Source organism: Hesperophylax consimilis, chromosome 4, assembly GCF_061612785.1.
Source record: "Hesperophylax consimilis isolate HC1 chromosome 4, BYU_Hcon_1.0, whole genome shotgun sequence".
Taxonomy (NCBI): Eukaryota; Metazoa; Arthropoda; class Insecta; order Trichoptera; family Limnephilidae; genus Hesperophylax; species Hesperophylax consimilis.
In genome coordinates, this window is record NC_142839.1 from 6,681,924 (window position 1) to 6,825,322 (window position 143,399).

At 35.8% G+C, this 143,399-nt stretch overlaps 3 protein-coding genes and 1 long non-coding RNA gene across 6 annotated transcripts in view; 2 read left to right on the top strand and 2 right to left on the bottom strand.

Annotated features, from left to right (window-relative positions):
• Positions 1 to 597: 597 nt before the first annotated feature.
• Positions 598 to 80,236, bottom strand: LOC149424110 (NFX1-type zinc finger-containing protein 1-like). Of its 3 annotated transcripts, XR_016305774.1 has the most exons (26): positions 80,045 to 80,236; positions 61,608 to 61,667; positions 60,400 to 61,520; positions 59,296 to 59,579; positions 56,748 to 56,967; positions 51,896 to 52,066; positions 35,523 to 36,521; positions 35,019 to 35,180; positions 34,033 to 34,180; positions 33,344 to 33,427; positions 32,997 to 33,268; positions 27,905 to 28,048; positions 25,495 to 25,669; positions 23,733 to 23,875; positions 22,964 to 23,115; positions 21,373 to 21,556; positions 20,202 to 20,327; positions 19,568 to 19,669; positions 19,250 to 19,411; positions 18,914 to 19,142; positions 17,423 to 17,591; positions 16,855 to 16,966; positions 15,775 to 15,992; positions 14,949 to 15,235; positions 13,157 to 13,892; positions 2,464 to 2,600 (listed from the first exon to the last, which is right to left on the bottom strand). XR_016305774.1 is itself a non-coding variant. In XM_089651286.1 (25 exons), the coding sequence occupies exons 2-25, from the start codon at positions 61,657 to 61,659 to the stop codon at positions 1,864 to 1,866; spliced, it is 6,453 nt and encodes a 2,150-aa protein (XP_089507412.1). In that variant the 5' UTR covers positions 61,660 to 61,667; positions 80,045 to 80,236; the 3' UTR covers positions 598 to 1,863. The 3 variants fall into 3 exon arrangements, 2 of the variants coding, with proteins under 2 accessions (XP_089507412.1, XP_089507413.1); XM_089651286.1 differs by lacking the exon at positions 13,157 to 13,892 and having other exon boundaries at positions 598 to 2,600; XM_089651287.1 differs by lacking the exon at positions 2,464 to 2,600 and having other exon boundaries at positions 10,972 to 13,892.
• Positions 80,237 to 83,624: 3,388 nt separating this feature from the next.
• LOC149424111 (proline-, glutamic acid- and leucine-rich protein 1-like) lies at positions 83,625 to 103,634 on the top strand. Its single transcript, XM_089631166.1, has 15 exons — positions 83,625 to 83,838; positions 84,380 to 84,593; positions 86,697 to 86,844; positions 88,852 to 88,972; positions 89,855 to 90,028; positions 90,230 to 90,411; positions 92,253 to 92,408; positions 94,139 to 94,246; positions 95,117 to 95,276; positions 97,848 to 97,972; positions 99,027 to 99,132; positions 99,232 to 99,411; positions 100,591 to 100,772; positions 101,692 to 101,761; positions 102,508 to 103,634. The coding sequence occupies exons 1-15, from the start codon at positions 83,734 to 83,736 to the stop codon at positions 103,198 to 103,200; spliced, it is 2,724 nt and encodes a 907-aa protein (XP_089487292.1). The 5' UTR covers positions 83,625 to 83,733; the 3' UTR covers positions 103,201 to 103,634.
• A 7,034-nt stretch (positions 103,635 to 110,668) lies between these two features.
• On the bottom strand, positions 110,669 to 112,440 carry LOC149424112 (uncharacterized). Its single transcript, XM_089631035.1, has one exon. It carries the CDS (start codon positions 112,438 to 112,440, stop codon positions 110,854 to 110,856), a length of 1,587 nt encoding a protein of 528 aa, XP_089487161.1. The 3' UTR covers positions 110,669 to 110,853.
• A 30,787-nt stretch (positions 112,441 to 143,227) lies between these two features.
• The window catches only part of LOC149424113 (uncharacterized), a 4,186-nt gene continuing 4,014 nt past the window's right edge, over positions 143,228 to 143,399 (top strand). Inside the window, exon 1 of the long non-coding RNA XR_016302099.1 lies at positions 143,228 to 143,367. This is a non-coding gene — a long non-coding RNA (uncharacterized LOC149424113). The remainder of the gene's footprint in view (positions 143,368 to 143,399) is intronic.

The following is a 143,399-nucleotide window of genomic DNA, read 5'->3' on the forward strand; positions in this document are numbered from 1 at the left end:
TTACACATCGACTGGTTTCGCTTAGACCAAGCTTCATCAGGATATAATAATAACTAAATACTAAGACAGAGTTGTTGGTTATATATAGGTTGACAGACAGAGGGAGAAAGAATATAATTAGACAAAGATAACATTATTTGAAAGCGATACAAAGGATAATCAATAAGTGGAAGGGAGACAACAATATACATGTAATTAAAATTACCATTAATTGTTTGTAAATTTACTTTTAATTACATGTATATTGTTGTCTCCCTTCCACTTATTGATTATCCTTTGTATCGCTTTCAAATAATGTTATCTTTGTCTAATTATATTCTTTCTCCCTCTGTGTGTCAACCTATATATAACCAACAACTCTTGCTTAGTATTTAGTTATTATTATATCCTGATGAAGCTTGGTCTAAGCGAAACCGGTCGATGTGTAAAATAATAAATATTCGTGGTTAAATACAAAGTGTTTGTTTTATTTTATAAAACATATATTTTTTTTTTAAATTTAAAAAATCAAATTTAATAAATTCTATTATTATTAAGTTAAAAGTATAATATAATTATTAAGTTCTGCAAGTATTTAATATAACAAATATATTTAGAATTATATAAAATATAACAAATATATTTAGAATAACAATAATAAAATATGTATAACTGAAAAGAAAATTGTTATGGTAAAACAAAAACAAAAAAAATGCACATCATTGTAGTAACCACATTAGAAATAGAAATAAAGATAAAACTAAAGAAATTATAGAGTTAAAACTTTTTTTTTAAACATTGTCAGGAACTCATGTATTCCTTAAAAGAAGGAATTCCCTTTCAAATAGCCACTGTTGTACACGGATAGTAAAAAGGGATATAGAATTAATTGACTTTATATCGGTGTTTAAAGCATTGTATATTTTAGGAGCGATGAAGTCGAATTGTCGTTGAGCGAATGTGGTTCTAGTTTTGGGGAGCACGCATCCCAGGTTTGTTGAAAAGCGGGTGTGTACTTGTTGTGGAGGCACCAGCAAGTTATTTTTCCGTATGTAGCACAAGCTTGTCTTAGTAAATAACTGCCGAATATCTAAAACCCTAATTTTAGCAAATAGTTTGTTTGAGGGGTGAGTGTAGGTTGGTATTTAAATATAATTCTCAAAATCAGTTTTTGTACTGAAATAATTTGGATTGATAAATAGTTTTGTTTGTTTAAAAACTCAATTCTTTGAGAAAGGCATACATATACAATATTATACTGATGATTCAATCCAATATTGTATTTGTATGCCTTTCTTGAAAGAATTGAGTTTTTTACGGACAAAACTGTTTATTCGTGTTGCGTATGTACGGGTGCAAACAAATAATTTGTCGTAATATTGGAAAGCAAATACCTTACAAGAAGCATATTTTAATAAAATAAATTAATTAACGCTATCTATGAACACATAGAATATAAAGAACTTCGCGTTTAACCTTAACCTTATAATGTCACATTAAAAGTGTTGTTTTTTTTATTTTAATTAAATTTTCTTTTATGAATTTAAATAACAAGTATGAAACATGCTGTGTGCAAGCAATGCATCTTGTGTGAGTACTGTGTTCGAGTCAACTCTGGTTACCATACCTGTAACTAATTAAAAATTAAAAATAAATCTCGCAGGTTTAGTCCTTAGTTCAAAGTTTGAACATGATAATTCAATATGTAGATTGTAGGTGCATACTAATCTAAAAATGAATGTTTTATGTGCAGTATTTTCAGTCATAGAAGAGCAGGGATGTGTCACTCAGATTTAGAACAAAAACAAACATAATAAAAACACTCTTTTTCAGTTAAAAAGTGACCAGCCAGTGTCAAACATTAATAGTCGTTAGAGTAACGCATTAAAATTGATAATTGGCCATATTGGCAGCGTCAGACCATGCGCCATGTCTGGCTCCATCCATAAATGTGGCCACACGGTTGGTAGCAGCCAACGTGTGATTAGTTCCTCCGATGACTTCTCCGCATTCAGGACATTTGCTCTCCACCATTGCCCCACCACAATCAGCAATACAATATGGATGCCCTTTGGAGCACATGAACCAGTGGCCCTGTGAGAAGCCCATGGCCTTGACAATAATACTCCTCTCACTAGCTGTTAACGGTACCATAGCTACTCTCTGTCTAAGAGTGTTAATTTGTACAACAACTGACTCACTTGTTTTCTCATCAAATGGTTCAAAAGAATAAATGACCAACTTTTTCAAATTTATTAAATCTCTCTCGATTTTGCTGCGATACATTTTGAACTCGTTGCTATTTTCAAGGTTCAGCAAATCAATAATCCTTTCCAATCTCGATATCTCATTATTCATTTCGCCAGACTGTTGTTCTGTAATTTTGGTTCCTTTTTGCTCAATAGACTTCAATATAATTTTCATCTGGAGATTTACTATCTCCGAATCGCAGTTTTTCAGTTTACAGTAAACGTCCATGAGTTTCTTCAGTACATCAAATGTGAAAGCGAGTTTGTTTAAATCCAAGGCACTGAGTTTCATCACTTGTCTTCCCTTGGCCAGCGCCATGTTTGATATCACAGACTTCTTAAGATTCTGTAGCTGAAGAGTCCAGAGTGGCACTGAAATTAAAAATGAACTTATTTTTATATTAACATACCACAATAATAATTAAATCCAAACAAGTATCAGAAAATTACACAAAAGAAGATTACTGTTGCAACATCGATGCTGAGAGCAAGAAATTACAACTAAATGAACTAATTACGACTAAATAACACCTTCATTTGTTGTAAATAAAGGTGCCTTGTGGAAAACTTAAACCCGCATTAATATTCAATATACCTTTTGTCGTTCGTTTCCAGAAATACAAAACTATGTTATCTTGTGTAACTTTCAAATGCGTTTAATACATAAATAAAATATAATTTCGATGTTTGATTAAAATTACACTCCTAATAAATGATGAGAGAAATCTTATGAGAATGAGACAAATAAGATCGGTGAGATTGGTACCAAACACCGTGGTAAAATAAAAAAAAATTAATCCCAAAACAAAGGTAACGTCGTTACCTTAATTCTAATAGCATATAACAATTTTTTTTTGATAAATAAGGATTATGTAAAGTTGACAAATAAAGATAATGATCATACAGTTTATACCTTCTCTTATAAAGTTAACAAATAAAGGTTATGATCGTACAGTTTATTCCTTCTCTTGTAAATTTGACAAATTTTACTTCAATCCTACTAGAATTAAGGTAACGATATGCACATTCGGAATTTATAATTTTAAAAAAATATCAATAAAATAATTCACTGAATATAGGAAATGATTACGCTGTTATAAGTTTTATAAGTTATACTAGTTGGCTGAAGAGACGATGTATGAATGTAAATGAGGCAAGGAGTGTATGTCAAGACCGAGTTGTTTGGCAGTCCGTCCTCTCTGCCTATCCCTGTGTAAACGGCGTGATGGGCCGCCGCACAGTGGGCTGAAAATCGCCTTTCATAGACATAGAGACTTGAATTTTCAAGGGTATTTTTTTTGCTAGAAATGGATTCTGCTGATCATTACTATGCTATAAAATGTCGTACGAAGCAATTGCGTGTACAAATGAAGGAGTTATAATTTTTTTAAGAAAAATTTGTATGGCGCTGACATTAAAAATGAGGCTATCTCTGGAATCATAAGGTTGGCCGTTCTATCTTTACACACAGATAATACTACTATTTATTTGTATTTTTTTGACATACTTCATATTGTGGCGCAAGGTGCGATTATTTTTTTAAAAATCCTCAATGTTGAAAAAAACCCTTTTTAATGTTGATGATTCATTTTAATGCTTAAATGCTTTTAGGCTTGCAGTGTAAATAACATATTGTAAACTTGACAAAGCATACTCATATGTAAAGCATTTAAGCATTAAAATGAATCTTCAACATAAAAAAGTATTTTTTTCAACTTTGAGGATTTTTTAAAAAAAAATCACAAGTTTCGCCACAGTACAAAGTATGTCAAAAAAATACAAATAAATAGTAGTATATTTGTGTGTAAGGATATAATGGTCAACCTTATGATTCCAGAGATAGCCTCATTTTTAATGTCAGTTCCATACAAATTTTTCTTAAAAAAATGATGACTCCTTCATTTGTACACGCAATTCCTTCATACAAAATTTTATAGCATATTAATGATCAGCAGAATCCATTTCTAGCCAAAAAAAATACACTTGAAAATTGTCTCTATGTCTATGAAAGGCGATTTTCAGCCCACTGTGCACAGTGTTTTGGCTTGCAGTGTAAATAAAATATTGTAAACTAGACAAAGCATACTCATATGTAAAGCATTTAAGCATTAAAATGATTCATCAACAAAAAAAAGATTTTTTTTCTACTTTAGGATTTTTAAAAAAATAATCGCACCTTGCGCCACAATATGAAGTATGTCAAAAAAATACAAATAAATAGTAGTATTATCTGTGTGTAAAGATAGAACGGCCAACCTTATGATTCCAGAGATAGCCTCATTTTTAATGTCAGCGCCATACAAATTTTTCTTAAAAAAATTATAACTCCTTCATTTGTACACGCAATTGCTTCGTACGACATTTTATAGCGTAGTAATGATCAGCAGAATCCATTTCTAGCAAAAAAAATACCCTTGAAAATTCAAGTCTCTATGTCTATGAAAGGCGATTTTCAGCCCACTGTGCGCCGCACCGATAAGTCGCACAATGGACTCTGTAAACCCACACCTTACATTCAGATTTTACTTTTCTGCGCGGCAGCCTGAGGTTTGCGTTAAATATACATTTGATTAAACCATGGTTAAAAAATAAAACAACCCAGTCTTAGTGACCTTATGTCTATAACCATCTTATAAATATTGTAGGATATTATTTTAATGTATGACAAACCATCTGGCTATTATGCTAATTCCGAACGTTCATTGCTTAGTTCTTAGATCTTGAATACTTTTTTATTCCCACATCGCTTGGTCTCTTACTAATTGGGGCGAGGGACGCTGTACCGGACGGTGTGTACCGCTCCCGGCAGCCGCCATTGCATAATGGTCGAAGCACCGAGCGGGAGCGTAGTTTTAGAACTTACGTTGAGCTTCGATACCTCCAGTCCCGCTCGCCCCCGCGTCGCTTCCCCACACCGCGGGCGCCGGCTGGCCCAGGCGACCGCCCGGAACCAATCAACGCGCCCCTAAGCAACTCTGTACGGGACAATATTTTGAACTTACGATTTATGGAAATATTTAGATTAGGTTTTAGAGAGTTCGGCCGTAGATATTACGAAATAAAAGACATTGATAAAACGGCCGGACTCTCCTTAGCATAATTAGTTTTTTTTTTTTTTTTTTTTTTATAGTGAATACCTCACAAGAGTCCCAACTGCTCCCGTCTGGAGCCAGTGAGACTATGGCATCCCCAATTGGGGGATGTTGTGAGGCTGAAGGTAAGTGGGGAAGGGAAAGAGGAAGGTGGGGAAGTACCTGGCTATTCAGATCTAGTCACTAAACACGGCTAAAGCCATTTGGAGCAACGTTTCAATTCTGAATGGTGGTCTTACACCAGGGCGATACTGGTAGTATCTTCCACTCTGGAACGTGCCGCAAATATACTATATATTATTTTAATTAATTAATTGTGAAATAACACAAATTAATCAAATAAAATTTATTGGCGCACGCCGGGTTATAAAAATGTGTGTTAATTTAGAATTAAGAAAATGAAATAAGATTTTCCCTGAATATGTTGGGCCGGGGACCCCCACAGTGTATGAATATATGTACAATTTATTGATAAATAAAAATGCCAGAGAGGAGTGGTTAGGATCGATTAAAAGAGCATAAAGAGTAGAGTAATTCTAAAGGTTGTGACCTCCGCTAATTAAATCTTAGTGGACGTCACAGCCCGCGGACCACCAACATCCCGCAAATGAAGGCAGCGCGTTGACCCCGCCCTCCCCAAAGTCGGGAGGAGAGGGGGATTGCGCAATAAATGCGGCGCGCCAGCCTTCAGCACGTCTCTCTATGCCTTGGACCGCCACCAGCTACTCTACTCCTGCTCTTCCTGACTGCTTCTTTCTGGATCTCAACTAGGATCTTCTTTGACTTGACTTCCCCCTGGATGGCCTCTGCCTGCCTCCTCCCGCACCGAGGGTAAAGCAGATCCCGGCCCCAAACTGAGCAAGAATAAAGCAGATTCCTGTACCGACCAGAGCAATGATAAAAGCAGATTCCTGTACCGACCGGAGCAAGGATAAAAGTAGATTCCTGTACCGACCCGAGCAAGGGTAAAACAGATTTCTACCCCGGACCTAGCGGCTAACTACGGACTGACCGGCCCCCTATCATACAGTCTGTATAAAAGACCTAGCTGGTCGATTACAGACGCTACTGGTTCGTTATTTCACCCCGCCGCTCTTGCTTACAGTCAGGATCCCTGGAAGTATGTTACAGCTGTGACCGATAAAAGGTCATGCTTTGCTCTAGAAAGTTAAGTTACCTAACTTCGGCAACCTCTGGCTGATCTGATCCAAGAGATGCTTTGTTAATCGTCTGCTTGGAGAAATACTGTGGGGAGGTGGAAACCATCCCACAGACTGCAAGAATCCAAAAAATTCTTGCAAAAGACCCAGGGGCAGCAAAAGGCCCATTCAAAAAAGCTGATGGAGGATATACCAACAGTTGGGAGGAGGAGTTGGAGGTACTGCTGGGGAAACATTTTCCCGGCTACAAAAAGTTAGAAGCAGATGATACCGGTCCACCACCAGCCCGAGTTACACGGGAAGGTAAGGACTGGGACACTGCGGCTAAAATAGTTACTCCCTCCAGAGTTAAATGGGCAATCAGAGGGTTTGACCCTTTTAAAAGCGCAGGAGAGGATGGAATCTTTCCGGCACTTCTACAGAGGGGCCTAGATGCAATCCTACTTCCGGTGACGAAGATCCTGAGGGCATGCTGTGCCCTCGGATACATCCCCATACCATGGCGGAAGACAAGGGTAGTGTTCATACCCAAACCGGGGAGAGCTGACTACGACCAACCAGGTGCATTCCGCCCAATTAGCCTCACCTCATTTCTTTTGAAGACAATGGAGAGGCTAATGGACAGGCACATAAGGGACGGGGCACTGAAAGAGAAGCCCCTCCACGAGTTACAGTTTGCTTACCAAGCAGGTAAGTCAGTCGACGCGGCACTGCACAGGTTGGTGTACAAACTGGAGCAGGCACATGCGACTGGGGAACTGGCGGTAGGGCTATTCCTGGATATAGAGGGAGCATTTAACTGCACCACTATTAAATCCATTGATGAAGCGGCAGAAAGACATGGACTCGACAAAACCACCAGAAGGTGGCTGAGGAACATGCTCTCAGGCCGGATACTTACGGTGACAAGGGGTGAGGTAAGCATCAAAGTGCTGGTGACACGAGGGTGTCCACAGGGAGGGGTCTTATCACCCTTGCTGTGGAGCCTGGTGGTGGACAACCTCATCCAGAAACTCAACAACAGGGGCCTATATACGCAAGGGTATGCGGATGACATTGCAACCATAATAAGGTGTTGGGATGCAGACACAACCCGAGGCCTTATACAGTCAACACTGGCAACAGTGGAAGAATGGTGTGAAGAAACAGGACTGTCAGTCAACCCAGACAAGACAGAACTAGTAATCTTTACGCGTAAAAGGAAACTAGAAGGATGGAGCAATCCAACCTTCTATGGAAAGGAATTAGAACCCTCTGACACGGTTAAGTACCTCGGAGTCATCATAGATGCCAAACTGAGCTGGAAAAACCAGGTGGAAACTGTAGGCAGAAAGGCCTGTGCTCTGATGTGGGCAACTAGGCGAATCTGCGGCAGAACGTGGGGTCTCAAACCTAAAATGATGCAATGGCTTTACACAGCCGTTGTAAAACCAAGGATCATGCACGCAGCCCTGGTCTGGTGGAGGAGAACAACACTGAAAACAGTGATGGTCACACTCAATCACATACAGGGACTTGCATGCAGAAGCATCACAGGAGCCATGAGAACCACTCCAATACTAGCCATGGGAGTGCTGCTGAACCTACCCCCACTAAACATAGAAATAGAGGGGGCGGCGATGGCGGCAGCCTACAGGTTACATTGCAATGGCCAATGGAGAGGAGAGTTGCCCAGAAACAGTCACACGGAGATAGGAATAAGACTGAGGGCAATTAGTCCGACGGCTGGGATGAAGCAGGACGGCAAGCAAGCCGAATACTTCTTCGGACAGCTGTTTAAAGTGACGTACCCCACAAGGGAGGAATGGGACTCGGTCCCAGGTCCAAACTCCAAACAGGAACTAATCTGGTTCACAGACGGGTCCAAGATGGAGGAAGGAACAGGGGCCGGGGTCTGTCTACAGGGATCTAAGAGGGAACTCAGTATACCTCTAGGAATGCACTGCACTGTGTTTCAAGCTGAGATGAAAGCCATCTTAGCCTGCGCACAGGAGAATATGAGTATCGGGTACAGAAATAAGAACATAAACATATGTTCGGATAGCCAGGCGGCCTTAATGGCACTGGAAAGTAACCGATGCGACTCCAGACTGGTGATGGAATGCAGGACTATCCTAATAGAACTGGCGACCATCAATAAAGTAACCCTGCTCTGGGTACCAGGACATAAAGGTATTGAGGGCAACGAGCGGGCTGACGAACTAGCAAGGAAAGGGGCGAAAGCACCACTTGCGGGATCTGAGCCGGCCGTAGGAGTAGCAGCTTGCCACACCAAACTACATATCAAGAGGTGGGTCAAATCCCAACACTGGAAGGAATGGAAGAAGGCACCCGGAATGAGGCAATCTAAAGTACTCATAAACGGACCGGACCCTAACCGAACCAGGCAACTACTCGATATGGACAGAAACTCACTGAGGGAACTGGTAGGACTATTAACGGGACACTGCCATCTCAGGAGACACATGCAACTGTTGGGAGTGGAAAACACCAACATCTGTAGGAAATGTGAAGAGGAGGAAGAGACTCCAATTCACCTATGGTGCCAATGTCCCGCTCTGCTGGGAATAAGGCTCAGATACCTGGGAAGACACAGTGTGGAACCAGAAGACATCGCCACATATCCAATGACAGCCCTGGTGAACTTCATAAAAGGGACCGGGTTACTGGCAAGGGAATGAGGTAAAATGGGAGATAGTACAATGGGCCTATGGCCTAAGTGCTTGCGGGGAACGTAAGTAAACCGACTCCGACTATAAAAAAAAAAAAAAAAAAAATAATCGTCTGCTTCAGAGATCTGCTAACCCAGACGGAGAAAATATTCATTGAAACCATTTTATAAAACCAAGGGATATCCTATAAGTACCGACGTGTGGTCTGACAGACACCTCGACCGTTCGGGTTTCCGAGTTACATATGTTAGCATAGTTGTATTACTCCGTGCTTCTCTCTACCCCTCCAGCAGCTACCCGAAAGCGTTCATGGAGAGTGGTAGTATTGGCGCGTGCATAATCGGTATGTTATGACTTTTATAAGATCGCCAATGAACTGTCGGTACTTACATAATATTTTTTTCTCATTTATTTACAATGTCAAAATGCATCAGCCTGGATCTTCAGGCACGAAACGGGCAAGGCCAAATGATATTGATAGTGGTTCTGTCACTCAAAAACGATACTAACATGTATGCCTTCCACGAGAATTGCGCTCGTCGATAAAAAGAGTTCTTGGACCAGATGCACCAGAAAATCTAAGAGAAGTTATTGAAGTGGGGGTAAATAACCGAAAAAGCTGTGTCATATCTGTTCCTCGAAATAAAACGCATGACTGCATACACATGTGACATTTGTACCAAACATACTAACACGCCTGTTTGCAAAGACTATTTGTAACTGCTTGAATATACCTATTTAGATGGCTTGTGATTTTTTTTGAAAACGGCTGGTTATTCATGTTTTTCAATTATGATATTTAAAAAAATGTTATTTAGCTATAAGAAAAAAATGTTTTTATAGATGTTTTCCAGGGTTTAATTAGAATTTGTGTAGTCTAGGACGGGTTGTTTTCACAGAATTAGAACAATTCATCAAATTTCAAAGATGATTTTTAAGTTCTGTGAAGGTTCTATTATTATATCATTATTGACCAGTTGCTTCACAAAACTGAAATGGTAACAAAACTTGGATAGAACCTTCACGGAACATGAAAATCAACGCCGGTATGTACTAAGTAACTAAAATAGCACATCGGTACTTGAAGGTTCCTTTGGGAGGAAAGATACAGGTGTAACCCAGTTCTTCAATAAACCCATGAAGTGGTTGCTTAAATATATTACTACAGTAGAACCTCGTTAATTCGAAATCCACGGGACATCAAAAATCAAATTAACAAATTCCCTGTAATTCGAAATTTTATGAAGAAAAAAAAAAGATGCGAAAATCGATTTTCTCCGCCGCCTCTTCAAATCCGGGTGGTATTTTAGGAGTAAACTCGTATTAATACCAATTATTTCTTTATTTTCGTGGCCGATTACCGTAGCGGCCGGCCCTTTAAATTCAGATATTCGCAATAAATTTGTAAAAAAGCGATATATTTCCGCGTAAAACGAGATTTCGCGGTAGATTTCCATAGCGGGCGGCCCTTTATTTCGAATATCTGAATTTAAATTCGTAAAAATACGATATATTAAGGCGTAAATCGAGAATTCGCAGCCGGCTCTTTAAATTCAGATATTCAAAATAAATTCGTAAAAATACAATATATTTCTGTGTAAATCGAGAATGCGCGGCCGATTTCCGTCGCGGCCGATCTTTTAAATTCAGATATTTGATGTTAATTCGTAAAAATATGATGGTGGGGTTCGAATTGACGGGGTTCTACTGTATTGTCGAACTGCTATAAATACGTATCAAACTTGCAAATTGATTGTACCCAAAAATAATAACAATTGTGTTCATCTTTAAAATTGTGCATTTATTTAATGATCGTGTTCAAGTAATAGTCATGTTTATTTAATAATCATGTTATTAAAGGTCAACAAGGCCCAAGATTATGCTCAACTATGGTAACGGACATTTCTGGCGCAATAACTGTTTTCTGATCGACTTTCACCGCATAGTAAATCCTTCCATATAAAAGAAAAACATAATTTAAAAAAAAACTTTTTATTAAAACTTGTATTATACAGTACCTATTTATAGGCAATAAAATCATTAGTATTCAAACAGACTGCAAGAATGAGTTCACGAAAATATTTTCCTTTCATCGCACATTTTTGATACAAGAGTGTATTAAAGTAATTAAGAAAAGAAAAATAAGATTTTTTAACCTGTCCCACTTAACTAAATCTATTCAATAATGCAGTTTTTTTCAATCTTAGTATTTAGACTTTTTAGTCACAAACACGGTGTTAGGTCTACAGTCTACACATCTTTACTTTAAAATTCTATAGAATAAATGTTAACATATTTAAATTATTTTTATATTATTTAAAAATTAAAGTAATTGAAAATATAATAGAATAATGGCTCATTCCCACCTATGATATAGATCAGTGGGATCAGACTTTCTACGCCAAAGATCACCCAATAGAAATAGAAACTCAATGTCAAATGAGCTTTAAGCTTCTTTCTATTCTATATATAGAATCAACAACCAACCATAGAATAGAGCTTCTTTGATCGAAATAGAATAGAACAAGTGTGAATGTATAATTATTAAATTCAAAAATGTTGAAATAGATCAGTGTGTTTAAACATAAGGTAAAGCACGTAAAATAAACATTAAAATAATATAACACAAAAAACTAACTAACTAACCATCTCGCCGTTTCCCCACAGGGGTAGGCAGAGAGGACGGACCGCCAAACAACTCGGTCTTGGCACACACTCCTTGCCTCATTCACATTCATACATCGTCTCATACATACTCTTCTATTGTTCTGACTCTTGACATGGCCCGACTCAAGTATCTGATTCACTCGGTCGTGCCATGTCTTCCTTGGGCATCCACGACTTCTGCTACCATTCACATTTGCAACATATATTCTCCTTACACTCCTTTCTTCGCTCATTCGCTCTATATGCACAAACCATCTGCGTGTGTCCCAATCTTACTCATTACGCTTACATCAGCCTTGCACTCTTTGCGGATCTCCACATTTCTCACACGATCATACATGGTTTTACCACACATAGGCCTCAGGGATCTCATTTCTACAGCATTCAGTCTACTTTCATCATTTCTCTCCCAGTTCCATGCCTCACTTCTGTACATCAGGGTAAGTACCAGCACTCCATTTCGAAGCTTCTTTGGACAATTTTTTGTTAGCGCCAACTGCGTTCAGTCCTCTATTAACCCATTGGCCTCCGAATTGTTTTGTACCGAAGTTTTAAATCTGCAGTGGTGTACTAAATCTTACATAACTTTTAATACTAATACATAACTAAACATGCAAACGAAACAATTTTTTTAAATTTACTCGTTCATTGAATTAAGGTATGCAAAAAATATATGCAGTTTTTAAAAAAATAATAATAATATGATTAAACGAGGATATAAAAATATTTTTTTTATAAAAACCATTTTTTTTTTCTTTTTTTTTATAATTGGATTAAGAAAAGTTTTACATTAATCATACTTATGACCATAATATATTTTATTTCAATTTGGGCTGATGTTAGCCGCCCACCACGCATTTTACGAACAAGCTTGTCAATTCCCGAACCACACGCTATTTAAAAAAAAATTCAATGACGCTGAAATATAACAAAATTTCAATCGTAAATATCAGGAAAAAACTGTACCAACGGAGTCCTGCCAATTACTACGAAATGAATGCTTAACTATCTACAGAGCGATTGGCATTTAAAATTTTAAACACAGATGTCAATAATGTATCCCTTTTTCGTTTTTAAGCCGACGACACCAGAGCCGCCGGGACGGCGTCGTTTGAGGCCAATGGGTTAATGGAGTTACCTGCATTTACCCTTCTTTCAATATCTCTTATAATAATATAACACAAGCACTAGAAAAAACAGTAGTGCATATAATAGTTACTTCTTTCAAACACACAAAAAAGAAAACAAAAGAATAAGAAGTTATAAAACATATTGCATAAGAAACTTGAAGTTACAAACACCATTCAAATTGTGCACATGTAAAGTCTTTTACGTACTAAGATTAGTAGTTGACCAGCCCATGTTGAATACATCTGATCAGGCCGTTTCCCTCAATTCAGAAATTGGCTTGACGACTGGAGGAAACCAATGAGTGATGCGTTCCTCCGATTACTTCTCCACATTCAGGACATTTGCTTAACTGCATCGCTTGCCCACAATCAGCAATGCAATACGGATGCCCTTTGGAGCATGTGTACCAGTGGCCCTGTGAGAATCCCATGGCCTTGACAATAATGCTCCTCTCACTCGCTGTTAACGGTGCCATAGCTACTCTCCGTCTGAGAGTGTTAATTTGTACAACAACTGCTTCACTTGTTTTCTCATCATATGGTTCAAAAGAATAAATGACACGTTTCTTTAGATTTATTACATCTTTCTCAATTTGGCTGCGATACATCTTGAACTCGGTGCTATTTTCAAAGTTCATTAAATCAATGATCCTTTCCAACCTCGATATCTCGTTATTCATTTCGCCGGACTGTTGTTCCGTAATTTTGGTTCCTTTTTGCTCAATAGACTTCAATATTATTTTCATCTGGATATTTACTATCTCCGAATTACAGTTTTTCAGTTTACAGTAAACGTCCATGAGTTTCTTCAGTACATCAAATGTGAAGGTGAGTTTGTTTAAATCCAAGGCACTGAGTTTCATCACTTGTTTTCCCTTGGCTAGCGCCATGTTTGAGTTCACGGACTTCTTAAGATTCTGTAACTGAAGATTCCACAGTGGCACTGAAATTACAAACGCACACTCGTTGATAAGTAATAAAATAGGTATTCAAACTAGAGTTGGCTTTTAGAGGACACGGGTGACTCAAAATACCCATTGATGTAAGCAGGTAGTAGGTAAATAAAAGCCTGTTTTAGATATCAGGAATCTCTATTTGTCTGTCGAGAGAACATGATTCAAGATACCCGGTCTACAGAATTCATACACTCATGGTCAAAAGTAACCCGAACGGTCATTGGTGCTTCGTGAACAGATTACAATGATTGGGTAGTTTACAACCGACCCGGGACTAATTCAAACTAGTTTAATACCTCACTTACGATAGCTACCGTTATCTATAATTTGGCCTAAACTAGGTACAACCTGTTTCCAATTCTGCCTAACGGAACTTACAGCTAATCGGTCGGGTACACAAACGTACAACCTCGCTGTTTCTAGTTCTGCCTAGCGGAACTAACAGCTATATCGGTGAGGTACACAAATGTGCAACCTCGCTGTTTACAATTCCGCCTAGCGAAACTTACAGATGTATCGGTCGCGTACACTAAGTTATACGGGGATTTACCTCGGCTAACTGATTAAAGTTTCAAACAGAATAGATGTCCATGTAAATTTGGATTTGTATTTTATAGATTGATTCAAATATATGTGATTATAAAATGGGTACAATGTGCATATAAATGTGGGTTAAAGATATTGTATAGATTACGAAATAGGTGGAACAAAAAATATACCACAATATTGGTATGCATTTTTAGCCTCAATACATATTTTTTCTTACACAGCATCAAAAGAGTTGTACAGTTCCCACGAGATCTACGATCTGTTTTCAAGAACTATTTTAATAATATAATGAAAACGAATAAAGGTACAGCTTGACACACTTGACATCTTTACAGGCAGCCAAAGGAAGAACTAATGAAAAAACAATTTTATTTTAAATCCACAGATTTTGTATCCACAAAATTTATGCTAGCGATGCCATCGACTACAAAGTAAAGTGTGTTGATCTGCACTGACATAATATGTTATCAAGTTAGGTAAATAGACTTTAAAACCTTTTTGCATCTCTTCCTTGGTGTTTGTTAGCAGGTCGGTCACATTCGCTTCCAGCTTAAACAGCTCTACTTGGTTCTGTTTGAAGTCACCGAATATTTTTTTCTTCACAGCTTTAATTTTAACCTGCGATTGCTTCACAATGTTCGAGTAGCGCGGTGTGTTGACTATGGGGGTCTTGCACTGCGGACATGAAGGGACAAATATTTGTCCGTCAGGTTTTTCCTCCATCCATCTGTCCAAGCCCTCCACTTCAACGACATGAGGGCAGTCGATTAATTTAATGAACCTGAAAGTTAAAAAAAATATATTTATTCTACTCGGTGGCGATCTGTCGATTGTCAGTTTTTCGACGAACACAAAGGATTCGCAGTATCCACGGAGCAAAGCACTTAGATGATTGTTTACACTTTCGCAGTGGCAACTAGATTGAATCATGGAATAAACATGATCGGCGTCGGATCTTGATCGTGGTAAACTGGGGAAACGGGTGTGCACAAAAAGTTCGCTGTAGATGCGCATTTGGTGTGCACAATGCGTCCACATAAGCGAGCGTTGCAACCTTTGTTGCTTTGCATGTTGTATGCGCCTTGATGTACTTTTTTTTTTACAATAGCTCCACACAGTAACAATGTAAAGGTAAAACAAGTAAGCTCACTGAATGAGATAAAAAAAAAAAAATTTCGAGACATTCAGTAATCTGCTAAATGTCACAATGTCAAATGAAACCATGTCAAATGTTACAATGTCAAATATGACAACGCCAATTGCGATAACATCAAATGTCACAATGGTTAAAACATTGTGTGGTAACTAGTTCAGACTTACCGGGCATCCTCTTCATCTTCGTTTCCAAAAAATATTTCGGGAAAGTCATCCGGTTTGCAGATGTTACATACTGCCGGGCAAACCTCCCCACACAGGCCGCGGCAGGGATGACCACACTTCTGTACCTTGTCGCAGGCCTCCGAGCACATGGGGATATCGCACTCGGAGCCGCACGATTGTTGGCAGGCATCATGGACACATTGTCGCAAACATGGTTCCTTAAGCACAAAATAAAAATTATTAATACGAAATTCAATTCTCAAATTATCAATACCAATGCCCCAAATACAGAAAGATTTTTGTTCTCTTTACTGGATTGTTTTAACTCGTAAACCCGGGGGGCTTGACACCTTATTGAATTCACATAGTGAAATGGAAGTGTGCTGCAGTAGGTATGTTTTCGTCGGTTAGTAAATGGAAAACGGCTATCGATTTAAAATATTTATAACAATGAAAACTTCATCAACCTAAATCTTTATTTTTCTACAGAGTGTTTGAGAAATCTCTTCACATTTCCGCCACTGAATAGATAATGCAGGATAGAAGTGCCTTCAATGTTGTTTCGAAAGAAACCCACTGTAACCCACTGTTTTGGTTCTACTTCTTAAAATACACTATTTACACTCACTCTGTCTCTCTCTCACACTTCCTGGCATTGTATATTGCCATTCCATGTGATCGAAATGATGATGGAATAAATTTCTGAATAATGTCAGACTTTTGAATCACAAAACACGCCCAATTTCCATTTCTTGTGTCTCATAATATGATTTCCACCAAACCCTTAGATTTTTGTACTCGGGACTTGAAAATTTTCAAATTGGGATCGTAGTATGCTATGAGTGGCTACAAAAACTGAACTTAGCCAACTTCATGATAGAAGTTTCTGGAAATGTTTCAACAATACAATATCAACATTTTAGCTGACAAGCAATACGTCACGCGACGAGAGCAGCTTTAAGTGACAATTTGGGTTCGTCAAGCAGTGGCTTGAATTGCCTCCAATAAAGCAGAGCCACTTGTAACGCCTAGTATTGCGTCTAATAATATATATATCTAGGGAGGTATGTTGGTCATTACCTTGCAAGAGGCACACGGCACACCGCATTCATGAGGACATTTGGAATGTTTGCAGCGAACTTCACATTTCCTCTTGCACGGGGGACAGGCCTCTCGGCACGGTTGATCACAGCTAAAAGATTATTATTTGCAGGTACAAAATATGTGACATGACAATATTATTATTATTTATGGCACTTTGCAGTTTTAATTGAGATTGCGCTTAATTCGAACATATCGGGGCCCAAAAATTTTGTCCCAAATAAGCCAAGTTGAAGGTAGGTATTTTTTAATTTTATTTATTCTTTGAGCTTTTTATCTAATTTATTTATTCATGTCCCATTTGGGCTTTTATATTTTATTAGTTTTAATATTACAGTCGTGATAAAAATGAGGACATAATATAAAATATAGAATGCACAATCAAGTAATACAGATAAATACATATTTCTTAACCCCTTGTTCTCGCGAATAAGGGGATAATAAATAACTTTTAGATAAATTAACAAATACAACCAAATTTTGGCATATTACAAAAGGCTACCGGAATTCAACTGCCACAACAATTGTAAATATAACCAATGAATACCTGTGTCCGCAGACAAGAGTGAGTCCGCAGTGCTCCCCGCAATACACATGCAGCCTCCCTCCGGCGCATTGTCCGCACGTGCCCTTGCAAGTGTGTTCACAGCCTTCTAGTAAAGTCTCACAAGGATGAGGACAGAATAGCATGGTCATCACTGGACCCACATCTGCACCTAATATCAAATGCAAATAAAACTATCAATCAAACTGACACATACAAGGCTTTTTAATTATGCCAAGTTGGTAATATCAGGGTTAACCTCTCAGACAAAGACATTTATTTACTATGTGTTCCTTTGAGAACTGTCAAAACGTGATAATTTTTGTGTTATTTACGAGTTTTGCTAAAAGCTTCATAACTCACGTTTTGGGAAACGTAGCCTCATTCTAAAAAATGTTTTGGAAAGATTATGAAATACACTATCGCATTGTGTTGTTATACGTAAATATTTGCGTTTCTAAATATACATTTTATAAAAACGTCAAAAATATGTAAGAATCGCTTACCATTATTTCAAACCCGTGAAAAATGTACTTTTTTCTGAGTATCATAAAGAAATAACACTTTATATATTGAAGAAATATAATTAAAAACTATTAGTCACCTCAAAATATTAACCGTCCAAACTAAAATATTTTTAATAAATTATTTAGAAACGCAATAAATTATGAACGAACAAGATGACAGATTCAATCGGCTTAGATAATGCACTTCTACATTCCATAGATATTCTTGAATACAGACGCGTAGCGTTATTCATTATCGATACTCTGTTTTTTAAATCATGGCAATCCGTATACTAGTGATGGAAATAAATCGATTTTTGTAAAATCTCGCGCGTTTACGTGAAAAGACATTCTAATGTCTTGACCGCTATTATCATATTTACGTCTTTTGACGTTCTAATGTTCTGAGTGGTTAAAGTTGGTTTACTGATCTTTAAATTCGATCTTAAACATGTGGCTGTACAGAGAGGTGAATGAATGATCTTACTGTAAGAAGTTTTGGAGCATTGGATATCAAATTTGTGGCCACAGAGAGGAGTGTATGGATTACGCACAAGAGTATATATATTGAAGAAATATAATTAAAAACTATTAGTCACCTCAAAATATTAACCGTCCAAACTAAAATATTTTTAATAAATTATTTAGAAACGCAATAAATTATGAACGAACAAGATGACAGATTCAATCGGCTTAGATAATGCACTTCTACGTTCCATAGATATTCTTGAATACAGACGCGTAGCGTTATTCATTATCGATACACTGTTTTTTAAATCATGGCAATCCGTATACTAGTGATGGAAATAAATCGATTTTTGTAAAATCTCGCACGTTTACGTGAAAAGACGTTCTAATGTCTTGACCGCTATTATCATATTTACGTCTTTTGACGTTCTAATGTTCTGAGTGGTTAAAGTTGGTTTACTGATCTTTAAATTGGATCTTAAACATATGGCTGTACAGAGAGGTGAATGAATGATCTTACTGTAAGAAGTTTTGGAGCATTGGATATCAAATTTGTGGCCACAGAGAGGAGTGTATGGATTACGCACAAGAGTCCTGCAATCTGCCGGATTGCAGGACTTGGAGCACAAACCATGGCACTGGTGGCCGCATGGTAACTTCCTTAAACACTTCTCATTGCATAGAATTGCTTCGGGATTTTGCGAGCATCTTGCCTTTATTTGGTGCCCACAAGACCTCAGCTTGTTCACCTGTAACATTGCAAAAATAATTGATTAAACATATTATAGCTTTACTCAAGTCTTATATACCCTCATATGTATTGTTTTCTTCTGCTTATATGATGAAAGATACTCGCCATAATTTTACAATCCTTTTCATCGCAAACTTCTTTACAAGTTTTGGTACAATGATGGCCACACTTCAGAGAGCGCTTGCATTTATTGGGGCACTCGACAGTGTTAACATCCACACAACAATTCACGGTCAAAGTGTGCGAACATTTCTTGATTTTCTTCACCTGTAATTAATAATTTCAAATGTCAGAAATATAGCTTTGTATACACTTTTCTTAATATCATTTTATTGCGTCAGTTCAGTCGGTTGATTCAGTTGGCAGTTAGTATTGGGATAGGAAAGAGAAATAGCATACTCTTATGTATAATGCATAACTCACCGGTATTGAGCACAGAGCGCAATCCAAACCACAAACTAGTTTGCATGGATGATTATTTGTGCAGTCCTTGTTCAAGCGGGCGCAGGGCATATTGCAGTTGTACTGGAAATATAGAAGTGTTTCAATTCTTCCAATTCAATTATCAAATGTGTTTAATATCATTATCTTATCACTTACGAAATTAAAATTATTTGTGAAGTATTACATAGTAGTAAAATAAAATATATATTAAATAAGCACTATTCGGTGAGCCGCATTTTGCGACCACTGGCCGAGGCAAACTATTTATATTTTATTTTATTTGATAAAGCATATACATATCATTTTAATAAAATTTATAGGTTCATATCATATAATTGGTTGTAATAGCGAGATAAATACAGGGATAAATTTTAAAGTTAAAGAATGTTTTGAAAATGATCAAAGATTTTCAAATATCGAAATTCTTCCTATCGAAAATCAATTTCATTTGCCTGTTTGAGGCCAAGGAGTCGAAAAGACCCGTGTAAATTGAAGACAATCGTTTTCTTTGAAATAAGTGTAGACCACACTTCTAGACATTATCTGTTTAGTGGTCTGAACATAATACATAGCGGGCATCTGTTTATCAACAATTAATTCAAAAGGGACTTACTTTGATATGCTCGGGATCATCCTTCTTGTGGCAGAGCAAGCGGCAGGCGTGCCCGCACGCCAGTCGGTCCTCGCACGCCACAGGGCACTTGACTTCTTGGTCATTTTGATAGCAACGCTTTTGGGTCTGCAAGAAAATCACAACTCCATAATGATGCACGCTTCTTATTAAAATCAAGCCCACAAATCAATTTCCTACTACAAAACAATAACAATTTAAAATTTAGTATAATTGGGTTGCTTTGGGGAGGCAATCGATAAGATATCTCTCAAATTTGGTATAATTGGGTTGCTTTGGTGAGGCAATCGAAAATATATCTCTCAAATTTAGTATTATTGGGTTTCTTTGATGAAGCATTCGATAAGATATCTCTCATATTAAATATAATTGGGTTGCTTAGATGAGGCAATCGACAAGATATCTCTCAAATTTGGTATAATTGGGTTTCTTTGATGAGGCAATCGATAAGATATCTCTCATATTTAATATAATTGGGTTGCTTAGATGAGGCAATCGACAAGATATCTCTCAAATTTGGTATAATTGGGTTTCTTTGATGAGGCAACCGATAAGATATCTCTCAAATTTAATATAATTGGGTTGCTTAGATGAGGCAATCGACAAGATATCTCTCAAATTTGGTATAATTGGGTTGCTTTGATGAGGCAATCGATAAGATTTCTCTCATATTTAATAAAATTGGGTTGCTTGGATGAGGCAATCGATAAGATTTCTCTCATATTTAATAAAATTGGGTTGCTTGGATGAGGCAATCGATAAGATATCTCTCAAATTTTGTATGTTTTTCTGTCACTTCTTTTTGACTTCTTGAACATCGTCAGAGCAGAAAATCCTCAAAATACCTTGACTGTCAGCTGAGAATTTGCAGAACTGCGCGAAAATTACTTTGATGAGTTTTGCTCAAATGTCAAATTAAAAACTATGATTTGTGTTTTTTTTGCAATTATTTTCTGTTTACCAGATAATTTGTTTCATGGATCGTAATAAAAAAATCGTTCATAAATAAAAAAAACTGTCAATAATATTTATACGAATATATCAAATAAAACCATTTTCAGCCTTTGAAGACTGCACACTTGAACCCCTGAACACAAGTCTCCAAAACGTGAGCATGATTGGTCGACACGAGCAGATTGTAAATAACACATACCTTGTGCTGGCAAAGAGGTAGTGTTACTTCCAGGATGACTTGACACTTGTGCAGGCGCATATCCGCATGGCACTCCATGTCCGCTTCGTGTTTACAGGGCAGGATCCTTCGGACTATCCGCCTGCAGGGCTCGCACTTCTCATAGCACCGCAGGGGACAGACATGCTCCAGAAGGCAAAGTAATCTAAAAGACAAACAATGTTTTACTTATATGGGAACAGTGACAGCCAGTGACCTACATTTTAGGGGATGCAATAAAAAAAAATCGGAGGAACCCATTTGTGTAGATAAAATACATCCCACAATCCTTGGTATGTAATTATACATCGATTAAACTGTTCCGTAATAACACTTCCATACTAAAAAAAATAATATAATGTTCACAATGGTGTCCGGAAACTTGTAGTACAAGCAGAAAACTAGTGGTGAATCCACATCACATAGAGAACCCAAAATGAATATAGTTTTCACGATGGTGTCCGGATACTTGTAGTACAAGCGGGAAACTAGTGAATCTACATCACATAGAAAACCCAAAAACACTTCCTCTTTTTCCATCTTAACATGAAACTAAATTGGATTAAAAACTTTTGGAGTCTGATTTACGGTTCGATGCATTTTAAAATAAATTAATTAAACAGCTGATATTAAACCCTTAGTGACCGATTTTTTTCACTTTTTTGACTCGATTTACTCAAAAACGAAAACTCAAACTGAAAAAAAATATATCACAACCCCGAACAACACCAAATGAAATGTGATGGAAAGGTGTTTTCAGCCACCAGGCACATCAGTTGCGACAGCTTGTTCCAACTGGGAGAAGCAGACCGGTTAGAACAATTTTCACGCCATAATCTTCTTCTCCCTCATATTCACCAGTTTCCTGCTTGTACTACGAGTTTCCAGACACCGTGTACATCTGCATTTGCAGCACGTCAGAAGTAGATAGCACGAGTAGAAGATACTCCCAGTATCACCCTGGAGAAATTCCACCATTCAGAAGTGATATTTGAAATGGCTTTAGCCATATTTGGTAACCAGACCTGAATAGCCAGGTACTTCCACATTCCTCTTCCCCTCCACCCTAACATGAGACTAGGATTCACTAGGCACATACTCCAGCGCATGTTTAATGGAAAAACACCTTAGAACAGTGAAGCGGGACATTTCGCTTTTACACACCAGTCAGTTGTCGCAGTGATGCCAACCGAAGAGGTTGTGTTGATCAGTGCTACTTACCCGCACTATTTACTTGTTGAGCGGCACAATGCGCATCTGTCTTTACTCGTTGACATCTGACGTGGGACTGATACACACCCCGTGCAGCCACAAGCGCTCGCTCGCAGAGTGCAGACAATATGTTCCAGGTCACACAGGAATGTAGCACTATGTTGCATGCAACATTGTCCATTTCTAAACTCAAGCACCTGACTAACTCTTTAACTTTCCGATTTAAATCTTTACGGCAAATGTGGGAGAGAACGCTGATCAATTTCTCAAAATGCCTATTGTTGTAGCTTTAGGAAATTCAAAGAAGCATTGTTTTTTTTACAATACATACATGTCTTGTACAATAATTAGGTTGACTAACCTTTGACACTTTTCCTTGCATTTAACATTTATGTGCTCGCGGTCCAATGGATGGCAGAAACTTTTGCAGTTGTGTCCACAGCCCATCAGACTCCCGCAGATCTTGGTGCAGCCGCCTTCTGGAACTTTGTCGAAGTCTTCCGCTTTTTGCATCTATAAATGTCGCATAAACAGATCAAATATTTAATTTATAAACACTTTATATTATCCTGTTCAAAGGAGGGCGGTCCGTCTGGCAATCCGTTGCTCAGCAACAGATCGATTGCCTTCTCTAATGCACAGACGGAATGAGTTTGAGTGCTGAGTTTTTTCTACATGTATTTGAAAGGAGACTGCTAGAAAGAGTTAGCAGCATTGATCCCTGTGCACCGGTGCACGTTCGCGGAACTCTACAGATACGGGTGGAAAACAGTTCACAGTTCATGAGGACGGGTCATTTCTCCAACTTTGTGTAAGTCTGTTCACATGTGGAAGAGTTACTCTAATCTGTTTTACCTCCTTAATTAATAAATCCCTTCTTACAGCCCCTACCTCAAAACGTTGCATAACTGGGTGGCGATATAGTTCCCTTGCCTTTACACCACGCAGACAAGGATGGTTACGTACATAGTATTAAGGTGGGTTTATTGTCAGATGGCAATTTCTTCCAAGCAATTCGTTGTGCGAGGTATTCAAAATGTCTTTATTTTTATTTTTTAATTACAGCTAAAATTTCATACGAGAGGCTCATTGATTAATTTTAAAAATCATTAATACAAATCATCACTAACCGGAGTAAACACGTCCCTATGGATGTCACAACTTAATATAAGACTTGGTCCAATTGACTTCTGCTCAGTCAATGTGTCATTGATAGTATTCCACAGTGGGCTTTTCTTCATCAATATACTCATATTTCCGATTATAAAGAACCCTATAAAATAAAAACAAGTACAATTATTTACAGTAATATGGGGCGACTTTGGTCATCGCGGATATTCGCTATATTCCCGTTACCACTCATAATTATTTACAGTAATATGGGGCGACTTTATTTATGGTGGAAATTTGCAATATTTCTGTTAAAACTCACAATCATTTACAGTAATATGGGGCGTCTTTGGTCATCGCGGATATTTCCAATATTCCCATTACCACTCACAATTATTTACAGTAATATGGGGCGACTTTGGTCATCGCGGATATTTCCAATATTCCCATTACCACTCACAAATTTCTCGCTTTTTTATCAAAAATATTGCATATGTGTCAAATTAATTGGTTTTTTTTTTTGATTTTTATTATTTAGTTATTCAAAGATATTTATGGTTGAATTGTGAAGTGGTAGGTTTTTTGAGATTGGGTTATCGTTGTAATAAACCAATAAAAAATGGTACATCAAAGTCGTCCCTCTCTGAAAAGTGACTTTCACAGTGCTTTTGTATTTTTTAACTTCCCAAATTCATACAATAAATATGATATAAAATTATCCAACACAAATGATTTTATAAAAAATTATTTAGTTGAAAATTGATAAAAATCACCCCATTTTACAGTACTGCAAAATGACAAAACTGAAACAGAAAATCTAAACACAAAAATTCTGAAAAAAACTTTGGCATCATGAAACTTTGTCTTTTTTATTATTTTCTACTTCACAACAACTTAACCACTCTGAACATTAGAACGTCAAAAGACGTAAATATGATAATAGCGGTCAAGACATTAGTACGTCTTTTGACGTAAACGCGCGAGATTTTACAAAAATCGATTTATTTCCATCACTAGTATATGGATTGCCATGATTTAAAAAACAGAGTACCGATAATGAATAACGCTACGCGTCTGCATTCAAGAATATCTATGGAATGTTGAGGTGCATTATCTGAGTCGATTGAATCTGTCATCTTGTTCGTTCATAATTTATTGCGTTTTTAAATAATTTATTAAAAATATTTTAGTTTGGACGGTTAATATTTTGAGATGACTAATAGTTTTTAATTATGTTTCTTCAATATATAAAGTGTTATTTCTTTATGATACTCAGAAAAAAGTACATTTTTCACAGCTTTGAAATAATGGTCAGCGATTTTTACATATTTTTGACGTTTTCAGAAAATGTATATTTAGACACGCAAATATTTACGTATAACAAAACAATACGATAGTGAATTTCATAATCTTTCCAAAACATTTTTTAGAATGAGGCTACGTTTCCCAAAACGTGAGTTATGAAGCTTTTAACAAAACTCGTGAATAACACAAAAATTTTCGCGTTTTGACAGTTCGCAAAGGAACACAAAGTAAATAAAAGTCCTTTTCTGAGAGGTTAATATCAAGGAGTAGTAATAACTTAATAATCGCTATTAAACTCAACAAGAGAAATCTTCCTTCCATTTTATAATTTTATATAATAAGTGCAGCCACTGCAGGACTCAATTTAGGAGTACCCGCCCCACTCCGTTATCGTGGTTAACGAAGCCATCCAAGGGAAAAAGAAAGAAGAAGTGGGTTGTGTGGTTCACATAAAATTACTAAGCATAACATCGTTACCTTCCCTGGCCCTAGACAAAGCCACGCACACCCTGTTGTCGGTGGACAGGAATCCTATATTCTCTTCGGGATTACTTCTGACAAGAGACAGTAATATTATTTTGTTCTCTTCTCCTTGGAAATTATCCAGAACATTTATTTGCACATTTTTTAGCATTGACATGTTGCTTCTGAGCTGCAACATAAAGAAAGTAACATGTACAACCAGACGTAACATAACGTAGAATATGACGTAGAAGATATCTACAATGTTAAACATATACAAGTCCCAGCGAAAGATCGTACATAACGTCATTCTTCTAGTATCTCCTGTCTTTTTAGCATTGAGATGTTATTTCTGAGCTGCAACATGATTAAACGAGATGCATGAGAAGGAAGAGGACGAACGTCGATGACGTCCATAGGAGCTCTCGCTGGTTTACACAGTGTATTAACCCTTCAGGCTAATTTATTCAGTTTTGCGAAAAAACAGCTGTTACCCAACATGGCACGATCAAGTGAATCAGATACTCGAGTCAGGCCATGTCAAGAGTCAGAATAATAAAAGAGTATGTATGAGACAATGTATTAATGTGAATGAGGCAAGGAGTGTATGCCAAGACCGAGTTGTTTGGCGGTCCATCCTCTCTGCCTACCCCTGTGGAGAACTGCGCGGTGGTTGGTTAGTTAGTTGAAAAAAAACATCAAAGATGTCACTGGAGACCAAACTTTCATTTACATTTTTTTACTCCAAATAGTGTCAGGAATCACCGGTCAAGTAGGTTCCTTAACACCCTGTACATATATATATTTGAAAACATGTCATCAATTCTACTAATATAACCAATTTGAAGCTCGATTAGTGTGATGTATGGTAATAAGTTGGGTATTCAAGCGATAGATGGCACTAGTCAGAAAGCTTACTCCAAAGTCCGACAGATGTCGCTAGAGTGTAGCAATTGCCTGTGGGGTAGCCTTGTCAGACTTACCAACCCTCGGGTTGGTAAGTTGGTTGAACAGTGTAGTTAAATCCAGACTTATATTTATTGTAACGTAAATAAAACGCAATTATAGTAAAGAACCTTTTACTTCTTCACAAGAGTTCCCAACACAGAAATCTGCTAGTAAGCAGAGATATAACAATTAGATTCTTATTTGGAGAGAAGAAAGACTAACTTATTTTAAATTTAAAACAACTCAATTACTGTTAAACTTTGTTATGGCTATAAATAGTGGGCACAATGTTATGATACTTACTTAGCCTAAAGTTGTGTTAAAAGGCTGTTTATGGGTTTGTTTTCTTAAGTACATTATTGACTGTTATGTTGAATGAATAGTGGGTGGCCAAGTTTGACTTTGTTGGTCTTTGAAGGCCAACGCGCCAGAGTCCCTTCCAGTGGTTGAACTGGAAAAGAGCTCGCCAAACCGACCTACCGACGGTAGAGCATAATTCTCCATTCAGGGCGGGGAAAAATATATCCCATCTACATGATGTTTGAAAGGAAGTTGCAAGGTTATAGAATGAAAGTAATCTGGTTAAACTTTGGACTGACCGTAACAAGTTGTATTTGATAAATTTCACAGTGAAATACAAAAAGGTGAAAACTTACCCCCATCGACCAGAACGTAGAATCTATCTACCCTGTCTAAAATAATAAGAACGTACGTAGTTATGAGGAACGAACACTGAGTGCCGCGAATGGCGGAGTAGATGAATCAGCCATGTAGCTAGAGGACGACGGCTTCAGGTGTGACTGGTATCGGCCCCGTGAGTACCAGCCAAGAGGAGTGGACGGCAGCATCAAGATGTGGCTGGCCAACGGCCTCGTGAGGTCCGGCCATGTAGGTAGTAGACGACGGCATCAGATGTGAGGTTCAGCCATGTAGGTAGTAGACGGCGGCATCAGACGTGAGGTACGATTTTAAAAATGCTCCGAATCAAAATGCACTCGGCGAAAATAGTTTATCGGCAGAAATAATCACCGATCGCTTGGATAAACTATGATTACCCCCATGGCCACACATGGTGAAAAACGTTTTCATTATTCACGCCACCCGGGGCGAATTCCACTCGCGGGAAATATGACTAGACTTCTAATCTTGAAGCACAAACTGAACATTTCGGTATTAATCGCAAATCCATGAAATAACTTTCGATTAGATCCTCAGACCTCCAGAAATAATAATTGACCCCCCGACCGGACACTCTCTCTCTTCTCTGACCGGCCGGAAAGTGAAGCCATCTTGAATTTTTTGTCACTTCCTGTTAGAGTTCTAAGTTGCCAGAGCATAAACAATAGATAAGATAAATCACAGATTTGACAGGTTCCTACTTAGAGTAATAATCGTATGTTATTTTCATAACAACTTGAACACATCAGCAAAATGATGCCTAATATTTATTAAATAACAAAGACGTTAATCAACCTACCTTTCGGAAATGAAACATTTGTCCCGAGTAGGTGGCCAAAATGGTAATCTCGTCTGGACCGTAGCCTTGCTGAATGAAGTATTTGGCCAAATTGAGAACAAATCTTGCTTCATGATCATTTAAACGGCTTGATATGTCTTCGACCTGCGGAAACGAAAAATAGGATTAATTTTTTAAGCTGTGAATTCAATAAATAATGTCATTATGAGAATTCATATTGTGCCCTCCTGACAACATTTAGACCAAGATTGACTTTTTTGTACCAAGTTTCTTAGAATTATTTTCTCTTTAAAACCCTTTTTAGAATGTGTCCAACTTAGTAGTAAGTTCGCAGAAAATTTATGCAACAAAGTTCTATTTAAAATAATTTATTTTTTAGAACAACATGGTTACATTTGCAATTTAGTTTTATATTTTTAGAACAAGGTTCCATTTGCTAATTTCATGGGCTAGTTCCATCTGCTATAGATTAAATATTTTTGAAGCAACATGGATCTATTTGCATTTTGTTCAACTCATTCACTCATTCGACGTGGTTTTATCTGTCAATTTCGTGAAATGGAGGAAATAAATAAAAAATGACATTTATGAAAAAGTGAAAAAAGTGTTGTAATTGAATTATCTTTAGGCTAAAGAATATGCTATGCCAAAAAAATGACATTTAACAAAAAAAACTAGTTAAAAATAAATAAATAAACTAAGAGTTTACGGGGTTCTATCGGATTTACTAGCTGTACCCCACCACGCGTTGATGTGACTCAGTCTGTCTGTGCAGACAGAGAAACAATAGCACGTGTTGCTTTTACGTCCAACACATGGCACTTTAAAAAAAAAAAATAATGTTTGTCCAACAGAAAGCGCTGTTTTAAAAAAAGCATGTTTTTACCTCTCACCTGTGATATCTATGTAATATAGGTATATAAAAACATATGCATATTCGAATGCAATGTTGTGTCAAAATTTCAAAGCAATCGGTGAAGAACTTTTGGAGATTTCCACTTCCCTTATACAAATTAAAATATAGTCACGTCACCCTATCCCCAACAATATTAGAAGGGATCGGAATCCTTAAAAGTCATTCCAATCTCCCGACCCGAACTGTCAATAATATGTTCAATAACATTATTTCATCTAAATGGCCCAACTTTTCTCTTTTATTTACTGGTGGATCCAAATCTCCCGACTCTCCTAACTGTGGTATAGGTATTAACGTTTACCACAATAATTCTAATGACAGAATATTTCATTCCATTTCCAATATTTTCAGCCGAGTGCATTGCAATAATAGAATCTCTCAAATATATAATCAAAAATAATTTTGAACATTCCCTCGTTCTCTCTGACTCTCTCAGTTCCCTCCAAAAACTTAAATCCAGTCCTCTTCTTCATCCTGATGATCACTTTGTATGCCTTATTCGAGAGATGATAGCCTCCATTCAAAGCTCTGGTAAAACTGTAACTCTGATTTGGATTCCTGGACGTGTTGGTATCATGGGTAATGATATTGCGGATGCCTTGGCAAAACAAGGAGCGTCCAACCCTGTTGTTACCCTCGTAAACCACATTCCCCTATCTGACATTTTTTCCATCATCAAAGATAGATCCCGCAATGTTTGGTCGGAGTATTGGCACATTGCTAGTCAATCCAAGGGAGCCTGCTATGCCTCAATACAAAGGACTATTCCATCAAAACCGTGGTTTCAGCAATTCCCTCATTTTTCCAAAAAAGAAATTTCTTCACTCATTCGAATGAGGATCGGACATTGTTCCGTTCCTTCCCATCTTTTTAAAATGCACGTCGTTGACTCCCCAGATTGTACATTCTGTGGTCTAGAAGTGGGAACTTTAGATCACATATTTTTTGGTTGTCCCTCTCTAAACAAATATCCTCTCTTCTATCAAGCCTTATCTAAAATTGCCTCCCCTCCATTCAACATCTCATCTCTTCTTAGTCTGAACTCGACTCCAATTTTCATTATAATTTTGAAATTTGCTTATTTAAATAAAATTAATATTTAAATTCACCTTTCATTTCTCAATAATTTTAAATGATGGCCAAGAACACCCTTGAAGGGTGAAAGCCAGAAATAATAATAGTTTTAACAAACGAACATTTTTATTTATATAGATTTTAAATTACAGAAACAAACAGAACATTGGTTACAATGATGAAAAAATTTACAGACATTCAAGGTGGGTACCTATGATATGTTTCCTTGTAATGTCTTAAATGTGGTATGTATATTTAGTAATTACCGGGTGATGTGTGCAATGAATATGTGTGTGTGTGTGCGTGAATGTGTGTATATAAATGTAGGCACATTAAACAGTTCACATCATTGACATGATGCTCCTTTTAAATTCGGACAGTGAATCTAAAAAAATGTTGCTGATTTTCAGAGTTTAGCAACAACGTGTATCCCGACTACGCACCGGTGCCGAAGGGATCATTGACGCTAGTTCCTAAGAGCATCTTCCATTGTAATACCGATAGAACAAAGACAGCATACCTACCTGACGCCTGTGCTCTAAAGATTGCAGTCCGTTTGTTAAGATTGGGGAATCTATCAAACGGACCGCCCGTTTCTGCACAGAGTCAAGGGTTTTTTTCAGGTATTTTGGGGCTCCGGACCAGAGATGGCTGCCAAATTCGACAGTAGGGCGCACTTGGGATTTGTACAGGGTCAGCAGTTGTGTACTATTAAAGTATCTGCGGGCCCTATACAGTACGCCCAGCTTCTGAGAGGCCAACTTTACTCTGGCTTCGATGGAGCCCCCATACCTGAGCTGGTCACTTATAGTTACACCAAGCATATCAATGGAAGGCCTGTTCGGAAGATTGCTTCCGTTGAAGGAGACTAGATTTTCATTTGGATCCCTTTTAGACGTAATCAGACAGGATTGGGTCTTTGAAACATTAAATTCGACGAGATTATTTTTACCCCAGGAGGAAATACTCTCGAGATAACCGTCCATTCTCTGCTTCAAAGCCCTCCGAGCCGTTGGAGTTTGTGTGCCCTTTGGGGGCTTGTCAAACAAAAAGCTATCATGAACTGTACTGTCATCCGCGTAACAATGAAACGGTGCACATGTCAAAAGGTCATTGATGTGCAACAAAAACAAAGTCGGAGACAGAACCGATCCCTGTGGGACGCCAGCATTTACAGAGTGCGAGGAAGAGGTGAAACCGTCAGCAACCGCCTGAATCGACCTATCCCTTAAAAAGTCAGCAATCCACGTACACAGGGATGCGGGAAGTCTGTAAGAAGGCAATTTGTTGACAAGTCCTCGGTGCCAGACCCGGTCAAAGGCCTTGGATATGTCTAGTGTGACCGTTTGGGTCTCACCGTGACGTTCCAGGCACCGCCCCCAAACATGCGTCACATACGCGAGAAGATCACTGCACGAGCGGTTCCGCCGGAATCCGTATTGACGGTCGTTGATAATTTTGTTCTTCTCGAGGTATGTGAGCAGTTTGTCGTTGATCACACGTTCCATCACTTTGGACAGAACTGATGTGATCGCTATGGGGCGGTGGTAGTTGGCCGGGTTGGAGCGGTCACCTTTCTTGGGAATAGGGTGAATGACCGCTTTTTTCCAACCAGAGGGCACAGTGCCACACTTCAGGGACATTTTGAAGAGCTTTGTCAAAACTAATCTATTTTTTATCTGTTTTTTTTTAACTTAGTTTTTGGCTAAATGCCACGTTTTTTGCTGAATGTTCTTAAAAATAAAGATAATTCAATTGGAATACATTCTGCGTATTCACTTTTTCATATATTTCAAGTGTTTGTATTTATTAGTTATTCGGGATTAAAACTTTAAACCTCAATATCTCGGTTTCGTACCAATGACAAATGGAAATTTATTTTTCCAAGGGCACAACATTATAAATGTGACAGAGGTTTTTAAGTCACATTAATTTCAATGATTGCACACCTAAAGGAACCGACATACCACAAGTTTATCAAGCAATACAATCTGTCTATAATCAGGAAAGTTGATTTTGCATCTTATGTGGCAGGACAATTTGGATCAACAAATGCTCAAAATATCGCAATTGAAAATGTTGAAACTGTGGATTTCAGTTTAGCAATAAAAAGATTGAAACCAAAAAAATTGTTAAAAAAACCCGTCTACATACTAATTGTCGATAAAATACTAAAGAAATTTTTACGATATTGAGAGAGTTCGGTTTTTCCGTTTCCAACAGCATTTATCTCAGGAATTCTGGATATCTGACGCCTTAGTTTTAGGAGGGATATTGCATTACTGCAGATGGCTTATAAGCTTCTTAACAGTTTTTATTTTATTTGTGTATATTTAGGAAACATACAGTTATACATGTGCATTTAAGATGTTGAGTATAAAATAAACCAGTTAATTTACATTTATAATCTTTTTTATGGTTACAGGTTAGGAAGAAAGTAGATATTTAAAGTTATAAGTATTAAAAAAATAAGAAAAGAATAGACAAACAATAAAAAAGAATTGTTTTGGTTTGAGTACATTGTAAGGTTTATTTGATTTTTTTAAATTTAAGGATACAGTGAAAAATATCAATATCTCTTAGGCTAGCATTACACTTGTAAGTTTTTTCGTAAATTTACGACTTCTAGCCAATGGGCGCATTGGATTTTCAAAATGCAAGATGCCCATTGGCTAGAAGTCGTAAATTTACGAAAAAACTTACAAGTGTAATGCTAGCCTTAGGCAATTGTAAGTTTTATTATCAATACCAGACATTCTGGCCAAAATAGGATTCTATGTGATGGGTAATATCGCGCGAGGCCACCAACACATGCTTGTGATTCTTCCCAGGTGCAGAACTAAATTACCAATGGTGATGCCCTTGGGAAGACTCACTAGGTTAATTAACTACCTTGTAGGAAATGTGAATATTTTCCACATATCCTACAACGAATTCAAGCACAAAGTATTATTTGATATTTGATTATGTGTATATATTTATGTAATATTATATTTTTACTATGCCAAATAATTATTTTGTAATATTCTTTATTGTTTCTGCAATGTAGTAGTTTGTACTGTTTTTGCAAAATAAATAAATAAAAAATAAACTATCAATTACCTTGGATTCCGGTACAGTGTGATTGATGAAGAATAGGCTTTTGACAACGCCCTTGACATCGGGATATTTCTCCACATTGGCATTGTTCTTCAGGTTTTTGTATATAGCTGGAGTAATCAGCCGGGCTATCTCTGGCCGCATGCGGTGTTGAACTTCCAGCTGGTGGCAATGGGATCCATTCTTGACCATTCGCTCAAAAAGCGAAATGTCTAAATTATATTTTTTGGCTAGATGGTATGCGGCAGTTATGGGCCGCAGCTGCTGATGATCACCTGAAACACACTGGTTGATAGAGTACTGATTTCCAACTAAAGGTTAGGTCAGGAGAGAATGTATAGGATGGATACCTATCATGATGAGGTGCTGACAGTCCTTGGTGAGAGACACCACGACGTGGGACTCCATCACTTCCGCTGCTTCCTCCACAATCACTTTAAACAAACAAACAAGACTGTTAGTAACTATCTCTGTACATATTTGGTAATGTGAAGGTTGTGTCTCCCGTCTGTAATTGGAGCTCTTTCACCAATAATGTATTCAGTTACAAGTAAACTAATATTAGGTAACAATTATTTTATAAACAATAATTATTAGCCTGAAACACTCATCCACATTGAAAAATCTCCTGATAAAAGATACATGACGCCAACGGGACTTGAACCCGTGTCCTTTCGATTTCCAGTCGACAGCTCTGACCACTGAGCTATGGCAGCTTATCTCTTATCCGCGAAATAATTCAATATAATATATTATACTACTGTTTCATTCAACAATTACTGTTTGTTACATTTTTTCACCTGAAACAACCAACTTTATTTTGGGTTCAAGTCCCGTTGGCGTCATGTATCTTTTATCAGGAGATTTTTCAATGTGGATGAGTGTTTCAGGCTAATAATTATTGCTTATAAAATAATTGTTACCCTTTGTGCTATGCATAAAAAATCTTGTCTTAAACATTAGTTTACCAAAAAAATAATAACTAATATTAGGTGTTTGTGATGAACGAGAGCTAGTGAGGGTACGAAAGTATAATTACCGATGGGGGAGCGGAGAGACCGGAGCAAGGATTGAAGGCGCGCGGCCCCGGAAGTGGTGACCCCCACCACGTGGGTTTTTTTCAAATTATCCAAATCTAAAGCCTGAGTTAATTCATCAAAATTGATCTTTTCATTCCGGTAAGTTTCCTGAAAATTTTTGCATAGATAATTAATTATAAGTTTGAAAGCAACTCTTTACAATACACAGATATTCAATGACAGGGTTCCGCAAAAAAATAATAATGTATTTTAAAAAAGGGTTTTGGTCTTTGTTACAAATCATTTTTGGACGGCAATAGTTTACAAGCTCTATGGCCTGATAACTTATAAAAAGATAAATGTTTGTTGCAAAGAAAGAATTATTTAAATTATTTTTTATTGTATTTTTAACATGTTACGTTATTATTTGAGCTACCACCATACTAACCTGTATTATGGTAGTTGTTATGGTATGTATACATTTGCGAACCGAAACTCAAACCAAGCCATGAATTACGGGAAAGGAACGAAGCAACTGCAAGCGGCGTTTCGCGCCATTTCCGGTTACTTCATTCCTAGGTTAAGGTTCAGTTCGACAGTTCGGCACGCGTATATCTCGCGTATAGCATAAGATATTAATACATAGATACACTAGCTCTAAAAAATTAAACCCTCCTTAGTAGTCTCGTGTAATAATCTGTCATATAATTTATGTAATCAGATATAAAAACTTCTTATACACGGTGTCCCAATGTTTTAATGTAGTTTTCAGACACAATAGTTGAATTGTTTGCATGAAGAAAATAATATTCTTCTATGAAAAAATACTTTTGTAAGGGGTAAAAAACAACAGAATTTCGAAAATAATTCATTAAATTTTTTACTTCTACCATCATGTAGAATCCATGATCTCCTCCCGAAGTTTGTGCATTTAACCCCTGGACACCCTGTATATAAATAAAATAACATAACTTATATCAAGAAAATTAGAAGGTTTTCCACTTACTATTGCTTGTTTGAATTGTTCCGAAAGATCGACAACCGCTCCTTCTAACCAATCCCAGTACAGTGACCAGCGCTGCTCAGGATTGAATAATTCTGGACTTACTTCGTCTATGGTTTCTAATAGTATCTTGCGGTATTTATCGTTGCCTCTCGATAACTGTACCTAAAATAATATTTAAAAGAACTTGACACTTATTTGGTAATAAACTTCTTCCCGATAAATAAACACAGTGTAACAATATAAGTGAATAGGCTTTACTGAAAACAGTAGACAAGACAAAACGACATGAAAACAGTTGACAGACAAGAAGACGTGACAAAATTCATCAAATAATCGAGTCAAGTTGTATAAATAATCAGGTTATGCCTGGGGTCGGAATAAGAGAAAGGTGTGTATACTAAGATATTATATAATTGTGGATGACTAGGTGCCAAAACAGGGTTACTGCATTCCATCTTTCCTGTGAACGGTATGATTATTAGATAGTTTAACAAATATAATTACCTTCAGAAATTCTAAATCTTGATAAGATTCTTCACGAAGCTGTCGTTGAATGGGATCTATCGAGGGCTCTATTGATTTATATCTGTTGGTCGCATTCTCCACAGAATATTCAAATGCATCTGTTTTGATCTCATTACCGTCATTAAAGTCTACATCCACAACAGGACGGTTAGCATAATCATCTTCATCATCATCATCGTCAAGTAGGAATTCATTGAATTCATCATCCTCGTCGCTGTCATTCTGCTGAACGGAAGATCTGATTGGCTTTGAGACATTAGTTAATAAATTGGGCTGGTACTTGTTATTTTTCCGCAGATCAGATAACAACAACCAGTTCACCAGTGCCGGTCTTTTCCCATCGGCAAATTTACTCAAATAATCTTTCAAATTGAATGGCAAAGCCAATTTGCGCACTACTGTGACACCGTGAGGAAATCTGAACACTATTGTTTCATTGGCAAGATCAAATATGTGATCTTTAGCCTCCAGAGATTTGAGAAGCGCTTGAAATGTTTCAATATGACGTGAATTATCCCTCAAGCTGTTTTTCAGCTTGCCATTATCCTTTGTAAATTTGCGCAAATTGTTTAAATTGAATTCTTTTAAAGCTTCATTCTTGGATTGCCCCCCAATTCTTACCATTTTTTTGGTTACCTTAAGCAAACCTTCAAGGAACTGATCCAGTGCATGGTTTGTATAGCAAACCACTAGAATAGGATTTAAAAGCTGAACTTGGGGCTGATTTAAATAAAAATTATTCAAGATAGTCGAAGCAATCTTGAGGCCGATGTAGGTTTTTCCGGTTCCGGGAGGGCCTTGAATTGTGACAAATTCTCTCAATAAAGCCATTATATATGCCGTGTATTGTGATCTGTCCAAACCAATATCTTCTGACCAGGGCAATCGCAAGTTTGGATCTTGCAGGTTCACCCTAGTCCCATTAAAAAGGGTATATCCAATAACATCTTGTAAATATGCTGGAGTACCTTCGGCAGGCTAAAAAGAGAAACCATTATTAATGATTACATATATATCTCTAAGGGAAAGTTATCTCTTTGTAAAGGTCCCAACTATATATATATAATTATCAAATCGTAATGCAAGACTTCTACTTATCTATATATTCTTATCTTCATGCATTTCGTTTACATTGGTATTTCAACAAAAGGATAGTAAATTATTATTATTATTTTTTTTTTTTTTTTTTATTAATATCAATAGCAAAATTTGTACATTATGTAGGTTTAAAGTATAATATAAGTATATTTTTTGTTTTTTTTTCACAGTCCTCCTCACTAGGGTTTCCTGTTCTGAGGCGGCCTGTAGTTTTTCTTAAATTTTTGTATTTAGTTTTGAATTGTCTTTACATTGTCTTCATAATGTTTGTAAGTTGATTGTTACTTTGATCTCTAAGCCATGTTTTGACTTTTGTTTTAAATATACTCATTTCGTTTATTTTTTTGGTTTCATTTGGTAGAGCATTGAACAATTTTATAGCATGGAATTTATTATTTCTCTGTCCAAAGGATGTGTTTAAACTGGGAGTAATCAGGATATTTTCGCTTTTTGCCCTGGTTGTGTATTTATGTTGGGCAGTGGAGTATTCGGATATGTTTTTTTTTCAGTTTAAATAAAATATTTTTTGAATATAGTTTCTGTACATTGTAAACATTGAAGTTTTTGAATATTTCTTCTGTCGGAGTTCTAAGCGGAACTTTCAGTATAGTCTTTAATACTACTTTTTGTGCTATATTGAGCCGCTCTGTGTGAGTGCTCAAGGCAGACCCCCATCCAGTTATTCCGTACTCTATTTGTGATTGACACAAAGCATAGTATACTTTTTTAATATCGTTTATATTGAGGATATTGCGAATGTTTCTAAAGAAGTATATGTACCTGGTTAGTTTTTTTGTAATTACATCTATATGTGAGTTCCAACGGAGATTATCATCAATTTCAATTCCAAGATATTTGATGCTTTTGGAGTGTGCTATAGTGGGACAGAGGCATGATAAGCCTTGATTTTTTTGATAAATTCCTTGGCATGAATGTAATTTGAGATTAAGGTCCTCTGACGGCTGCCCTCTGGCTGTTTTAGAAAATGTCAGATATTTTGTTTTATTGACATTAAGCGTCAGGGAGTTTCTTTTAAGCCAGTTTTGCTGGAGACCAAGTCCGTGTTCAGCTTCTTTGTAGGTATTTATCCAATCTTTTTCTTTAAATAAAATTACTGTATCATCAGCAAAACTAATGATTTTTCCTCTTGTTTCTAGGTTACAGATATCATTAATGTATATTAAAAATAATATCGGACCTAGTACGCTTCCTTGTGGTACTCCATGGTTGATTAGGAGAGGTTTGCTTTTTCTCTTGTTAATTTGGACGCTCTGTGTACGCTCCGTCATATAGCTTTTTAGTAAGTTTAGTGTTGTACATGACATACCAATTTTTGAAAGTTTTGAAAAAAGTATTTTGTGATCTATTGTGTCAAAAGCCTTTTGTAAGTCTATGAAGATTGCCAAAGTTTTTTCTCCACTGTCTCAACTTTTAGTGATCATATCGGTAATTTTTTCTATGGCGTCACTAGTACTTAAGTTCTCCCTAAATCCATACTGAGTTTTTGATATTTTTTTATTGTCTTCTAAGTAGGATAAGAGTTGTTTTTTTAGTATTCTTTCCAATATTTTTGAAAATGCATTTAGTAGGCTTATTGGTCGGTAATTGTTTATGTCATTTTTACATCCTTGTTTAAATATTGGTATAACAATCGCTTTTTTGAGGGCTGTAGGGAATATGCTATTCGTTATAGACATGTTGACTAAGTATGTAAGTGGTTCGATAAGTTCTTTACAGAGATATTTTATTGCGTTGGTTGAGATTGTGTCCTCCCCCGAAGAAATATTTGATTTTAAAGAAGAAATTGTGTTTTTGATATCGTCAGCTGTAATTTGTTTAAAATTGAGCTGATTTCCTTGCTCAGGTGGTTTGTTTATTTGTACATCTTCGTTACATTTTGTAACTTGCTTTGCTAGATTTGATCCTATATTTATGAAAAAATTATTGACGTATTCAAGTATTTGGTCAGGATTATCAGCGTATGTCCTGGGAACATTGTTTATATTCAGCACGTCAATTGATGTAACGTTGGCAGATTTAGAACTGGTTATTTCATTTATTATTTGCCACATTTTCCTGGGATTTTGTTTACAATCTACAATTTTTTTCTTATAGTAGGTTTCTTTTGTATACATAATAACTTTTTTGCAAATGTTTCTGTATCTTTTGTAGTATCTTAACATGTGTATATCGTATGGAATTTTTTTAAGTTTCTTGTGTAACTCGTCTCTTTTTCTTATGCAGTTTATAACATTCTGTGTAATCCATGGTTTAATATGTACATTTTTGTGTGAGATTTTCTTAGTAATTTTTGTGGTATTAGATAGTATATTATTCTGAAGAAGTTCTATGAAATAATTCCATGCATCATTTGTATTGTTCATGCTTTGCAGTTTTTTCCAATCGGTACATTGTAGATTATGTTTAATGATATTCCAGTTGATTTCTGTTTTTTCTGTTGTTAATGGTTTTTTCTTCATTTTATTTGACTTGTTTATTTTTATTGAAAGCATAGTTGTATAATGATCGGTTATAGTTGAATTAAATACAACAGTTTGAGTAATGTCTTTTGTTTTACTCATTATATGGTCTATGCAACTTTCACTGTTGTCCACTTTTCGAGTAGGAACATTTATTAAGCTTTCCAGTCCATGGGATGCTAGCATCTGCAGATATTGAATTCGCTTAGGGTGTCCATTTTCTAAAATATTTATATTTACATCTCCAATAATAAATATGTTTTTCGTTTCTTTAAGAAGGCAGAGTTCCTCGTCTACGGATTTAAGGAATGGGTCGATGTTTCTTGTTGAGGGCGATCGATAGATTGCTAATATAGCTTTTTCTTTACTGATTTTAATTTTTAAACAATTGGCATTTGTTATAATAATTTCTTCAACTTCGGCTTTTATTTCATTTTTAATGTATATAATTACACCATCGTTTTGTTTTTTGTTATTCAAACTTGAGTAGGTTGTATATCCAGCAATTTCCAATTTCATGTATTTATGATTTATCCAACATTCAGTAAGTATTATTATTTGAAAATTAACTTTTAAATATTTCAATAAAATTTGCAATTCATCAAAATTTTTTCTTATGCTTCTTATGTTTTTGTGTAGTATATTGAAAGAGTTGTTATTTAAATTCGATAGATCATTTGGTTCCGAGGTTAATATAATGTCAGCCATTTTTATATTTTTTTCGTAATCGTTTTTGTGCCCTTTTGTTATACAATATTTTTTATATCATCTACATGTTTTATATAAATTATTTTTTCGGTTGGCCTTCTTCGCGTCATTATTTTTCCATCTTTGAACCAAACGTAGGAGTACATTTTTTCATTGGCAGATTTTTTCGTTTTCCAGAGCAGTTCCCTTTGATATGGGCTCAATTCCTCTGCAATATAGATTGGTTCGGTGGAGATATCTTTTATGGCTGCATAATTAATATTTTTCCTTTTAGAAAGAAGATTGTCTCTTGTCTTTTTTTCCGCAAATTCCACTAGCAGTTTCGGTGGCGCATTGTTCCTTCTATCATGTGTCCTTTTTATATCAATTATATCATTGTGCTGGATTTCCATTCCTGCCGCCGCCGCAACTCTTTTTACTATCTCCATCTGCTGCTCTCCATTTTTTTGGGGAATGCCCGCTATTTCTAAGAAATTAGACCGAGATTTGTATTCGAGGTCTGAAATTTTTATTTCAAGTTGTTTAATAATGATATTCTTTTCCTGGTGTTCCTTTTTTATGTTTTCAAAATCATTTTCAATTTTTTTATTTTGTATAATTGTTATTTCTAGTTTTTTTATTAGTTCATCGTACTGACTACTCATAAAATCAATGCTTTTTTGAGTGTCCTGGGTTTGTTTTTCAATTTTTGATATAATTTCTTTTTTCATGGATTCAAATTTTTTTTCAATAATCTGTATAATTTTATCAATGTTAAATTTTTCTTCGGTTTCCGTTATAACTCCCTTTCCTCTTGTGTTTGCCATTTTCTATTTCTTTTTTTTTTTTTTGGTTTATTAATTATATTTTTATTAATGTTGGAACAAAAATGCCCCTAAGTATTATTAATTTATGTAAATTGTCTATGGCGAAATAGTTTTGTATTGTCTATGGTTATTGTATGTTTTCACCAAAGTTGATTTTGGGTTACAATGACAATACTCTTTTTGCACTTCAATTTACAAATGATTAATTTCACTGCCACCGTCACAAATACTGCCACTTTGTCTAGCGTATCACTATATATTGTTTTTTTAAGCGGGTTATGTTATTAGGTTGTTTTATTGACACTATATTGATATTATTTACGGTGCTGTCAAAAACGGATATTGAGTCAAATCATAGACAAGACTGTTGTTAGATAACATATTTTGTTATTGTAATAATTCAATTCCCGGAATGAGGGTTTTTATGACCGTGAAACCTGATTTGAATCTCTATCTCTGTTCCGCACCCACTCAACTCCTTTGTGAAAGCGAGTTAGAGATGTCGGACATATTTAAAGAAAGTATGTATGGACAAATACCGATAGGTGGACCGTTATAAATATATTACAAGGTTAATTGAAGAGTGAAATATAACAGATTTACAAACTGTGCAAGTGGAAAAGATATTAAAAAAAATTAATATCCACAATATCTACAGCAGCAACGCCCCTGACGACACAGAAAAGTATATAAAATCTTTAAATTGTAATACCAACTAATAGCTCTAATGAATCTGATTTCATCGTGTTGGCAGTGTTGCTGTTTACCCACGGACGTATATAAGGGGGGGGTCTTGGGGGTCCGGACCCCCCCCATTGCACCGCGCCGATTGTAGAATACGATAGTTTCTTAAGTCCGCCACAGTGCGGGGAGCGGGGGAATGGGCAGTGCCCCCGCCGCGGCGCGCCGCCGCCGCCCGCGTTTCGGCCGCGCGCACCATACCAAGCTAGAATCTAGTTTAGTCTATTTTGTCTCTTCGCGTTGCGCAGTTGTCAGTTGTTTTAATACAGAAAGAAGTGTCGCATTTAAAAAGTATGAAACGATCAAATCAGGTATCTCTTTTGAGTTTTTTTTCTAAGAAAGAGAGACCAAATCCCAATGAACTTTTATCAAAAGACAATGTGGAATCCTGTCATATTGAAGAAGTAGGAATAAATAGAGCGGGGCCATCCACAGATACTGATGACGATGAAGTGAAGAAAGGTAAGTCTCTTGTTTATTTTATTAGGAAGGAACCCAGTTACTAGAATTTTAAAAACTTTTATCCTGCTCTTATTTTTATTCCCAGAGAATTTCTGTAAACAAATGTTTTGCCGTGAGCATAAAATATTTGACAAATGGTAATTTCAGTGTATATGCGACGTGTACCTAAGTGTTATAAAATCATTTCGCCTTTTAACAGAAAGAAATACAATTATATTTAACTAACAACTAACTGGTGCCCGCGACATTGTTCGCGTAGACTTAATTTTTAGTTGAAAATTCTTATTCTTAACATAACTTTTTAGTTTATGAACCGATTGGAATGAAACATAGACTAAAATGTTAAACAAAACCGCATACAAATCGATTAAGCCGTTTCTGAGATTAGCGTGGTCAAACGCACAGACAAACAGACAAAAATTTTAATAACTATTTTATTGACCTCAGTAACATAATTATAGTGCGTATGAATTGTTTTTTTTTTGTAAATATTTATGTACTTACAGAAACGGAACGCTTACGATTTAATTATAGTATGGATTAGAGTATTAGAGTCACAAATTATTATTATTATTCTTACAATTAAATATGACCAAAAAGCTGTTTGAAGATGGGTATGTGCTGTTGTTTTGTTTTAGTCAAATATGTCTTTGTTACAGCCAGGATGGATTTGTGTTCGGCTACGTCCGCAGCCGCAGCCAGGACGGGTTATGATATTGCGCTCTACGTATGTCATCCTCCAAGCAATGACGAGGAAAAGCTGAGAGCATTAAAAGAGCTTTGGACCCCTCCGGATACATTTAAATGTTAAACGTTTGATGTTATAGAGTGCATGAATGCAGAAAACAGTAAAATTGCCGAAGAGAACAGAAAAAGATTGAAAGCCATTGTTGAAACAATTATTCTTTGTGGAAGGCAAGAAATAGCACTAAGAGGAAGTCGTGATTTTGGAGAAATTGGGATAAATGAACCCGAACATAATGATGGTAGTTTTAGAGCACTTCTTCGTTTTCGTGCGCGATCTGGCGATGAAGCACTTAAAAATCATTTACTAACACAAAACATTCACAGTAGAGCCATGTATACGTCACCAGGAATTCAAAATCAAGTGATTGAACTATGTGGTAGTGCTATTCAAGCGCAAGTACTTAATAGGGTCAAAGAGGCTGGTTTTTTTACTGTACTTGCTGATGAAACACAAGACATATCACGGCGAGAACAATTAGCGTTATGTTTACGATACGTACACTGCTCATCTGGGAAATCGGTTATACGGGAAGATTTTTTAGAATTCATCCACGTAGAAGATGTTTCAGCTCAAGCTTTGGCAACGACTATTATATCACATCTCTTATCATATAATTTGGATATGGATAAATGGATTGGTCAAGGCTATGATGGCGCTGCAGTGATGAGCGGCCGGTTACGGGGCGTAAGAACAATAATCGCAGAGCAATACCCGAGAGCGCAATTCGTACACTGTGTTGCTCATGTTCTCAACTTAGTTTTAGCGCATTCATGTGAGATACCAATAATACGTAACTGTATCGGAACCATTAAGAGCGTAATAAACTTTTTTCGCCTATCACCGCTTCGCGACGGACTTTTGAAGAAAATTGCGGATCAAATTAATTCATCTCATTCAACGCTTATCTCTCTTTGTGAGACACGATGGACCGAGAAACACGTGGCTGTCGAAAGATTTGCAGAAATGGTTCCCGTTATATGCGAAACACTTGGGGCACTTCAAGATGCTGCTAGTAGCGACGTCGCTACTCAAGCATACCATCTTCAAATCGCTATGGATAACAGCCAGTTTATTGTTTCTTTAGTTATACTGAGAAAAGTTTTTTCATATACAGCAAACCTTAACAAAGCAATGCAGAAAGTCAATGTCGATTTGACCAACATTTGCGAATATACAAAAAATGTAAAAACGACTTTACTAAATGTTCGGAACGAAAGTCAGTTGGCAATTCTTTTTGAGCAAGCACAGCAGATGAGTTCAAGCGATATAGTAATGCCAAGAATAACTGGAAGGCAAACCCTGCGCAATAATATTGCAGCAGAAACTGCCGAAATATACTACCGACGAAATGTGTTTTACCCTTTCATTGATCATGTTATTACAGAACTCGACGCTCGTTTTAAACCACATGAATCGACGATCGAAGGAATTCAAATGCTGCTACCTGAAAAAACCAGTAATGACTCCAGGATAAAAGAAAATCTTAACAAGATTACACAAACATTTCTGGGTGGGGAAAATAAAGGCACAATATTTCTGAGTGAATATGAGATATGGCACAATCACTGGAAATCTGTAGCACAAAAACCTGCAACTGTGATCGACACCATCGATAACTGCGATGATCAGTTTTTCCCTTTAATAAAAAAGCTTCTAATTATTTTAGCCACACTCCCAGTGTCCACTGCAACCCCTGAAAGATCTTTCTCTACATTAAAGAGGTTAAAAACTTACCTAAGAAATAAAATGGGCGACGAAAGACTTACTGGTCTGGCTTTAATGAGCGTACACCGAGATCTGGCGGTGCAACTTGATTCCGAAGAAATTATTAATCAGTTAGCAATTAAACGTAAAAGACTAAATGTATTACTTTAAAGTAGTGTCCGACCGAACTTTCGGTTTCGGTTTCGGCCTAGTTTCGGCCAAAAAACGAGTTTCGGCTTAGTTTCGGTTTCGGCCGCCATCCAGCCGAAACTACGGCCGAAACCGAAACTGAATTCGGGAGATTTCGTCCTGCGGTCGGACATGTTCGGTGCACTGAACTGCGAGCCACGAAAACACTTTTTATTTTCATTATATTCAAATAAGTATTATTGCATTAAAAATATTTTGTCATTGTAGGTAGGATGGTACTTTTTAATTTTAATTATATTGTAGTTCATTAAAAAGAGTGCCATACAAAATGACCAGAGTTTAGAGGAAATTATTTTGTTATTTATTATTTATTTTGAATTATTTTGAAGAGTATTTTTTGTTTAGTGTAGGTAGGTACCTAAAGAAATTAGTGCACCTAAAAAAGTAATTTTGTTTTCTACCTTTTATTTTATGTTATTCGTTAATAATGTTCACACAGGTAATACCTAGATACTGTTTATTTTTTTATATTATTTACGAAGAAGTTATAACTTATTTAAAAAAGCACAACCATTTATTTGAAATAAGGAATGATAATTTTTAATTAATAGTAGTTGTAAAACAATGAATCTCGTGTCAGTTTTTTTTTGTTTGAGAGAAAACTACATTTATTTTCATGTATAACTTGAATTTACAATATTTTGTTAGTGTTACTGTAGGTAGGTAGGTAATTTTTAATTTTAATTATATTGTAGTTCATTAAAAAGAGTGTCATAATAATACGACCAAAGTTTAAAAGAAATTATTTTGTTCTTAAGATGAAAGCTCTTCATTTAGCTTGAGAGAAAACGCTTATTTTTTTCATACATTAAGTATTATTTGAAGACCCCAAGGCAAGAAGTTGTTAACTTACATTGAAGGCATTCTGAGATATTTAGACTTTTGCGTTTTGCCTTATAATTTTTTATTTGAATGTCTTATACAAAGTACTGATCCTTCATGGTGTAGTAAACAAACCAAATTTACATTACATCTAGTAATATTAAGTAGTTTTGCAGTCTAAAAGTTAAAATAAACATGTTTTCTACAAAAAAATATAGTTAACATGTTCATGCCATCTTCAGGGATAGGTGAGGAAGATACAGAATTGAAAGGCAAGAACATGTTAAATTCTTGTTGTTTTATTTAATCAAACAAATTAAACATTTTTTTGATATAAAGTAACTAAATAATAATTATTATTGAAAAGAAAAGGTAGCAGAGCATGTGTCAATTTTTTTTGAGACTTTAAAAATCCACGAAAAACCTCATCCAGGTATGGTAACAATTTTTGGATATCATTCCATTTGGCCGCATCAATTTCTTTGTTATCTCTCACTTTTGATGACAGCATTGGCGGGGAAGATAATGTTTCACACCTTTTTTTTAAGATCCACTTCTTTCCAAGGCTCTTCTTCGGAGAGTGATTCGCGATATTTATAAATAAATCCTGAATTCCTCCACTCTTATCCAGCGAATTCCTTTTTGAAAGTTAACCTTTTTTCCGATAGTGTTTTTTTATTGTGTATAAAGTTCAATTGCTGCCCTAATTCTTTAATATTAACAAACTTATCAGCCATCATTGTCACGATGGGTATATTTTTTGTGTTAGCCGACATCATTAAATTTACATATTGGTCCACTGATTGAATGGACTGGCATCTATTAATTTTATTTCTACCAATGCAAAATCTCTATCAGAGTCCATATATGAGTGACCAACCTCAGGAAATTTATGGTCAGTTATTTTGAATTTTTTTGCTAGAATTAAATATTGCCAGAACATAATCAAATATATATTTTAGTTTTGACCGGCACAAGAGTCACTCCAAGCAATAAGGTGAGACTTGTTGCTCTGAAGTTGCATGGTGTTGACAAAGACCATTAAACAACTGGCAATTTCCTCGCTCCCTCTGCCCCCTTCGTTTTCACTCCAAACATGGAAATATGCCCTATTTAACTCCTTTGTCACACAATGTACTCCCAAATTATAGAGCCACAGTTTTCTTAAATAGAAAGCCACGTTTGTGGATATCTTTGGGAGAGGTAGCGTCTTTTCCAAATCAAATGTGATGAAACAAGTTTCATCGCATTCAGATGCCTTTTTCTTATCATGTTTTTGCATTTCAAATGCAGCTTTGTACATATTTACATGAATTTGGTCAGATTTTTTGCTATCGCAAGTCCCACAAGTGTCTGTCTTAGGCACACCAAACGACAAGTTGAAATCCTCTGTAAAGATCCTAGTGTAACGATTCAACGAAACAGGGGCATACTCTTTTTCTCCACAAAACATATTATAGAGCTCATACAGTTTTGGGATCGACAAATCGGATGCGAGGTACAATTTACTCAATACTTGTTGTATCTCATCTTGTTGTACGTATTCCAAAATTATATCTCCTGTACCAGTGGTAGTAGCGATATACTCTAGACTACTCTGATTATCTTCTGAAAATACAAAGTACAATAAAATAATCATTTTTAGTTCAATGTTCAAAAGAATTTAGTGTCACAATAAAGTATTTTTAAGTTTACCTACCACTAACATGACATCATGTTGAGATATTCCTAATAATATCCCAAACTCAACACTAGTCAAAGAGTCTTGAACACTTTCTGAAACGAATTATTGTAAAGCATTAATGAAGGACTTATAAAACATAAGAAAACATAAAAGAATATTCAGAGTCACAGAGTAAAACATTTTTTTTGCATTTACCATCCATTAAAATCACATTATTTTGAGGTATTTCTAAATGCTTCTCAGGTTGTACTAAATTAGTGGACTCTTCAACACTTCCTGAAACAAATTAATAAGCATTACAATAAAAAAATTGGTGACTTTTAGACAGAAAAACACCAAAACAAAAATGATTCACCCATTTTCAAACTAATTTAAGGATAAATTAAGATGAACGATAATGTTTTATTCAGCTTACCTGATTACCTGATTCCCTGATCAATTTTTGACACATCTTCACCATTTTATCACCTCTGGAACTCATTTTCGATGATTTTTAAATAAAAAACACGCACTGCAAAACTTTTTAAAACCACCAAGGTAAACGTTAAAGTGAGTGAATAACATGTTAACCATAGAAATCTAAACCAATGTAGATGGGAAGAAGTTGTTAATTACAGAATTACGGCAAGAACTTGCTAACTTAGTAGTTAACAAGTTCTTGCCCTGATTTTATCAACTTAATGTCACAGAAACACGTAGTTAACATGTTCATCACATTGATTTAAGCATGTTCTTGCCGTTTTTAAGCTCTGGCATGGTATTCATTGGAAAGAGCGTATGCGAATTAGTTTAGAGAGCATTCTAACTCATTTTTTACGAAAATGTAAGTTAACAACTTCTTGCCTTGGGGTCTTCATTTGCATTAAAAATATTTTGTTATTGTAGGTAGGATGATACTTTTTGATTTTAATTTTATAATTGTAGTTCATTAAAAAGAGTGCCTTACAATATGACCAAAGTTTAGAATAAATTATTTGGTTATGTGATTATTTATTTTATTTTATTTTATTAACGCCTAGAAGGCTTTTACATATACATGATTAAATAAAAGGTGTTTCAATTTTAAAACAAATTATTTGTTCTTAAGATGAAAGAGTATTTTTGTTTAGTGTACCTTAACAAATTAGGTATAAAAAAAAGTTATTTTGTTTTCCACCTTTTATTTTATGTTATTTCTTTTTTTATGTTATAAACGAAGCGATTTTATTTAAATAAGGAGCGATAATTATGTTATGTTTATTTTTAGTTCAAATATCAGAGACTGAATGATTTATATATATAATATTTAAAAATAAAGGCTGATTGATTAAGACTGACTATTTTTTTCACGAAAACATGACCTTATATATTTTTTTTTAATTTGCGGACCCCCCCCTTATCAAAGCTATATATACGTCCGTGTGTTTACCTATTATTTTATTGGTGTAACGTAACTGGTATATTGTAACCTTTGGTTTAATTTATACTCATGCTTCCTCAACTAGATCTGTAATACAGATTGCGTTATTTCAAATATTATGTCAAATTATGTGAGTGCTTCCTTCAACTTTTATTTTTATCTTTTAAGCTTAATTTTTTTTTTTGTTTGACGAAATTAAAGACAAAGCTGGGACAGTGGAGAAGTAAAAATATATGCCGTGCTCCCATTGACGTATTATAATTAGATGAGACACGAAGCAAAAAAATCGATTCTACTTTTTTACGTCCAATGCTCTAATGCACCTATGGCAATATGCTGTATTAAAAAGCAGGTTTCGGATGAACGACTTCAAACTTTTTGTTACTTCCTCGCAAACAAAGAGTAGCAAAAATTTCAAATTTGGAGAAAGGTTAGATTGTCATTTCATTTAAAATGTTGTCAAAAATATATGTAGGTATACAAATATATCATGTATTTTGAAATTCAAAACATTTTTTTTTTAAACATTTCAAATTAATTCTCAGTCAAACCTTTCACCAAATTTTCAATTATTGCTTTTATTAGTTTGCGAGGAAAATAAAAAAATGTCCAAAAAAAATTTAAGTCATTCATCTCAAAATTATATTAAATTATCTCGCATATTGACACATCGTGACTCGCGCGTGGTACTGATAACTGTCAATATGTGAGGTCAATACACTTTAACTCAAACATCCTGTCTCCTGCACGGCAACGGCATTGTAATGGCAAAATAGTGTATTTGTGGGGTTGATCCTTAGAGTAATAATATACTAGAGACCGCACTAATATTTGTACAAATCGTTGACATACTCGCAAAATAAAGCTATCCCTTTCAGCTCGGTTCCATTAACGTACAAAAAACAGAGACAATTTCTGTTAAAAACATACTGTGTAAACGGTATGAAGCGACTTTTTGGAGCGGGCGAAGTTCACACCAGTGTCATCTGTCAAACGTTCGGTAGCTGGAAAGTGCAAAAATATTGATATTTTTAAGTTAATTGAGCGAAATTTAAAAAAAAAACGCTATGGCTATATGTGCTATGTATGGGTGCTTCAACCGAAGCTCGAAAGGAACAAAAAAAATCAGTTTTCACAGGTATTTATTAAAGAATACATGTTTTTCACTGTATTCAATCTTTGATATCAAATATTTTATATGCTTTACTACAAAACCACAAGTAACTTCCACCATTATTTAAACAATCCTTGCACTATTTGTATTTATATAATAAACATCCGTTTTGTATGCGTTTTAATGCACTTTTAATATGTTTTAATAACAAGAAATCCTGGCTAAATTATAATAATGCAACTTACCTATTTCAGTCGGCATCTGAATGTATCTCTGTCTCTTTCTCTCTCATAATATGAACGCTAATTTGTTGGTAAATGGACAGAGACGGAATAATTTTTGTCTTTGTTTTTTTTTCGTTATAAAAAATTCAGGGCTGTGCTGAAATTGGTTTAGTATTAAATATTTAACTATTTACAGTTTTCCAAAGGATGAAAAAAGGCTAATGAAATGGATTCGTGCAACAAATAGGGAAAATTGGACTCCCAAACACCACAGTGCACTCTGTTCCGGACATTTTTTAAGTGAGCACAACGAAAACAAAGGTCCGTCGGGTTTTAAAATTTGTATTGAAAGTTTACAATTATTAATAAATAAATACCTAATTTCTGAGTTCCCAATGTTAAAATTTCTGACAATGTATAAATTTAATCAGGACCACATTGAGTTATTTTTTGGAGCGATTCGATCTCACGGTGGTTTTAATAATAACCCATCAGTCATTCAATTTAGATCCGCGTATAGAAAACTCCTTATCCACGCAGAAATCAAAGATGCTAGAACTGGGAACTGCTTACCTTTAGACCAAATAAGTATTTAACTTTTTTATGTTAGCATGCAAAATTTTTATATAAAAAAAATTATGTTTATTTTGAATAATAACATTTGGAAGCGTATTTTATCATCTTTCCAAAACAGTTTTTAGTTTTCGGATACATTCAGAAATATTCTATTTATTTGGATTTTTTTGCTAAACGGAAATATTTCGACTCTCTGAAAAAATACTGTCGAGGCCTGAAGGGTTAAGTTAATTTTCGATGGAACTGAAATTTATTTTATAATTTTATGCACATGATAATAACTTTCTAATTGTTCATATTTATAATGTAATATATTCAAATATATATACTAGAAATTGCATTTGATTATTTACGACTCACGACAAAATACCTAATTGTTTTAACTTTTGACAACCCTGCATCAGTTTGTAGACCATATGCGCTTTGGTCATCTTTGGTCCAAAACCACTTACAACATTTCGCATAGTACGGTCTCTTGTATATTATTACTCTAAGGGTTGATCTGGCAAAATGCTGTATTTTTAGTTGAAATGTTCTGCTTATATATGTTTATAAGTGTCCTTTTTCACAGTTACAGTATTGTGCTATCATCAATTCCTTGGGAAGTAACCACAATAAACTAATAAAAGTAAGTTCATATGACATAACTCAACAAATGGAATTGATTGAGTGCTTAGAATCCAAAATGTTTAGGGGGCCGTTCAAGTATTATGTAAGCACTATAGGGGGGCAGGGGGGTCTTTGCTTTGCTTATTTTTGATGACATGGGGGGGTGGGGGGGTCGAGATATATAGTGATTACGTCAGCACTGCTCAGCAGTAGTTATTTTTTTTTTACATATTGTCTATGTTTGAAAACCGAATACATATTCGGGGATTCCCACAAATAATTAATACGTTTAGGTACTCGCTTAGAAGCGAATGGGGGAATTACCACGCGCTACTCACTTTTATAAGTGCTGCTTATGAATCAATAAAAAAACAGAATACATTAACAGAAAAATGCATATAGGTACCAATTTTTACGTAAGCATGGGAGGGGGGGGGTAAGAGCTTTGCCTACTTTTGGTGACAAGGGGGATGAGGGGGTAAATAATTGTAATAAATCTGCTTACGTAATACTTGAACGGCCCCTAACCCCTCAGGCAAATTTGTTCGCTTTTGGGAACAGCTCTTATGGTCTAACGGAAATCGTTGATGCAAAAAAATTTTAAAATTATTTTATATGAAATGACTAAAAATGAGGTGACAATAAAGTTTGTAATACATTTATCTAATAAAATATGTGTTTTTATTTATTTATTCCATATGAGTAATTTTAGTTACAAAAAACGTAAGGTCACCTTTAAAAACATTGATTTGTTTCATTAAAAATTTTAATATGTATTTCTTAAATTATATGTTTATTTCTAATAATAAAATTTGAAAGCATATTTCATTACCTTTCAAAAACAGTTCTGAGTTTTTGGATTTTAGTGCAAAGGGGATATACTCCAACCTTCTATCAGAATATGCCAGAGGCCTGAGGGGTTAATAAAATATTTAAATTTAATTAAATTGTATAACTGAAAACTTACCTCCACTTTGACTATATATCGCTCAAAGGGAAAGTTGGTCACCAACGTGGGGTTCTGAAGGGCCTTCAGGACATGAAGGTAGGGGGGGAAGTAGGTCTCACATTCTATCAACAAGTAGCTTTCACTAAACATTTTCTCAGTAATGGGGGCTCCTGCTACTTCCACTGACACCTGCAACAAATAGCCAAATGTTTACATTTCATCTATTCAAATACATATCTATACATTAGTACAGTTCGGCAATATAATGTAGACAAAAATTGAGGGCGCTGCGATCGTTTAAAAGGTTTTAAATGGCAGCACCAAGATGGCTCATTGGAAACTGAATGCAAGTTTAAAAAAAGAATGATCCAAGAACGTATTTTTGAGTTTAAACAAAAAATTGCGGTATTCAGAAATTAGCGGTAGGTACTTTCGGAAAGCAGATGATTCTACATCAAATTCTAAAAGTGGATATCAACAGGAAAAAATTTCCGCGAACCTAGTGGCGTTTCGCGCCGTTTGCGGTTGCTTAGTTCCTTTCTCCTAATTCGCGTACGCACCCTTAGAATATGATAATGATGATGTCGAAACTTTTATTATGATGTAACGCTTTGCAAGGAAGATAATTACGTAGAAGGGCGATTTATAATGTTTCACTGAAATATATTATGCAGGTACTTATCAAGCGTAATAGGTGTCAATTGCATAAACATGGAAGTACGCATATTTTATACTAATGCAGTCATGTGTGCTGAATGTTGATAGTAGTAGAGGTCAATCCATTTTATCCCAGACTACACGTGTGTTCATCTTGTAAACAATTTTTATTCACGAGATAATACAGGGTTTTCCAATAAGAGGTGTTATTTTGATATTCAATCGTAAAAAATCAATGGTTTCGTTGCTTGTGTGGCACGTAGCGCCGTCTTGTGGAAAGTAAACGTTGTATTTTCAAAAATTTTGCACAAAAAACTGTAATTTAAATGGAAGTAAAATAAAACAAAACAAGTCTTAAGTGGGCGTTTATTTCGCTATAAAAACGTAGGTACAAAAGGTATTTAAAAATCTGAGTCTATTAATTCAACACCTGACATGTAATTATTATCTTCGTCCTCATGCGATTCTTCTTCTTCCGTATCTTCATCTTCATCTAAACGTATTATCAGTTCATCGATATCATCATACAGAGTACTGCCTCGTGCATAATATTCTGCCTCAATTTTCATCACGTGTTTGCAACAATTTTTCCAATCATCAGCACTTATGCTATTAAAAGCATTTTCTGTCAGCTCTTTTATATTGACCGTGTTTCCAATATTCTGAGATGCAACTTTTCGTTTGGCCTGTGCCCAAATTAGCTCAATCGGGTTAAGGTCGCAGTGGTAAGGGGGAAGCCTTACAACCGTGTGACCATGCTCTCCTAATACTTCATCAATATCATATACAGGCTCTGGCTTATGCATTTTAACCAGAGCCAACAATGATGGTTTCCTTAATGAATTGTCAAAAACAATGTTGTTATGTAATAACCATGCTTTTATGTCATTAACTCTCGTTGAGGTTGTTGGTGCCTTGTTTCTCACAACACTGTGATAAGGCGCATTATCCATGACAATAATGGAGGGCTCTGCTATATTGGGTATGAGCTTCTCAACAACCCACTTTTTAAAATTATGTGCATTCATTTCAGAATGGTAATCCTCTTTTTTGTTTGTTCCACTAAAAATTAATAGGGCATTAGGGACAAAACCCATTTCACTTCCAGCGTGAACAATGATCCAGCGCTTACCTTTTGAAATATCGTGTTGAACTCCTGTCACATCCATAGATTGCCAGCATTTCTTTAGCTTGTAGGATGAATGGATATAACTTTCATCCAAGTAAATAATATTTTTTTGCAGTTCTTCAGGTAAATTTCGGTTATCCATGATAATTTTTAAGTAATGCTCTCTTTTCGCCGCAATATTTGTTTTTTCAATAAGAGCACTTCTGTTTGTTTTGCACTTTTTATAAACAAAGCCGATGGAATGCAAAATTCTTCTTAAATATTCCCGGCTACCATCAAATCCAATGTCTTCTTTGAGTACAGTTAGTAATGTTCTTAAAGTTGGGACTTCTTTTCGCACTATGTAAAAAAAATGAATTTTTTGTCGAATGGCACAAATATCAAAATCATCCAACTCTTTTTTAGGGCGTCCTATTTTCCGTTTTCCCGGTGTTTCAAATTTTCCGTCTGCCTTTTCCCCTTCCTTGACGATTCGTCTTACCGTTGATTCAGATTTTCCTGTGTGTGAAAAACATCATTAAAATTAGTATTATAGAAAAAAATTATAGTTAAAAAAACACATACTAGATAATATTCATTTAGAAAGAAAGAAAGAAAGATAAAATTAAGAAAAAAGTTACTTTTCTATGAGTTTAAAGAAGTTGCAAATTTTTTTTTTTAATTGAGTTATTCCCTTTTTCCTGTGGCCTCATATGAACTGTCAAAAGGAAATGTCAAATTCGGATTGTTAAGCATAACCTCAAATCAGATTGTAACGGTTATAATCGCTCGAAAATTGGCATAAATCTTCTAATACTAATGAAATTTATTAAAAAAACTATACTACGTACCAGTCATTTCTGCAGTTCGTTTGTAAACATCTTCTAAATTAGATAGGAGCATCTTCGCGCGATATTCGGCTAGGCAGCGTTGAAAAACGCTGTATATAACTTCTCTTGCACCACTACGTATCGGTTTGTTCATTTTAATTAAATTCAAACAATATACAGGCAAACAATGAAAAAATAATTATTAAATGAGCGGATCATACACGGATTTAAGACAGTAAATCGGAGCAACATGACCATAACATGACAGACATACGAAACGTCATAGACAAAGCAACTAATTCGGTGTTGCCATAGTAATGAAAAATTTAGTTCCAATTTAATACATTTCTAGACATAGTTGTAGCACTGTAGTTCTGTGAACAGTAGACCTCGCATCCAAAAAAGTACGTTTCTAATTTTCTCTTATTTGATAAATCAAAACCAAAATTTTCTCTGAAATCATAAGACTTGTAAGTACAGTTAAACTCGCTTAATATGTTTCCACTTAAGAAGTTTTATTTTTCGGTCCCTTGAAATTCCATAGAAAAAAAACTGCAAGAAAAACGATATTTTCTCACTTGTGAAGTTTTAGCTAAAACTGCTTCCCGCCTAAGAACTTTTAAGTTACAAGAATCCATGACAAACGAAAACTAGTGGCAAAATATACCTGAAAGTGTCCTCTTTTTCCGAAAGTCATAAAATTTATCACTTTGTTATTATTGCCTGCATCCCATTTAAGAGATTTTAAAAGTTGTGCAATAAAACCATCATAAACCGAAACTAGTCACAACATAGGTACCTGAAATAAACCTTTTTTCAACAGTCCCATAATTAAAGTAAAACTTTGTTGAAGCAGATTACGCAAGTTACTCAGTGGCAGCTCGAGATTTTTCTTCGCTATGATATTGTATTATAAGTATTTATATTGTTCTAGCCGGAAATTTTTATTTTTTTTATTCTACCTATGAAATTTAAAACTATGTAATACTAATAACTATGTGTACAGTGCTAGAAAAAAATATGATTTTAAGAATAGCCAAATTTGGACCTCACTTGAGAAGTTTTTTGTCCGGCACCTTAGAAAACTTCTTAAGAAAGTTTCACTGTCAGTACATAAATAGCTGCCTACTTAATTACTAAGCATATAATTATTTTGTGTCCCATTTTTTTTCTTTCAAATAAGAAATTATCCAGTCAAACAATGGCTACCCATATTAAGGTCTCAATGCTCTAGACCTTGAGCCATGGCTCCCTAAATTTAGGTAGACAGTTTTTGCCAATTTATTTATAATTTTTTTTTGTATTATAAAATCTATAATTTGAGTACGGGATAAACAATGAAACATATGCGGATTCTTTGGCTTTCAACCACAGTAAGCAGTTTATGTATATGTTTCCATATTAATATTTGGAAGTACGATTTTTTAAATGAGCGCAAGCGAATCCAAAATCGAACACCCGGAAACCTCCATCGCTCAAGGCATATTTTGTGAATACACCATCGCTCAAGCAATTTGTTCAAAGAAACGTCACCATCTCAATGACAATTCGTTTTTAAACTTTCTTCAGACAGGTAGATACCATAATATTGAAAAGCTCAAGAATAATAAAGTGGATGCAACAGATTTGTAAAAAATCCGGAAATAGAACATAAAAACAAATGAAATACCAAACGGTTCACTATGTTCAGTCAAATAAATATATAATGAACTCATTTTCCTCCTCAAACAGGGATAAAAACATTTTCCAATGTACATTTGTTACTTAAATTTTGTTTACTTTGCTACCGGTTGTGTCGAAACAGGTAGCAAAGTAAATAAAATTTATGTTCATTGGAAAATAAAACTCAATGAAACAAAAATGTCCAGAAATTGTTACATAGGTAATGCCCAAGAAATACAAAAAATAAACCCATTAATTCCAAAATATATCAACTAACACAACTTAACGTACTTTTTTGATATGAAATATTATAAGTACAAAAAAGCTCTACAGTAACAATAGGCAACCCGCTAACCCGGTAAAAAAATATTATCTTCTCATTTATGCACCTCTACCCCCGGTTGACGAAAAAAGAGGGAGAAATGTTCTCTGGAACTGTATAATAATTTTTTACAATACAATATTTACTTATCGCATACATAAGGTATTAGCTGATATTTCTACCGATATATACCATGGTCAAATAAAATTTCTCAGAATATAAAAAAGTGCAAAGATGGATAACAGGACAGAGTTATTTACAATAAACAACCTGAACAATGAATGATTTTACCTTTCCAACTTCCACATCATCCCTATCGTGAACTGTGCAGAATATAATATTTGCAAAATCATCACATGTGAGGCAGACAAGGGATCCATACATAAAACGCTTTGAGTTTGCCTTCTTTTCGCCTCTCTTTTTGTTAGCTAGTTTTTGGTTGTAGCAAATTTCAACAGCTAAAACACCATTTTTCAGTCTGAAGGTTAGCAATTTAGCGTTTGAGTAAAATCTGAAACAAAAATAAATTTATTATGAATAATCGCTTTTAAAATCGCTCTTGACTGTCCTAAAACGGGAATTCCTCCTAGTTGGGCAGTCAAAGTATTTTTTATGTTTATGTACATGTGTCATTGTATCATCACCTGTACTAAATAAAAATAAATAAATAAAAAACACAAAAAAAGCGACAAGTTAATATGTATAACCACTCTAACCTAACCCGGGATCACAATACTGGCCTTACGCGTAAATACGTAAAGAAGCATAGCCCAAATAAGTGGACTCTCGATCATGCGTAAAATCTTTCCTGAGTTATATCTAATTATTTTACGCATTTTACGTATTATAACTATGGAAATTAAACTTCTAGCCCCGTGTAATCACAGAATTGGATTAAAAAAAAAATATACAAATGAATTTGGAGTGCTAACCCTGATATTTATTAAGTGTCAAAGTTTACTGACGTTTTACGGATATTTTGTGTGAAATGAAAATATTTCCATGTTAACACCTTTTAACACACTTTTTACTAACCACACAACAGGCAAAAAGATAAGAAAAACGGAGAATTGTTATCACATTGTTTATACATACAGGGTGTTCGTGGATAAAGTGCACAAACTTCGGGACGTGATTCTGCTTGATGGGGCTGACAGATTATGGCTTGGCCTATTTCAGCATGTCGCTCGCCATAAAATCCCAATGCAAAAGTACGGCAAGCGATATGCTTAAATAGGCCAAGTCACAAGAATATATGTAGCGTGATCTGTCACATGCTTGATAAGTACAAGTAAAAAAGATAAATAACTGTTTTCGAAATTTCAACATTTTAAAGGTAGTTTTCAGATACAAAAGTTTAATTGTTTGTATGGAGAAAATGATATTCTTCTATGAAAAAATATTTGTGAATGGGAAAAACTAACAGAATTTCGAAAAAATTATTTATCCTTTTTACTTCTACCATCATTTAGAATCACCTTCCGAAGTTTGTGCACCGGACACCCTATATACATATTTGTAGTTGGGTCCCTTACAAAAATATCGGTATACAATATTCATGTAGTAGGAGATTTTCAAATATTGTCAGGTTATTCGTAACCCGGGAATGTTTGTCTTTCTTAGTAATAATAATAATAGTAAAAAAAACATATGTTGACAAATTTTCGTCAAACAAATGGTTGAGTGTTGGAGAGTTGAGCGCAGAAATAGAAGGATTTATGCCTGCCATTCAGGATAGTCATTAATACTAAAAATTATAGGAAGCATATAATCAAAGATACAAATCAAATTGATGATTTGTGTAGAAAATGTTTGGCTATTCCGGAAACTATAGAACATATTATAACGGGATGTTCTATATTAGCACCGTCAGAGTATACATTTAGGCACAATCAAGTTTTAAAAATAATTCACCAAAGTTCGGTAATTAAATATAACTTGATTGACTGCCGTAATATAATACAATATTATGAATACGAACCAAATTCATTTTTAGAAAACGAATTTTATAAAATATTTTATGATAAAACTATACTAACAGACCGAACGATTAGTCATAATAGACCCGATATAGTTTTACATGACAAAATTAAAAAAATAACTTATATCATTGATGTCGCTATTTCAAATTCCTGTAATATTCAAAAATCTGTTAATGAAAAAATAAGAAAATACACAGATTTAGAAAATGAGATAAAAAGAATTTGGCATTCTCAGACTATAAAAATATTACCATTCGTTATTTCGGCTACTGGCATTATACCTAGCTCTCTCATTAAAAATTTAGGCGTATTAGATCTATCAAAAAATTTATATATAAAGATGCAAAAGTCGGTCATTTTGAATACATGTAGGATAACGAAAGTTTTTTTAAATATTTATGTTGAGGGATCAGTAGGATTTATAGGCCCTGTTAGGAGTTCTACCGAGCCGAACCCTCTGATATGAAAATATCTGGAGTCGGTGAATTATTTTCCCATTTGATCTCTGGTGAGTTGACTTGTATTGTTTTGTATTTATTTTGCTTATATAATGCACTTGTATAATGTTGATTGACTAGATGATCATTTGTGGAAAAGTGTGTGGAAGGGTTTAGTTTTTCCTATGGGTCAAATTTAACCCGGACATAAAATCTGAAGTTAATATAAAAAAATGTAGAACTGTAGAGCAATGCCTTTACTGCCAGTCAAGTAGGACTGGCGTTAAAGGTAAAACCACATGTTAACTTGTAGAGGAGGCCAAATCCCACTACGGGATGCAGCGCCGTCCGTCATTATGATAATAAGAAAGTAAAAATTTATCAGAGACACGAGACAGTTTCATAGAACAAAGGATTCACCTGGCGCCACCAAATTTGGCTTTTCTTCCCGTTCCTAGTGAGATGTTATATTCTCGTAAGGCGTCTCTCAAGGGAGCTATGAAGTCTTCTCTCATGAGGCGGAACTGCACATCCAAGTATTGCTCCACACTGTCGTACGCTCCGTCCACTATGTTGGGACGCAGAAAGTCCGGCCTATTGAACAGATCTTCCTTGAGCGGCATTATGGAGATGTCTCTGAAGTTATCCGGTGGAAGCATGTCTCTAGCGGATCCGGCCCCAAAGGAACTTTTAGATGGAAGGAACTAAAAATGAAATTTGTAAATTAAATAAATTACATTCTCAGACAAGTGGCAGATGAGCATAAAACTTTAAGCATAAATAAAATATTCATGTCACTATTCAAACCATACTGTTACTCGCATCAACCTCGGGGGTCCGTCAAGCAGGAGTCAGCTAAGTATGATGGAGTTAGATCCTTTTTCCATGGGGATACGCAAGTATCCAGTAGTGGATGATTCAAGTATCTTGGTGACTACCGCCATACACCTGCGCTTCACGTTGTCGACATTTTGTAAAGTCATCGGCAGCACCAGTCGGTCAAAGTTGTTACCACTTACGCTGTCGAGACTTTAAACGTGGCGGAGGAATTGATAAATATGATAGTCTAGCAAAAAATGATGGTCTCATTGTCACTTGTGTCAGATATTTTTTAACAATGTGTGAACTTTAGATCAATGCTAAAAACAAAACACAATAAAAATGACAGCTGCAACTGTTATGAGTGGTGAGGTTATGAAAGCTAGTTTTTATATTTTGTTGTTTGTTTACAAGTTGTTTGTTGTTGATTGGTAGCGTATTCCTGTGGAAGAAGGGTCTTAATCGTTCAGAATTTTAACCTTATGTAGTCTTTCTGTGAATTGAAGATAATGTAAGCAAACATGCAGAGAGGCGACTTAACAATATTTTGTGAATCGAAATTTACACAGAAAAATCGGTAACGTTCCCGCCTAAGAAGATTGGTTGTTCAAACGGCACTAGTCATAATATAAACTGTCAAAGTACCCAGGACTACAAGTGTTTATTAAGCTTAGTAAAGAACACAAAAAAAAAAAACAACATTACCGCTTTTTTTTCTTCCTCTTCGGTGCATATGGAAAATTTGACTTGAATATTTTCAAAAGCATCCCAGAGCCCGTCAGAAATGGTTTCTTTTTGATTCTTTTCAAGGCCTTGCAGTGAAACGTGAATGGAAGCCAATAATACATTGAAGGAGTCCACCGCCGTGCTGGGGGATAGATCTATAACTGCTTCAATATACTTTATTATGTTTTGGAAAAAGTCTTCAATATTGTTCCAAAAAAGCGAGTTCATTCTTTTATCTGAGATTTTCACAAAGGGCAGGGTCATGACATACTTTTGAAGAGCATCCAAAAACTTAGATCTGGTTATCATCATGAGTAAACTGGATTTGGCTCCATCGAACTCTACAGAGCTTACATTTTTTAAACACTTGACAAATAAAACTATCATGTCATCTTTCACTTCATCGCCGAGGAAGCCCTTTAAATTATTACTTTCAAGATTTAAAGTAGTGAGCAACTTAACAGGATCCATTTCTGAAAACTCTTGAAGTTTTTTAAAGCCAAGTCCGGGAGGCCTCTTCTGATAGGGCTCTCTATTGTTGCTATGGGATGGTCTGTTATCAGAAGAACCATCTCTGTTGAATGATCGCCAGTTATTATTGGGTCTGTTAGATTGCTGCTGCGAGTTTCTTTCGTATGCGTTATTGTCGCCAGATTCCATTTGACGGTGCATATAATTTGGATCATTAGATCTGTGTTGACTGGCGTGATGCTGAGCTCTACTTGAACCTGGAACTGTGTTTACATTTGTTCTAGAGCCTGTATTATTATTCCTTGATAGGGGTCTTGTCGAGTTACTGTCGCCCGATTCCGTTTGACGGTGCATATAATTTAGATCATTAGATCTATGTTGACTGGCGTGATGCTGAGCTCTACTTGAACCTGGAACTGCGTTTATATTTGTTCTAGAACCAGTATTATTATTCCTTGATAGGGGTCTTGATGAATTATTATTAGAATGACCTAAACCACCGAAATGTTCACGTCTAGGATTTTGACCTACTGCATTAGGACCTCTTGGATTATGACCTCTTGGATTGTGATCTCTCACATTATGACCTCTTGCATTTTGAGCTCTTCCAAACATTTGTTGTTGACCACCTGGAATATATAATTATATAGGTACATATTTTTCCATGCATATTTAATTTTTAAAAAGTGTTGTTCACAATGTTTTTTAATACCAACCTGTCGATGGGGGTCGATGGCCATATATGTTTTCATAATCATCGTAATCCATTTTTGTACCTGAAGTTGAAAAGTACACTATTAATTAACAGGTTATAAAACATATATTAAAAACTGGATACAAGATGTTGGGAGATCTGAAATAGAAAACATACTAAAGCAGATTCTGATTGAAACACACAACTGCACTAAAAACCTGTCAGCCCCATTAGTGTCAAAAAGTACAAGCAGACTGACAATGTTTATTAAAGTTTTAATTTCAATTCAACATCATCAATTAATTAGTATTTTTAACTTTTACGTAGCTGTTCGACGTTTATGAATTTATAGACAGATACGCAAGTATTAGAGTTTAGAGTATAAACAGATATTGTATATTACGAATATTGATTTCTTATTTATTGCTCAAGAAATCGGTATAAAATCAGATATTGTAAAGCAGAGGTTCCTAAACTTTTTTGCCCCGTAGACCACTTGCCAAATATATTTTTTTCCGTAGACCCCCTGCCTGCCGAATATTGAATTTTCCTAAAACTATTAACGTCCCATGTGATAATCATTTCTCTTTTTCCTAAGAAGATTCCCTTCCCTTGCCTGTCCAACAACCGGGTGGCGGTATAGTTCCTCTGTCTTTACATTGTGCAGACAGGGGCGCCCTTGTGAGGTATTACACTAAATGAAAATGGAGCAGGATAAGCAACGGGAATTTCTTTCTGTAGCTGGCCCTACAGAACTGCCCCTTAAGTTCTTTGTTAGCGCTTATTCCGATCAGTTCTTCTTGTCATATGATATCTGATTCTTCAACATTCCACTTCCACAGTCAAAATGTCCTCAAACTGTTTTTAAGTGTGTGTGAAGTACATTTAAATGTTGAACGTCATTATTACCCTGGTCGTTTTTCAAAAACAAGTTGGGAATCTAGGAAAATTCGCGGCTTCCGATGTGCAATGTTTTGATTCAATATATTAATACTGACGAGAAAAGGAAAGTATATTTTATTTATATACCTCAATAAACAACTTTACGAAAATAAAAATACAAATATCAAAAAAGTAATTTCTCAGTCTATTATAAGTCTATTATTAGTATTACGTAAACTGTGTTATTTGTGTTAGGTGTATTGTGTCTACGAAACTCCTAAATGTTGACTTAAGGTAAATGGGGGTCCATTCGTATGTACCCCCATTTGAATTTCGTGGACCCCCAAATTTTTTTCGCGCTGACATAGACCCCCAGCAAGCCGATATCGACCCCTGGGGGTCTATATAGACCACTTTGGGAACCTCTGTTGTAAAGTATCGATTTCTCTGTGCTAGAACCCAGATATTATTACTTGTTAACCAATAGACTCTTTAAAACTTTCAAAAAAGTATTATGAAAAACTTGAAAAAAAATGTCTTAAATTTATTTACACTCGTCCTTGTATTTTGTGTAAAAACCCAAATCGTTCTAGCCAGAGACACAACATATGTGTGTACAAAGTGCCCCACTGCAAAACTAGGCTGGCCCAAAGTTGTTTAATTCCTTGCCGAATTCCATCAACATGTGCCAAAACCTAAACTTGTATAGAATAAATGTTAAAAGCTGGGTAGTAAAATATCTGAAATTGAGAAACATTTTTCTATAATTTTTACTACGCCTATGATTTAACTTCAACTTAAACTGTTTTTTTTTTTATTTTAATTTGCAGAAACTCCATTAAAATTGCATTCATCTATCTATAGGTACTATATATTTTTTTCTTTATTTAACCACCACTGTTTTGTACACATAATTTATAATTTCCATGCACAGGCTTCGCCTTTGTGGGATTTTTTTTGTTACCATCTTATATTTTGTATAATTATGTATGTTATATATAAAATTTCAAAAAAAAAAAAAAACAGGCACAATCGATTTTACCAGAAAAACAGTTTAATTAACACCGTGTATTATCCAAGATAATGGAAATTTAAATAAAACTTGGATCACAACAGAATTTCAAGATAGGATTATCGGATTATCTAGGATCCGTTAAGATATTTTAAGATACTATTCTACATCATCATGTAGAATAACCTCACGAAGTTAGCGCACTTTACCCCCGGACAGCTAGTATGTAGCGCAACGCTTAATTTTATAATCTAATCTAGGAATTTATATGAGTTGATAATTTACTTGCAGTTCAGTGATAATGGTAATCATAAAGAAATAATTCAACCACATGTTTAATGATATACCACTGCTTGTCTGTTGTCCTTTCACATTACTTAACTACTTGTTGCTCCTTGTCCAATAAGCAGGCTTAAACAAGGCAAAAGGCTGATTCTCGGTGACGTTTCGCAAGGACACCGCTTCTAATTCTAATTGCGCTACATTATATATGTACTAGCTAACCCCGCCACGCGTCTCTGTGGCTCAGTCTATCGATGCAGATAGAGAAACAATGGCGCGTGTTATTTTTACATCCAACAGATGACGCTGATTTAAAAAAAGATTGTTTCTCCAACAGATGGCACTGTTTTTCATAAAAAGCATGTTTTTAGCTGTCACAGATGACATCTAAACAATATAGATAATATAAAAATACACTCGTATTCGAATGCAACGTTGTGTCAAAATTTCAAAGCAATCGGTAGGTATGGATTCCATGCCATTTTTACCTTTTTTGTTTAAAATATTTGACAGTTGCCTGACGCCAATTTTATACCCCGTTCAATCAAATCAGTTTTATCAGCTGACATTATATTTTAATGTGATATGAATTTATTTTTAAATTTTGCATCTCAGATGGTGTGTAGATAAACATTTCTGAGAAATTCATTACAATAACAAGGCGCACTTACTAGATGGCCATATATTAATCATGATCACTCTCAATTTACAGAATATCTACAGATAAAATTTTACAAAAAATCTTTGGACATACACTAGAAAATGAATCATACAGGGTAAATCATGAAGCCATTTTAAGTTGTGTATGTCTCAAATACTTCGATGGACGGAACAAGTAGAAAGAATGCCAGGCACGGACGTATATAAGGGGGGGGTCTTGGGGGTCCGGACCCCCCCCATTGCACCGCGCCGATTGTAGAATACGATAGTTTCTTAAGTCCGCCACAGTGCGGGGAGCGGGGGAATGGGCAGTGCCCCCGCCGCGGCGCGCCGCCGCCGCCCGCGTTTCGGCCGCGCGCACCATACCAAGCTAGAATCTAGTTTAGTCTATTTTGTCTCTTCGCGTTGCGCAGTTGTCAGTTGTTTTAATACAGAAAGAAGTGTCGCATTTAAAAAGTATGAAACGATCAAATCAGGTATCTCTTTTGAGTTTTTTTTCTAAGAAAGAGAGACCAAATCCCAATGAACTTTTATCAAAAGACAATGTGGAATCCTGTCATATTGAAGAAGTAGGAATAAATAGAGCGGGGCCATCCACAGATACTGATGACGATGAAGTGAAGAAAGGTAAGTCTCTTGTTTATTTTATTAGGAAGGAACCCAGTTACTAGAATTTTAAAAACTTTTATCCTGCTCTTATTTTTATTCCCAGAGAATTTCTGTAAACAAATGTTTTGCCGTGAGCATAAAATATTTGACAAATGGTAATTTCAGTGTATATGCAACGTGTACCTAAGTGTTATAAAATCATTTCGCCTTTTAACAGAAAGAAATACAATTATATTTAACTAACAACTAACTGGTGCCTGCGACATTGTTCGCGTAGACTTAATTTTTAGTTGAAAATTCTTATTCTTAACATAACTTTTTAGTTTATGAACCGATTGGAATGAAACATAGACTAAAATGTTAAACAAAACCGCATACAAATCGATTAAGCCGTTTCTGAGATTAGCGTGGTCAAACGCACAGACAAACAGACAAAAATTTTAATAACTATTTTATTGACCTCAGTAACATAATTATAGTGCGTATGAATTGTTTTTTTTTTGTAAATATTTATGGACTTACAGAAACGGAACGCTTACGATTTAATTATAGTATGGATTAGAGTATTAGAGTCACAAATTATTATTATTATTCTTACAATTAAATATGACCAAAAAGCTGTTTGAAGATGGGTATGTGCTGTTGTTTTGTTTTAGTCAAATATGTCTTTGTTACAGCCAGGATGGATTTGTGTTCGGCTACGTCCGCAGCCGCAGCCAGGACGGGTTATGATATTGCGCTCTACGTATGTCATCCTCCAAGCAATGACGAGGAAAAGCTGAGAGCATTAAAAGAGCTTTGGACCCCTCCGGATACATTTAAATTTCCAGTCACTATCACTGGTAAAAAGAAACTTTCTTTTCAACGCCATTGGACTACCAGGTACTCATGGCTTGTATATTCAAACGTCATGCAGGGAGCACTTTGCAAAGTATGTGTTTTATTTGGAAAAAAGCATGGCGGTCGTGGTCAGCAAGAACTTGGAGCCTTGGTTAGTAAGCCATTTACTTACTGGAAGAAAGCTTTAGAGAGCTTTGATCACCATGCAGATACTAAGTATCATAAATTTGCTGTTGAGCAGGCAGCAAATTTTGCAAGGATCATGGAAGGAAAAACGTTTGATGTTATAGAGTGCATGAATGCAGAAAACAGTAAAATTGCCGAAGAGAACAGAAAAAGATTGAAAGCCATTGTTGAAACAATTAACATTGTTGAAACAATTCTTTGTGGAAGGCAAGAAATAGCAGTTAGAGGAAGTCGTGATTTTGGAGAAATTGGGATAAATGAACCCGAACATAATGATGGTAGTTTTAGAGCACTTCTTCGTTTTCGTGCGCGATCTGGCGATGAAGCACTTAAAAATCATTTACTAACACAAAACATTCACAGTAGAGCCATGTATACGTCACCAGGAATTCAAAATCAAGTGATTGAACTATGTGGTAGTGCTATTCAAGCGCAAGTACTTAATAGGGTCAAAGAGGCTGGTTTTTTTACTGTACTTGCTGATGAAACACAAGACATATCACGGCGAGAACAATTAGCGTTATGTTTACGATACGTACACTGCTCATCTGGGAAATCGGTTATACGGGAAGATTTTTTAGAATTCATCCACGTAGAAGATGTTTCAGCTCAAGCTTTGGCAACGACTATTATATCACATCTCTTATCATATAATTTGGATATGGATAAATGGATTGGTCAAGGCTATGATGGCGCTGCAGTGATGAGCGGCCGGTTACGGGGCGTAAGAACAATAATCGCAGAGCAATACCCGAGAGCGCAATTCGTACACTGTGTTGCTCATGTTCTCAACTTAGTTTTAGCGCATTCATGTGAGATACCAATAATACGTAACTGTATCGGAACCATTAAGAGCGTAATAAACTTTTTTCGCCTATCACCGCTTCGCGACGGACTTTTGAAGAAAATTGCGGATCAAATTAATTCATCTCATTCAACGCTTATCTCTCTTTGTGAGACACGATGGACCGAGAAACACGTGGCTGTCGAAAGATTTGCAGAAATGGTTCCCGTTATATGCGAAACACTTGGGGCACTTCAAGATGCTGCTAGTAGCGACGTCGCTACTCAAGCATACCATCTTCAAATCGCTATGGATAACAGCCAGTTTATTGTTTCTTTAGTTATACTGAGAAAAGTTTTTTCATATACAGCAAACCTTAACAAAGCAATGCAGAAAGTCAATGTCGATTTGACCAACATTTGCGAATATACAAAAAATGTAAAAACGACTTTACTAAATGTTCGGAACGAAAGTCAGTTTGCAATTCTTTTTGAGCAAGCACAGCAGATGAGTTCAAGCGATATAGTAATGCCAAGAATAACTGGAAGGCAAACCCTGCGCAATAATATTGCAGCAGAAACTGCCGAAATATACTACCGACGAAATGTGTTTTACCCTTTCATTGATCATGTTATTACAGAACTCGACGCTCGTTTTAAACCACATGAATCGACGATCGAAGGAATTCAAATGCTGCTACCTGAAAAAACCAGTAATGACTCCAGGATAAAAGAAAATCTTAACAAGATTACACAAACATTTCTGGGTGGGGAAAATAAAGGCACAATATTTCTGAGTGAATATGAGATATGGCACAATCACTGGAAATCTGTAGCACAAAAACCTGCAACTGTGATCGACACCATCGATAACTGCGATGATCAGTTTTTCCCTTTAATAAAAAAGCTTCTAATTATTTTAGCCACACTCCCAGTGTCCACTGCAACCCCTGAAAGATCTTTCTCTACATTAAAGAGGTTAAAAACTTACCTAAGAAATAAAATGGGCGACGAAAGACTTACTGGTCTGGCTTTAATGAGCGTACACCGAGATCTGGCGGTGCAACTTGATTCCGAAGAAATTATTAATCAGTTAGCAATTAAACGTAAAAGACTAAATGTATTACTTTAAAGTAGTGTCCGACCGAACTTTCGGTTTCGGTTTCGGCCTAGTTTCGGCCAAAAAACGAGTTTCGGCTTAGTTTCGGTTTCGGCCGCCATCCAGCCGAAACTACGGCCGAAACCGAAACTGAATTCGGGAGATTTCGTCCTGCGGTCGGACATGTTCGGTGCACTGAACTGCGAGCCACGAAAACACTTTTTATTTTCATTATATTCAAATAAGTATTATTGCATTAAAAATATTTTGTCATTGTAGGTAGGATGGTACTTTTTAATTTTAATTATATTGTAGTTCATTAAAAAGAGTGCCATACAAAATGACCAGAGTTTAGAGGAAATTATTTTGTTCTTAAAATGAAAGAGTATTTTTTGTTTAGTGTAGGTAGGTACCTAAAGAAATTAGTGCACCTAAAAAAGTAATTTTGTTTTCTACCTTTTATTTTATGTTATTCGTTAATAATGTTCACACAGGTAATACCTAGATACTGTTTATTTTTTTATATTATTTACGAAGAAGTTGTAACTTATTTAAAAAAGCACAACCATTTATTTGAAATAAGGAATGATAATTTTTAATTAATAGTAGTTGTAAAACAATGAATCTCGTGTCAGTTTTTTTTGTTTGAGAGAAAACTACATTTATTTTCATGTATAACTTGAATTTACAATATTTTGTTAGTGTTACTGTAGGTAGGTAGGTAATTTTTAATTTTAATTATATTGTAGTTCATTAAAAAGAGTGTCATAATAATACGACCAAAGTTTAAAAGAAATTATTTTGTTCTTAAGATGAAAGCTCTTCATTTAGCTTGAGAGAAAACGCTTATTTTTTTCATACATTAAGTATTATTTGCATTAAAAATATTTTGTTATTGTATGTAGGATGATATAGTCTAAGAGGTCACGGTCTTTTTCATAACGATCAGAGGAATGGGTAGTTTTAGTACATATTCAAAGTATGGCATCTCCGCATATGAAAAACGTTGGTCTGCCTGCTCTAAGTGGTTGCAACTATGAGTTATAGAGCTTACAAGAGGCTTTATTGTTTCGAAAAAAAAACGATCAGAGGAATGGGTAGTTTTAGTACATATTCAAAGTATGGCATCTCCGCATATGAAAAACGTTGGTCTGCTTGCTCTAAGTGGTTGCAACTATGAGTTATAGAGCTTACAAGAGGCTTTATTGTTTCGAAAAAAAAACGATCAGAGGAATGGGTAGTTTTAGTACATATTCAAAGTATGGCGTCTCCGCATATGAAAAAAGTTGGTCTGCCTGCTCTAAGTGGTTGCAACTATGAGTTATAGAGCTTACAAGAGGCTTCATTGTTTCGAAAAAAAAACGATCAGAGGAATGGGTAGTTTTAGTACATATTCAAAGTATGGCGTCTCCGCATATGAAAAAAGTTGGTCTGCCTGCTCTAAGTGGTTGCAACTATGAGTTATAGAGCTTACAAGATTAGGCTACATTGTTGCGAAAAAAAAAACGATCACAGAAATGGGTAGTTTTAGTACATATTCAAAGTATGGCGTCTCCGCATATGAAAAAAGTTGGTCTGCCTGCTCTAAGTGGTTGCAACTATGAGTTATAGAGCTTACAAGATTAGGCTACATTGTTGCTAAAAAAAAAAAGATCACAGAAATGGGTAGTTTTAGTACATATTCAAAGTACGGTGTCTCCGCATATGAAAAAAGTTGGTCTGCCTGCTCTAAGTGGTTGCAACTATGAGTTATAGAGCTTACAAGAGGCTTCATTGTTTCGAAAAAAAAAACGATCAGAGGAATGGGTAATTTTAGTACATATTCAAAGTATGGCGTCTCCGCATATGAAACAAGTTGGTCTGCCTGCTCTAAGTGGTTGCAACTTCGAGTTATAAAGCTTACAAGATTAGGCTACATTGTTTCGAAAAAAAAAACGATCAGAGAAATTGTCAGTTTTAGTATATATTCAAAGTATGGCCTCTCCGCAGATGAAACAAGTTGGTCTGGCGGCTCTCAGTGGTTGCATTTCAGAGTTATGATGCGCGCAAGTCATTGCATTGTTGCGAAAAAAACGATAACAGAAATGGTCAGTTTTAGTACCTATTCGAAGTATGGTGTCTCCACAGGTGAAACGAGTTGGTCTGCCTGCTCTCAGTGGTTGTATTTCAAAGAAAAAAAATAACAGTAATCAATAAAATAAAAAAATTAAATCGAACAAATCCAATTTTTATTAATTCAACTTCCATAATCTAAACATCTTTGGGTAAAATCACAGATTAATCATTTTGTAGAATATTACTAAGGCTTAAAGAGTTAAATATTTACTTACTTCTAATATTCTTTTAATATTTTTATGAGCTTTTTCATTAGTCACATCAAAACATCATGGATTTTGGCGATAAAAGTAAAAAAAGCTTAAAAAAAGGGGTCTACGGTATCGTATACCGTTTACCTAATTCGAGTTTGAGGGATTTCTTAACGTACTTCGAAAAATGGTGTTCAGAAAACATAAAAAAAAGACAACCTAATATTATAGTAGGAGATTTCAATATAAACATTTGCTACAAAAGCAATCAAATAGTTGGATATGCAGACGACCTTAACATTGTTGGAAGATCCTTACAGGCTGTAAGAGAGGTGTTTGACCCTTTGGAGACTGCAGCAAGAGAGGTGGGCTTGCAAATCAATGAGAACAAAACTAAAATCATGATGCAAACCAGAACCCCACACCGCAGAATAAAAGATAAAGTTAATTTTAAAAACTCCTATAACTTTGAAGTGGTCGAAGAGTTTGCCTACCTGGGCTCCATCATAACGCAGGACAACGAAGACCCAGTAAAAGTAAGAAAGCGCATCACAGCCGCTAACAACACTTACTTCGCATTGCTGCCAGTGTTCAAATCCCGAAACGTCCATAGGAAAACCAAAATAACCCTGTATAAAACAATTATTAGAACGGTCTTGGCCTATGGATGTGAGGCGGGAACACTGACAGCAAAGTCTGCGGAACGGCTGGACACCTTCGAAAGAAAGGTACTTCGAAGAATCTTAGGAGCGGTACGAGAGGGAGAGGCATGGAGAATCCGCCACAATAAGGAGCTATATGACATCTACCAAGCTCCCAGACTCTCTACTCATTTACGGCTCCAAAGACTAAGATGGGCCGGACATGTGCACCGAATGCCAAGCACACGTGTACCAAAGAAGGTTCTAACAGGACACCCGGGAGGCAAACGAAAGGCGGGCAGACCTAGGCTGAGATGGGAGGACGATGTCAGGAAAGATGCCAGAGGACTACTCCATGTTGCAGATTGGAAGACGACGGCCGAGGACAGAGGGCGGTGGAGGCTCATGTTAAAGGAGGCCAAGGCTCGAAATGGGCTGTAGCGCCATTGAAGAAGAAGAAGATTTGATACGTATTTAGCTCTAAGTATCTGTTGAACTAGTTCGATTTCAGACGGTGGCAAAAAAGCAGCATCAAAATTCATAAGAGTTTTGTTAAATTTTTCATTCTCTTTATTGGGCTTAAATTTTTTGAGGAAAATCTTATGGCGGGCCTCGTTTACAGATTTACTCTTCACACCATATAACTCACATATGAATTGTTCAATTTTGCATTTGATTTCATTTGTCAATGGAGCATTAGAACTTAGCTCTATTAGAGCCTCTTGATAAACTGTGTTTTTACTTAGGATATTGTAAGGTTTTTGTTTGCCCTTTCTATAAAATGCAGGGGTATAATCACACCCTGTCAAAGCATGAAACGCTGGCAAACTCTTTGCCAATGTAGCACCAATACTGAGATAAATTTTGTTAACATTTACAATACGTCGTTTGGCAAGAGTGCCGGATTCAATAAATATTTCATGCTTTTCGAATTTGTCCAAATTTCCCAGTAAAATGACGATTACATCAGTGTCAGAAGTTTTAATCAAAATATTAGATGGTTCTTGAATACTGTATATGTGGTATATTATTTTTGTATCGGTTTCTTCGTGGTGCCCACACATCAAATTAGGGTTATCGTTTTGCACAACCTTTTTGCCGTCGCTTTGATATTCATACGAATAACAATTATTTTCAAAATTGAGATTAACCGTGCTTCCAGAAATGACTAGACTAGCCTCCTCGGAACTCCAATGTTTTATGAAAAAATGCACGAGTTCTTCTTTGAATTGTTAATTCTTAATTCTTTGACGAAATTTCTTGGTCTGATTTGTTTTGGCGATGTTATTTTATACTGTGTTTTGGGGGTAGCTTTGTGCCCAGCTCTCATTTCACGTTCAAAATCTTTGATTGAGGGTGATAAATAAGAATCAAATATTACATCGATACGGTTTGCTTTGTAGCTCATACATTTTTTCAAAATGTATAGCGACATTTCACCAAATGTTTTCACATGCACTGGTATTAAATGGAGAATATAGAATCCATCTACAATCACAACATCAATTTTTTGTGGCGTATTGGCATTGGCTGTTTTTTCCAATATTTTCATGAGTGCAGCCTTGTTAGTCTTCATCAAGGAACCATCTAAATGACTCATTGAAGGTGACGATGAAGATAATGGATATTCCAAAACTTTTGGCAAATCTAGTTTCTGATTAAGGGAAATTCCTAAAAGACGACCGAAGACGTTTCGTTCTGCTTTTATAACTTGCAGTTTTTGTGCTGCTTTACATGGCTTTTTTGATTTATCTGAACAGAAATTCCTGATTTCATTGCGTTTTATTGGTTTCTCGAAACGGTCGGGATTTTCATTACATTGAGATATAAATTCTTTTCTCTGATTTTCTCCTGTAGCCTCTATATTGAGCAGAAAGTCTGCGGTTTCATTCGTTACTGAATTCCCAGTGACAATATTGTACAGTTCGTCTTTATCGTCTTGATAATCAAATGGATTGCCATAAGATTCTACAGTATCGACAAGTTTCTTCACTGCCTTTTTGTTTTTGGAAATGTTGGCTGTCTGCAGATCAGAGGTAACGTCTTGTACCCTGGTAATATTAGTTTCTTCTAAAACATGAGTTATAATGGTGGATCTCAGTGCATGGCTTTTTGCCCAACGCTGTCGGCCTGACAAGGAATTAGTAAAATGGCTAACACCAGACAATCGCTTAGCAGCATCGGCGTTTATGGTTTGTTCTAGTGTTAAATCAACGGGTTGTCTAGAAAACGCTTTGTCAGTGCGCTTGATACCCAAGCCATGACGTTTTAAATGAAGCTCGAGGCCTGGGTGAGTGTCTTGGACTTTTAATATGTCGTCATGGTGCTTTGTGAGCCATCGCGCATAATTTGGATGATTTAGTATGAAAAATATATTGTTAATTTTTGGAAGTACATATTTGTAAAGCTCAAAATTGTTTTCTCGTATCGATCGGCTCAAAAGAAAGTAATACTCGATCAGATTTATATATTGCATGTAAAATTGTGCCGTTTTGCCGTGTTCTCCGTTTTGAGTTTTTTCTCGAAAAATTCTGTATTTAGAGATGATTTCTGATAAAAAGAAATTGTCAACATCGACCAAGATGTTTCCAGAACTGTCCATTCGTCTATTTTTTATTTCTTGCAGTTCTTCTACCAAATCTGGTGACAATTGTAGATTTTCCTCTTTTAAAAAGAATTTAAAATGGATTAATTATAAGGTCAGTGAAATAATAGGGTGAAGTCTCTTGCATCGATTGTAATGCGTACCAGACATGAATCCATTAAGAGACCCATTGGCTAGCAAATCAGCTTCGATTAGCATATGCGTCAAACCACAATCATCTATAAATTTTCCTATAGCTTTGAAATAGGCCAGGATGATATGAAATGTGCCAAGAAAAATAAAAAGATTGTCAAAATTTGGCCGTTCTGTGGATTGTATTTGTAATGCCACTTTTGCAATTGCAAGATCATATGTAACACATATATATTCCTGACCACACTCTTCGGCTATACTTTTTGCTTGTTGCATTGTTGTTTTAACAACGGAAGTGTTAGTGGGAGACATGTTTATTGGGTTCAAATAAGCTATTTTCTGTTTACTGGTTTGATCATTCATAGTGAGGTTATTAAATCCTACCCACATAGGAGTATTCTCGATTTCAGCAGCATGACACAAAACCCATAATAAATCTCTATTCTTTGCATTTATTTTGACAGATTCAGTTGTTTTACGTAAGTCACTATCAAGTAAAATCATACTGTCACTCATTCTTGGTTTTTTAATGGGATGATCTATATTAATGTCAATCACGTCGAATGCCCTTCTTCTTTTGCCTTTAGATGGTTTCATTGACAAGTCAATAGGTTGATTTCGTATGGAGTACTGTTCTTCATTTTGAAAAATAATTCCTACTGTGTCATGCAATGTATTTTTTCCAGAAGGTGTGTCTACGTAACGGTCAAAATTATCGAAAGCTACTCCAGTATTTAACTGAGGACATGGAATTGTCCCAGACGGAATGAATGTTGTTATAGATTCATCGATGGAGGCATAGGTAATTTCAGTTTCTAATTCTTCTAATAAAGTGTAGCTAGGTATCTGACCATATTTGTTCAAAATGTTCACAACTTTTCTGCTGTTAGTTAGACTTTTAATAGCCATTCCCAGAGCTAATTGTTTAGAAGGCTTAACATGTCCATTTGTCACAGCGTAAATTTGATCCTGGCTTATCGATTCAGCTTTCTTTAAGCAAGTCTCAGACAACTTTTTTTTTGTGCGCGAACCGATGCCAAGGAGCTCCAAGTTGAATTTTTTAAGAGCATCGGGTATATTACACTCGCCTTGGAGTAATTCCTGCACTGAACAAGTGGTTGGTAGGGGAGTTTTAGGCAGGGAAAGAATCTCTTTTCTCAATATATTAGCAGCAGACGTGAGAATATCTCTTTTCACTAATTCCTTCTGTTTGACATCACGAAATCAATTGGCAAACCCGTTCTGAAAACTAACTTACGTCCATTTATTTCTTCTATAGTTAAAACGCTTCGATCAAATGAGGCTCGAATTTTCTGTTCTAATCTCGAACATGTAATATTATTTTCAGTGCTATTTGACTGCAGAGAAGATTCATAATATTCGTGAAGATTGGACATTAAATGAATATTATTGCCATGAATTATGTCGTTTATGAATTCATACAATTTTTGTAAGGCATTTTTATGGGTCTCGCGTATAACGTGCCACACACCGTCTTTTTCATTGGACTGACAGTCGGATATTTTTTCAGTTCTTCTAAAAAAATCTTTCAAACAATTAGTGTGATAAAATAATGGAACACTTGTCTGTGAAATTTTATGTTGTAAATTGACTTCGTTAGATGCTAACAATTTCATCAGTATCTTTTCGCGGGTTTCATTTGATTGCAAACAGTGCATCTTTTCAAATTTTTTTATGTGATTGTTTACGCTGGTGATCGCAGAATAAGCATATAGCTTTGCAACTAGACGTACTTGGTGAAGGTGATGACAATGTCTCCGCTTGATTATCTGAAGTCTCGACTGGCAGAAGTGTTAAACTGTTGGTCTCAGGAGTAGATATTATTGTAAATTTTTTATAGCACGATAGATGATATACGGCAGTACTGTCACAATCATTTGGTATTTTGATATGAGCATGTTTCAAATTACGGTTAATACGAACTGTTAATATATCACGACACTTTTCTAAACTGTTTTTATTAAAAGGCAGCACTTTTTCGTCCATCTTACATTCACAAAACAGGCATGTAGTATTTATGTTCGACATTATTGTAAAAGTGGGAGTAACGGGTAATAGTATTAAAAAATGCACCAAAACAAGCGAAAGCACACCCTCTCACAACGATTGTACTGCGCACACTGACGCGGGACGCGGGCCGCCGGGCCGGACGCGGGCGGAGGAGGGGGCAATGTGTGTGTCAAGCAGGGTTCCCGATTTGCGGGAATTCCCCAAACTGCGGGGAATTTTTCAGATTTACTTAAAACTGACCATTTCTCTGATCGTTTTTTTTTCGCAACAATGTAGCCTAATTTTGTAAGCTTTATAACTCGAAGTTGCAACCACTTAGAGCAGGCAGACCAACTTTTTTCATATGCGGAGACGCCATACTTTGAATATGTACTAAAACTACCCATTTCTGTGATCGTTTTTTTTTTTCGCAACAATGTAGCCTAATCTTGTAAGCTCTATAACTCATAGTTGCAACCACTTAGAGCAGGCAGACCAACTTGTTTCATATGCGGAGACGCCATACTTTGAATATGTACTAAAACTACCCATTCCTGCGATCGTTTTTTTTTCGAAACAATGAAGCCTCTTGTAAGCTCTATAACTCATAGTTGCAACCACTTAGAGCAGACAGACCAACTTTTTTCATATGCGGAGACGCCATACTTTGAATATGTACTAAAACTACCCATTCCTCTGATCGTTTTTTTCGAAACAATTAAGCCTCTTGTAAGCTCTATAACTCATAGTTGCAACCACTTAGAGCAGGCAGACCAACTTTTTTCATATGCGGAGACGCCATACTTTGAATATGTACTAAAACTACCCATTCCTCTGATCGTTTTTTTTTCGAAACAATGAAGCCTCTTGTAAGCTCTATAACTCATAGTTGCAACCACTTAGAGCAGGCAGACCAACTTTTTTCATATGCGGAGACGCCATTCTTTGAATATGCACTAAAACTACCCATTCCTCTGATCGTTTTTTTTTCGAAACAATGAAGCCTCTTGTGAGCTCTATAACTCATAGTTGCAACCACTTAGAGAAGGCAGACCAACTTGTTTCATATGCGGAGACGCCATACTTTGAATATGTACTAAAACTACCCATTCCTGTGATCGTTATGAAAAAGACTGTGACCTCTCAGTCTAATACTTTTTGATTTTAATTTTATAATTGTAGTTCATTAAAAAGAGTGCCTTACAATATGACCAAAGTTTAGAATAAATTATTTGGTTATGTGATTAAATAAAAGGTGTTTCAATTTTAAAACAAATTATTTGTTCTTAAGATGAAAGAGTATTTTTGTTTAGTGTACCTTAACAAATTAGGTATAAAAAAAAGTTATTTTGTTTTCCACCTTTTATTTTATGTTATTTCTTTTTTTATGTTATAAACGAAGCGATTTTATTTAAATAAGGAGCGATAATTATGTTATGTTTATTTTTAGTTCAAATATCAGAGACTGAATGATTTATATATATAATATTTAAAAATAAAGGCTGATTGATTAAGACTGACTATTTTTTTCACGAAAACATGACCTTATATATTTTTTTTTAATTTGCGGACCCCCCCCTTATCAAAGCTATATATACGTCCGTGATGCCAGGAGACAGGATGACCAAGTGGGTACCCCGATGGAAGCAACCAGAGGCAGACCAAAGAAGAGGTGGATGAGGATTGGAGCAGAACGGGAAGGAACCTCAGCCTGTGGAAAACATTTGTGGAGAAGACCAAGTACACCCAGATATGTAGAATTGCCACACTCCGCATCTCTCAAAATATGAACTAACTATTTAAAATATCCTATTTTCCTTACCACCTCAATTCTTAATATGTTGAACGCCATGTAGGTCACCGGTGACCTTATAACGAAAATCGTCATTTTTCTCCCATAGCGCCATGACGGTCACCGGTGACCGCAGTTAATTTTCTTGATTTTCATGGAAAATTTTAATCAATAAAAAAAAGGAATACGTTTTGATGGTCGCCGATGCCATCTGAGTATTTTTTTTTCAAATTTAAAATGGTAATGTTTCTTCATTTCCACAATGGCGTTCAAAGTGTTAAAACTGTATACTACGCTCTCTGCCAATCCCTACTAGCTTACGGCATTAGAATCTGGGGTGGCTGTGAACAATCTACCATCGAACCTCTTCTAAAAGCCCAAAAAATGGTAATACGTGTCATTAACAAGCGACCGACAAGATACCCCTCCACTCGACTCCTCGTAGAGCAGTGATACTCAACCTTTTTTTTCTGCGGGCCACATTCATATGTTTGTAAAGCTACGCGGGCCGCAACACTATACTGGTCAGTGTTGCCAACGGTGTGAGCTTGATTCCCCCTTTTATTATTCGAAATCCATGGGGGGGGGGGGGGTTGTTACAGAACTTCGCTGAAAAAAAATTCCGCTCAGCCAAAAACATCATATGTAATTCCCCACAACAATTTTTCGAAATCCATGGGGGGGAGGGTAGCTACGGAATTCCATTTTCGAAAATTTCCGGCCGCAAAAAATATTATATCAAATAGATATATATAAAGATAAGTTCAAGAGGTTTTTGTTATGTTTAGTAGCCTTGGTTGTTAGTAACACTGGTAACCATTTATCTTTGGAACTGTCAAAAATTTATGTGTTGCCACAAGCAAAATTATTTGCGCGCATATTTGTCTGTCAAATCTTTGTTTTTTAGAGATAGATCTAGCGTGTGCAGTAGCAACACTCTTATACCATATTATATTATATAGATAGTATATTATACTTATACTATCCTCTTCGGGTTTCAATGTCTGTACGTCAAAGTCGCAATTAATCTCAAATTAACGTGATATAGAATGCCAGATTTTGCAAATCATGTTCCTGATATTAAATGTATTGAGGGCCGCACAAAATAGCTCGGCGGGCCGCATGCGGCCCGCGGGCCGCAGGTTGAGTATGACTGTCGTAGAGTATAAGGTCTTAAACATACGACAAATGCACCTAAAATTTTCGCTAATACATTTCCTGTTCAAATATAAAAACAAAACTCTCTCATAACACAACTACACCACCAGAACAATAACCAACGGTCACTACAAAGTACCTTCACTACATACATACAATTTTTCTTCCTAGCTCCTAAAATCTTTAACCTTATCCCTGAAAACCTAAAAACTGTGAGTCAACCCCATTCCTTTAAAAAACAAATTACAAAATGGATCCTTACACATGGAATACATTACAACTAGAATACACATTCATTCTACACTCTATCAATTTAATCACCTTTCAGACAAAACATAATAAATCGTTATTCCCTAACTTATAGGTATAGTATGTACATAATTAATTAGTGTGATCTATTTACTAATAATTTCTCAAATTTGTCATCTTCTTATAATCTCCATCCTCTCCTTGCAACCCAAACTAGCTACACATAATTTTTCTTTTTTATATTATAGTAATGTATAGATTCTATGTCCGCAAACTGTAAAATTCACCCGCCACAACACAGGGTCATCTAGGGATGACCATAGCATGGAGGGTGAAATATTACAAAAAACCACATGTACTCTCTAAATCATGTATAAATAAAATAACACTTTGTTTCAACTTAATTAATATAAAAAAATTATTTACATCGGGGAGATGGAAAACAAGCACAAAATATATTATTAGGTTCTTAGTTTGGGATATTTAAATAATTTGTTTTTTTCAGATTGAAGTGGAGCCTTCCGACAAAAGTCACATTGCACTGGAAGTAAGCAGAGAAGATTTACCAATCAACAAGTTGTGTAGTGATTACCTATTATTTATTCTTTAAAAGAGTTAAATTAAGGTCTAAGTAGAATTTTAAATTTGAATGAAAAGGCATTAGCTGTGTTTGATGACTAGATCTGAATAGACAAGTACTTCCCAACCTTCCTCTTCCGATATCCTTCACTTCCCCAATCCCTTCAGTCTGATGACATATCTAACCCAATTGGGATGCAACACAATATGTGTACATATGAAATTTAATTACACTTGACCCCTAACATTGTACAAAAAACCAAAAGACGATTTATTTTTATCCTGATAATTAATTACCAAGCGCCAAATTATAGCATAGATTATAAACTTTTTTTGATCACACAATCACAACCCACGTCACGATTTTATCCGGATGTCCTAGCGATTGCTGCATTTTTTATTAAGCAGTATAAAACAAACGTCCGCTCATGATTCGTGGGACCAATATTATCTTCAATGATTTTATTCTTACAGTTGTGGGTAGGATAATATTACAATGCAGATTGTTTTATAATCAAGCCTGCTAATCCTATATTTATAAACAACACTACATAATTATTGCTACTACCCAACACATAAATAAATGTGATGAAATTTAAATTAGCAAAATCCAAATATGCACTTATGAACTTACCTTTCAGTCGATGACAGCTTATTCAACACCGCAATACTGGATAAGCCGTGTAACGATTGAATCAATACTAAACACAAACGAAATAATTATTTATCTGTTAACAAAGATTGTAAATACGCTCTCGAAAATTATCTCAAAATCAAAACTGACAAACAAAACTCGCAAAGCCGACTCACAAAATTGCCGGGCGGCAGCAAGCGAAAACGATATTACGACCGATATGACGCATCGCTTTCACGGTCAATGATACCAGTGCCCGAACAACAAATTTCTCATTTTACAACAAAAATTTTATTATTAATATTTCAAATACGTTGTATTATTTGGTTGAAGTAAGAGATAAGACACATTCACATAAAAAAAATAATAAACCTCTTTACTATTTGAGGTTTGCTATCATCAGCACAAGCTTTTCACCTTGCATCCATTTTTTCTCAGTGCAATGTGAATTTTGAATAATATTAACTTAAATATGTTGTGCATAATGTGAGATGTTGATTTTGTGATTGAATTTGTTAATCCCAGATTTTCTAAAATAATTCCCCATTTCTTGGTAAATTCTCTCACTGCTGACAACACCCACCAAATTTTATTTTATTCTGGTATTCCCCAGCACATTATTTTGAAAACTATCCACACTGGTCTGGGTAAGTAGGTACCATTTGATAATAATATTATTATTAAACACGAAAGCAAAAGGATGTATTGAGCCATATAGTGTTTTTTTTAAACGCAGAAAAAATTAAGTACCATATTGTTTTCAATGGGAAAAACACGGCGAGAAAAATTTTCTGTTTTTTTTCTTTAAAAAAATCACACTGAATTTTCGCCATATATTTTCAGTTTTTTAAATAAAGTTTTTATTTATTTTATTAAATCAGTTACAATGATCAAATTTGTTCTTGTTGCAACTTTTTCACAATTTTTTACAGTCCCTGAGGGAGACCATTTCCCTCAGGGCCATACTAAACCACTCATCTCGAGGCCTTTATCATCTTTGGGGAGAGGGTATTAAGGGAATAAAGGAATCAACGTTGGTCTTGAAGATACCCTTGTTGTGAGAGGGAAGAAACGCAGAGGTCGGCAAATAATTTCACAGTCGAGCTGTGGCTGAGAAATAATTTCAATTGTAAATAAATTAGTTTTCTAGATATTACGTACATTAAACCCATCGGCATACTTGCCGCCAAGATTGGGGGGCTGCATTTTTTTCGCATCGTCATATTGCCCGCCCCATTGGGGCGACTAAAACTTTTCCTACATACTTAGATAGTTCACAATAAAATTATAATGCCTGTAAAATCATAAAAATATGGGGTGCAATACTACACAGTAATAATCCTTCTCAATTATGCACAGATGTCACAAATAAAAACAGTATGCCGATGGGTTAAAATGTGTATTCCAAACCAGCTATGCGTTAAATTTGAAACTGAAGACGAATATATATAATATATAGCTTCAGATTAGCATGTAAATGGAATGTAAACAATAATATTATTGACGTGAAAGTGAATTTATAGAATTAGGGAATGGATCCAAAAGGATAATTAAATCAATTATCATGAGAACATTCTGTTGGAGGAATCCAGCCCGGACACATTAAACAACCACAATACACATCGGCAACCGTTCCCCGGCAATAATAAATCTTATTAAATTACCACTAACCGGCAAATTCGAATATACGAAATAACGATACTTTCTTCACAATAATCAACACCCCCAGCTTCGTATAAAATTCTTTTACTTCCCGCCTTCCTGCTCAAAACTTAAAACGTGTCGAGCGGTTTACTGGGTTTATTTATGCTCAAAATGTCAAAACAAAAGAACTCGAACTTTTCAGTCTCTTCAAAATTGTGTAGGTACTGTGGGAAAAGACACGACGCGACGGTAGGAACTAAAACATATTCCGAAATCAGTGTGACAAAATTTATGATGAATAGAATACATGAGAAATAATGTCAACAGTGCATAAATTATACATACCTATTTCTAAGATATATCAAAGATTATGTGTTCCAATCCAGCTATGACTTCATATTTTTTACGAATGTTATTTACAACTATTTCATTATAATATCTCTTTCGAGACGAAATCAAAACCACTTTACCAGTAACTTACTAAAATAATAGTGCTTACTTGGGTAATTTTATAATCAGCAATACTAGCCCCGCTTTCACGCGGCAATTATTCAAAATTTTCAATTGGCTAACTTGATCCATCACATGTCTTACAGGTACTTTAAACCGTCGATGCTTTTTTAAATAACTATTTCAGACAATAAGGAACTCCAGTGAAAAAACATTATATGCTTTTACAGATCGAAAAACACCGATTCTGAATTCATTTTTTTATTATATATTATTTATAAAAATTAAAAATGAATAAAACACCATCACCCTGTTTGGTTAAAATAACTTAATCTGTGATTCTGATGTCATTAAGCATCGTAATTTTTATTTGTGACAAATAATTATAAGCAATAATTAGTCGCCTGAAATATCTACACAAATTGAAAATATCTCCCGAGTGAAAATAAATGCCGCCAACGGGAATTGAACTCGTGCCTTCTGATGACTAATTATTGCTTATAATTATTTGTTATCCTTTATGCTATACATAAAACTTGTAAACATTTGCTTATCATTTAAAAAAATATACATATATTTATGAGTTTGATTTTGATATTATATATGTTTCTACTTTGCTTTTGACGAAATAAAAAAAAAAAAAAATGGGTGACTTTAAGCTATATAGTTTTTGTTACTGGAAAACTATTATTAATAACCCATACACAGGATATAATCACAGAAAAATCAATAACTAACCACTGAAATCTTGAAAGATATGATAAATATTTTTTTATTACCGGAAGTTAAAGTTTCAAAATAGTAACAAAATTGTATTACGTAGGTATGGTTAACTATTAAAACAACTTAAAGCTATTTTTATCAGAAATTTGTGAACCCAACCTCCAAAACGCGGTTCGGGAGATTTCAACGACACGGAAAAAATGAGCAGATATGGCTGTATTTTTACGCATTCATACAATTCAATAACAATAGTGTTAATCAGTGTAAAAGCAGTTGAAATTGTGAATAAAAAAACGTCTCTCTAGAACCTCGATGCAGTCATACAAATACACTAGTGCTCTACTTCTACTGACCCTGTTGAAATAAAAAAAAGTAAGCTCCATGTGACGTCATATCTGACAGGCCACAGATTTAGGGCGTTTAAGTCGGCCTTTTGGTTTGTACATAAAACTACAATTTAATTTCGAGGTTGATGAAAATTTGCACACTTGACCTTCAAAACAAGAGGAAGGTCACTGTTTAAGTCTAATTATGAAAAATTCTGTGTGAAGCCCGAAGCCCAGGAGTTCAACTAGTTCATAATAAAGATTTTTAGTTCATTTTACTGGCTTAAATTATCATCGCCGTTCACAAAGATATCCAAGAACCGATCAAGAAACTTTTAGATCCAGGGAAAATGATTTATTCATATTATAATTTTTTTAGTTATTGACCGGACCGCGAACCGTTTGAAACATTGCCTAAGAGCCTCTGCAACCTGACAGTCGGTATCGACGCACATGTTCATTATTTGAAAAAAGAGTAAACTTAACCTCTATCGCAGAGACGCTTATGTCAAATTTTCGTTGTTTTCAAGTATTTAAGACGTAAAAATGGCAGAGATACTAGAAATGTATCACTCTATGTCTGGCTGCGGATTGTCAGATCTGCAAACAGTTCTTCAAGTGATAAATGAACATCAGGCGCTCGATTCAAAGGTATGTCAAAAATTGTTATATTATTTTCGAGAAGTTAGACAAAACTTACGTTTTTGCATAAATTTACTTTTACGTTCAGAACATATTGACTAGGAACCCTCTCAATCGATCACCTCACCTTCATATTCAAAAAGGCCGAATAAATGTCAAAATAACACTTGGAACGACATATTGTCAGTCAATGGAGATAGTTATTGTGGTAGGGTTGTGCTTTCTCTTTCTTCAGCTCGTGTTTATAATGCTTTGACATTATTAGGATAGAGTTCTAATTTATGTATCCAACATAATAGATTATTGGAACAATTTAAAGTTGCTCTTCAGAGAAAGTACGGAGATCTCGAATTTCGTACCCTGCGAGACAAATACTCGTCTTTATTTTTTTATCTACTGGATAAACTAATCATAAATGCTATGAATCTGCCTTGATGATGGGACATGTAAAGATTGTCCGAAATTTTGGCTAGAGGAGGAGGAGTAACACAGAATAATACCCCAAAAATGAATCACAATAAGAATTGACTATGCATTCGGTTGGTTCTAGCAACGTGAGAAGCTGACCCCCTTAGTGTCGGATATAACAGAGTCCCTGCAGCGTGCCAGCACGCGTAGCCGGGGCCTGCTGACCCTGCAGTGCCTGTTGCAGTCGAGCCTGGCCGGAGACGAGATCTTGGCTGACAAGGGCTCCTCCTGGATGTGCTACTGCGTGGCCGCCCTCAAAGCGCCCAGAGACCAGGCCTTGGCCTACAATGTCATCAGTTAGTCCAGTGCAATCACTAAAATTACGATATTTTTAATAACTGTGAGACCTCTGAAACTTTGTGGTCTATGCATTAAATTTTTATGTAAATATACAGAAAATAGGGACACGGTTAATTTGCATGTTGAATAGAAAAACCACTGTGTATCAATTAGATAACAATGGAAAGTAATGCATTTTAGTAGCTATTTCGTAAAAAAACGGATAATTTCATGTCTTTTCTTTACGCCATGTTTGGAAATAATAATTTGAAGTTGTTTTTTTACCTATCGTATATCCACCTATCTTGTTAATATTTTGGTTTAAATAAGAGAAGAAAAACTAACCTTAAAACTTTATCAACAACAATGGGGCCGCCATGTAAACATCGGTTTTAATTTTAAGAAAATAACTTTTAAAATGCATTATTTTCCGTTTCCGTGAACTGAAATACTTAATTCTCATTGTTATCTAACTACTACAAAGTATTTTTAAATCAAAATTTGCTTATTAAGTGTTTCCCTCTTTCTGTATATATACCGACTTTTAGTCTAAAGATTCAATTCCTGTGTCGTAATCATAATTGTTATTATTTTTAATATGTTATCTGCATAAGAGTACCAAAAACCCATATCCACGTGGGACTATGACATCCCAGTGTTGATTGTTGTGAAGGTTTTAAAGGATGTGGAAAGAGGGAAAAGGATGGCTTGTCCCCTAACTAAACACGGCTCATACCATTTCAAGCAATTTTTAAAATCTAAACCATGGTGTTTCACAAGGACTAATAGTATCTAGAATATATTATACACGGTGTCCGGAAACTCGTAGTACAAGCGGGAAACTGGAGAATCTACACCACATGGGGAACCCAAAAAAACATAAAGTTTTTTGATTTGAGCATTTTCAAAAAAAAAAAAAAACCAAAAAAAAATATTTTTCGGCTATTTTAGGGTTAAAGTTTTTTCTGGTGTTTAGTGTTGAATAACAGATGTTTTAACCCTGCAGAGCAGAAATATTTTATGATTACACCGGGTTAAATGAAGGGTGATTTCAAAATAATGCTTCAAATCCGAGTTTCTTCATTTGTTTCACTTTCAAATAGTTTTAATTAGTTGGGTACTTTGATCTTCAGTAATAATTTATAAGAATTTGATTAAAAAAAAAAAAAAAAAATCAACTTCAAACTCGATTTACTCGATAACGAAAGCTCAAATAAAAAAAAAATATACTACAAAATCGACTCCAAATGTGATGTAGATTCACCAGTTTCCCGCTTGTACTACGAGTTTCCGGACACCCTGTATATACTATATTATATAGAAAAGGGTAAATTTCATGATGTCATTTAACAGATTTTCTCCTTTTTAGTTAAAATAACACATACTATCACAGACATCCAAATTAATAGACTTGCCCTAACATAAAATCATTTCGACGAACTGCAGGAAAATGGGTTTGGAGGGTTCTAGAATGAATTCAATAAACAACGACATCATTTGTGCGATAACCACCCAAGAGCGCACATCGAAATAAACAGACTGTGTGCAGGAAAGTAAAGTTCGCTAAAACAAGATGTCCTACATGGTCCATTGTAGAACTTTTCTGCGCAGGGTCTGAATGTTCATTTTTAACCGAACCGTGGAGAAATCGGGTTGCATAGAGACACAAAAATTTGCGAGGTGTGTAAATTATAACACTTTTGTAAAAGTGTCTAACTAAACAATGTAACAAACTATTCGATTTTGGAAACTAGCCTGAACTTTTGTTTACCCGATTTGGGATTTGTAGTCAAGTTTTTACGCAGCCAGCAATTTGCGCACCATTGTAAAAAGGACGAGTAAGCAGATTTTATTTTCGACGACTAAAAATAGTGATAGACTGTTAGATTCATTTATTGACAAATCACAGAAAGGAAGAGAGTCACGTCATCTCCCCGGTCCGAGCAAACTTTCTTTTTGTTTCTCTTTCCCTGATGGGCTGGTATATTAATTTAGATGGTATGGATGATAAATGCAATCGAGATGGTTTTTTTTCCTAATTTTTGAAATAACTAATATTGTCGTCATGAAACCATTTGACACACAATAATATTGTACATCATATAATTTTTCCAAAACAGAATTGCTCCTGGAGAAATGCAGCAGTGTACACGAGTTGGACAGAACTGTAATCCATGCCTCTCTTCCCGAGCTCACCCTCTCTCTGGCTAAATGCTCTCCGCAATCCTACATACACGCACTTAAATGTCTGGAGACTCTACTATCGAGGTTTGTTTCATTAAATTTACGGTTCACCACCGTTTAAAAACATTATTCAATATTGAAACAATGATGTAACCCATGTTGTGGGAGAGAGGAAACACAGAAGTCGGCAGATTGTTCCACAGCCGAGTTGTTGAACTCAAGAACAAGTTGTAGAAATGACAAATGTCAACTGTCTGTGTTTCCCGATGTGGTGCTGTAATGTATGCAGGAGCGGTTTTTGTTGAGGAGGTGGTAATTTTAGTTCAGGTATTTATTGGGAAGATGACAATAGGGTGATACACGCATTCACACAATATCAACTGGCAAGCATTCCATCTTGCTTGCACACAGGTGCCAAAAGGATCAATGACGCTAGTTCCTCGGAGCATCTTCCATTGAAACACCGGTAGAACAAGGACAGCATTCCCGCCTAACACCTGTGCTCAGAAGATTGTAATCCGTTAAGATTGGAGAATCTATCAAATGGATCGCCTGTTTCAGCGCAGGGTTTTTTCATGTATTTTGGGGCTAACCAGATGTGGCTGCCAAATTCAAAAGTGGGGTACACTTTCGGCCTGTACAGTCACCAGTTGTGTACTATTAAAGTATCAGCCCCATACACCTGTACAGTCAAAGGCACCCACTACTCTCCCGAACCTCATTAAGGACCAGATGTCCTTCTATCTGTTCTCACATTAACCTTTTGAACGCGTTAATTTGCTCCGTTTTATCTATACCCGTACGCGGTACATATTTTCAAATACCTATGCACGCAATTAAATGTCAAATTATAGCATTCTGGCATGATTTATTGGACTATATAGACAGAACAGATTATTCTCCACAATATGATAACAAATCCTCGTGTGTCAACACTCTTGGATGTTTATAAAAACAAAATCATAAAATTTCATACAAAGACGTACCGTATCTTTTGAATGTGGTCCCGCCATTCACTCGGCGTGTGTGTACTTAGGCCACTGCGTTGATAGACACAAGTGGAACACCATGAGCACTTATCATTTTTTGTTATGAAAACTTTTTCTAAAACTGGACACTTAAATTTTATGTCACTTAATATAATAACAAAATTGAACTAACGCCATCCGTTGACAAAATTGTAAACTATGGCACTCGAAGGCGCAAAGAGGCTCACTTGATTATCGATGTTTTTAAATGAAATACAATTTTATTTTCGAGAAATTCTTGTAGATGTCCGCATCGTGATAGTTCTACGAATGTTCAAGCGAGCGGGAAATAAATTTATGTCAAAAGACCGCTGGAATATCGGCATTCAAAGTTTCCGTATCAACTGTTGATACAGCCGCGTGTGAGTATGGACTTTTTGCCGTAACAACAGTTGATACGGCCGCGTGCAAAGAGTTAAGACTCTATTTTTGATTAAATGATTCTTAAAGCCCCCCGACTGTCCCTACTGCACAACATGTTGCGCCTTATACCTATACAGTACGCCCAGCTTCTGAGAGGTCAACTTGACTCTGGCTTTAATGAAGCCCCCATGCCTGAGCTGGTCACTAAGGATGGGTTGTTTCATAGAATTTGAACAATTCATAAAATTTCAACATTCATTTTCGAATTCTGTGAATGTCCTATTCAAGTTCTGTTATTATATCATTATAGGCCAGTTACTTGACATAACTGAAATAACAACAGAACTTGAAAATTTACTTTGAAATTTGAACAATTCTTCAAATTTTCTGAAACAACCCGTCATTAGAGTTACACCAAGCATATCAAAAGAAGGCATTCAGGAAAGTTTGGTTCTGTTGAAGTTAATACATATGATTTCACAATTAACCTTTTCAAGCAACCTATCCCACCACGCGGCGCATTTTGTACATTACGAGACATCCGTTATGGTGATAGCCTTCAATGAATCACATAATGTGACAGCCGCATAGATGAGATTAAACTTCTCCCTCTTCCTCACAAACGACAAATAACAGAAAGAGAGATTGACATTATGGTATTTTTGAAATTATGAAACTAAAAGTTTTCATATGATTTTAGGTACTCCAAAGCCAGCGGTGGACACAAGAGTGCAATTGAGAAGTTCCTTTTGAAGTTCTTGGATTCTAAGAATAAGAGAGATGTTATGTATGCGGCTAAATGTGCACACCTTTTACAACAGGTGAGAAATTATTGTGTTACATACAGTAATTTAGCTTTCTTTTTGTAGAAACCTGTAAATAAAAAAATTTTCCCCGCCGTCCCACGGGTCGGTAAGCAATTGACATAAACCAAAAAGTGCTGCAAGATCCTTCACAGAAAAGGTTCACACTGAACTGCCCTGCAGACCATCACCTTACCATAATTAACTTAATTTTCTGCGCAGGTTTACAGCACTCGGTTTATGTCGATTGCTTACCGACCCGTCGGACGGCGGGCTCAAATATTGAAATACAGTGTTCTCTCAGTTTTATAATCTGCCATAATTTATGCTAGTTGAAAGCACGAGCAAGTAGGTCAAGTTTTTTTATTTTTCTAAAAAGAAAGACTAACATTCCCGTGTTACGAATAACCTGACAATATTTGAAAATCTCCTACAACCACCACACTAAGCGGAAAATGTAGCTTGTGTTGTGACGGAGGACTTAGCCAGCCGAGGAAACCGACCCAAACGCGAAGTCAACTAATCCACTGACCGGTCATATCTTACTCTTTCACACTCAGTTACTATATCACCATCTCGCTGACCATTTTACTAGTCACCAGGATTCATTTAAAATTATTTTAAGCAATCCTGAGTATAAATGGTAATTACCGTCGGCGGCATTTATTTTTACTTTGGAGATATTTTCAATTTGTATTGATATTACAGGAGACTAATTATTACTTATAATAATTTATTATCCTTTGTGCTATGCATAAAAACCTTGTCTTATAAACATTAGTTTATCATTAATATAATAGGATTCATTTTGTTGTTTTAGGATATTTCGGTAACTTTGCTTTTTCACAAAGCAATTTTTATTTTTATTTTTATGGTGATCACATATTTTATTTATTTCAGGTCAGGGGCGGAGGGGAGCAAGGAATCAACCACAAGATGGCATGGCGATTGCAACTGGACCTTCTCACCGAAGCCTCCTCTAATATCCTGTCTTCACTTTACTCCCAAACCATAGACTCTTACGGTATCGGCAGCATAGATTATTTCAATGCTGATACAGACCAAAATAAACAGGTAAATAATCTCTAAATAGTATAAAATAAAGCCGCTATTTGTGTCTGTTTGTTTGTGCGTTTAGTTCTTCTAAACTACACAACGGATTTTGATAAAGTTTTCACTATCATTTAGAGACTTTCTTCCGGAAGGTTCCGGATCTAATGGCTGCCCTGAGAAACAGTGTGTATGTGGGTTTCCAATAATATTGCTTACTTTCAGAATGGCAAGCCAGAGCAATCATCTCCCAACGTGGGGCCTCTGACGGCCGCCCTGAGGGACATTGAGGAGGAGGATGCTGGCGAGGACGCGGCTGTGGAGCTGGGCAACCCCATCATCCGGAGGGCAATCAGGCGTGCCGTCCGCTTGGAGAACCTGCTGGTTTTCATTCAGGCCATGCTAGTGTGAGTTCATTGGAAACTAAATGTTCAATTTTTTTAGAATTGGACATTCCTGCCATGTATGACCCTAAAAACTGTTGTATTATTTCACACTTTCTGTCCTAAAATGACAAGTATGGTGTGAGTGACAAATTGTAATTTCTAAGAAAACAAAGAAATATTTTAGTGTAAATATAAGATTACCTTCCTGTAAAGTAACTATCTGTGGCTTACTCTTTATACATATAAGTAGCGCAGACCCATGAAAAATCAAGAGATATTGTGATTGTACTAGTGATAATTGCATGTTTGCTAAAAAGCGTAGACCACTGAAAAATCATAATAGCTGACTTTATTATCAAGATTAACCCACTTTATACTGGCGAAACCAAGGGTCCCATTCGAGAAAATGTATCTTTGAAAAGAATACAAATATTTTAATGAAATTTTTTAGGTAGTACTCTAACTCACCACACCCCAAATATAAAATTGTGGTCTGAAATTAAGCCTACTTTTGTAATACGACTCCATAATCTGAAGTTGAAGTCAGTGTTGGGCCATTTAGTGATGTTTTATTTGTAAAAAAATTACATGTTTTTTATTACGTTACATTTTTTTTTTCTTTTGCTCAAATCATTACAAATAAAAACAAAAAACTTCAGCATTTCCCGTGCAATAAGTGGAAGGATGTATTACCCCCTCTATTGTTTACTTTTGATAAAATATTCTTCCATACAAAAGACAAGGATTTAAAGATATGGGAAGACTTGATTCACATTTTTAAATACAAACATACATATACTGTTTCAGAGTTTCGTTTAAAAATCGATAATATTGTCTTCAATAATTAAATATTACAATTTGAGGTTTTACTCAATATAGTTATTCAAAAAAAAAAAAAAAAACAAACATATATAGTTGGAACCCTCACAAAGAGATTGTTATAAAAAAATTATGTAAAATTATCAGACAGCAATGGTTTTTCTGACATTCTAGCAGGACCGGCGTAAAAGGTAGAACTAAGCTTCCCGGACAAAGTGTGTTAACCCTAAGAAAATTGACCAAAATAAATACATTACAGTGATTTATTTATGCCGTGTTAGACAGCATTAGAGTGTCCATTAGTTCTGTAAATATTGTGGTGAAATGTCTGCTTATGTATGTAGATGTTATACCGTGTTGCCAACTCCGTATGTATCACTTCACCATAATCTTTACTGCCCTGATGATGGAAACTGTAATGCTGTCTGAAATGTTGGCTAAAGAAGAAGGTAGCGCAACACGGCATAATACCCCAAAAATAAATCACTATAACTCTTTTAGCAAAACCTCAAATCGTACCAAGATGAGTACATATTTCAAGTATAGAATTTAAATCATTTTCCCTTAAAACTTTATTATATTATAAGATAGGTACTTTATTGCTGATACTTAAATTCAAAGCAAATTCATGTTCATTGAACCAGAATTACGATTGCAGTCACACAACCCAAGATAGAGTTGTGTAGTGGTTCATCCTCTCTGCCTACCGCTTCGGAGAATCAGCATGAGGATTAGTTAGTAATGTAATGTTTTGGTAAATTGAGCCCTTTTTTGACAATTATTCTAGTGAAACTTATATAATCACAGTGAAACTCTTTTATAAGGTTTTTCAAGGTTCTGGAAAAATTCTTAAACTTACATACATACATGTTATAATGAGGATCTTATGTTTGGGTTTAACTGTATTATTAAATAATCTTTAACTTGAATACATACTTGTTATAATGAGGATCTTATGTTTGGGTTTAACTTTATTGTTAAAGAATCTTTGTAAATTAAATAAAATTGATATGAAAAAATTAATTGGCATGTTTTATTCTCAGCGACCCGTTCCCAGTGAACAAGCGCATCAGCTGCCGTTCCGTGCTGTCCCTTCTGATCCGCTGTCAGTCGGCGGCCAGCGGTAGACCCTCGCCAGCGGGGATGGAGCCTTCCCTGCACTGCGCTGTTTCCGACACCCTGCGCGCCCTCACCTTTTGGTGAGTGTTCAGCAATTGCACGCATTGTGGCCTTTCTACTTCAGATGGCTGATTCCATTGGCGAAAACATTTTGCAACACAATAACCATTGATAAAACATCGGTGAAGTCTAATTATTCATACTTTTTCTTGATTTATTGTTTCACCTATATTACTCTAAGAAACAACTATTTGACCTTTCCGGGAGTATGGACGCGAATGAACGACGGTACACACTTTCGCCAAAGGAGTATGGACGGCTATGGACGACAGGGGTTGCATATTCATATTCGATGCGTATTCTGTAAATATGCATCGTATTGCTATCTATGGGCATATTACTGTTACTTTACACCAATTTTAAACATTTTACATCATTATCGACAGATATATTGGCTGTTATTTATTTTGCATACTATCATAAAATATATTTTTTTATTTTTGTAAAAAAAACTCACTCCCCAGAGCACGGCCAACATTACATAACTCACTCCCGGAAAGGTTAAAAATGTTGTATTTTCCATTCAATTTCCAATTTTGTAAAAATTTATATAAATTTTTTAGGTTGGTTTTTTTCATGGATTAATTTTAATTTGTAATATGTGAAACATCACAAGAGTCCCAACGGTTCCCAACCGTCTGAAGCCAGTGAGACTAAGGCAGCCCCATTTGGGGTATGTTGTGGGGCTGAAGGTAGTGGGGAGGAAGGTGGGAAAGTACTTGGCTATTCAGATATGGTAACCAAACACGGCCAAATCCATTTCAAGCATCGTTTCAATTCTGAATGGTGGTCTTACACCAGGGCGATACTGAGAGTATCTTCCACTCTGGAACGTTCCGCAAATATATCATATCTTATTTTAAATGAAAAATTTGTTAAATAACACAAATTAATCACATAAAATTTACTTGCGCATTCCGGGATTCAAACCCAAAACCTACAGCTTGCTAATCTAGAGCCAAACCTCGACCACGGAGGTTGTCAAAATTAATTAATCTATATATAAAAACCTATTTTATACTGAATACAAAATTTGGTCCTTAAGTTGGGTTTTTGTAGAATGGGTCTGAGTAGTATTGTTTCTCTCCTATTAAAGTTTATGCAACCTTTCACTTGCTTACTAATTATTAGTACATAGTAAACTGGACTCCCTTTTTACACGGTGATTTTAGAAAATTAAAAAAAAATTATAACACAATGACAATAATAAATTTTATTTTTTGATTCACGGAAACCTATCCACCATAATATTTTTATGTTAGTATACTTTTTTTACACAGTGTTGCGTGGAACGTATCCACCGTGTAAAAAGTGAGTCCAGTGTATTTAAAAAAATATTTTACATTTATACCTTACATTTTTCAATGCTTTTTTATATGGTACTATGTACCACAAACCTGTGTAAAATCTCAGGATAGTTCTTAACAAATCTGTTCCAATTTTGAAAATGACGATTAAAATAATTTTCTGTTGTAATATTATATTATGGGTAGGTACTTTATCACCCAGTATTGCCCATATTATATTACTATTCATTCTCAATGTTTATCACTGTACTGTGAATTGTATTATACTCTGCGCTTGTGATTAGGTAATGATTAGCCGAAGATATATAATCTCCCGGTCGTTGTAAGATTTGGAATCCAGAATCCTTCCAGTGGCACCCAACCTTACCACAATACATATGAGAATAAGTCTTCAAATAGTGTTTTATGATAACTAATTAAAAACTTTTTTCTGTAACTCACAGCCTCAAGGGAAACATACTGCCATATTCTTCCCTCATTATGAGAATGGCACTTCAGACCCTGGAGTGGAGCAGGACAAAGAATCAAGTTCTTGGAATCAAGCCTTTCAAGTAAGCAATAAATGAATTTCAACTGAAATATACAATATGACGCCCATGTAGATAGATGGAGAGGACAGGGGACTAACAAGGAAGATAATTTCCCTCAGGATCTGTGTCATCTTAAGTGATGCCGTGTGGAGGGTCTTTTTCAGGAGAGGAAGTAGGAATCTGGCGATCAGTGCGTCCCGGAGCGACGGATGTATGAATCTATTGCTCCAACTGTGGTGAAAGGCGATGGGTCGAGAGAGTCCGGCGGGAGATGAAAAAGCCTCTCTCGAGTGAGACAGGCATAGCAAAAACTCCTCAACTTTGTAATATTAATTTGTTAATTTAATTCTCTTAAATATTAAATATTTTTGCAGCTAAATAGATAAGTGTGAACCTTTCTGAAGAGGAAGCTACAAGCCAAAACTGTGTATATTCTTGGTATATCTTATATTGTAGGTAATAGGCATTAAAATCGCTCAACAAACGGAGTCTAGAAACGTTCGATTTCAAGCAAAAAACTAGTTTTTACTTATTTTGTAAATAATTTTATAAGAAAGCAAAAAAGTTAATCAATTGAAACTCTCACAGATAATTTTAGGTATAAAACTGTATTTTTTAAAAGTTGTTTCCTCTATGCGCTCATACATTTCTATTGAAAAAATATTTTTTGTAGTAGTTTACATTTATATTTTTTATGGAGTAATTTATTTATTTATTTGTTTTCTACTCAAGCGAAGCGTTAGGAAAACCTTCAATTTAATTAAAGCATATTTTTTGGTTTTCATAATGTACACCAATTCGTTATAAACTTTCAAACTGATTATATAATTATCTTTTTAGTAATGTGTGTTTTTATGTGCTCGGTAACAATATAGTTTGTTTTTTTTTCAGAAATGTACGCAAGTCTGCTTATGCTATGCTTTCAACGATTTTACGGTGCGTTCACACCATCAGGCTGCCCACCCAACAGGGCGACCAGAGCTTCGAAGACAAGATATTCGAGAACATGTTTGAAGATATCGTCCCTCACAGGGTGACCATTCAGTTAACAGTAAGTACGACATATATGCATACCCTGATGCAGGTTCTATCATTTATTTTTTACTAGGCTTATTAAAATATTTACTATTCTGAATTTTGGCCATGTTGCGTTCTGTTCGGTAATTGCAACAAACAGAACCATGTTACAGCATAACAATGTTATAACGGAACGTTGATAGAACCGAACAACAATAAAATAAAACAATGAAAATTAAACCTTTTATGGTTGTAACAAATCAAAAAATATATATACAGTAGAACCCCGTTAATTCGAACCCCGATAATTCGAAAAAACGCGTAATTCGAAATTTTCGCAAAAAAAATTTCCGCTGAAAAATTTTTTCATACAAAATTTTTTTTAATTCGAAATTCGTTAATTCGTAATTCGAAATTTATTTTTGTCCGCGCACGAAAATTTGTTCGTGTAATTCGAAAAAATTTGATTTTTGCGAAAATAAATCATAATATTTCGTAAATCTGAATCTAAAAGTCAGCCGTGGCGGTAAAACGCCGAAAAATGTATTTTTACGTGGTTATACATCGTCCTAATTAGTATTATTATTTTGTAAATCTGAATCGATTTACACTGGAATGTCGTATTTTTTCAAATTTATTTCGAATATCCGAGTTTAAAGGGCCGAGAAAATACATTTTACGCGGATATATGTCGTAGTTTTACGAGTTTACGCCAAATATCTGCATTTAAAGGGTCGGCCGCGACGAAACTCAGCCGCGTAATTTCGATTTACGCGTAAATATATCGTATTTTTACTAACTTTACTTCCGCGTTGAAAAAATACGACGCGACGGAAATCGGCCGAAAATTTTCGATCCATGCCGAAATATGACATATTTCTACGAATTTACTTCAAATATCTGAACTTAAAAGGCCGGCCGCGACGAAAAACTGCCGACAAAATTCGATTTACGCGGAGATATATCATATTTTTACGAATTTATTTCGAATATCTGAATTTGAAGAGCCGGCCGCGACGTAATACGGCCGCGAATTCTCGTTTAACGCGGAAATATATCGTATTTTTACGAATTTAAATTCAGATATTTGAAATAAAGGGCCGGCCGCGACAGAAAATTACCGCGAAATCTCGATTTACGCGGAAATATATCGTATTTTTACGAATATCTCAATTTAAAGGGTAGGCCGCGACCGAAATCGGCAGCGAAATCTCGATTTACGCGTAAATATATAGCATTTTTATGAATTTATTTCGAATATCTGAATTTGAAGAGCCGGCCGCGACGGAATACGGCCGCGAATCCTCGTTTTACGCGGAAATATATCGTTTTTTTACGAATTCAAATTCAGATATTTGAAATAAAGGGCCGGCCGCGACGGAAAATTACCGCGAAATCTTGATTTACGCGGAAATATATCGTATTTTTACGAATATCTCAATTCAAAGGGTAGGGCGCGACCGAAATCGGCAGCAAAATCTCGATTTACGCGTAAATATATAGCATTTTTACGAATATCTGAATTTACAGGGCAGGCCGCTACGGTAATCGACCGCGAAAATAAAGAAATAATTGGTATTAATACGAATTTACAACTAAAATACCACCCGGATTTGAAGAGGCGGCCGAGAAAATCGATTTTCGGCGTTTTTTTTTTTTTTGTTCATAAAATTTCGAATTACGTGGGAATTCGTTAATTCGAAATTTGATTTTTGATGTCCGCTGGATTTCGAATTAACGAGGTTCTACTGTATATGATATTATGTTTGGTTAGGTTATTATTTTTGTTTTGTTTGATAATATTTTACTTACGGCGCAATCTCTTTTTGCTTAGAAATACTACAGAAAAAAGATGTTTTTTAAAAAAAAAAACTAAAAAAAATTTAGAGGGATAGTAACTTATTTAATACCTCTCTCTCTCTGTCTCTCTCTAATTAAATATGATTTTTAGTTTTGTGTAAAGTGATAACCACAGAAGAGACACACACAAGAGACACACAAGAAAAACCATCTGCAAGCTACTTTAAAAACTATTTGCGTTCTTTTATTATTTTTAGTTGTGTTTTTCGATTTGTAATAATAAAAGAGTCTACAGCGAATCTAATTAAAAATTAATGTCATCCAGGAATATTTCTAAATGAATCTAAAATCTCTAAATACCTGAGTTATTAAAGAATATCTAAAAGGTATGAAATAAAGTTGCTATATGCTTCTGTTTGCGCGCTTAGTTCTTCTAAACTACGCAATGGATTTTGATAGGGTTTTCACTATAATTTAGAGAATTTCTATAGGAAGGCTTACATATGTAACACATGCATATTATATTTATTGAAAGTAGAGAAAAGTCGATGTTGTGTAATCAAGTTACATTGCTAACGCTGGCTAAACCTTATAAGATACATGAAAATGTACTACGGAACTGTACATCTTAAAAAGGCACGCGATGGGATATGTCTATCTCCTAAGGATAACCACAAGCATCGCCAGGTACACGTCAGCTAGTGTAATATTACCTTAATAATAGGTTTATTTAGCCTAGACGCAATCATAACAGCATTGACTATTTACATACAACTTTACCAATATCTATTCAATTGTTTATCAGGTGAAAAGCAATTCAGGCGGTCCTGTGAAGAACATGAGCCAGAAGGCTCGCCGCAAGATGACCATGGCCCAATTGGAGGGAAGCAGCATCGCTGGCCACTCCCCCCACGGCCCCAACTCTAAAGGGTAACAAACACATATGTCAACCTACATTCATCATTAATGCTCTTTCCAGATTATGGCTCTGCGATTATATAAGATTTATAGATGCTATTACAGTAGAACCTTGTTAATTCGAAATCAAACGGGACATCAAAAATCAAATTACGAATTACGCGTTTTTTCGAATTATCGGGGTTCGAATTAACGGGGTTCTACTGTATAGATAAAAACCCCTTGATAACCAATATGCTGTATTGTTTTATGCCACCTAAAGCTGCGTACTCATCAACCAGCTGTAACCGTAACCATTGCTGGCACGGTAACCAGGCTCTATTGTGTAAGCGAGGACTGTAATACAGCCGTCGGCTCGCCGCGAGTCGCTCGTGTGAACTACATCCACACTATGATTTTTGGTTACAATACTGACAATACAGCTAGAGTTTGCTGATGGCTATGCGGCTTAACATGACTCTCTGGGTTCAGCTTGGTATCAGGATGAATATTTAGTAGGAAGTAGATATGTACTAGAATGGCTGATTTCCATGATATTTCATGAAAATTAAAATTCTTCACACCTATAAAAAGTGATCTAGAGTCATTAAAAGTGTGAAACAAAAACTAGGTTTAATTCTTACCTATATGTGTAACTAATTCTTACCTATATAACCTAGTTTTTGTTTAATCACTTTTCATGACTTTATATCACTTTTTGTAGGTGTGTCAAATTGTCATTTTGATGACAGACTTGGTCACCGAGTGGATGATAGCAGTATTAGCACTGACCGATCATAAAAAATTATCATTATAGATGTTTGATTTGTTATTTCTAACTCAGGAGACAAATTTTTGGTATATAGGTTGTTACTCTGAAGGAATTCGAAGAATATTCTTCCTAAACCAGATCATTTCAACTGCTGGAATGAAGAACGGTTTTACATTGGGTAGGTACCCCAATGTGAAATTGGTTTTTATTTACTAACCATCTGTAGTTATAGTAAATGGGTGATTTAGGATGACTTCCGGTTGTTTTGTCTGTCGAACAGTATAATGAATCCATATTATTATGTTTTTATTTAAGAGAGGATTCTGAGCTGGCTAACAGCGATCTGACCATCAGCGCTCTAGACTGCATGGACTCTTTGTTCGTTGCCTCTGGGAATTTCTTCAAAGCTACTACCTACCAGGTATTGTGAGAGTTTATTCATATAAAATTCACATATTTCCAACAGGTGTGTATTACTACATGTTATCAGCTTTCTCAACGTGTTTGTTTATGTTTGTAGTTAGTTCAAGAAAATCTGATCCGCATGCTGTACGAGGTGAACCAACGCAGTCTGGCCGTGAAGCGGGGACTCACCCACACGCTGATGGTGGTGCAACAGTACTCCTCCACCACCAGCCCCTCGCCCATAGCGCACTGCCTCAATCTGTTCTCCCTGGGGCAGCACTGTGGCAGCCTTAAGGTCAGTTATATTACACTATCTAATGCAACCTGCACACCCGACCGTAGCCGACTAACTGACAGAAACCTAATCTAACTTATTATAAAACAATTTGAACCAACCTTCAAAACTTAAACAACTTAACCCAACCTCAACGTACTTGATATAACCCAATCTAACAACGAAATAAATCTCTAAAATGGACTAAAGTGTACTGACTCAACATGTTTTTCTTTGGACAGCTGTTAGCTTTCTTTTTAACCTTCTATATAAATAAAAATGTAAATGTTTGTTTGTTCAAAATCTTAAATCTCCGAAAGTTTGTCACTGATTGCTTTGAAATTTTTACACAACTTTCCAATCGAATATGGGTGTGTTTTTACATACCTATATTATATACATGTCACCTGTGACAGGTAAAAACATATATTTTTAAACAGCGCCTACTGTTGGACATAAAAGCAACACGCGCCATTGTATCTCTTCTATCTGCACAGACAGATTGAGCCACAGCTAGTATCTTAATATGGAGATAAACAAATTTAAAAATAACATCAAAATATGACTAAGTAAACACGAAGATGAGGAAACCATAAAAATTATGAAGGAACACTAACACAACCTACAGTCAACAGACATGAAAATCAACAGGCATAGGATCTAGGCAGGACTGATTCCGAAATGTTACTAAAAAATGGAATTTGATAATTATTTATCACGAACGCCTCTATGTACCTTTTTTATGTATCTTCGTTTTAACATACTTATTTTATCTAGTCTTAAATCCTGTATTCGTCTAGGATAACTTGAAACCTGTAAATTTGACTGTCATAAAACGGGAATCCTTCCTAGTTGGAGAGTCATAAGCATAAAATGTAATCAATATTATAAAAAATAAATAAATAGTCACCAAACATAAAGTTGAGGAAATTAACAAACTTAGTCAACAGACATGAAATGAGGAAATCATGATGTAACACCACCACAACCACAGTCCGCCTCGGAACAGGAACCCCTAGTGAGGAGGACTGTGAATTAACTACTTTACTTTGTATGTAAAAAAGAGTCATTAATAAAATAAAAATAACTATGGTCGATGGAGAAATTACGATGGAGCTTTAAGTGGTATCCCTTTAGTATAGATCCTTATTGTCCTTTGTATGATTTATATGAATACATAACTTTATTCTGACCTTGTAGCTGTCTGCATTTGCCCACTCTGCTCTGAACGCCAGTTTGTCGTCCATTCGTGGGGCGGCACCGCCACTGCTGATTCCCAAAGCCGTGGAACAAAGCACCAGCACTGTCGAGGAGAAGAGGAAGTCTGTGGAGCAGACCAAACTCATGGAGTTACTGGCCGCCGAAGAAAAAAACCAAAAAGGGTAAATTTTGTTTTTTTTCTTATAAAATTGGAAATATTAAAATATTAGCTTAAGGTATAATATTTGTGGTATTATGACCTTTTGTAGCCAGTGATCGTTTGTTGTCATAAAGTACAGTGAAACCTCTATCTATGCCATGACTTTTTGTAACCAGTGAAAAGATCGCTTGTTGTAATAAAATACAGTGAAACCTCTATCTATCAATTTTGAAGAGTCCTATTGAATTAAACTATGAATACAAGAAAACAATGGATGCTGGAATATAGATAAAAAGCTACATTCATACATGTTCAATATTCTTAAGAAAGTTACGTATTTCACATATAAAATGAATGTGTTTAAATAAAAATGCTGCGATTCCTAATGCTTGGCTTCATCAACGTTCAATAATCGCATGCATGCACTTCTGTGTTTGAATGTCAACGACAACTAATATCAGAAGCGGCCGCCAGCAGCGACCATCGAGTAAAATAGTACAACAATTGCATGCTTTAAACAATTATGCGGTAAAAAGATGCAAAGAGAAACGATCGAAACAATCTATTTTTGCGAGTTTTGTATGAAATTATTTTGGAAGAATTGGAAGAAATAAACGACACATGCAGTTATTCTAGAAACATTTAATTGAGATTTCATTGTACTGCCATTGCTTATTATATGAATATCATAAAGCTATCTACATTGCCACTTCAATATTGTTTATTATCAAATAAACACCAGTGGCTCTCCATTATCAGCGGAGATTGCTTTATAGCATTATAGGTTGCAACTATGAGTCATTAGATTCTATCACAAACCTATTGATATATCGAGACTTTCTTAATTTTTCTTGCTTAAATGTGAATTCTGCAGCTGATTTAATTGTTTTGAGAGGATTTTTTCAACTAATAAAATATGTATGTATTATTATGACTTTTAGGCTAACTAACGGAGACGTTATTGAAGTTGGAGAATCTATAGACAGTGCTTCTCAAGGGGAAGATAGCCAAGTAAGAACTCACACACTTTTTAAAATTGTTAATTTAATTTAATCCACAATCTACACTAATGAAATTACATGTTATTTTAAACTACAAACACCTTTAACCCCCAAATTATTAAACCCCTTTCTAAACCTAAGGCTTTTTCCTCCTAATAATTTTTTTGTTAAAATATTTGTTGCTTTTGTTTAGTACACTTTAAAAATAGAACACATTCAAATTAAGGACAATCTGCTATGAAAGTGTACACTCTTCTTTGATTACACTATTTTTGTTCTTTGAAGATACTCTCGACCACCATAACATGGGCATGTGCCTAGCACGGTGGTCGAAAAATTCTCAATGCATGTAACAAACAATTCAATGAATAAAGAAACTTAAAAAAAAAAACTCTTTAAGATGCCTATAAAGTCGATTAAAGCAGCAAGTTACTAACAATTTTTTTTTCAAATTGACTTTTTAATAATATCAACTCTTCTTTACAATGATCTTTATTATGAATCCATTTGAAAAAAATGGAGAAATCTAATTTGAATATTAAATATTCAAATTTTCATTTTGCCATTTTTTTCATTCATAAAGACCATTATAATGAATTCTTGATTATTAAAAACCAAATTTGGCAAAAATGTTAGTTAGCCACTTGTCGCTCCAACTATAAAAGCTGTTTTTTTTCAAAATCAAACTAATTTTCTTGTTACGTACATGTTTTGCCTAAAAAATAGATGTTTATTTGATAATTATTATTTCCATAGGCCTCTGAAGGTGAGACGGGCACAGGTAACTCCAAGAAAAGGAAACGTTCCAGAGACAGGAGACTGCAAAACCTCGTCAATTCTTCTAATGTTATATCCTCACCTGCAGGAAAACGCACAAAGGTATCTGAAAGTGACAATACTGTATTCACCGTGGATACACAAGAAATAAGCGACAACGAAAGTGAAGTTGCTGATACAACAATAGTCATCGATGGAAATGCATCAGATGATGAAGTCATATTCATGGATGATGAAGTTCCCAATGTTAACGGCAACGACAATAGCAAAGATTGTGATGTTAGTTCGTCCAATGATGTGAAGGTCAATGAAAGCCGTTTTTACATGCACAAGCTGAAGAAACACAATAGCGTTACCCCAGACAAAGGAGCAAACAAAGAAATGGATAACTCCAACAGTGGAAACAACTCCAACAGTGGAAATGACACCATCGAAGAAAACATTTGCACAAACGTGGATTTTTTGAAGAGCTCTCGTGAAATTGACAAGTCAGTCATTCACGAAAGTTTACTTGCAGATTTGGGAGAAAAGAAATTGGAAGATGTTGAGGGTTCCAAGGTGGAAGATGAAGAAGTTAAGATTGATAAAACAGAAAAGAAAGGAATCCACAATGTGTCCATTGAAGAGATGCTGGGGTCTTTTGTGGACGAGGTGAATGAAGATCTAAAGTAAACTAATTATTTTTGGTGCATTAGTTTCCATGTATTCGCTTTGAACGATAATATTATAATAGTTTACAATACAATTCATTTATTATATGTATTATAAGTTCCATAAAATCATAAGAAATGTGTTCAATGGTAGGTAATCTGGATCGCTCAAATCAGCCTTTGGCGTTATTGAGCTGGTGGTCATGCTTGCCACCAATCATTGTTTATTCCTAAGCTGTGACGAATTTTTTTAAAAATTATAATAATTATTGTAATTAAAATGTCTCAATGTTGTATTGCCTTTATGTTAATCGAGAACGTCTGGAAATAGGTTTCCATGTTGTAAACAGTTAAGGAAAAGTGGATTGTGCCTTAAAAATATATAAATATAAAAAATTCTTTTCTAATCGTAATTACAGTCTAATTCGAGCAAAACAATATTTTAATGTCAATATAAATAAGGCACTTTTAAAAATTTTAGTAACCTCACTTTTCAACTTTCTGTCTCTGAGAAAATCATCTGAAAAATTGTTATTTATGTAAAACTTATTTCTCATTTTATTCTTTTAAAAGTACGTGTATACATACGCTAAAAAGAAAACATTCAGAAATAAGTTGAATTTATAAATAACTAAGGATGGGTTGTTTCGGAGAATTTGAACAATTCATCAAATTTCAACGTTCATTTTCGGGTTCTGTGAAAGACTTATTCAAATTCTGTTTTTATATCATTGTGGGCTAGTTGCTTGACAAAACTGAAATAAAAACAGAACTTGAAAATGAACGTTGAAATTTGATGAATTGTTCAGATTCTCCGAAACAACCCGTCCTAAGTCTTCCTTTTTCAAAATTACTTTCGTATATTTATTTCTCAATTCATTTTATGACTCCTTGACCCCCAATAACCATTTTTTTAAATCTTTAAAAAAATATCTTTTAAACCGTATCACATAGTTGTCGCGTCTTCCAAATGACCGCCGACCACACCAGCGCCATCTGCTTCGAGCTTTTCAGATTACCTGCCACTGTATGAAAATCGCTCCAGGATGTCAAAAGAATAAATATATATATATATCCTCTTCAGCGGTATGCGTCTCATGGGGTTGCAGTGACCCGTTTATAATCCTAATATTTCCTTGAGTGAGCTTCAATCCATCTTGAGTGGTCAGCTCATTTGGGGTTTGGAACTTCTATGAGTACTTGACATTATCTTATTCTATTTGCTTTCCCCATATTTTTTCTAGTGCTTGATAATTATAAATACATACTTACCTGAAATAAACAGTTTTAACTAAAAAAATGTTCTATGTTGTTAAAAAATTGGAATATTTAAATTAAATAAATGTAGTCCCTGTAAGGTGTGGAATGCCATCTGATAATTTAATTTTATTCAGTTATTGTACTAAGCGACAACCATACTGCTGCAGTACGTAAAAACACAGGAACTCTCAATGAAGACAATGACTGTGTTTTTACATACCCCGGCAGAATGTGTCAAAATTTATGTTGTTATTCAATGTTTCTTAATTACTGTTGTTTATTTTTGTTATTTCAATACATTTATTAAAAGATGTCTACAAGAATAGTAAAAAAAACAAGTCTTTTTAATTGTTTTTTTTTTTAACATGTTAACTCAACACAGGAGGCCCTGAAGAATATAATTTCCCTCAGGGCCTATCTCATCATTGGGAATGCTGTGTGGAGAGTATTTTTTTTATAAAGAAGGATGTTCTGGGAAGGAAAAAGGTATGAGGGTGTGTAGGAATCTGGGGGTCAGTCCAAGGCTATTGGTTGACAGTCTGGAGAGGTCAAAGGATCTCTCCCTATCCAGCCCGCCAAGACCTGAACAAACCTCACACCTGCTAAGTCACCAAACGTAGCAAGCCACTTGGGGTGACCTATGGCAGAGGTGTGTTATTATAATTCTGCTATTAGAACAACTAGGCACTAAAAACAAAATTAAAAATCTCTAAATTATACTGAATTTATTTATGTTATGTAATTATCATTTTGTGTCCAAGTTATATTTATACTATTTTTTAGTACTTGACTCCCCCCCAAAATCCCCCCTCATATCTATTTCATATATCGTCACCTTAAAGCAATAGTGGGATATCTTCGAAAAATACACTTTTGAGATAAGTATGCAGTTCGATGTAAAATTTTGAGCTCTACATGATGCATTACTGGGATATTTTGTAAAAAAAAAATTGCCAGTGTTACAAGTAAAATCTCAGTATTGAAATGTTCGGTCACTCAGAGCAACACTGAGATATTGATGTTGTCCCACTGTTGCTTTCAAAAGGTCGTTTAAAATACTGAAATAAATTTATTGTCTCACTGTAGCTCTATAGTTTTCAACAAGTTGGGTGATCTTGGAAGAGAAACATAAATAAACTGAAGGTGAATACTGGTCAGGAGTATGTAGCAAAGTCAGGAAAAATACGCAGAGCAAAACAAATTAAGCCTGTACTGTGTACTAATTGTAAATACAAATGTTCTGAATCTGTTTTGGAAGTTGATCGATTAAAATATTTTAATATTTATGATTCCATGAATGCTAGCTAATAGTGGTTATTATTTTGAGAGAGATGGACATAACATACGTATGTGTAAGATTTTTTTATGGCAACCTTAGATATAAGCAATAATACCATAAGCACTGCATTAAAAAAGAAAACAGACAGCTTCCTGCAAAAGGATGATTTAGTTGATGGTGTTATGAATCACATCAACAGCTTTAGTAGAGTGGAATCGCACTATTATCGTGCAGGATCATCTCGGATCTCCAAATATCCAAAAGATGTACAATTTGTACAAATAGAAGTGTGTCTCGGTAGGTCTATCTCTATGTTACACACTCTACATACAATTCAATACCAAATTCAATATATATTTTTTTTAACCAAAAAAGAAACTTTGTGGATTTTGTGTATAATACAACTATAGTACTGCAAATGAGATATTAGAAAAAATAATAATATTCTGAACACATTCAGAATGTAAAGCTATCTCGACAAGAAAAAGATAAAAACATTACCAAGACCACTGATGATACTGTAGTTGCCATTTATGACTTTCAAGCTGTTATGCAGTTGCCAAATGGCAATATATCTATTTTTTTATAAGAGCAAGTTAAACGTTATAACTTCTGTATTTACAATACCAAACACGACAGGGCCATTGTTACATGCGGCATGAGGGTGTAGCTAAAAGATTGAAATATCATTAGTATAATTGTAATAATTGAAATATCTACCTGTTTGTACACATTTTTAAAAGACCTTTGCCAAGGGAAACGGGAAGTGATCTTTTATTCTGATAACTGTGTGGCACAGAATAAAAACAATTTTATTTATTTTCTATGTACATGCATGCACTATGAACACTTGATATTCAAATCATTACCCATATATACCTAATTGTTGGGCACTCAGAGAACAAAGGAGACTCCATCAATTATTGCATCGACAGAGAAAAGGTCAGGATTTTAAAACAAGGCCTAATATTTATTCCAACGGAGTTAGCGATGGTCATAAAGTGTTCCAAGAAGAATGAACCTCGTTATAAGTTAACAGAAATGGAAACAACGGACTTCATTGACTGGAAGAAGGTATGTGAGAATACTGGAAAAAATTTCTCAATAAACATGGACAAAAATAAATGTATTTGGAATAAAGTTAAGATTTTACAGATCACTAAAGGCGAATCATTAGTTATCAAATACAAAAGCACCTACACCGAGGATCCATTTAATCAGAGCATTAATGTGAGAGAGCGACTAAAGAATGTTCGGAATGAGAATAGTATAATTCTAGGACCAGCTTATACAGTTCCACCTACAATTCCACCGAATAAAAATCGTGATTTCTTATTTGTTTGCCAAAGTGGTGTTATACCAAAAAAACCTCATAATTTGTTTTGAATTAATTAATACTGCTAATACAGACTGCGATGTACAAGAAGAAAATAACGATGAAGGTTCATTGTAGGTTTCCAGGGAATCAACACATATTTGTTTTATTTTTTTGTTCTTAAAGTTTTCTGTAAAAAAAATTACATACCTTTATTCTAAAGGTTTTCTGTTATTTTTGATACATACCTACTTTTTATTCTTGGTTTTCTATTAATTTTGTTACATACTTTTATCCTTAAGGTTTTTCTGTTATTTTTGTTACATACATTATATAACGCTTCTCACAAATAAATTTATAAGCACAAATATATATTTTTTTCATTTTTATTCCACCTTACTATCGTCAATTGTCGTATTGACAAACTATAGGAGTAGGTGGGTGTGTACTGTTGAAAATGTATTTATGATTATAAACATCATGGAAAAACATGCAGAAATAAGAATTATTAATTATTTTAAGCAATTATTAATTATTTAAAGCAATTACTAGCCTGAAACAGTCGTACACATTGAAAAAATCTCCCGAGGAACAATTATTAATTCATTTATCCATCTAAACTCGTAATATTATTACTATGCTACACTGAGATAATTTGAGATGATTACCAAACACTCCACGCAACAGTGAGATATTTCCAGATTTACGTATACTTTGTCAAAATTAGTATGAAAAAATTAATTATTTTTCCATTATTACCATTTTGTGTTGATGTTAAATAATTTACCTCTCTTATACTATATCATTAATCTGCAAGATTAGTTGATTTGATGCTGCTAGAGCTCACGCAAACCTAAAAGTCCTATTATCTCAGAACAGCATTTTTCAAGATATCCCACTATTGCTTTAAGGTGACGATATGTATAACAAGGTTATTTTTATATGTCAAACAGTTATACTAATAAAACACCAAAAGTTACGTTACAGTTTTTTATTCAACATCATTTTGTTATACAACAGAAAGTCACATTTAGAATTACATTGTGATAACACTTGCGAAGCACCCCCAATGGATGAACAACATTCGTAGAATCTCCTTAAACCTCATCTCTTTCGCCTTACAACATTCCTCAATTTGGGAGTGCTTTGGTCACTGGGTCTGGACAGTCAGGACTTGTGGTTAACGCAAAGAAGTCATTGATAAGAGTGATATATTCCTGAATCTACCAAAATAAAAGCGATAAATATTGTGAGTTTAGTAAATAATTGTGAATTATATCGTCAAATGTAAGTTAACAGTTCTTTTTAACCTCTAGGGCAGTGTCTGCCAAATTTTTTTACTTCACGGCATACTGGTAATTGTGATTTCTTCTGCGGCACACCTAATAAAAATGCCTTAATAAAGTAAATGTATCTTAGTACAGGTAACAAAATTTAACTTGAAATTTATAATTCAGTTTAAAATATTAATCAAATAAAACGCACAACGCGTCGGTATACACAAACTGTGAACAGAGTCGAGAGGAGGGAAGAACAAAGTCGAACCACCAAACTCTTGCCTCGTATCTGCACACAGCTGGTGTACATGCTCACTCATTCACACTCACTACGCTGCCAGTATCACTGTCGCGTCGACCATTATGTACGAACATGACAAATATTTATTTGAATTTAGTATAGATGTTGAACTTATTTCGAATTAGATACATTTTAAATGAAAAGGATTTATTTAAAATGAACAGTTTTGAGGCTTCTTCCTTCCCGGCACACCTGAGACTTCCTGCAGTACACTCAAAGATATTAGAAGAACGAGATGTGCTATGAGCAGTTCATACTGTGTGGAATTGTTTTGCCCAGTGTCGCCGGTTTTGTTCACCAATACTACTGCACACCTTCGCTTACGCTAAGGTATCCGCACTAATACATAGAACAGATTTCTGTGCGTACACGTCCCGATAGTATTCAAAGTACGGTAGTACTCCGCCTACGGTCCGGCAGCCAACATAGCATATCTCGTTCTTCTAATATCTTTGGGTACACTAGTGCTCCTCTGGCAGTTTGGCAGATACTCCTCTAGGGTCTTGACCTCTGCATTTGCAGTGCTGAGGAATCATGCCCACGCACAATACGAAGGACTGCAATAAGGAACCTGAGTGAAAAATATTATGGCTTAAATATTATTCATATAGATCAACAATTTCTAATTTTCAATATAAAAGTTTTATTTTTCATAATTATATGTAGAATGAATAAATCGTCCTTTAAAAATGGTTAAAACCATAAGAGACTTAAACGCACTGTGATTGGTTGGCAGGTTCTGACAGTACTTACACCACATGGGTCGGTCAGCAGCATACAATAGAATTTGTGCAAACTTGAGCTACGTAGTTGCGCATACTGGATACCACTGCGATATACTAATTACTTCAAAATAATTAAATGTATATAGAAGAAATCTTGTTTAACCGTTAAATTAGGATTTGTTGACTTCATACCGACCCGAGTGGGATTGACCTACTGTCAACTGATAAAACCGAGTTATGTATGTCGTCATATCGTCGCTCTAGTTTGTTTTTATCCAACAGACCAAAAAATAAATCGGAGAAAAAGCGCTTCAAAGTTTTTTTTACGAAACAATGAATTTAGTTCAATTCTAAGCTTACTAAAATGATTTGAAGTGATAGAAATTATTATTTTTAAGTAAAATTCGTTCCAAACGTTTTTCATTGGATGTAGGACAAAGTGTTGGATAAACACGCTCGGAATGTTGTTTTTATTATACTTTCGTCGGCAATGCATTCCTTTTTTTTTTCACTTGTATCGTATAAATAAATGCTTTCTGAGAACAACTGCATACTTAACTTAATTTCGCAAAAAATGGTCTGTTGGACAAAAACGAACTAGAGCGACAATATGTACCCCGTCAGATTTCGATCATTTTGGCAGGTTTTGAAAAATTTAATTTGAATATTATTTTAACTATGTAATCAACATTGTAAAAATAAATTCTGGCATTTAAGTTAGAATGAGCACTTTCATGAAAAAAAAAAACTGAATTTCCTAATTGCATTGTCGACTTTACATGTCTATTGGGTCGTTGGATATTATTTCTTCTGGCTTATTTGTCGATGCTGTAAGAAATAGGATGTACCTATAAGTTATACCTTTTATACTTTGTTATTTTGTACAATAAAGGTTATTTTAAATTTGTTCGGAATTAATTGTCCATGTGTTATATCATTTTTGTTTGTTGAAGTTTCTTGTCGGCCCCTACGGGTTTAATATAAATAATATTTCCAGTTCTCTTTTCCTCTTCTGAAATCACAATCATTAAGGACGGGTTGTTTCGGAGAATCTGAACAATTCATCAAATTTCAACGTTCATTTTAAAGTTCTGTGAAAGACTTTTTCAAGTTCTGTTTTTATTTCAGTTTTGTCAAGCAACTAGCCTACAATGATATAAAAACAGAACTTGAATAAGTCTTTCACAGAACCCGAAAATGAACGTTGAAATTTGATGAATTGTTCAAATTTTCCGAAACAACCCGTCCTAAGTAATTTCTACAACCCATTACTTTGCCTAACCTCTCACCAATCTCACACTTTCGCTAAACTTTCTGCAGTTTCCTTACTGTTTTTCCTTGTAATAAAATTAATGTGCCAAAACCAACTTCTTCACGTTATAAAAATGGAACGCCACAAAGTAATTCAATTTCATTACAACATTGATTTTACTGTCAGCTTCGAAAATTTACCGTGTACATAATATGTATACACATGTATTTTCGTTTTTCACTTTTAGTGATTATTTCCACCAATTACTATAGCAAAACATCTTTGGAGTCACCCCTGATGACTGTTATATCCTTCAATTCGTGTTTCTTCCTTTCGCACTTAGCTTCCACCTTTATCTCTTCTTTCTTCTCTGTAAGAACTGGCATTCTTTTATCTACAGTTTTTACAGCAACTTGTTCCTCTTCTACTGATCCTTGCTTAGCTCCATTCTTCATTCCGTCTCTACCAGCGGCCTTTTTGGCAGTCATTTCTGCGCTCTCCTTCGAGAACTGAGTGGTATTCCTCTCCAAGACCAACGTCAGAATTTCAGCTAGCCTATGAGCGCAATGAATCATTTCTTTAGTCTCTGTTCTTGACAGCATTACATTTTTTCTTTCAGCTACTTTAGGTTTACTGCCTTCTACACTCTTTCCTTTATCGTTTATCTTCTTACTTGTTTCTACTTTAGCGGGGTCTATTTCAAATGCCTTCATGTCTATATTTCCATCTGCTTCGTAGAAAGGTGTGGGGCAGTCGTCGTAGAAAAACTTCTTTGGGAATGCAGCCAGGGAACTGTTGTAGTTCTGCCAAAAGTTGTCCCATTCCCCTTGCTCTTTAATGGGGGTGTTCTCACTGACATTCCCATCCATGGAGCCATTGTCTCCCTGATAGGTGTGCTCACTCTCCACCCAGCTCGTGTGGCAACTAGAACTCGAGCTGATGCAAGGAACTTGACTATTAGGACTAATCGTTGCTCTATTTGAAGCTATATTTGACATTGTGGAATCATGATTCACTTTTTGTGTCATCGGTACCATTGATACTCCATTAGGTGATAGTTTGCAAGGTGAAAATTCGCAAGTGGAAGCGTCCGAGGTGTAATCCGGTGAGTTTGAAGAGAACAGCAATTCGGAATGCCTGGAAAGGCTGGACCCCAGGGAAGACTTCCTCAGTGTTGTTGCGGAACTGGTTCGGCGATGTCCGTCCTGATTCCTGATTGAATAAGTGCCGCTCAATCTGCTGGGAGAATCGAAAGAGGATGCAAAGGTCAAAGCTCTCGGACTAAAACTTTGCAACGAGCTTCTTCTGGTCAATTGATGCGAGCACGATGTTGATACTTTAGAGCCTGGAGAATTGGAGGTGCTCCGAACTTGTGCCCCAGAGACCCTGTCGATTCTGTTGGTCTTCTCCACACTGCGCCTCCTCCTGCTCTCCGTGCGTTTGGTGCTCTGCTTCACCACGTCTCGGCTTTCTCCCTCTGAGTCTGCAAAGTCCGATAGTTGGGAAAGATCCAACGACATTCTTTGATGGAAGATACATTCCGCGCTTCTGCATTCTATTTCTCGCCTTTCTTGCCTCCTGGCTTGTCCAGATTTTTTGGCAGTCACTTTGGTTTTGGCTTCGAATGAATATCTCCGGCTGCAAGCAGTGGCGGGCAGGGAGTTGGCTCGGTGTGTTTTCCTCGGCGCTGGACTGCCGTGAAGAGTGAGGTCCCTTCCGCCATCTCCCCTGTCCACCACGTTCCTCTCGGACAAGAAGGAGGTTCTGGAGATGGAGCCAGAGCGGGAGTGATAGCGACCGTTCTCTCTGATGGCCTGGGTCTTCACTGTAGTTCGGGTGGAAGTGTTGGACATGATGGAGGATGGTCTAACTACATCTTGTTTTCTCATTGTTTTTTTGTAACGACTTTTCGCACCTTCCCTTTCATTTTCAATTTTATTCACTTCAGATTTACTATTATTCATCTCAATAATTAATTCTGATTGTTATAATTCTAGTAGCCTTGCTTTGATCACGTAGATTTTTAAGAAATGTAATAAATTTCTTCACTTCAATATTATTTGTTATCGCACTTGAATTTACTATTCTTTTCAAGGTTGCACAATGTACATCGCCAACGGGCTAGCCAATATGGTTTGGTATACGTTTTGGGCTTACAGGTGAAATTTTAAGCAGAAATTTAAGTTTCCCCAACGGGGTTCTAAAAGAGACTGAAAATTATTATCCAATAGGGTGGTGGCTGGCATGCACCAGTTATGGGCAAAGATTTACTATTAGTATTATTAAAACTTTTTATTTATTTTTTATGTATTATATTTTTTGTGAACAGCTAAACGGCACTGCTAATTGTTTAAAATACCTACCCAATTAAAAACACTATAATACAAACTTTTTTTTATTTATTTATTTAATTCAATTTGTACAAAATTTTATAATATAACATTACAGATTTGGGGTCTAAGTCGTCGTAATTGAAACACAAATGGATATTTCAAAGCTCAAAAAAATTGCGTGACCTACGCAACTTCATGACGCTAGAGCTCACAATTTGAGAGTTCTTGCAGCTTCAAATATCGCAACAACTATGTTTCTAATATATAAAATGATCTAAGATTCCTTCTGTGGATGAATGGTGTTCGGTTTGTGATTCGGCCATTTGATTTAATTGATATCATGCCGCCAATAATATGAACTCACTGCGCTTTAAAGCCAATGAATTCACCTAGATTTTACCGTTTATTCCAGACTTTTAAGTTTTATAAAAAAAAATCTTTAAATTTACAAAAAAATTTAATTCACAAAATCACCTACCCAAATTTGGGTAGCTATCGCTCGAGTGGATACCTACATAAAAATGTTCAATTTGTTTATTCCGGGCTACTTGCAGGGGTTGTGCAATGCGATGTATTGGTATTATAGCAAACAAAAAATAAAATAAATAATAAATCAAATTACAGTAAAACCAACATTTTATCCTTCTCTTTGCGCCACCGATGATGATACAAAATAAATCAAATGTGACTAGTATGTAAGCTTGATCTATACCACAGGTTCTCAAACTTATTTCTACCACCGCCCAACTTAAGATTTGTCTAGTGCCCTCCATATTTTTTAACTAACCTTTTTACATTACCATCTGTTGCATATCTTAAAAACAGATATTGCAAATTTACTTTTTAAAAATATCCCATATCCTATTTCTGATATCAAAGAATTTTTGAATGAGAGGAAACTAATTACTTAAGAAACTTAATTATATTTAGAAGTATTTTAGTTGGCAGAAACTGAAGGTGGATAGTCCGATACAATTTTCCATACATATTTTGAGGAACCAATGACGGCTATAGAAAAGATATAATTCCTTTATGACTAATCATTTTCTTAATTTAAAACTAACTAACAAAGTGGCGAATCCCTAGTTTTGTTTTTAAAAACTGTTTTGTTACAAGGAAGTAAAACAAACTATTATTATTTAATTCAGCTAGATTCTGTCGAATTTTCATAGATAGAATTTGTCTGCCGTCACCCCTCTAGATTTACTTAACGCCCCATACTTTTCTTTGAGACTTCTACTGCCCCCCTGAAAGACTCCAGCGCCCACAAGGGGGCGATATCACTCACTTTGAGAAAGACTGATCTATACCAATTAGAAATTAAAAGACAAAGGTTGTTCCCAATTTAAACAAGACCTTTCGAATCTCCAGAAGACCAATAAGAATGATTGGAGGTAAGTAATCGTATGTGTAAGAAAAAAAATCTGTATTTGAAAATGTTTGATCTTACTTTGTCCATACGGACACGCCCACAACACAATTCTATCGGTTGATCCCTTCAATAAAACCATGGAGTAATAAAATGTATGGTGAGAGAGCTAAAAAATTACCTAACTTAAAATGCGAATTGATGAAATTTCTCTCTCCAAAATATTCTCGCTGTATTTCGTTACAGGGACAGAGATAACAAATAGTTTCAAATATCCGCCCATATAAACCAAGGTATGAAGCCAGTTTTCAAATTCGACTTTAACTTGGTGTAGCAGTTAAAACCAACTAAGCATTAAAAATAATGAGTCTGTTTTGTGATCATTAGCTTCCCTGAGTGTCTTTTACGAATTATATTTTTGTTCGTTTCTATACACCTAACTACTGGATTTGAAAAGGCTAAGTTGTTTTTACATAGTGTTTGATTACAATATATGATCCTTCATTTAGGACGGGTTGTTTCGGAGAATCTGAACAATTCATCAAATTTCAACGTTCATTTTCAAGTTCTGTGAAAGATTTTTTGAAGTTCTGTTTTTATTTCAGTATTGTCAAGCAACTAGCCTACAATTATATAAAAACAGAACTTGAATAAGTCTTACACAGAACCCGAAAATGAACGTTGAAATTTGATGAATTGTTCAAATTCTCCGAAACAACCCGTCCTTAGTGTAGCGCGATTTTCCTCATCCTTTTTCTATATCAACTACACCACCGTCCAAGTTAGACATTAGTCCGCTATAATAGTATTGTATAAATAAATAGTGATTACTTTAATGTGGGATCTTTGGCGTTCAACGAACGACTAATTTCATAGATTATTCAAATCATTCTCGAACCCTGACGGTGCCAAAAATATAGTCATGTGGATGTGGTTTGTCTACAGCTCGTCGAAATTTTACACGGATTTCATGTCAGGCAAGTCTATTTCTTCTGACGTCAGTGGTATGTATCAACTCAATAATCTACGTTGAGAGAAGAACAGTGTTTTAACTGAATTGTTAAAGAACTATTCGTAACCACATCTACATCAACATCTCACACAAAATACTAAATAATATTGGCGTAGCCGGTAGGTAGCTAACATAGACATATGTTAATTCCTATGTCTGTGGTAGCTAACCAACCATATCGGCGTTTCCCCGCAGCTCAGGTGTAGGCAAATATGAAAATGAACAGCCAAAACACTCGGTTTTGGCAAACACTCATTTCTTCATTCATATTCATGCAAACCTTCTGTTTCATCTATTATTATTTATTAAATTATTAATTTCTTAAATATTCTCTATTCGTAACCGGGAAAGCACCCCGGAGACTAGATCACAAGAGCCATTGAAGCGGTACGGCCCGGTTCAGTGGGCCAGACGCGGTACACCTGCTCGGAGACCTCCACCCTACCCTCTACACCCCACATCACTCACTGGGGTGGCTACTGGCTACCGGCTCCCGTCTGGTTACAGCTTACCGGTTACTTGGTCGCTACCCGAACACGTGTTTGTACAACCAGCTAAAGATTGGTCGAAAGAAAAACGAACGAAGTGTAAAAATTCTTTACATAAAATCTTCAATAGCAACGCCATCGATTATATAGATAAGTAAGTCAATATGTGTTTGGTTTGATAATAACTAATAACAAACAAATAACATAAAGGCGCGAAAGACGTCACACGATCTTGTGAATCAAATAGACCCTGATCCATTGTTGTAAGTTGTAATTAGTCAATGCCCGGCAGAGATGTGCTTTATTTCAAATAAATCCATTTCAAATGGAAATGCAAAATGGGTATTTTCCATTTTGCATTTTAAATGCCTTTCTAAAAACCATTTTGCATTTTGCATTTTAAATGCTTTTTGCAACATTCTTCCTACTATCTCCACTCATCTTTTTTTCGCCGCAAATATCAGTCGGTCCTCAACCTCTCTATGAGAGATAATTTACATTTGTCAAGTTGCTCCCTGGTAGGAGCCCTGGCAATTGAGTGATACCATTACATCAAATACTGAACATGGGGCCATGACGCTGTAATATTAAATGTTTTATATAGCAGTTTCTATGTTTTTACGTTGGCAACATTAGTCCCGCGCAAATTTTTTGTGGTTTCATAATCTGTAGTCGTGGTGTTTTTGGATTTACCATCATGTAATATGTTTGTTCTACATTGATGTCCATTATTAAATGACAAAATTGTTTAAAAATTCTATAATTATTTCAATTGTTTTACCTGAGAAACCATTTTGCATTTACAATGCATTTTGAAAATGGATATTTTGCATTTGAAATGCTTTTCTAAAAACCATTTTGCATTTTCAAATGGAAAAGTTTTGACCCATTTCCATTTTGCATTTCAAATGGTTTTGGGTAGGTACCCATTTTGCACATCCCTGATGCCCGGATCATATGAAAGAGGAGAAATAGATCCCGGTAGCTCGTTCCACATACGTCTTACACAAAAACGAGTCGAAGACCCGGCCCGTTTTCATGAAGCCAACGTCAACTGTTTTAGAAATTTCCTGCTATAACAACATTCCTCTTGTAATGATACGCTGTGCTAGAACAACCGTTCTGCTATGTGGTATCTTCAACAAGTCGTAGTGACGACTATGACTATTAATACTTGAGTCGGATCGTGTCAATATTCAAATTAAGAAGAGGGTAGATATGAGACGATGTATGAATACTAATGAAGGAAGGAGTTTGTTCAAAGACATAGACCGCCATATAACTCTATATCGGTACACACTCCTTGCCTCATTCACATTCAGACATCGCCTCATACATATCCCTTTGTTATTTTGACCATTGACATGGCCCGGCTCAAGTATTTGATTGACGGCGTATTTATTTTATTTTATGATTTAAATATTATTGCATTAAACATCAGATCTGTTTTTGGATAAAAACAATGCGCAGATCCTTCACAGATTTTGAATGGTTATTATTTATTATCTAATTAAAATAAAATATATATTTTTGTTTATATTACTATTTAAAAAAAATATATCAACATGTTTCAAAACCAATGCCAATGGTTTCTCAATCAAGATTTGCATTTTATGAAGCCACACGTGATTTTGCTATTATTCGAAAAGTATACTTGTTTGATTAGATTACTGGATCACGGTGTCTTGGAGTAATCACCGCACAGTCTATGAGTTCACATGAACTAGATACGATATAAACACTGCTTTTTTAATTATAATAGAATGTTATTAGAACGTTATAATTTGGATACAAAGTAATAATAGGGCCTTTACCAGTGCCCTCACCCAAATTCGAAACTATTGATGCAACAAAAATATTGAGTGTTTATATTATAATAAAAGTACTGATACATATTTAAATTAATTATTAACTATTTATTATACTAATTATTGCCTCAACACAGGCTAGCCTAGTGAGGCAGGTTATGAGAATCCTCAACTTTATCTAACTGTTCTATCTATAAGGTCCATCTATCTACAAGGTATAAGGTATAAGGTCTTAAACATACGACAAATGCACCTAAAATTTTCGCTAATACATTTCCAGTTCAAATATAAAAACAAACTCTCTTACAACACAACTACACCACCAGAACAATGACCAACGGTCGCTAAAAAGTACCTTCACTACATACATACAATTTTTCTTCCTAGCTCCTAAAATCTTTAACCTTATCCCTGAAAACCTAAAAACCGTGAGTCAACCCCATTCAACAAATTACGAAATGGATCCTTACACACGGAATACATTACAACTACAATACTCATTCATTTTACACTCTATCAATTTAATCACCTTTCAGACAAAACATAATATATCCTTAACCCCTAACTTAGAGGTATAGTATGTACATAATTAATTAGTGTGATCTATTTACTAAGAATTTCTCAAAATTTTCATCTTTTCATATTCTTTAACTTCTCCATTCTCTTTTTGCAACCCAAACTAGCTATACATCATTTTTCTTTTATATATTATAGTAATGTATAGATTCTATGTCCGCAAACTGTAAAATTCACCCGCCATAACATAGGGTCATCCCTAGCATGGAGTGTGAAATATCACAAAAAACCACATGTATTAAATAAAGATATTATTATTATTTGGTTTTAGAAGTGTATAGATGTAGTATAGGGAATCGTCAGTGAACCCTTCCATTTATTTAACGCGTGACCGAACATTACCTATTCCCTTCATTTAACATTTACCTTCGCCTCCCCGACCCGAGCGGTAATCCACAACATCGATCGCCAACAGCCGACTAATACTGCGCAGTACCAACTTGTCGTACAAGGTCGCAACACTATCGGAAAACGTTGTTTTTGTACCTCAATAAGCTAATCATTCATATATCGTCTCATGCACACTCTTCTGTTATTCCTACATTTAACATGGTCCGACTCAAGTATCTGGTTCACTCGATCGTGCCATGTCTTCCTCAGACGTCCCCGACTTCATTCAACAAATTACGAAATGGATCCTTACACACGGAATACATTACAACTACAATACTCATTCATTTTACACTCTATCAATTTAATCACCTTTCAGACAAAACATAATATATCCTTAACCCCTAACTTAGAGGTATAGTATGTACATAATTAATTAGTGTGATCTATTTACTAAGAATTTCTCAAAATTTTCATCTTTTCATATTCTTTAACTTCTCCATTCTCTTTTTGCAACCCAAACTAGCTATACATCATTTTTCTTTTATATATTATAGTAATGTATAGATTCTATGTCCGCAAACTGTAAAATTCACCCGCCATAACATAGGGTCATCCCTAGCATGGAGTGTGAAATATCACAAAAAACCACATGTATTAAATAAAGATATTATTATTATTTGGTTTTAGAAGTGTATAGATGTAGTATAGGGAATCGTCAGTGAACCCTTCCATTTATTTAACGCGTGACCGAACATTACCTATTCCCTTCATTTAACATTTACCTTCGCCTCCCCGACCCGAGCGGTAATCCACAACATCGATCGCCAACAGCCGACTAATACTGCGCAGTACCAACTTGTCGTACAAGGTCGCAACACTATCGGAAAACGTTGTTTTTGTACCTCAATAAGCTAATCATTCATATATCGTCTCATGCACACTCTTCTGTTATTCCTACATTTAACATGGTCCGACTCAAGTATCTGGTTCACTCGATCGTGCCATGTCTTCCTCAGACGTCCCCGACTTCTTCTACAAATCACATTCGCGTCATACATTATCCTTACACTTCTTTCTGCGTTAATACTTTCGTCCTTCCTCTGCCAGTTCCATGCCTCTTTGTCATATATCAGGCTAGGTACCAGCACTCCATTGTGGACGGCTAGCTTCGTTTCTTTGGACAATATTTTGTTAGCGCTTACCGCGTTCAGTCGGAGTTTGATGGAGTTTGTTTAACCTCTTTTACATTTTAGTCCAGTCAGTGGGGAGTTTTACCTTGCAAAAGGTTAGGTAGTAGCGATTTTGATATATGTTGTTAAGATTGGGACTCTAAGGAAAAAAAAAAGTTTTCGACCTTGGGAGGGTCGAGCTCGACCCGCCATCTTGGATTGAAGGTGCCAAAATTTTTTTTTTTCAAAATAATTGTGAAGTGGTCGTTTTTACAACCAAATTGCTGAAGGTAAACTTAAAGACAACTAAATTACCTACATTTTTTGTAGATGGTATTTTTTTGTAAGTCTAATAGGTAACGAGTTACAGTGGCGGAAATGTGAATATTTTTCTAAAAATGATGAAATTCCCAACTTTGTAATTTTTTCGGGTTATTCATTACATAATTATAATAATTTTGTAAACTCATTTCCACACCACCATGAGGTATAGAACATGGCGCATTTTTTTATTGTGGTATCTCCAGTAGGTCTACTCCACAGATATACCAGCGATGGTAGATTTCGAAATTATGTTACATTACTATGAATTATGTTACTATTTATAAATTATGTTACTATAAATTATGTTACTTAATAACAGTCTTCGTCACCAATGTCATCATCTAACTCATTGCCTGTGATACTGAGATTCTGGGCTTTCATTGACAAAATCTCTTCTTCTTCGTCCTCGACATCGATGTGAACCTCTAGCGAATTTCAGCATGTTTGACCATCACAGCACCCACATACAATAGAACACTTCAATCCAGCTTTCGTGCAGCTACATGCAACGCCGCATCCTTTTTTACAATTGCATGAAATAAATTTTAATAAAGTCTCGGGTGCTGGTTTCTTTGTCATTCTTACTGGAACAAGCCCGTTGGTGTCACGTTTCCAGCCCCAGTTTCTGGATTTTTTTGGATTCCATACCATTTTTGGACTTCATGGTACGTTCTAAATGCATGGTACTGTGCAGCGTCGTTCGTTGGTGGCAAAGAGGCAAGATTTAATTTGCTTTTTGTTGTCGACTTTGCGAAACGTTTGTAGCGGACTTCTTCCAAGGTTTCCTTATCCATGTCACCCCCGTATAAAGCAACAAGAAAGCGTGTTCTTGCAACTGCTATGTCTTCTGGTGTTGCATCATGTTGTTTGAAGATTCCTATCATGGCATTGAGTCTTGTGTCGTTTTGCACAAGCGAACAAAATTTTGTTTTTCCTTGGTTGAAGAAGGACGATGTTGTATCGCAGCCGCTAAATGCCTTAAATGCCATGAAGAAACAGAATATTCTCAGCCGCCTCTTTGTATTACACACTATTCGCGGAACACAGTCTTTCAAAAGTTTTGCCTCTCCCGGGTTTGCGAAGATATATACTACTTTTGGGTGGTGCTAATGCTGTCAGCAGAACTAGGAGATCAATGTCTTCGCCAATAATGAAAACAGTGTCATATGATGAACACAAGGAAATCGCAGTATTGACAATCAACTCATCAGCATCTTCTTCAGCCTGTTTAACTGTAAAATCATCCTGTATAAATTGCTTTGTTAGCATCGAAATCAGACGGACTTTGTTATTTTCATTGGCTAAAAATCGTTCTTGTGAAACTTGAACTGGCATTGTTTCATCGAAAAGAACATCTGCATCCAGGCAACGTCCTGTAACCAGGACTCAATCAGTGTTGCCAAGTCAGCTGTAGACTAGGATCCCACTATAACAAATCAACGTCATCGAGTACACGGATGATGCTATATAAGTATATTGTAACGTAGAAATACGTTAAAATGATATTGTGTAATATGTTCGTACAAAATTTATCAAGAAAACTGGAGTTTTACAATTTTTTGTCAAAATTTTCTTCTTTCAACCGCTGTAACTCGTTACCTATTAGACTTACAAAAAAAAACTTTTTACAAAAAATGTAGGTAATTTAGTTGTCTTTAAGTTTGCTTTCAACAATTTGGTTGTAAAATCAACCACTTCATAATTATTTTGAAAAAAACAAATTTTGGCACCTTCAATCCAAGATGGCGGATCGAGCTCGACCCCCCCAAGGTCGAAAACTTTTTTTTTTCTTTAGAGTCCCAATCTTAACAACATATGTGAAAATCGCTACTACCTAACCTTTTGCAAGGTGGAGCCCTTTTTTATCCCCCACTGACTGGACTATTACCCATCTTTCAATATATCCTTCAGCCTTTCCCTCTCGCGTTCTTCTCATCGTCAAAAAAAAGATAAACGATAGAAATTCAATTACTTATACGGCCACTAAGCTGACACGTGACGACTATTCTTTCGGTAGAAGCGTTCATAAGAGCCAGTTATGTTTGCCTTTGATGCTCGTCATTTTGAGGAAACGTTGGCTATCTAGGGATAAACAGAAATATCGATTGATTTTTGGGATATTAAGCCGTAAATGAGGAGGAAGTGAAAGCCCCAGTAGTAAGGATGCCCCAGTGAAAGACCGCAATTGATAATCGTAACTTTATTTGAAATCGTATTAGCTGTGCTTTGTGACCAAATAGCCGGGTACTTCCTTCTTCTTATTCTATATCTCCTTTCTCTCCCCACTTATTAAAACCTCACAATATATCCCAAATTTCGGTTCTCATTCTCATTTGCTCCGGTCAGTTGCAACTCGTGCGCGATAATAACATAAAAAAAATCATCACGTAGGAATATAGAGTTTAACGGAGAAACCCGTTGAAATTGTTGATCTAAAGAAAAACTTCTATGAAATACAAGGTCAGGGTATCTGGCACGGTCGATCGATAAAAGATTTATCGATAATGTTGATAACTTGTCATCGTTCCCGAGCACGACTGCAGATCGCTATCGTAAAAACAACAGTTCAGGTCGAATAAATTTAGAACACTTACTCGTTGCGAACTGTTGTTTGTTCTTTTTTTTCATCTGCAGTCGTGCTCGGAAACGATGACAAGTTGCCGTCATTATCGACAAAACCTTTATCGAGCGACCATGTAGATACGGGTCGGTTTTACAGCGTGTTTACGCATACCTTGCAATGGGTGCTATACCTAATAGTAAAGGAACGCATTTCAACGTTTCCTGCGATTAGTAGAACGGTCGAGCTCGTTTAAAAGATAATTTTTAAATGTTTTTTTTTTATTATTCTAGAAGTGGCTGACAATAAAATTATGCTAAAAGCTTTTAAAGCTTGACGAGTTTGGGTACTAATATTAATTGTGAGTGCTTTAATTTAGTACTTGGACTTTTACATGGAACTTGGACTAGGTACTAGATAGGTGCTAGGCAGGAATACGTCACGAGACACAAAGTTATGGATAGAATTCTTACATGTTGGTTGCTTTTGTCTTGTGTTATTCCAATTGGATTATATTAGTTCTGACGGCCTCCGTGGTCGTAGGGCAAAGCTCTCGACTAGCAAGCCGAAGGTCGCTGGTTCAAATAAAGGAATGCGCAAGTAAATTTTATTTGTGTTATTTCACAATTTATTCCGTTAAAATAATAAATTGTATACTTGTGGCACGTTCCGGAGTGGAAGATACTCTCAATATCGCCCTTGTATAAGACCACCATTCACAATTGAAACTTTGCTTAAAATGGCTTTAGCCGTTTTTTGATGACCAGATCTGAATAGCCAGGTACTCCCCTACCTTCTTCTTCTCCATCTCCTACCCCTCCCCACAACCTTTAGCCTCACAACATACCCCAATTGGGGATGCCGTAGTATCACTGGCTTCAGACGCTTGTTCGGTATTCATATAAAAAATGGTTATATTACTACCCGGCTCCCCCGAGATCAAACAATCTTTTTCGAAAAATTTATTTTTACTCGTTATCAAACATGATGAAAATTATGCCGCCAGTTGAAAAAGTTGTTTTGATGTAAAATTCCATACAGAAAAATCTTTGGAAATTTCATGATCAATAAATGATACATTCCCTAAATTTAGATTAAATTAGATTCATAGACGTAAATGTGTGTCTACTAAAAAAAAAAAGTATTGCGGAAAGTGAGTCTAATGCCGAGTGCAATACTATCGTCCGCAGAATTATATATCCCTCGTCAAAGCCGTCGCAAAAACTTTACTCTTTACGGCACCTAAAATGTCGTGGCTGTGCAAGACGACACGTATTAATTGTTTTTCGTTGTAACCTCTTTTTGAAGTCCCCTACATTGTTCGGGATTAAAGGAGAGTTGTTCTAAATCACTCGTAGAAAGTAATTTTATATTGATTTTGAAAGTCAAGTATGCAAATTTCATCAATAAGTACCATAGTTTAAATACTTCACGGGGTCCACATTGTAACAACCTTATTTCGTTTTTTGTAAAACAATTATAACAAATTATTGGAATACCAAAAGGTACCAAAATTCGGTCCACTTTTTGGTTAAAATTAAATTACAAGTAAATTTGCTAGATTGTTGAAAAAAAAAAATTTTATGTGATAATTCTTTGTCAAAGGTTAAAGTTTGTTTAGCAAGCTTGGCAAGACGGGACGACGCAAGGAATGACGCCTCATTCGACCAGCCTCGTTGGCTCTTTTCGCCCGGCCGCCAAAACTCTGTGCGGTATATTTGCGTCTATTTTAAATAAAATTGGTAATGGATCTATTCTGAAGACGAATTTTTAATTATAATACATACATTTCTTTGTGTATTTTTTATTAATAATAAAATAATTGTTTTGCTATAAAACATATCAAGACATGTTTACTTTCATTAAACTTACTTCAATAAAAATAAATGTACATGTTTCGCTTCTGCCAGGAATCCCGTGAAGGCTATTTAGTATTTGAGAAGAAAAAAACAGACACTTAATAAACAAGACAATACTGCCGTGGTAAATGAAAACACAGTGTCTTAACAAAAACACTGTGTTTTTAGTTACCATCCTTACCATTTCCCACAGATTAACTTCAGCATCATCTTTATAAATACATTTTTACAAATATTATTTAGATATTTAAAAATATTTTTTAGATAGATCAAAGAAAAAAAATAGTTAAGACATATATTTTATTTTAAAAAATGAGAGAAAGTGCACAATGTCCATATATAAAAGATTACAAATAATTTTAAGAAAAGTTTGGAGGTCCAAAATTTGGTTTAAGAATGTTATACACAAAATTTAGAAAAAATATATGAATGTATAAATGAAGTAAGTTTTTTTATATGATAACGGCTTTAAATTTTCTACTAAAAGTTTTCATTTTTTTTAAATTTTATATATTTTTTCAATTTTTTAATTTTCATTTTTTTTTTTAATTTTTTAATAACGAACTTTTTTAAGATACAAAGTAAGGTAGTTTATTCATAGTCCTGCTCACTAGGTATTCCGGTTCCGAAGCGGACTGTAGATTGTTGTATGGGTTTTACATCATGTTTTCCTCATTTTCATGTATGTATGTTAATTTCCACAAAAAAAAAATAATTTAAGAAAAAATTATAGTTCTTTTGATGGAGTTTTTATTTATTTATAAATTTCAGAATTAACATTTGAAAATAAGGTCTATTAAAAAAATTGCCCCGCGGAAAGGGAATTCTAGAAGCCATGTAGCTAAAGAACTAAGTACCTGCCTATTTGAAGTCAGTAGACCCGGCAGTACAGTGGTAGTCACTGTAGTCAGTAGGTTAGTACAGTTGTATGTTCGAGCTGATCGGTCTACGGTTCGGTAGCGCAAACGTTCCGCGCTACAAATTATCCTGCGTTTATTACAGACAGTTCTACTAATTCTATTGATAAAAGTTTAATACCTATAAACAGTACGGTAAATAATTGTGTTTTTAAAATTTTGTGATGAAATGAGTTGGGAAAATAATTCTGTGGTCTTTTGTCAATTATCCACGAGTAAAAAATGGTAATTTTGTGATAAGTTTGTCATGTAATTAAATTTTATCTCCTACAGCTAAAGTCCCCGGTGTAACCCGGGCTTTATGAAGAGGTTTTCGAAATCAGATGTGTAGACAGTAATTTTCCTCAAATTTTGAAACGTCAGGCTTGCATAATTTTATAAAAAAGTATCAAAATACTGTTTTTAGGGATGGGAAAGGGGGAGGGGGTGGTTTTTCGATATCTCATGTACACATGTTTGTAAAACAAACCCACCCACTAACAGACACTCTTCTTTATAGATACTAGCTGAAGTCCCCGGCTTTGCCCGGGCTTTGCACAGGGTTGTTCGAAATCTAATGTTGACAGTGACCTTCCTCTTGTTTTAAAGGTCAGGTGTGCAAAATTTCATCAATCTCTGAATTAAACTATAGATATGTATACAAACTCTCACACTCTCCTTTATATGATAGATAAAATAAATGGTCGGGTTGGTCGGGTTCCCGCCAAGCGCCGTGGGTTCAACTTCCAAACCAAAGAAGGTCACTGTGTACACGAGTTATCGAAAAACCACCACCTTAAAACAGAAATTTGATACTTTTTTATGAAATAATGCAAACCTGACGCTTCAAAACCAGAGGAAAATTGCTGTTTGCGTCTGATTTCGAAAACCTCTGCATAAAGCCCGGGTAACATCGGGGACTTCAGCTAGTATTAAATAAAATTTTATAACATGACAAACCTACTGTCTCGTAACCCGGAAATGTTTGACTTTCCATAAAAAACTTAATAAAATGGTCCATTGAAACGAATGGAAACCAATGAAAAATGTTCTACGAAGAAATGTCAATTTTGGACATACTTTTCATATTTTGACCTAAAACCACAGAATTATTGGAATGAATTTTTATATTAAAAATTTTTACATAATAACATAACACAAATATTTTTTAAATTGAACATAACAAATGTTTACTCGCATAATCAGCGTGAATGTTAATAATAAAAAAACTATACGTAAGTGTATATGTATAACTTTCACAAGAAAAGTAAAGATTTTTTTAATTTACAATAAAAAACACATAAATTTGTTTTTGACCACTTTAATTTTATTTAAATTCTACCGGTTTCGGAAGAACCCTTCCTTCATCAGGAGAGTATTTAAAAAAAACTGTGAAACTGAATGTTCTTCCGAAACCGGTAGAGTTTAAATAAAATTAAAGTGGTCAAAAACTAATGTATGTGTTTTTTAATATAAATTATGACGAGACACAAAGTTAATGCTATTTACAAATACGTTTTTAAAAATTATTCATCGGTATTTGAACTTCATGACCTTTAACTAACCGTTCGACTGCTCCAAACCACTGAGCTATCGAAACCACCTAAGATACGCCGTGAGTATTTAATATTATTTAAAATATAAGTAGGTAATCATATATTATTTACAACACTTTTTTCCTTTCCATAACTTCCTATCCTTTCTTTAAAAACACCCTACACACAGCATGAGAAAATTTCCCCTGAGGGAAATTATTTTCATTAGGGCCTCTTGTGTGGAGGTATAGGAGGTAAAAGCGTTTTAAATATTATTTACAACACTTTTTTCCTTTCCATAACTTCCTCTCCTTTCTTTAAAAATACCCTCCACACAGCATCGACCCTGAGAGAAAATATTTTCATTAGGGCCTTCTGCGTGGAGGTAATGTAAAAATAAAATAAAAATGTGAACACCCCACTCTACAAGTGAGATGGAGAAGAGAAAGGTCTGGAAGTGCTTGCTCTTCAAATTCTAATTTAATCCAAATTAAAACAACGCCTCTATTCTGAATGGTGGTTTCTCACTAAGATATCAGATATCACTCTTGACCATATTAGTAGACTAGGTATTTCTTAAGCTGGACACACACGGTAGAACCATTTGGCTCAAAACCATTTGGCCGAATCCATTTGGACATGAACCGAGAGCCAAACCAGGTTTACACTATGTTCAATGATGCCATGCCTCAAAAGAAAATCGGCTGGTCATCAATAGTGATAAGGGCGAGTTGTTATTTTTCTCGAAATCAGTAGATTTTCAATAACTTCGGTAGATTTTCAATGAATATCGGTAGATTTTTTTTAAATCGGTAAATCTACCGATAAATCGGTAAGAATGGCATCAATCCATGTCAACATCAAGTGAGTAACTCTAACTTGACTTATAAAATTATATCGTATAATATGGGTCCTTAATTTAGGTTATTTATTTTCAAAAAACTAAACAAAGGTTTATTAGTAGGTATTAAAAATAATATATATTTTTTAAAAAGAATATTCAACAAAGAAGGTTTATTTAACATTGAGTATTAAAAAATAATATACGTGAATAAAAAAATGTTTTTATTTATAAAACACGTTTAAGGGGGTGACAGAATACGCTATAAGTTCAAAGTGTTTTATATAACTCCATATTGCTTGCCACACAATCCTATACAGACCTGTAACCTACAATGGGTGAGAACAATTTACGGAGCGTTGTAATAATGCGGCTGTCATCTGTCAAGGTGACAGATCCTATACAAATAAATGATATTCCGCGGCAGTCCCCCAATTGATCTGACCCCCTCTCCCGAGGAAGATTATAGCGTAATGTGTCACCCCAACATATAATACGTACGTTCATGCCACGCACAAATTATGTAAATATAGCGTAATGTATCTAAGGCTTAAAAAATTTAAAAATAAGATAATGAAGGTATCTAGGTACATAAAATAGGTATATATTTTTCTAAAACATCCAGAACAAAATCACGTCCGCTTGAAGAGGCAATTTCACTGAGGAATCTTTCCTCCGTGAGACACACTGTCCGACTGGATGTTTGAATTCATTGAGTCATACTGAGCGGATTTTGGATCGGGGATTGCACACATACGGCAGAGCCGGCGAGCCGATGGCTTGTGCAGTTTCTACATACGGACAAGACGAGCCACAATTTTTTGGCTGGACTTGCTGGATTTAGGACTCGCCAAATATCAAGCGGAGGCTGCTGAGCCACTTGAGTTTCCCCCCAACAATGACTATTTGGCTCATCGGCTCAAAGCCGTGGTTCAGTCGACAATGCTCCGAAGCAGTTCGACGAAAAAACGCGGCTTACCGAGCCTACAACACATCTCGAACGCCCGAAAGCAGATCAGCATACAACAAATCGGCAAAGGAATGCAAGAGAATCATTAATAGGTCAAAATTCGAACACGACCTGCAGATCAGCAAAAAGCTGGCTGCCTGCCCGCATGGCAGCATAGCATTCTGGTCCCTTGCGGGCTCAATAGGTCGGAATTTTTGCAAACCCAGTTTACCACCTCTTACCAGACCTGACGGCTCACTAGCAAACACCGCCACCGAAAAGGCTAACCTATTAGGGAAAATGTTTGCGGAAAACTCAACCCTCGACGACGGAGGTGCTGTTCCGCCGTCGGTTCCTCACTGCGGCTTCTATATGAAAAAGCTGAGGATCCGGCATCGGGATGTACTCCACGTTATACGGGGGCTCAATGTTAACAAAGCTAGTGGACCTGATGGAATACCTGCCCTGGTATTGCAGAGGTGTGCTGCGGAAATAGTTCCAGTTTTGACAAAGCTCTTCAAAATGTCCCTGAAGTGTGGCACTGTGCCCTCTGGTTGGAAAAAAGCGGTCATTCACCCTATTCCCAAGAAAGGTGACCGCTCCAACCCGGCCAACTACCGCCCCATAGCGATCACATCAGTTCTGTCCAAAGTGATGGAACGTGTGATCAACGACAAACTGTTCACATACCTCGAGAAGAACAAAATTATCAACGACCGTCAATACGGATTCCGGCGGAACCGCTCGTGCGGTGATCTTCTCGCGTATGTGTCGCATGTTTGGGGGCGGTGCCTGGAACGTCACGGTGAGACCCAAACGGTCGCACTAGACATATCCAAGGCCTTTGACCGGGTCTGGCACCGAGGACTTGTCAACAAATTGCCTTCTTACGGACTTCCCGCATCCCTGTGTACGTGGATTGCTGACTTTTTAAGGGATAGGTCGATTCAGGCAGTTGCTGACGGTTTCACCTCATCCTCACACTCTATAAATGCTGGCGTCCCACAGGGATCGGTTCTGTCTCCGACTTTGTTTTTGTTACACATCAATGACCTTTTGACATGTGCACCGATTCATTGTTACGCGGATGACAGTACAGTTCATGATAGCTTTTTGTTTGACAAGCCCCCAAAGGGCACACAAACTCCAACGGTTCGGAGGGCTTTGAAGCAGAGAATGGACGGTTATCTCGAGAGTATTTCCTCCTGGGGTAAAAATAATCTCGTCGAATTTAATGTTTCAAAGACCCAATCCTTTCTGATTACGTCTAAAAGGGATCTGAATGATAATCTAGTCTCCTTCAACGGAAGCAATCTTCCGAACAGGCCTTCCATTGATATGCTTGGTTTAACTATAAGTGACCAGCTCAGGTATGGGGGCTCCATCGAAGCCAGAGTAAAGCTGGCCTCTCAGAAGCTGGGCGTACTGTACAGGGCCCGCAGATACTTTAATAGTACACAACTGCTGACCCTATACAAATCGCAAGTGCGCCCTACTGTCGAATTTGGCAGCCATCTCTGGTCCGGAGCCCCTAAATACCTGAAAAAAACCCTTGACTCTGTGCAAAAACGGGCGGTCCGTTTGATAGATTCCCCAATCTTAACAAACGGACTGCAATCTTTAGAGCACAGACGTCAGGTAGGTATGCTGTCCTTGTTCTATCGGTATTACAATGTAAGATGCTCTGAGGAACTAGCGTCATTGATCCCTTCGGCACCGGTGCGTAGTCGAGATACACGCCAAACGCGCGCCCAACATTTGTACACGGTTGACACTTGTCACATGAGAACGGGTCGCTTCTACGATTCGTTCTTAAGTTCAACAGCTCGGCTGTGGAACGAACTGCCGGCCTCTGTGTTTCCTCCCTCCTACAACATGGGACTCTTCAAGACCCATGTTTACTCCTTCCTCTCCACAAAAAGACCCTCCACACAGCATCCCCAAAGATGACATAGGCCCTGAGGGAAATTATTTTCTTCAGGGCCTCCTGTGTGGAGTTAATATAAAATTTTTTTTAAAAAAAAACGTGTGTGTCCAGTGTGTCCACCTTCAGGTTAATTTTTGGTTTCGCACGCGGGCGGTTGTACAAATGGCGGACCTGCCAATGTTAAGGCGAAGCTTAATGCCAAATCACAATTTTGATTAATCTTTATAACGAATCGGTGTACATTATCAATAGCAAAAAAAATGCTTTAGATACATTGAAGGTTTTCCTATCGCTTCGCTTGAGTAGAATATAAAAAAATAAATTACTCAATAAAAAATATAAATACAAACTACAAAAAAATATATGTTTTCAATAGAAATATATGAACGCATAAAGGAAACAACTTTAAAAAAACTTTCACTTGATTAACTTTTTTGCTTTATTATAAAATTATTTACATAATAAATAAAAACAAGTTTTTTTCTTGAAATCGAACGTTTCTAGACTCCGTTTGTCAAGCGATTTTAATGCCTATTACCTACAATATAAGGTATACCAAGAATATATATATTTTTGGCTTGTAGCTTCCTCTTAATTAAATACCTACTGACATTGTTTGCTAACCGTCGCATCATCTTCGCATTACAAACTTGATCAGTAGTGCATTACCCGCAGTAATGACGGAGTATATCGGGAACAATGAGACATATTAATATGATCAAGAAGTATACCTATCAGTAATGGTTGACACCGTAATGGTCGTTTGACAATGACGATGTTTGCCGTGGGAATAATGCCGGACAACAAAAAAACAAAGGAAATTAGGTATATTGTTCAGATATAATAATGTCACCGCGTATAAGTAATCTTCCGTATAAAAAGATTTTTATAAGCTACCTACATTATGCGACAAAGTTAATAAAATCTCTTCAGGTTTTCTCTTGACCTTTGTTTAACCGTATTTCTTCTAATCGAATTGAGATTTTCACGGCAAAAGTATTATCTAAAAAGTACTATAAAACCAGGACCGGTCCTGTGCAGGCTCAATGGAGCAGTGCGCTCCGGGTGCCTACTTGTTAAGGCGCCAAGGAGCCACCTAATACAGTGCCCTTGAGGTTTGGCTCAGGGTTGGCCATTCCTACAACGACCCTAATTTGAATGCAATGAATCCCTATGCCAGGTTTCTAGAAGTAAAAATATTGGTTCAGCGATTTTTACCCCAAGAAAGAACCAGTAAAAATGATTAGGTATGGGTATTATGACTGGGATGCAACCACAAGTCGCCTACTGATATGCTACTCCATAAAGCAGGTTCCGTACATGGCGCTACTCGAATTAGGCCACGACAAATTTCGAATTTTGAGTGTGTTCGAGAACTGAATTTGGTGACACATTTTAGAGAGAATTACGAATAAGCAGGTAGGTACCGTGACAGCCTAATGAAGGCAAAAACTCATAACAACATCATCATTATGTTTTCGTGTGTAACTATTGACTAGTTATGCTTCAATTTGGATGTTAATAATTGGGAAAGAGCATAGACGAATCATTCCTATATTATTATTATTTATTCTATGTAGTTAGGTACCTGCATTCTCTTTAGCTTCTCAACTTACCCTGATTGGAGATGTCATATACCACTGACTTCCGGGCAGTAGGGACTCTCGATATTCACTTAATCTTATCTTTTCAGTTAGGGGCGTCGCAACTGCGTGGTCATCAGTGCAAAAAATATCGTTCGTCAGTCCCATTTTGTTATAAAATCTAAAGATCTGCTCATGATCTGCTCATTAAATTTCTAAAACCATAGAAAGTTTTTTATTCAGATGAGGATGCGCACAGACAAAACGGTGCAATGCGCCAGTAGGTAGCTACTTATGTCATGCGATAACAATAAACTTAATAGTTATTACCTGTTTCTACGGCTACTTGGTACAGTTAGGCTTTTGTTAAACTTGAGAAGAAGAAAACATAACTGTTTTCAATAATTATTTTTCAGTCAGTGGATTATGAGAACTATGTTTTTGTTCCTGTTCCACTCGTCACGCAAAGGGGCCTATGGCGGCGTGCGAGCGGGATGGATGTATGTCTGACTGAGGAAGAAGATTCAATCAAATGAAAATTACTGCTCCGGTAAAAACAATAATTATTAGTATTCGATGCGGATGAAAGGTTCGCCTGTGTTCAATTTTTATAATGTAGGGTAAACACATTGCAGTACTTACCTATCACAGTGGTGCTCAAAATTGTTTCGAAAAATGCCAATTAATCATTTTATTTATTACCCATTTGTATACCGAGCAAATATTAAAAAAAAAAAATATTGCATAATTTGTACACTGCCGTTTGTGTGAAAAAATCACTCAAAGGACGCTTTGGACACTGGATTTCAGTTCATAGTTCCCGACAAAGAGTTTTACAAGAATAACATGATAATACGGAACCGTTTAAGGCGATGCACTACGTAGTAATGCAAAATCATGTGTTTTTGGTTTGAAAATTTGGTCACCTAGAAATATTTCAGATGCTTTAATTAAATACTGCGAGTAGAATACATCCTGGCCTTTGAAATAATCGAGTATTTTTTAAATAAGTCTTTTTATAAGCCCAGAAAAAAATAATGTATAAGGCCTATGAAAACTGCTTTAATGTTCAAAATCTCCTACTTACGAACCCATTTTCGGTTATGATTTTATTGTATAATGTGGAAAATTAAGTTATTTATAAAATGTTGGAAAAACATTTAAATATTTGTGCCTGAACATCCACAAAATAAAATAAAAGGTACTTTTTGGCCATGTTTTTTTCTTGCATAAATCAACACAGGCGGATGGTGTTAAGCGGGAATTTAAACCTTATCGCCATCTACGTAAGGGGTGTTATTGATAACGGCTCGATTCAAAATATTACACGCCGTAGTGCATCGCCTTAATTACAGACTAGGAGATGTTTTAGCGTAGGGGGAGGGGAACCAACTAAAGCCCAGTTAAGATTTACAAAGTAGCAACCCTAGAAGAATCGAAAGACTCCCTTGGTATTTACTACACCTTCGCCATCACCCCATGCAGATGAACTGAGTTGCCCCTGCCAGAAGGAGTAGTGCCATCCCGTAGATGAGACCGGCTAAAGAAGAAGAGGACCTTACCTTTACTGGATCATCAGCGAGGACGTTCTTTGATCCAGAAGGGGAGAATGTAACGAGACGAAACCGCCGGAGCTCAAATACTTTCTCGCTCTCACCTGATACAGCATCCTTATCTACAAACTGAGATCATCGTAGATCAGGCTCAAGCCCGGATCAAAATCCAGATCAAGACCTAGGCTCAATACTTGATACTGATAGTGAGATGTGCTTAAAGAAGATTTTTGTCTTCCGAATATAGTGGGAGAGAACGCTCCGTGTCACTTTTATCACGATTATAGTTATATTTCTAAGAATAGAAAACTGTTGATTGATTATTATTATTTTGTTACCACTGAATAGAAGTCATTGTTTTCGAATACGCGTATAAATTAATTATAACTAACTTAAAACAGATAATAAACACACCGTCCCCAAAACAAGGTTAATACTCAACACTTACATATTATGTAGGTAGTTAATAAAATACGCCATACCTTAGAACATTGTTAATAGAGTACCTACTCAATACACAATACAAACATACATATTTTGTAGTTTTAAGGCGATGCACTACGTCGTGTAATATTTTGAATTGAGCCGCTATCAATAACACACCTTACGTAGATGATAAGGCTTAAATTCCCGCTTCACACCATCCACCTGTTTTGATTTATGCATGTTTGGCCAAAAAGTGCCTTTTATTTTATTTTGTGGATGTTCAGGCACAAATATTTAATTATTTTATCAGTTTATAAATATCTTAATTTTCCACATTACACAATAAAACCATAACCGAAAATGGGTTCGCAAGTAGGAGATTTTGAACTTTAAAGCAGTTTTCATAGGCCTTTACATTATTTTTTTCTGGGCTTATAAAAAGACTTATCTAAAAAAATACGCGATTATTTCAAAGGCCATGATGTATTCTACTAGCAGTATTTAATTAAAGCATCTGAAACATTTCTAGGCGACCAAATTTTCAAACCAAAAACACATGATTTTAAAGTACTACGTAGTGCATCGCCTTAATCAAAAACATTGTTAATAAAGTACACAATACTAAAAAACCCATAAGCTAATGAAACAAACCGTACCTAAAAACATGGTTAGTAAAGTACACAGTAAATAAAACACACCATAACAATTAAAAATGTTTACTAAAATACATTAAAAAAATAAATTAGTAGATTATCGTGAAAACCAATGTATTTTATCTGATAACTTTTTTTAATTTCCTTCCAGAACTAAGTCAACAAAACAAAAATAAAATAAAAATTCATACTCGTAACGTGAATCATGACCCGTTGACCCGTAATGTATTTTTACAATGTTGGACTTGAATTTTAATAGCGATTTAAATTACGACTTCACCAGCCAACTGCAGACTGATGTGGTATTATTTTTGCTAATAATAAACACCGGTAAAAAATATGTATTATATTTTATGAGGGAGTTTTATTATATTATGGTAAATCTTACAATCAATAAATCGATTTGATCGCAGCGCCATCAAAACATACCAAAATATCAATCGATTTGGACAATTCGGCGCCTGAAATTTAATATTCCGCAAACAGCATTACATTGTCAATTTTTCTGCTAGATGGCGCCATCCAAGCAGTATCCCGGGAAAGGAGTGCAGAAAATAGGAAGCCTGGATATGGGAGAAAAGGGGCAGAATTGCAATAAGGTCAACTTTCCTCCGATTGGCAAACAGGTAATCTAGACATATTCATTCACCTCGAAAGTCATTACAGCGATGAAAAGAACTAACCTATAAACCCGTCGAGTCTAACCGATTGTAACCTGTTTAATCTAGTTTTTTCATCAATTTTCATATCACTTTTCGTGTTGATTTGTCACTTTGGTGAGTTGTCCTGTTACCACTTAAGAGTCCCAAAATATATGAGGGTTTCCCAATTATATTGAGTTTCGGAAGTTCCTTCCTTAAAGAAAAATTAAAACACATGATAATTACTCATACGATATACTTGAAGAAATATTAAGTCAAATTACTATCAGTATGATTGACTCACCTACTTCGTTGCAACTCATCCCTTTCAATATCAGAAATAATGATTTGCCTTTCCTCAACATAATCCACAATTTATGGATACCATTCACCAATATCTAGAACGGCCAGACTTGTCAACTCAAGTCAGGACCTTGAATTTTTTGGTGTAAGCCTAAATGATTTTTTTTCGGTCATTACAAAAGCAATATTTTTTTGATACGGCAGAAGTCGTGAACTCCATCAAAACCTTGTTAACCCCTTAACTTGACATTATCTCCATTGTTTTTGTGTCCTATTTGTGTCATAGTATCTTTTATTGTAACATTTCTCCTTGTCTTAACTTCGTGTAATATCCAATGTGTTAATTGGACTTGGTCCGTTAGTAAATAGATAAATAAATAATGAGTTTATAAAATAATAGCCTTATTAGGTATGATGACTGTGTTCTAACAAAGTATAAAAAGTTCAAACAAATTATGCAGAAGGTTCTCAGTTGCCCCTGCATCCATTGCCGCATTTAGCATGTACGTGAGACTCTTGACTTACTTCAACCAGTGATTTTTGAGCATATTTGAAGTAAAAAAATTAACTGTCATTTTGGTGTCTGATGTCATTTTTTTCTCAATAAAAAATTTCATCAGACGTCGTCACTGGATCGTTGACACATCGCATCGCATCATGTGATACACTCTGTCTCGTTCCAGCAGCATCGTAGGAACAAAATGTGTGGTAGATTTTTTGTTGTTTTTAATTGAAAAACAATCACCAGACTGCAAAATGACATTTATATTTCTTACTCCAAATATGCTCAGGAATTGCTGTTTGATTTGAAAAAAAAAATAACACTAGCTCCACACAGGAGGCCCTGAGGAAAGTAATTCCCCTCAAGGCCTATGTCATCTTTGGGGATGCTGTGTGGAGGGTGTCACGGACGTATGAATCCATCCCCACCACTGCCATGGCGTGGTGCCAGGCGGTGTGCCAGGCGGTGTTCCGTGAGAGTCCTATTGGAGAGGTCAAAAGGTCTTCCTCATCCAGTCTCTCCCGATCCAGCTTGGCATGCAGTTGGTGGACAGACACATACGCCGCCAAGACCCAGAAAAACCGGGGCACCCCTGCACCAAACGTAGCGAACTACATAGGATGATCTATTGCAGAGGTGTTGGTTATCCAATAAATGATTCCTGGGCGGCGGTACACACACCCGCCTCCCAAATTAAACACATATATTATGTAAATTGTTGTGTGAGATCTGTTGGACTAGTTACAGGTCAGAGTGTGGATTCTGACAGCGACCCTCTGTTCAGTGGCGTGTGTGACCATTGTCTGCGCCACCATCTGGGCTTGTAGCATCGCGGGCATTGGCCGGAGCGGCCCCCAAAGGAATGAAATGGTAACACTGCACTATATCCTTTTTGCGAGTTCCACATATCTAATAATTTTTCACTAAAAACCCTAAATATTATTTTACAGAGCACCCACAATAACGTTTTGACTGAAGATATGGTGAAAATGTTATGGGCGAAAAGACATCCAGAAATGGCTCTTGATCCCACGTCCAAGAAAGAATCACATCTTCTTAACTTCGGGGAACACTTTCAAGATAACAACTCGCCTCAAAATGACATCCAAAGTGTGAGCGATACTAATAACAAATCTGAAACTACAACAAAACCATTTGAAGTTGTGTTGGATGATATTGGAAGCAAGATGGAAAGAGTAGATGATAAATCAACGAGTGAAGTTGAAAGATTTGGACTACTGTTAAATAACACTGATAAGGAAGGAATGAAGAATGTTAAGAACCAAACAATAGTATCATCATCAAATCTGAAGCCAGCTCTATCGGTCAAAGATGTTTTTAAACGAATACCAGTTGATGTTGGAATGGTCTCGCGGATTGAAGTGCAACCATCAGATATTCCACAGGTGAGAACAACATTGGTATTCGCTTTGGAACTGATGATAGTGTAGGAATAAAAAACAAAACTAAATATTAACTAAACTATTTTTTTTGTAGACTGAACTCAAGGCAGGACCCAAACAAGAACTTCGAGCCAATATATTAGTTCCATCGATTCCCAGCGATTTCATCGGCCTATCTTCAGATTTTAATACGAAAACATACAGGGAACTCACTGAAGACCAAACCAGTAAGTCGCAATATATCAAATTATCAAAGAAATCAAAAACTGTGGCTTGAAATTATACAAATATAAATAATTCTTTGTTTAAAATCACTTTATTTGATTTATACACGTCAGTTAGAATTAACCTATAATCCGATTTTAAAGTTGTTCCCTTTCTCCATGTATAACCCCCACCCTTCCCCTACACCTCTACCGGTCTGTCTATGATGCTCTCCCCCTTTCTTATATGCTTTCTCTTTCTCTTTTTGTTTAGCTTTATTCCTCTGTACAGTAATTTAGTTTAAATCTTTATTGTCCTGATGAAGGTAGAGATCAACCCAAACCAGTCAACTCGTATAAATCAACCAGTGGTTTTAAACAAAGGTATTTTGTTCATTCGAATAATATATCAGATGCTTTTTACAATAATATCTACATAATATTACACCCTTTCTTATAATGTTGTTGTGTAATTCTGCTAGAAGTCTAAGTACCACTCTTGCATAGCAAACTTGTCATTTTTATGCAAATGATATAATGTTTTAAATTGTTTTCCTTGCCGTCATTGACATTCTATTTGATATTTTCCTGTTTTATTTTTGTGCGCTATGACTATTATACACTGTGTTCTCCGCTTGTGCCGCGAATCTTTGGAGTGATTATTCTTGATAATCTAAGAAAAAAATCCTAATGAAGTTTTTGAACAAAGCAATTTATACTAATTACCAAAAAAATTGTCTAGGGCAATCATCGCAGCTTTACTTTAAGGCCCCTCTCACATGCTGACCGAGTGCGAAGAAATATTAATTATTATAAAGTTCTAATATCGTGAATTATTTTGCTGCCTCCTTTAGCCAACGTTTCGGACAGCATCACAGTATCCATCATCAGGGCAGATGTATGATATTATATCAAAATTACATATCTGCCCTGATGATGGACACTGTAACTCTGTCCGAAACTTTGGCTAGAGGAGGAAGAAACGAACTTGGCATAATACCACAGAAATAAATCACGATTATACTTTTTGTCGTCCATACCTCAAATCATATTACACAAACGCTTTGTAAATCAAATTAAAAAACAAAAAAAATCATAACTTATAATTTTAAAAAAAATGTAAACAATTTTGCAATATGAGCGTCTAATACAATTCTTATTTATTTTAAAATGTTTCAATTTCTTTGAATTGAATGGATAAGTTTATATTTTTAGTTAAATTTCCTCCAGAAGATGACCAGGAAAGGCCTTTAGATCAAAATTCGTACTCGGATGAAACTTACTACGGTCCCGACAGTTACTTTTATTCTGAGCTTGACGCGCAGGAATACTACAATGACTATGAACAGGCCACGTGGACTGGGTTTATCGTGGAGAAAATACAGGATCTTCACGACTGGATGAGCAACGACTTTCACACGAAGAGCGGGAAAAGCAAGGGGAATCCCAATAACACTATTCCACAGGTAATATTGTCAGATGATTCCTTCCTTCGAACACCACAACCATTTCACTTATGAATATCTTAGCAGGTACCTGCCTAGTAACTTGTAACCTTAACTTATAACCAGAGATGTACTTTATTTCAAATAAATCCATTTCAAATGGAAATGCAAAATGCAAAATATTAGTATTTTTCATTTTGCATTTTAAATGCTTTTCTAAATCCCATTTTGCATTTTGCATTTTAAATGCTTTTCTCAATGCATTTTCCATTTTAAATGCTTTTTTGCAACATTCTTCCTACTATCTCCACTCATCTTTTTTTCATAAGCCTCAAATATCAGTCGGTCCTCAACCTCGCTATGAGAGATAATTTACATTTGTCAAGTTGCTCCCTGGTAGGAGCCCTGCCAATTGAGTGATACCATTACAAAAAATACTGATTCAAATACTGAACATGGGGCCATGACGCTGTAATATTAAATGTTAGATAGCAGTTTCTATGTTTTTACGTTAGCAACATTAGTTCCGTGCAATTTTTTTGTGGTTTCATAATCTGTAGTCGTGGTGTTTTTGGATTTACCATCATGTAATATGTTTGTTCTACATTGATGTCCATTATTAAATGACAAAATTGTTTAAAAATTCTATAATTATTTTAATTGTTCAACCTGAGAAACCATTTTGCATTTTCAATGCATTTTGAAAATAGGTATTTTGCATTTTGCATTTGAAATGCTTTTCTAAAAACCATTTTGCATTTTGCATTTTCAAATGGAAAAGTTTTGATCCATTTCCATTTTGCATTTCAAATGGTTTTGGGGACCCATTTTGCACATCTCTGCTTATAACCTCCCCCTGCAATGTTCCCCATAAACAACACTCATCTAAAATAAACAAAAAGTTATAACGGAGTTCTCAGCGGCAGGACCACACCAGACAGAGAGATAACATTATTAACTATAAAATTTTTTTACAACTTTTCTTTTTATATCACAATAGTTTAGAAAGGATGGAAATGGCGTTGAGCGCTGAAAGTAGTTGCTGTGACTGAAAAATTCCAGAAAGAAAGAACTGTGTACATTTCATGATTACACATTTCACCGTTGTGGGGTTTTATCTGATTAGTTGCTCTTTTAAATGAGGTCAGTTGGGAAAACTGCGGCATATAATTTAACAAGTTGGATTCAATTACCAATAAGTAGCAAATTCAGTGTACTTTTGAAAATGGATAATAAACGTAGAATGTAATATAATCATTTAAGTAAACACTGCCTCCTAAGGCGCCCATACCCCGTGAGGGGGATGTGCGTATACCTATTATATCTTTTTCTATAGTAAAGACAGAAATTTATTACTAAAAATGTTAAAGGTAAATAGTCTTTATATGCCCTCTGTTGCAGTTTCGCGATATGAGTAAAATAAAGTGAATGTTAAGGGTTTTACCATTTCGGTCTGTAAATGTAACCATGAAAATAAAACGACTGTCAGAATAAAATTGGCTCACATAGAGGCATCTGGCTCTAGCACTAGTAAGCTGCGATGGGTTTAGTATATGCATGTCTTACATGCACTTAATTGCTTACTTTTCTGATAAAATCTGATAGGCGATCTTTCCCGACTGACCTCACGTGATTGATTTGTGTGTTTTAGGTACTGAGCGCTCTGAATCGGTCTATAGTGAAAGGTGACGCCTCCATCCTCCTGCTGAAACTGAAGGATCATTGCTGATAATTGTTTACTTTTCTCATGAAATCTGATAACAATCTTTCCCGACTGACCTTATGTGATTGATTTGTGTGTTTTAGATACTGAGCGCTCTGAATCGGTCTATAGTGAAAGGTGACGCCTCCATCCTCCTGCTGAAACTGAAGGATCTGTACTACGGTCTGGGAGAGGAGAGCAGGTACAATGCCAGCCAGAGCAGGGTACTTCTCACCAATACCACCAACCCCGCCTCCTTTGGCCTGCTCACCCTGGATGTCATGCTGCTGAGGAACTTGCAGCTGATGGCGTGGGAAGACGAGGTATCCCCGCAATATTACCATAGAATAAGAAAAATAAATAAACTGTGGGTAGTATACACTACACCCCAATGGCTTAAGCTAATAGCCACCAACAATCATGCATACCGAGACTTTGCAGCGCTACGAACATGTTAATTTCAGAGCACGTATAATAATACCAAAATCACTGCCATGGCTCTCTGGATGGAGTCTCCCCTGATGACCCTCTGGATACGTCAAGTATCCTCTGCTATGGCTGTTTGAATGGAGTTCCCCCTGATGGCCCTCTGGAGACTGGAGACGGACAAGTATCCTCTATAAACGAGTATTTGCTAAGTTTCTGATTAATATTTTTTCACTTCTTTTCTGTTTTTTATTTTTATTATTTTACGTATTGTTTTTCGTTTTACTGTGCCACAGAGGATGGTGTGAATTGTGAAGGGTTCGATGAACCACCCGCTCACTGTGTCTCATCGGGACTGACTGTGTTACACCATAAGCTGTTTACACCATTTCTGCCAGGGTGTAATTTACATACAGGCACTTTATTGTTCTTTAAGTATAAACAAGAATTTTATATAAATTCTTAAAAATTATATCTGCATTTACAGGATACAGCAGCCTATGAAGTGCTAAAAGATCCAGAACTTTTTGCGATGAACGCGCTCTTCTTGGAGCCAGAAAATGTTCGGAAGATATACGAGGAGCTGAAAGATGGACAAAATAAATCCTCACTTTATTCAGAAAGGTAAGTACCCACTGAGAATTTTAAGTCGCAAACGACAAAGTTAAAACAAAAACAAAAAAAGGTTTTTACCAATGTTTTATTTTTCATTCTGAAATACCGGTGATTAGCAATTTAGTTTTTTAATGTTTGTCCAGGACGGCAGACGCGGAGCAAGATTTGTTAGGCGCAGAGCTGTTGCCCCTGGCCTCCCATCTTCACAGGGCGGAATTGACGTCCAGCTTCTACAGCACCACGGACGTGGGTCGGGGCTTGGTGGACTTCGCCTTCAGCACTCTCCGAGCAGCCGCCAATCTCGGCCAGGTGTTCCGACAAGCTAAGTTAGTCTTGCATATTTTTTCACAGGTTTTACTTTTACTAGGTTCTATAGAGAAAAAAATATTATTAGGAAGTCTTCTATTCCGGCATCCCTATTCATAATAACGGTCATGTTGCAGCCGATTTGGTAAATTGTTCAAAAGCAGAAACGCAGCGAGTATCAGTGTTTAACGGGATCGGTCAAATGTCAAAAATTCAAATGGTGCTGTTCAAAAATTTGATGTAATTCAAATGTGACGAAAGTTTGAAACAACCAAGGCCTACTACAGTACCAACAGACCTGAGCGCACGAACGCCAAATTACGAAGTCAGTGCTGTTGCTAAGTAAACTTCACTGCTTTAAATTGTCTGATCACTCTGTTTTTTTTTTAAGATAAACGTTCCTCAGTTACGAATATGTAATCTGAAAATTTTGAAAATCTCCTATTACCACCACAGTAAGCGGAAAACGTACTTGTGTTGTGATGGAGGACTTAGCCAGCCGAAATATTGAACACTCTACGCCTGGGTGGGACCCAAACGCGATGCCAATTCAGTAATATGCTTGCGGTAAAATAACACACAAATCAGCAGTAACGAGTATCAACAATAATAGCCGCCATTCGCAAACTGTTGTTGCTCGATGGCACTGACTTAGCCAGTACTGTAGTCGGCCTTGTAAACAACCCAACATAGAATTGATGGTATTATTTTGAAAACGAGTATGTAGATATATAGCACCTATGAATAAAGATTTCAACAATGAAAAACATTGTCCATAGTATTATGTTCTTATTGTTTTGTTTTAGAAGTCAACAGTCCATAATAACGGAACAATCAAGATGCGAGAACTGTTCTAAACCCAATGAAACTGGAGTGGAGCAGAGAGGGAGAGATACAGAAGCAAGAGGTGTGATAGAGCCGGAGAGTCCAGCAGCGGAGAAACATTCAGAATTGGACTGTGTTTGGATAATCTACTGCAGGAATCTGGAAAAAGCAGCCAACTCCACTGGAGTTTATGGTTTCCTGGCCAAACTGAATAGGTGAGGCTCTATTAGGCTCTGCCACACGTCCA

Bases quoted from the DNA above. Each gene is read 5' to 3' on its own strand.
- LOC149424111 (XM_089631166.1), top strand. From the start codon at position 83,734: ATGGCAGAGATACTAGAAATGTATCACTCTATGTCTGGCTGCGGATTG. The intron at 99,133-99,231 runs GTATTGTGAGAG...TTATGTTTGTAG, and splicing joins TCAAAGCTACTACCTACCAG to TTAGTTCAAGAAAATCTGAT. The intron at 99,412-100,590 runs GTCAGTTATATT...CTGACCTTGTAG, and splicing joins AGCACTGTGGCAGCCTTAAG to CTGTCTGCATTTGCCCACTC.
- LOC149424112 (XM_089631035.1), bottom strand. From the start codon at position 112,440: ATGTCCAACACTTCCACCCGAACTACAGTGAAGACCCAGGCCATCAGA.
- LOC149424110 (XM_089651286.1), bottom strand. From the start codon at position 61,659: ATGGATTACGATGATTATGAAAACATATATGGCCATCGACCCCCATCG. The intron at 61,521-61,607 runs GTTGGTATTAAA...TATATATTCCAG, and splicing joins CCATCGACCCCCATCGACAG to GTGGTCAACAACAAATGTTT. The intron at 35,181-35,522 runs GTAATTATATTT...ATATTATTTTAG, and splicing joins AAGATTTAGAATTTCTGAAG to GTACAGTTATCGAGAGGCAA.